General features: G+C 40.8%; 6 protein-coding genes across 15 annotated transcripts in view; 4 read left to right on the forward strand and 2 right to left on the reverse strand.

Moving 5' to 3' along the window:
* Window positions 1-2,188: 2,188 nt before the first annotated feature.
* Window positions 2,189-10,799, forward strand: LPCAT4 (lysophosphatidylcholine acyltransferase 4). 2 transcript variants are annotated; one of them, XM_049613265.1, is made up of 14 exons: window positions 2,189-2,587; window positions 3,870-4,012; window positions 4,348-4,568; window positions 4,945-5,057; window positions 5,174-5,234; window positions 5,535-5,578; window positions 5,769-5,803; window positions 6,361-6,415; window positions 6,552-6,634; window positions 6,892-7,017; window positions 7,574-7,706; window positions 8,832-8,930; window positions 9,258-9,414; window positions 9,670-10,799. In XM_049613265.1, the coding sequence occupies exons 1-14, from the start codon at window positions 2,474-2,476 to the stop codon at window positions 9,822-9,824; spliced, it is 1,539 nt and encodes a 512-aa protein (XP_049469222.1). In that variant the 5' UTR covers window positions 2,189-2,473; the 3' UTR covers window positions 9,825-10,799. The 2 variants fall into 2 exon arrangements, with proteins under 2 accessions (XP_049469222.1, XP_049469221.1); XM_049613264.1 differs by having other exon boundaries at window positions 2,195-2,587; window positions 5,520-5,578.
* Window positions 10,800-10,881: 82 nt separating this feature from the next.
* On the reverse strand, window positions 10,882-21,948 carry NUTM1 (NUT midline carcinoma family member 1). 2 transcript variants are annotated; one of them, XM_049613263.1, is made up of 8 exons: window positions 21,846-21,948; window positions 20,577-20,671; window positions 18,242-18,941; window positions 16,175-16,303; window positions 14,687-14,826; window positions 13,885-14,174; window positions 13,499-13,615; window positions 10,882-13,148 (listed from the first exon to the last, which is right to left on the reverse strand). In XM_049613263.1, exons 2-8 carry the CDS (start codon window positions 20,590-20,592, stop codon window positions 11,136-11,138), a joined length of 3,405 nt encoding a protein of 1,134 aa, XP_049469220.1. In that variant the 5' UTR covers window positions 20,593-20,671; window positions 21,846-21,948; the 3' UTR covers window positions 10,882-11,135. The 2 variants fall into 2 exon arrangements, with proteins under 2 accessions (XP_049469220.1, XP_049469219.1); XM_049613262.1 differs by lacking the exon at window positions 21,846-21,948 and having other exon boundaries at window positions 20,577-20,713.
* Window positions 21,949-22,437: 489 nt separating this feature from the next.
* On the forward strand, window positions 22,438-23,255 carry NOP10 (NOP10 ribonucleoprotein). Its single transcript, XM_049613266.1, has 2 exons — window positions 22,438-22,576; window positions 22,880-23,255. Exons 1-2 carry the CDS (start codon window positions 22,523-22,525, stop codon window positions 23,018-23,020), a joined length of 195 nt encoding a protein of 64 aa, XP_049469223.1. The 5' UTR covers window positions 22,438-22,522; the 3' UTR covers window positions 23,021-23,255.
* A 3,584-nt stretch (window positions 23,256-26,839) lies between these two features.
* On the forward strand, window positions 26,840-115,433 carry SLC12A6 (solute carrier family 12 member 6). 5 transcript variants are annotated; one of them, XM_049613268.1, is made up of 26 exons: window positions 26,840-28,066; window positions 28,175-28,461; window positions 73,964-74,008; window positions 86,913-87,010; window positions 88,253-88,384; window positions 89,487-89,633; window positions 90,966-91,020; window positions 92,290-92,420; window positions 93,110-93,351; window positions 95,295-95,509; window positions 96,313-96,471; window positions 96,631-96,729; window positions 97,000-97,057; window positions 99,875-100,049; window positions 100,543-100,661; window positions 102,066-102,164; window positions 103,848-103,967; window positions 104,752-104,856; window positions 105,273-105,441; window positions 106,949-107,144; window positions 108,149-108,318; window positions 109,479-109,610; window positions 110,204-110,311; window positions 110,525-110,709; window positions 111,099-111,232; window positions 112,168-115,433. In XM_049613268.1, exons 2-26 carry the CDS (start codon window positions 28,191-28,193, stop codon window positions 112,257-112,259), a joined length of 3,456 nt encoding a protein of 1,151 aa, XP_049469225.1. In that variant the 5' UTR covers window positions 26,840-28,066; window positions 28,175-28,190; the 3' UTR covers window positions 112,260-115,433. The 5 variants fall into 5 exon arrangements, with proteins under 5 accessions (XP_049469225.1, XP_049469226.1, XP_049469224.1 ...); XM_049613267.1 differs by having other exon boundaries at window positions 26,841-28,461; XM_049613271.1 differs by lacking the exons at window positions 26,840-28,066; window positions 73,964-74,008 and adding an exon at window positions 87,585-87,633 and having other exon boundaries at window positions 28,360-28,461.
* Window positions 115,014-120,642, reverse strand: EMC4 (ER membrane protein complex subunit 4). 4 transcript variants are annotated; one of them, XM_049613272.1, is made up of 5 exons: window positions 120,443-120,642; window positions 119,935-120,049; window positions 116,351-116,504; window positions 115,899-116,059; window positions 115,543-115,669 (listed from the first exon to the last, which is right to left on the reverse strand). In XM_049613272.1, the coding sequence occupies exons 1-5, from the start codon at window positions 120,526-120,528 to the stop codon at window positions 115,634-115,636; spliced, it is 552 nt and encodes a 183-aa protein (XP_049469229.1). In that variant the 5' UTR covers window positions 120,529-120,642; the 3' UTR covers window positions 115,543-115,633. The 4 variants fall into 4 exon arrangements, with proteins under 4 accessions (XP_049469232.1, XP_049469229.1, XP_049469230.1 ...); XM_049613273.1 differs by having other exon boundaries at window positions 120,420-120,499; XM_049613274.1 differs by having other exon boundaries at window positions 119,927-120,049; window positions 120,420-120,499.
* A 12,008-nt stretch (window positions 120,643-132,650) lies between these two features.
* The window catches only part of KATNBL1 (katanin regulatory subunit B1 like 1), a 43,801-nt gene continuing 34,055 nt past the window's right edge, over window positions 132,651-142,396 (forward strand). Inside the window, exon 1 of the mRNA XM_049613276.1 lies at window positions 132,651-132,781. The gene's annotated coding sequence lies outside the window, so the exon portion shown is untranslated. The remainder of the gene's footprint in view (window positions 132,782-142,396) is intronic.

A 142,396-nucleotide genomic window follows, 5' to 3' on the forward strand; every position in this document is an offset into this window, starting at 1 on the left:
CTGCATCGGGCTCTGTGTTGACAACTCAGAGCCTGGAACCTGCTTCGGATTCTGTGTCTCCCTCTCTCTGCCCCTCCCCTGCTCATGCTCTGTCTCTCTCTCTCTCAGAAATAAACATTTAAAAAAAAAAAAAAAAAGAAATTCATATCAAAACTTTGCACATCACTGATTATATGTACAATTTAATGACATAGTAATTTGCATACAATTATTATTGCTATATAGGTCTGTGTCCCAAGCTTCATAACTCCTCCTGGTATGGTTACAGATAATTTATGATAAAATATTAAAGGCATAAAAAGTAAATTATATGTAACTATACATTTAATGAATTGCCTGAATTGAAGAACAAGAAATTGCAAAAATATTTTAACTATTCTGGAAAACACAAGATATATAGAAACCTGCTCTCCCTTAAATAGGAGGTAGAAGATACACCTGTATCTTATCATCGCGATGTGGAAATGTTGAGGTGCAGAGCCAACAGCCAAGAATAATTCTTATGGGCACCTGGGTGGCTTAGCCTGTTAAGCATCCAACTCTTGATTTTGGCTCAGGTCATGGTCTCACCATAAAGGGATGAAGCCCCATGTCAGGCTCTGACTCTGCACTGGCCAGGGAGCCTGCTTGAGATTTTCTCTCTCCTTCTCCCTCTGCCCCTCCCCCTCCTTCTCTCTCTCTCTCTCTCTCTCTCTCTCTAAAAAAAAAAAAAAAAAAAAAAAAAAAGTAAATTTTTAGACATCTTCATGCACGAAGGTGGCTTTATTAAAGCAGGGGACAGGACTGTGGACTGAAGAGCTGCACTGGGATTGTGAGGGGTTACTGATTATATACTTGGGAGTTGGGGGAGGTAAAGGTAAGGGGAACTTTCCAAAGGGATTTTCACCATGCTGAAGAAGGCTCAGAGCATCCTGGAAGCCTAGCTATTGTCAAGTTAAGGTTGTTTTCTGCTCTAACAAAGCATTAATTTTAAGACAGTAGGGAGTTCCTGGAAGAATGTCTTACTCTCCTTGTCTCAAGTATTTGTCAATGGGGTGCAGGTTAGAAGGAAATTTATCTGCATTTCTTTGCCTTTGTTTCCCCACATCAATCACATTGTACACCTTAAACACTGATGTCAGTGTCATCTCGATAAATCTGAAAACGGTTTTTAAATTTTTTTAATAGGTAAAAGTGAGCTATTCAATCTTAAGAACGTTTAAGAAATAAATCTTGACTAGAATATCCCTTTGTTTCCCTGAGAATGGTGACGCTCTGAAGAATACAGGTAGAAATTAAGTGAGTAAATTATGGGGCAAGGAGGGAGAGAAGGAGATCTAGACAGTAGTCTTCTGGCTTTTGCCTGGTCCGCCTTCCAATGAAAGATTAATGGTGTTCAATGACCTGCCACTTGTCCCCATTGCCCTCAGGAAATGGTGACTGATAGGAATGCAGAAGGGAGAAAACAAGCTGAACCCAAGGCTGCTTCTTTCCACAAGCAGGGAGGTCCCCTTTCCCTTTTTATCGTATTACCACTCTGATTTTGTTACTCGCTGTGGATCTCAAAGTCCACCCCATTTTCTGATCTCACCATTGAGTTTTCTAGGATGATCTGGGGCTTGGGCGTTAAGGGCAGAGAGGCAGAAGGGGGGCAAACGGAGAAAAAGAGACAAGGATGGAAAAAGAAAGCTGCTGCTGGGGTCGTCCAGCCTTCCCGGTTCCTACTGCCCCTCCCCAGCCGGGCCTTGCGGACTCACGGGAAGCACACGGGCCAGCCTTTTAAGAGCTCTAGGGCGTCTGGTGGACACAAGGGGTCCACCCCGCGGAACAGGAGGCCCCGCTTAGCGCAGGCAGGACGCGGGTGCGGAGAGGTGTGAGGCACAACGCAGCCGCCAGAGGGCACGGGCGCCTCAAGTCCTCCCGCGATGGCGTCGCCACCACCAGGCAGGGAAGGTGGTCCGCCAGCGAGCCCGCGGGGAGAGCGGGGCCCCACCCGCCCCCGAGCTGCGGGCCTCGGCGCACCGCACACAGTTCCTCCATTCCTAGCCGCCCGAGGGCCCCGATCCGCGCTCGGAGGGTGACCTCGACTCCCGGGCGGGGTCGGAGGACGCTGTCAGCTCCGCGCCCATCTCGCGATCCCAAGCCCTCTCCGAGCCGGAGGCCTGCGAGGAGGTGGCGGTGGCCCCGTGTTCCGAGAGGAACGCCCGGAGGCCAGGCCGGGGGTCAGCATACCCCAGCATCCGGCCGCCGCGGAACAATGGCCGGAGGGGCTGCGGCGGGCGCCGAGGAGCCCGGGCGCCGGGGAGCTGGAAGCCCCGCCCCTCCGCCGGCTCCCTGACAACGCGGGCCGGGCCGCGCCGCCTGCTCCCCGCCCCTCGGCGCCCGGCACCAGGCGGGGCCCCGGTGGGAGCGCTGCAGCGGCAGCTGCTGCTCTGCAGAGCGGGGCCCGGGGTCGGGGCCGGGGCGCCCTCGTTCCCACTTTTCTCCCGCCGCTATGAGCCAGGGAAGTCCGGGGGACTGGGCCCCCCTCGACCCTACACCGGGACCCCCGACGCCCCCCAACCCCTTCGTGCATGAGTTACATCTCTCCCGCCTCCAGAGGGTTAAGGTAAAGTGTGAGCGGTGGGCGTCGGGAGGACTCGTGGAGGTAGGAAAAGGAGGTTGTTTAAAGCCCAGGAAAAGATGGGGATGGGGATCCAGAAAAGAGGTGGGTGAGAAGCGTGGGGGGCGGGAGTTCGGGGGAGCACACGTGGGGGCGGCAGTGGATGGGCGAGGAGTCCTTGGAGAGGGCACGGGATGGGGCGATGGATAGCTCGAAGGTGTGGAAGAATGGACAGGGCGAGGACGGAGAACTGCAGAGGACCCGGGGGAAGGGGAGACGGAAGATACTGGGAATGCAGTTTACATCCTGCGGAGGCCGATGAACTAGGATGGAGGTGGCGGCTACGGAAAGCCGGCGGTGGGGGTGGGGGCGTACTGAGTGCTTCTCGGAGGCTCGGAATTAGAGGGAAGAGGTTTCTAGACCCAGAGCCTGCGCCCCTTTGGCCATCCAACACCCCCTCCCTTTCCCACTCCCCCCACCCCTGCACTGCAGCACCTCCTGGTGGGGGGTAGGGCGGCTTCGAAAGGGGCAGGCTACAGGAAGTGGAGGGCCGCACCAGCCTAGGGGGAACTGGGGAAGGGTGTGGGAAGGGAGTGTCCAAGGTTTCTGCTGCCCTCACCGCCCCAAGGCTGGCTCCTGGGGCTCGGTTTGTTTACCTGCGCTCTCCCTAGGGCAGCCCAAGGAGTCACCCTGGCTCCTGGCAACCCCTACCCTGCGGAATAGGGCCAAGCTCTTGTTTCCCCCATCCTCCAGCCCTGGGGGAGTGCTGGTGAGTTGCACTAGTCTGGCCTGGGCCTAAAAAGTGGACCTCTGTGTGTTCCAACTCTACACCTCCCAGGGCCAAAGTAGAAAGAACTGTGCACCTGGCTTCTGTTGGACAGAGTAGCTATTTATGGAATGCGACGTGGGGGGGAGGGACTGTCTCCAGCCTACGCTACATCAAGCACTGTGCTGGGCCCTTCCATAGGGGTTATCATTAAATGCTCTTAACAGCCTTACCAAGTGCCAGGTGCATTTTATGACTTTTAGGTAGGGTGGGGACCAACCGAAAGATATAAAACATTTAGGTCCGATCCTATTAATGAGGCCCTTAATCCTATCTGTTACCCTTTTGCCCTTACTGGTAGCTTCATCTCATCTTGGATTCCAGTCCATCTTCTGTTCCCACACCACCTGTCTCCTGATCTGCAGGCGGTGACAGCTCTCTATTCCATCCTTGTGGGAGAAGGGAAGCAGTGGGGAGCGAGTCTCCCCGTCCTGAAGTGGCATTCTCTCCCACCCTTTGCAGTTCTGCCTCCTGGGGGCACTGCTGGCCCCCATCCGAGTGCTTCTAGCCTTTATCGTCCTCTTTCTCCTCTGGCCCTTTGCCTGGCTGCAAGTAGTTGGTCTCACCGAGGAGCAGCTTCAGGAACCAATTACAGGATGGAGGAAGTAAGTGGAGCATCAGCCCCCGGAGACCCTACTTCTCACTTCTCTTCCCTGTTACCCATTCTGCTCCCTCTTTGAGAAGAAAAGGAGGGAGGGTTCTGAAGCTCTGCTACCCATCTTAGGTAGGCAAGATGAGTCAGCCAGGCTCACACCTGGTCCCCAGGACCGCAGCTCTAAGTGAGGCACCCTGATGTGTCCCAGAGGAGGCAGACTTCAGCCCTTGGCAGAGGATAGAGGACAAAAGAAGGGCAGCTGCTTTTCTGGGTGCCCAAGCCTGGGAGAGAGTGAGGGAAGGGACGGAATCACTGCCGCTGCTCATGGCCAGCCTTGCCCCACAGGACCGTGTGCCACAATGGGGTGCTGGGTCTCAGCCGCCTGCTCTTTTTCCTGCTGGGCTTCCTTCGAATTCGAGTTCGGGGCCAGCGGGCCTCTCGCCTTCAAGCCCCCGTCCTTGTTGCCGCTCCCCACTCTACTTTCTTCGACCCCATTGTCCTGCTGCCCTGTGACCTGCCCAAGGTTGTGTCCCGTGCTGAGAACCTTTCTGTGCCTGTCATTGGAGGTGAGAGAGTTTAATAAGAGGGGTAAAGGGGAGAGATGACCACTCTGAGCAAAAAAGGCAAGAATCAGAGATGCTGTGGAAAGAACTGGCCTCCAGGGGGAAGGGAGAAGTTAGAAGGGATACGGACTGATGCTGGCCAATGAGATTCAAATGGACACCTTTTGTGAACCAACCTCTTAGATGCTGAGGGCTGGTGCTTAGAGGGTTGGAGGGATCTCTGATCAGTTCCCTAAGGACAATATGCAATAAAAGGAGTGTCCCTGTGGCAAAGAGACAACTGAGAAGCATCTCCATACTGTTGAGGGAGTGGAGGGTACAGGTGTAAATGCCCCTGGGAAGGAACCAAATGATTCCTTGTATCCTGTCTGGATCCCAGCCCTTCTTCGCTTCAACCAAGCCATCCTAGTATCCCGGCACGACCCGGCTTCTCGGCGCAGAGTAGTGGAGGAGGTCCGAAGGCGGGCTACCTCAGGAGGCAAGTGGCCCCAGGTGGGTAAGGGTCTGAAGAGCTTCTGGCCTTTTATATACTCCCAAAGAGACTTCTCTCTCCTCTCGCCCCTTCAAGCTACCCCTCCTCATTCTGATCCCTTGTTTTTTTCCCCCAGGTACTATTCTTTCCTGAGGGCACCTGTTCCAACAAGAAGGCTTTGCTTAAATTCAAACCAGGTGAATAAATGATAGTGGGTGATAGGGTGGTAGGAAAAAAGGAGCCCCAGATTTAGAGAGTCTGGACCAACCCAAGAAGTGGAGTGGGATGGCAGGGAAGAGAGGTGGGAGACTTCCTAGCTAACCCTGAAAAGTCTCCAGGAGTCAGAAAGAAACTTATCAATGAAATGGAGCAAGGCCAGGTGTTATTTCAGACCTGTCCCAGACCCCAGCACTTCATGCCTTCTAGCTATCTGAATGAACTAACCTCTGCCTGGGGGGGTGGGGGGTGGAAATGGGATTCAGGAGCCTTCATCACAGGGGTTCCTGTGCAACCTGTCCTCATCCGATACCCCAACAGTCTGGTGAGTCTGAGTCTAAGAATGGAGGGTGGGGTGCACAAATCCACCCTAAATGGGAATCAGTGAAAACTTCCGAGTGTCATGGTGGGATGTGCATGTGGGGCTGGGGCGGGGCCTCTGCCCAAAGAGAATGGGCCAGCTCCCAGGGAAGAAAAGGAATGCCTTTCTCCCCTCACCTCTGCTTCTCCTGTAGGACACCACCAGCTGGGCATGGAGGGGCCCTGGAGTGTAAGTCTTGGTGTTGGTTCCTGGGGTGAGGGTGGGGAGCAGGGCCCATCAGAGAATTCCTGGCCCGCCTTCCAATCTCCAGACAAGGCCAATGGACCTTCTTCATTCTCAGATTGAGAGAACTCTAGAGAAGGGCGTGCCCATTTCCCTGTTTTGTGCTGATCTCCAGGTATAACCTGGAAGTGCTTTCAGCCATCCCACCTAATCATTCCTGCTGTGATTACAGCTCCTTTTAACTTCCTGTCCTATGTTTCTAAGTGATCTTCTCCATCAGCCATCCCTTCCTGAAAACCAGCAGGTGTGCCTCACCTTTTGTGCAGTCACTCACACCTCTTCCAGCAGCTCTTCCTCAGGCATATGCCTGCTGGCGCTCGCTCTCTCTTTCCCTACCACCTTCTGGCCCTTTCCTCTGTCTCCCTACTGCATATTCATCCATCTGACTATGTGGTTAGGAGTCTGTTTTTATATGAATAGGCAGAACTTTCCCACTCCCCTCCTCAGGGTGGGAAGACCCCTAGTTAGAGATTGGTGAGCATCTGAGGTCTCTCTTCTCTTAGACTTAAAGTCCTCTGGCTCACAGCCTCTCAGCCCTGCAGCATCGTGGACGTGGAGGTATGACATCCCCTACCCCCCCTACTACCACCATGGGTGGGATAGGGGAATGGGCATCGGCCGAAGGGGATGAGAGTGGGAGTGGTCACCCATAGCTTTGAAGTCCTGATGTGTGTGTGTATGTGGTGTGTTTCAGTTCCTCCCTGTGTACCACCCCAGCCCAGAGGAGAGCAGGAACCCCACCCTCTATGCCAACAATGTCCAGAGGGTTATGGCACAGTGAGTTACCACAAAATATTTCCTGGAGCAGATACACAGGGCATAGGAACCACAAGAGGGGTGGAGGGCTGAGGTTCCAAGGCAAAGATAGGGGAGTGGGCAGTGGGATGGACTCTGAACGGTTGATACTTGGGGTGGGGGGGCGGTTAAAGGGGCCTGGTCTCCTCTCCCTGTTCAGCAGCCCAGACTCGGTAGTGACCCCTCAGAAGAGTCTTCTTCCTTGCTCCCCCTCCATTCCATCACTCTTCATCCTCTAGGGCCCTGGGCATTCCAGCCACTGAGTGTGAGTTTGTAGGGAGCTTGCCTGTGATCGTGGTGGGCCGGCTGAAGGTAGCACTGGAGCCACAGCTCTGGGAACTGGGAAAGGTGCTTCGGAAGGCTGGGTAAGTGACCTTGAACATAAGAGTATGGTCAGTGTCACTTATAGATAGAAAAAAAAAGAAGAGGGAGAAATGGGAAGAAGGAAGGAAAGTTTTGTTTTGTTTTGTTTTGTTTTGTTTTAGTTTATTTATTTATTTTGAGAGTGAGAGAGAGAGAGAAAGAGAGAGAGAATCCCAAGCAGGCTCCACACTCAGCCTGACTCGGGGCTCATTCCCACAACCATGACATCATGACCTGAGCCAAAATCAAGAATCAGATGCTCAACCAAAAGGGCCACCCAGGCGCCCAAGGAAGGAAAATCTTTTAAAAAATAATAATAAATAAGAGGGAAGGTAGAAGAATTTTTTTTAAGATAATGGAGTAAAAGAATTGGTAAAAAGTAAGGGAAAGATATTTAATAACCCCAGTGAGGAAAGGAGGAATGGCTCTCAAGGGACTGTGAGTGAGAGTACATCTTAGAAAAACACCAAATATGTCTGTGGTGGGAGAGCTGCGGCCAAGGTCGTGTGTCCAGGAAGAAGCTGAGTAAGCTGTCTGCCTTCAACAATTCTGTTGTAGGCTGTCCCCTGGCCATGTGGACGCTGGGGCAGAGCCAGGCCGGAGTCGAATGATCAGCCAGGAGGAGTTTGCCAGGCAGCTACAGCTCTCTGACCCCCAGACGGTGGCTGGAGCCTTTAGCTACTTTCAGCAGGTAAAGGAGCTGGGACACAGAGGCCAGAGCCTGGGCACTGCCCTCCAGGCTGATGTGCTCAGGACTTCAGGACACTATCCAGTTGGCCCCATGGGTGGCCAGTTTGGAATCTGCACTGTTGGATGGCCATCTCCTGAGGTCTGCTGGGGGATTCGTTTTTTATAGAGTATCCAGTGCATTGAGGAACAATGTTTTAATCATTGTGGAAAGGAGCAGTGGAGAACTAATCGGTCAGTGAGGTCCATAAGTTTTTTAAGCCACTTTAGGGATTGGCCAAGATGGAGGACCAGATGACCTTGTGGGGTACCTGTGTGAGTTTCAGGGAAGAGTCACGAAGGTTGGATGGGAAGGTGACCTATGGAGGAGACAACATGGGACAGGTTAGACAGAGACGAGTGGGAGCCTCAGATCTCAGCGATACTTTTTAAAGATAGCCCGTGGCTGCTTAGGGGATTCCTGAACTATCTCAAGAATTTTGGTACTCTGTATATTTCCTGGGACTTAACTAGGTTTTCCTGTTGAATTATAATAATCCCAAAAGATTCTTAAGGTTTGCAAACAGCCACCACTGGCCCCAAAGAGCTCTTTTTGGTGCAAACTGTGGCTCTCAACACCCTCTAGAGAGGGACAGAGTGACCCAGGTGTGTTGATTGCTTAGACTGGGGCAGACTTTCCCTGAAAGGAGCTTCTCTGCTTAGTCTCTAGCATAGCTGAATAGCATGGCTCCGCTGGGGCAGCATCCTCCTTGGGTTTTTTATGCCGGTGGCCCCCTGTCAGTCTGTCAGACCAGTTCTCCAGCATTGGCTGAGTCAGAAGAGAACCAGTTATTCCAGCTTAGCATATGTCAGAAACTTGGTGGTAACTTCAGCATTCCTGAGGGATTCCCTCACGTTCGTAGGAGATTCCCTAGAGGAGAGTTTTGTCACCAGGTGACTTGGGGGTGGCTTGAGCATGACCAAGAGAAATGCTGGGAATCCTGGTGAGTTTAGGGCTTCGGGTTTTGAGGGAAGCAGACAGAAGATCATCCCTGTTCCTGCTGAGAAGAGGGAGGAGCCAAAACCCAGGGCAAGAGGGAGGACACAGGGTTGGTCCTCATACTGCCCTGGTTTCTCTTTCACCATCTAGGATGCCAAGGGTTTGGTGGACTTTAGAGATGTGGCCTTGGCACTGGCAGCTCTGGATGGGGGTAGGAGCCTGGAGGAGCTGACTCGCCTGGCCTTTGAGGTATCAGGAAGGTGGAGGGACGTGTGGTGGCCATGCCTACCCCACCCAAAGGCCTGTATGCACTGCTGCTCCCAGTACCTTCTAGATAGTAGGTGCTGGCTATGCACCGCAGTGCCTCCCTGTCTCACCTACAGAGCCCCAGTGCCTCTGTGTCGCAGCCTTGCTGGGAACAGGGCAAGGGCAACAGCTGTGAAGTTTACAGTTCTGCAGAACGGGCCAGGGTGAGGGTGGCAGGGGAGACGGGGGAGCCTGTCAGGCAGACCTGCAGGGCGGTGTGGGGCTATGGCCTGAGGACAGTGCTTGACTTGCTGTCCCTTTCTGTCCCAGCTCTTTGCCGAGGAGCAAGTAGAAGCACCCGACCGCCTGCTGTACCAAGACGGCTTCAGCACCATCCTGCACCTGCTGCTAGGGTCACCCCGCCCTGCTGCTGCGACTTTGCATGCTGAGCTGTGCCAGGGGGGACCCCACCAGGGCCTCTCCCTCTGTGAGTCACTGCCTCCTCTGCCAGGACGGCTCGGGCCATCATCAGCACAGGCTGGGAGAGGGTGCTGGGGATCCTCGTACAAGAGGTGAGGCTGGGAAGGCAGAGAAGACATAAGCTGGGACTTGAGAAGTGAAGCAGAAAGGAGAGGGACAAGACATACCAATTCCCAAAACGAGCTGGCCTCCCTCTTCCTCTCCTTCCTGGATGGTTTTACCTTTCCACCTTTGCCCTTCTCACTCTTTCTTACCCGTTCAGGTCAGTTCCAGGACTTCTCCCTCCACGATCCGCTCCACGGGAAGCTCTTCAGCACCTACCTGCGCCCCTCCCAGAAACCACATGCCTCATCCCCAGGCACCCCCACTGCTCTGGCCAACGGGACTGTGCAAGCTCCCAAGCAGAAGGGCGACTGAGCGCCTCGACCTCCCCAGCTTGCCTCCGGCCTACCCTGTGCCTCAAGCCCATTTGCTCCTGCTTGATTTTTTTGTTATTGTTGTTTTTTTTAATTTGATTTTCATTTTTTTTGTTTGTTTGGTTTTTTTTTTTGTAAGAAACTATTTTATATATAAATATAAATATATATCTATATCTATTTAAAAAAAAAAAGTAAGGCCGTTACATTGGTGATATCAGCTGGGAACGAAAGGGATTAATGGTTGTAGGCTGCCCGTTGGAAGATCCCAAAGGTTCCCAGGGTCAGTCCTCTTGGCCACTGCTGAATGAATCCTCACTTCCAGTTGGACTGGACAGAGCTTTTTCCTGCACAGAAATCCTGCAAATCTCACATCCTCCTCTCCTGCTGTCAAACCTTACATATGCACATTTTAACAGGCTTCCTCATGAACCTCTTTTCAGCCTATTCCCTCTTGTTCTGTCCTCATTAGAAATTAAAAAATAGCTGACTACCATTTTACATTTAATAATCCTACTGAGAATGATGCCCCCTCCCGTGGTGGGAGCAGAGAGCTGTGTCAGTAGCAGCCAAGCCTCCACCCTGCAGCTGAGACTAGCCTTAGGAGGGTGTTTTATGCCAGAGGATAAACAGTTAAGTCTCTTCCTTCCAGCCCCTTTTTGAGGCGAGGGAACAATAAGCAACCCCCACGCCCCTTAAAAAGATGGTGTGGAAAATTAATTAGATTCAGAAAATTAGATATCTAACCCAGAGACCTGACAGGCTTAAAAAAAAAAAAAAAATCTTTCCATCTTACAGATTTTTAAAGGGAGATGGATAATGATGGCCTGTCCTGGGAAGAACTGCCAGCTTCAAGTCTAGGCTTTTCATGAGTAGGGGGATAAAGTGATCACTGGGACTTCTCACTCCTGGAGCTTGTCAGGGAGCCTAGATAAGGCTGGAGGCGGGAGTGGTATCTAGATCCGGTGAATCTGGAGCCACCTCCACCTCCTTTCTTCTTTTCAGCACCACACCCCATCTAGCAGGGAACACGCAAATACACAAGGACACACTGCAAGCATTTTCCAACAACCGGAAAATCTTTATTCTTTTTCCCCATACAACTCCTTTCAAAGGTACTTCACCTCCCACCAAGGGGACCACCTTCAACCTAGCCAGTGTGGCCTCCCTTCCCACACTCACTACTTTTGCAGAACAACGAAATAACATGGGGTTGAGAACCAGTCTATTGGTACGCAGCCAGGGTGAAATCTACTCTGGGGCCCCCACCTTCAAGGGATCAGCAGGTGGGATCGTTTGGTCCTGCTGTCCCCTAGTGGCTGCGCCGTCTTTTCTTCCTTCTGCCAGTAATAAAAGTATCACGCCGCCTTTTACGGGGCTGTGAGGCCCGAACCACCTCCAGAGCCAGGGGTTTCTCTCCAGAGACACCAAGATCAGTAGTTGTCTTGTAGGGCCTCTTGTCAGCAGGAGCTGAACTTCCACTGAGTGTTCTCTTCCCAGACTTGGTCACAGGATATGGAGGCTGGCCAAGGCCCCTCACCTCAGCGGAGAGGGAGCTGGATGCTCTCTGGACCCCCTGTCCTCCCGTGGAGGGCAGTGGGCCTGAGACAGAGTGAGGACTGAAGGGAGGCCCCCTGGGAGACAGGCTAAGTTTAGAAGCCAAGAGGTAGGCAAATCTGGCAAGTTCCTCATCTTCCCTCTCCTCCTTCTGCTCTTCCTCCTCCTTTCCTTTGGCCCCATCTGTTGAGCTGCATGTTTCACTGACAGGAGAAGCATCTCTCAGAACTAAGGCATCCCTGGCTACCCATCTAGAGAACATGCTTTCAAGGCCCTGGTGAGGAGACATTGATTTGGGAGTCCCATGTGCATAAGAGTCTTGATTCCCTGGTAAGGGAGCAAGGTCTTGGGGCTTGGATACGTCAGTATCCTCCCTGTGCTCTCCTTGGAGGTCATAAGAATTAACATTTGGCAGGCAGGTATCCTGAATGACCCCTAGATGGAGGCCACAGGCATCTCCAATATCTAGTATGTCGACCTGTTCTATGGTTTCCAACAGAGGAGAGAGGGAATTGCCACTGCTCCCCGCCTCTAGGCTGACCTCAGGGAAGGAGGAGATCCCCTGGGTCCCCAGCATAAAGATATTGCCTTGACATGCAGGCTGAAGGGTTTCTTTGGGAGCCCCCAGTGTGGGGGTGCTGATACTACTCTCCAGCATTGGGGGGCAGCCTTTAGCCCACAACTCACTGGGATCCCCTGTAGCCTCAGGGCTCTGTTCTCTATTTCCTTTAGACCCCAAGGATGGGCTCTTGGCCCTCAGAGGTCTGGGCAGGCTGCTATAGTTTCTCTTGTGCACAGCTGCTGTGCCGTCTGTGCCTCCATGGGGAACTGCAGTGCTCCCCCCTTCCCCAGGTGCTGTGGTTTCTCCAGGACCCAGAGAAATGTTGCCTCTGGAGCCCAGTGCCTGGCAGTCACCCTGATGCTCAGTGACACATTCCCTGGAAGTGGAGTTCACATGGAAGTTCTCTATAACCTCCTCAATCTCTAAGGGCAGCTCCAAGCCCACAGCATCCAGCTCACTGCTCAGCCAAAGTCCTGGACTGAGAGAGGCTCTGTCCCCATCCCCGTCCCCAGTTTCTTTAGGGGAAGGGCTCTGATCATAACTCTGAACTACAGGAGGACCTTTGTTGTCTCCCCACTCTGTCATTTCCTGGGACTCTGCTAACAGCTCCTCCCCTTGAGGAAGCGCTCCGAGCCCCTCTAGCTGCTGTCCCGTCTGCAACCCCACAACCCGCTTTTCTAACCCCTGTCCTTGCAGAAGGGCCAGCCCTGCAAATCCGACATCCAAACTGGGAACCATCTCCAGCAGGGGGCCTTCCTGCCAACAAAGGGGCGGAGTCTCTGAAGTGCTGTCCGATACCAGGGAGTGCCCAGGAGACCTAGCACCTCCCAGGTGGCCATCCTGATGTGGGCATATTTGATCTGTCACCTTCCCAGACCCTCTCCTCTCCATATTTAGGGACCCTCGAAATCCCTGCGCAGCTGTAAGTTCTGGCTGCAGGTCCCAGCTGCTGGGAGATGGTAGAGCATTCCCGTCTCTGCGCATCCCCCTCCGGCCATCCGGAGCCCGTTTTCCTGGGAAAACAGCCTTTCCAAGGCAAACGGTGCTGTCCCCCGCCACCCGAGGCCCAGCTGAGGGCCGAAGCCGCCCACCTCCATCTTCGTCCTCATCAGAAACGGAAGGACTGGAGTCCGATTGAGCTCCGCTACAACCTGGAGATGCCTCTGCAGCCTCCTCTTCCAAGGCCAGGAGTCGCTTCTGGACCAGCTGGAAGCAGAATGGACAAGCATTGTTCTGTAAATGGTTGTGAGAAGGAGTAGCTGAGGGGGTGGTGAAGAGATGGTACTTAGGGCAGGGAATGGAAACAGGTGGCATAAGTCACAGTATCAAAAACAGATACCGTCGCTCTTTTCTCCTTTCTCGGGCCTTCCTTCCATGCTTTGACCCTTTATGCTCGCTCCCCTTCTCCTATGTTTCCACAATCCCTTGCCTACTTGTTCTGCACCCAAACCTCAATCCTGAAGCTGTCTCCAGAAGCCATACCATCCAAGACCGTGTAGAGTTCGATAAAATTATACAAGCTTTTTATTCTGTTATTCCCTACCTCCCAGGTTTACCTGGGCAAGACTGAGCCCCTCTTCTTGCTCTAGTTCCTCAATTAAGGCCAATGGATCCCTCTGCTGCTCTGGGGACAGCAGATCTGCCAGAAATTGAGGATGAATGACGGCCTCCACCTGGAGAACAGAAGGAAAAGTGATCTGAGTCCTTGACAGAAAGTAACCTGTGAACCAAGAAGCTCTGGAGAAAAAGCCATGTCTCCACCCCTCCTCCCCTGGGGTTGTTATTAACCAAGACCACCACCAGCTATGCACATTCACAACCTAGGAAGACAGTAGGAAGACAGCCTAGCTCCTAACTGCCTCGGGCAAAACCCTAGGTCTTTGGTGCCCTGGTGTTTCCACCCCAGGATCTGTTAGAAACCAGACACCCAGGTCCGACCCACCTTGGAGACAAAGACCTCCTGAGAACAAAGCTCCTCGATGTAGCCCAGGAGGCCTGGATCTGGATACATCCCTTCCTCCTCCTGCTGCTGCTCTTCTTCCTCTTCTTGTTTTCCATCTGACCCCCCGCTGGCCAAGTGACTCCCCACGAGCCCTTCCATGATGTCAGTATACTCTTTCACAGCTTCTGGTGGGATTTCCTTGGGTACCTCAGGAAGCGGAGGCCTCTGGGTTTTGCGCTGCCGCCGACGGGGGGCCCGGGCCTTGGAAGCCACCTTTTTGGGAATGTATGCTAAGGGAAGAGACGGAAAGGAGGAACACAAGGTGGCACAGAGACTGTGGCTTCTGCCTCCCGACCTTGTGTTTGTAAAGGGCAGCAACCTGGGTACACTGAAATGGTTACAGGCTAGATGAGGCCTGGAACGGTACCAGCCCAAGGGAGAAGACTGTGGAGCTAGAAGGTCTAAGAGGATCACTGTATGAGGCATCTGGAAACCTCTGAAATTCCAAGAAGTCCTCTCATCCAGCCCCCATTTCTTAGGCAGATGAAGTATTATGTGCCTCATTTATGGACAGTCTCAATTAGAGACTAGTTGGTCTCCTTGGCCAAGATCAAAGTTTGGGACAAAGGGAAACGGAGAACCCAGCCTCCTATGTATGTCCTGTTTGGAACATCAATGGCACTCCCTGGAGGGAAAGTGACAGAAGCAAGGGCAATGCCTTCCCTAGTCCATGACTGGCTCTGTGTACGCCTCCCTTTGAGCCTTTGGCCCAAGGCTCCTATTTGGAATTGGGTAGCCTTACCTGGCTGCTGGCTAGCCTCAGGGGCCAAGAGCCCTGGAGGATCAAGTTTCAGAGAGGCTGCCGGAGGCAGGCCCTGGGACCCGTTCATCAGCTGCGTGTTCTGAATCTGCATCTCCTCCTCAGCCTCAAACTCCATGAACCTGCAGAGGGTGAGGAAGGCCTGGAAAGTTCTCAGAAGGTCAGACACTGGGAGGGGGTTGCTCACAGATGGCCAGATAACAATTCTGGAGAAACATCACAAGGTCTCCACAAAGTCCCTTATGTGCAATCATCACTTAGGAAGCTTGTTAAGAAAATGAATGGTCTAGGGGCGCCTAGGTGGCTCGGTCGGTTAAGCGTCCGACTTCAGCTCAGGTCATGATCTCATGGTCCGTGAGTTCGAGCCCCAAGTCGGGCTCTGTGCTGACAGGGCCCTGTGCGGACCCTGGAGCCTGTTTCGGATTCTGTGTCTCCCTCTCTCTCTGCCCCTCCCCTGTTCATGCTCTCTCTCTGTCTCAAAAATAAATAAATGTTAAAAAAAATTAAGTAAAAAATAAATACATACATAAATAAATAAAAAGAAAATGAATGGTCTAGAACTTGTAAAGCTTCTCCAGAACAGAACCATGGCTTTCACTTCTATTTCATACCCTATCTCACCCAGCATCATGGAGGGTATACAGCAGCAATTAATTCAGGCTTGTTGAAGCCAGTCAGGCCTCTGCCAAAGCCTAGCAGGACCCCACCAGCCAGCCCATAGGGCCTGGGGTTGCAATTTAAGGCAGTTCCTACCAGGAGGCAGTACTGAGATCCGAGTCCTCAGCCTTGCAGTGGGACCCTACAAGAGTAATTCTGGGAGATACAGGTCCAGAAAATTTGGGGGTTGGAAATGGAAGCTAAGCTTTGGAGGAAAGAGTTCATCTTCCTTAAGAGTTACTTCTTTAACCAAGGAGATTATCATGGAAAAATGGGGAATATGAGCCAGGAGACAACTCTGGGCACCCAGGACCCTCCTCTGACCAACCTATGCAAGCACCAGGCCCTCCCTGGGATAACAGGGTAAATGATTTCTGTGATAAGTCCTTCACAGATATATACTCTTTCCAGAGGAGGCATGGTCTCAAAGTCTGCATCAATAGCCACTTGCTGCTACCTGGTCAGTGAGATAGGAAAGAACCCGCCTAGTAGGGCTTACCTCCCCATTGCTAGGTCCCTTTAGCAAGGAATTTTTACACCCATTGGGTTCCAACCCCATTCTAAGAACTTCAGTATCAAGGACCTATATAATTCAGAATCTGGAGGAGGGAGAGCTTCCAAGGGACAGGAAAACCCAAGAGTCAAGGTGGTGGAAGCAGTGAGAATCCAGGAGACCCCATTCTAGTCCACACTCCTCCTAGCACCCCTTTGAGTAATAATTCCCCCCCACCCAGACTCACGATGTTCAGACCTGACCCCATCCCTCAGCTGAAAACAGTGCCCCTCAGGAGAATGAGGGGTGGTCAGACTCACTTTTCTGCCATCTCATAGAAGATCATCCGGTCAAAGTTGCTGGTATGCTCCCACTCCTGCACAGCCCTTGGCAGTCCCTCCTCCAGGGTCATCGTGGGCTTCAGCCGAGCCAGAGAGCGAAGCACAGGGCTAAAACCCCCACTGGGTCAGTCATGGTCTACAGTGCATGCCCCACTCATCCACCTGTTCTGACAGACACCTCAACACATACCCCCTTGTCCCCTCAGCAGATGTAACTTGCCCCCCAATCCTTGTCACATCCCAACTTCCAGTTAGACTTCCAGACCCCCAACTTTCCATCCATCCTCTACCACACTGGACTTCCCACTGAAATGTTCAAATCGCATGCAAAATCAGATGATTGGCTCTGCTCCCCACCTTTTGAAATCAGCCACCTTTAATTCCCACAGTGCTGTCCTCAACTAAACATTAGGAAGAAAGCACTCATGTTATTAAATTAATGGATTTGTTATAAAGTAGGCAGGCTTACCCCTGCCTGAAGGCTCTTGCTTTTGGAGAAAGGCACTACCTAACCCAAATGAATCTCTAATTAAAGGTTGTGTGGTGTTTTTATTTGTTGGTTTTTAAGTGCTTTTTGCCTCCAGGACACCCTTCACAGTCAGTCAAATATCAATACTCTTTAAGCTCTTTATGATTCATTTTTGCCTTTCTGACTTGCCAGAGTGCTCAAGCACTGCGCCTAGAATCACCTGGTGAAGCTTGTTATAATTATGGATTCCAGCGCCCCAGGATCTAGGGACTAGATTCCTGGGTGACTGTTGCAGAGGGTCTGAACTGCATTGTGGAGGAGACCCTGCCCAGAGCCCCTGAGCATGGAGAGCAGGAAGAGGCCAGGAGTTAGAAATCCAGCCTGCCAGGCTCCAAGAGAACTCAGAGCCGTCTGGAGAAAGCAGGGAGCTGGTAAGCTGATCTACACCAAGGACTTGGGGGAAGGCTCTTGATTTATTCACTCCAGAGTCAGGGTGGAAAGGGAGATTCCTTTAGGTGTTCAATGATGGCGAGAACAATGTACCTGTATTTTAAGTCCAGTAAAATGTGGTATGTGTTACATAGTGGTTTACACAAGATGTTTAGAGTGCAGTACAGTTAGGAGCAGCTGTGGGTCTGGGTGGGAAGAAGAGAAAATTCCCCAGATGGCTGGCTAATGACTCTGCTTGATAAACACAACAGACAGCCTATGACACCTGGGGTCCTTGGCTAAGCGTCCCCTCACGTAAACATTCTGGCCTTTTGTGAATTCTTTTCCTCTACTAGACTGCCTTTTTTTTTTTATAACAATAGTAATGACAACAGCAGCTACCACTTAATGAAGCATTCTCTGTGCCCGGCACACTGCTAGGTACTTCACAGATATGAATTCATCTTCTCAGCAACCTTTTGAAGTAGGTATAATCATCCCCTTTCTAGGTGAGAAAACTGAGGGCAAAGATAGCAAACGTTGGGCCCAGGATCACCAATCTAGCAAGCGGTGGAGCCTAGGCCACTGGTCACTAGGCAAGCTCTACCAACTCCCTAGTTCAACTTGAACTGTGGCTAAAATAGGGACTAGTGGGGGTGGGGGTGGCACACACAAGGTCCTTTGCCAGGCCCCACATCATGCTCCACTCCTCCAGGAAGGCTCAGGGCCCAGCACTCATCCTGCTGGTTTGGACGGCCCAACTCGATGTCGGGTGGTAATAAAACAGAATGGAGGCCCCTGTACTTAGTGTCAGAGACCTCAGCTCCACCCATGGCTCCTCGCTCTATGACAGGGAACCTCTGAGCTCCAGTCTTCTCATCTATAAATGAGGACCACATAAAAATGCCTGCCTCAACCCACAGGTTGTGAGGATCACTTCAGAGAAGACACCTGAAAGCTTGTTATACTCTGGAAAGCGCATAAAGAGGTGTATCATCATCCTCCTTATGCTTTTTCATTCTCACAGCATCTCTAGCACCCTCATGACCTGCCCTCAAGCATTCCCGAATAGCCTAACCTCTCGCCCACCCCAAAGTCCTCCCTGTTGAAAAGCGCTAGGATAATCCATGTCAGATCTCCCCACTTACATAAGAAAGCAGGAAAGGGCTTCTGCATCAGGACTTTGAGATAAATGCCTCCGAGCCAAGACTTTGTAGCGCTGCCAACGTCGGAAGTTCTCATACACACCCTTGGAGGTACAGGAGAGGTCACCCAGTGAAGGCTTGGATTGGGTGGACAAACGACCTCCTTCTCCAGTTGCCCCATGTGGCCCTGGCCAAGCCTTTTCCGGGGACACAATGGGGGCCAGTTGGGCAGCTGGTGGTGGAGCCCGAGCAGGAAGGCCCGGGAGACCCTCCTGGCTGACCCCAACGGCCTTAGTGGGCAGAAGAGTCTTCATGTTAGTGGCTGTCATGAATCGCGGGGGAGGACCCTCAGGGGCCCCGCAGGGACTGCCTGAGGCAATCCAGTTGAGGGCTGGCTGAGTAAGGATAAAGTTCTGAGTCTGAGAGGACTCAGCCGGCCCCACTTCTGTCTTGACTTTGACAATGACTCCAGCCCCAGTGGGGCCAGGGCCCCCGTCCCCTGTCACCAACAACGGGCTGGGGAGAGCAGAGAGCAGCAGAGGGTTGTCTGGAGAGAATGCTGAAGGCATGGGAGGCTGTGGAGGCAGCTCCCAGGGTGGCTGGTCTGATGGGCCAGAAGCAGGTGGGGGAAAGGGAAGTGCAGTGAAAGGAGACAGGGTGGCACCAGGTGTCAAGGTTATATCCGGTCCTGGCAATGGAGATGCTGTTGAGACAAAGAAAAAGAGGGAATGGAGTAGGAGAAAGGGAGGTCAGAAGTAGGTTATCAGAGCTTCATTTAGTCCCTGAACCATCAGAGGTCTGATTCTCAACAGGTGAGAGAGGGGCTATGATGGGGAACTCGCATAGTCTGCAAATGTCCCCCAAGTGATTTTGATTTGAGAATTCTCGCACCATAAGAGGTGCAATGACCCTTGGGCCCATAACTCATATTCCATAACATGTGCCACCCAGCATACATCTCTTATTCTCACCCACTCCAAACACATTCAAACCACCTGAGCCCTGCTCCCAGCTACTCTGTGGTCCCTGCCACCGCTCACAGAAGCACTGTTTCCAGGAGAGGGTGTGTGGATTAGATGTCTCGTTTCCAGAAATCTTGTTATGTAACAGCTAGGAATGACTAGAGATAAGGGCCAGGAAATGGGTGAGGGGAGGGCTGTGCAAGAAGAGAGGTTCCCAGAGTAGCTGCTGCACATGCTAAAATTTGGTGATGTAGACTATCCGCGGTCCTGCTTGGAACTCCTAATAGCAGACATTTAGGGTCCACTAGGGACAAGGCACAGACGGTGAAGTCGGAAACACAGTACCTGCTGATGAGAAGCTATGTGGAGTCTAGTCAAAGGGACCAAGGAAAATACATACAATATGTACTTAATTAATCAGGACATGTGTTTCTTAGGATTTTTCGTTATAATAATAGAAGATCATTTTCCTGATTTCACACGACTCTCCTCCCCCTCTAATAAATAGTTTCCAGTGGCAAATTAACGGCACTCAGCTTCCGCTTCCTGACCATGAAGGAGACATGGAATATGAGCAAACCCCTCATCTCAACTACACAGCAGAAGGCCAGGAGTCTTCCATCAAGTGTGGACAGTGAAATGTGTCTGAAGGCCTGAGTTCCACAAAACATAGAAAAACTGAGAGCAACTCAGGGAAGCCCCAGCTCTCATTCTGGTTGGAGTTACCCACCTCCCCTGGCCCTGGGAAATCAAGGAAAACTGCTTCCCTGAACTGGAAGAGAGGCCACCTCTCGGGCAAAAAGGAGTCATAAGCCTCTGAGCAGAGGCACTTATATAGTACCTTCCAGTCTGGCTTTGGGGAGAACATTTCTTTACAGACGAGGCAACAGATAACCCAGCGGAACAGTTTTCCAGCTAAGGTCTCCCTCCATTCACCTCACTCAATAAGATGGGGAGTGGCTCCAGCCTGGTTCTCTCAGGGCAAAATTCTAGAGCAGGCTCCAATCGCATGAAGAAGACACAGGAATTTGGACCTTCCCCTTGAGCCCTCTCTGAGCTATTCGCACCACACATAACCTGGCCACACAAACACATGTTGAAGGCGGTCCCTGTTCCAGAGAAATGAGTTGCTAACTTTCCGCTGAGGGGCTCTGATTTATTTACCTCCCAGGAAGCTCTCTTCATCCCCTAAGCCTGGTGTTAACAGCACAATCTCCTTCCCCAGCCTCCCCAAGACGGATGACTTTGCTGGGGTCTAGTGCTCTCACATCCCTCTAGGTGAACCCCAAAAGCTGGTCCCCAGGTAAAACGTCAAATTTGAATCCCCAAGGATGTGGGCAGGTAGCCAGGACCTTCCCCACCACTTTCAGACTTACCTCCATCTGAAGCCATCCTCTCAGGTTTGGGCTCCAACTGTGGCTCTGTGGAAGCCTCCAGAATGGCCAGTCAGGTCCAGGACCCAGAGAGCAACCTGGCCCCAGCAGATACACAGGGATCCAAGGAAGGGAAGACAAAGATCAGATCAAAACAGAACTAGAATCTAGGACTCGAGGCATTCTGCAGTGGGGGAGGGGAGAGGAGCTGGAGTAGAGGTACAGAGAGATTCCAACGGGCTCTAGTAAGTAGGCGGTAACCAGGAATTCCCTCCAAACCAAAGTACCACAACACAATTTTTGAGTATCTTTTTAGGGCAATTTGTAAATTCTGATTCCCAATACTACAAGTTTTACATCTCGGTTACCTGTACATTTCTTCACCAATATATATAGTTTTGTGCCCTTCAATCCCATCCAGTTCTGTAACTGACTTCCTATTAATAGCAGGTTGTGGCATACGCTTGACTTAATTCAATGTTGGCTATATTTTTTAAACCAAATTCAGAGCATTATAGTCGGTGTACTTAAGGATCAAAGAAACAGAATGTTTGAAATCAGGGTGTCTCAGAAAATCCGGGTTTGATCGGCTATATGCATATCATTTCCTTAAAAAGCTGTCCTGCAGTTCCCTAACAGTCCAGTACCATCAGGTCTGCAGCACAGAAGGTTCAGCCTTACCCTTGGCTGAAAAGCACCACCCTATCAGAAACTGCCATTCAGCCTAAAATTCCAAAAGCAAAAAGTCCTTCTTTTTGTTATTTTGTTTAAATTTTTGTTAATTTTAATTTTTGAAATGGGTAATACATCTGCATGTTTCAAAAGTCAAATTATGCCAAATGTAATATACAGCAAGTCTCCTTCTCTCCCCTTTCCTCTGGAACTGAGTTCTTTCTCTCTCTTTCTCTGTTTCTTCTCTTTCTTTCTCTTTCTTTCTTTCTTTTGTTTTTAGAAGCAAGTTCTTTATCTCAGAGGAAACCAATAGTATGCTTCTTGTGAAATTTTGCATTTTATGCAACTACAATTAAATACAAACTATATTCTTAAAAAAAAGAAGAAAGCCTTCAGGTTTTTCTCGATTATAAAATTAACCTATGTTCCAATGTCTTTGCCATTATAAATAATACTGCAATGATCATCTTTGTAATGATATCTGGGTTCCACTATCATTTTTTAAAAACCAGGTTCCTATGAATACAATTTCTATGTTCTTTTAAAAATTCGAAATAACCCTATAAGGTGCATCTTATTATGCTATTATTAGCTACTCACCACTATTAGAAAGAGCATTGAATTTGTGGTAGACACCTGAGTTTAAATCTTGGTTTGACCACTAAAATCTACTTCACCAGTTTCATAAAATAACTTCACGCTCTCTTCGCTGTACATAATATCGAATACCCGTCATGCACTCTTTACCGCCAATACTTTGAAATAGGGCGGAGGAACCGGATGTAAAAGAGGGGAGAGAAGAAAACTTTCTTCTTCTACCATAAGGTAAAGGGGCTCTGAATCCTGGAGCCTTTGTTTCTCCAGGCACTAGAAACCCACTGCCTGTGAAATGGGTGTACATCTCGATATAAAGACAGGATTCTATTAATCAGTGTTCAAGCCATATCCATTCCTACCCCCCTCTAATTCCTAGCAGTGTCTTGCACACAGTGGGCACACTCCACCTATCTCAGAACTCCTGCAAAGTTGCAACTGGAAGCCAACTCCTGCAAGGTTGCAACTGGGTTGCAACCGGGCCAGATCCTGCAATAGTTCGCCCCCTTCTGGCCAGCTGGAGAAAGACCTAAATGGACTACATTTCCCGGCATGCCTTGAGAGAGAAAGAGAAAGAGAGAGACTCTTCCGGCTCCAGGGGAAGGAAATTGACAAACACGTGAGACTGGCGGCGGTTAGGAAGAGGTGCAGACGGAATTGGAACTTCTGGCTTCGGTGTGGTCATGTTTCTCCAGTATTACCTCAACGATCAGGGAGACCGGGTCTATACGCTGAAGGTGAGAAAAGAAAACAGGTTGGAAACGGTTAGGGCGAGAAACATGGGTGGGGGAGCGGTTGAGACCAGCCACCGAATTGCCTAGGTGGGTGAGGGGAAGTAGAAAGCCCAGAAACCAGGAGTGATGGAGGCAGGAGTGTATGACTTGTTGATCTAACTGTCGCGTCTCTTGTCTTCCTGTTAATCTTTTTTTTTTTCGCGCAGCCTCCTCCCCATCCCAGCCTCTGTCTCCCTTATGAATCCAAGGATTGAGTTTTCCCACCACTCCTGTACTGAGCTTATGTTCTCTTTCTTCCTCGAGCAGAAGCTTGACCCTATGGGACAACAGACCTGCTCGGCTCATCCTGCTCGGTTCTCCCCAGATGACAAATACTCTCGACACCGAATCACCATCAAGAAACGCTTCAAGGTGCTCATGACCCAGCAACCGCGCCCTGTCCTCTGAGGGCCCCTTAAATTTCATGTCTCCTCTGCTACCCCTCAAGAGACTTTCTGAAACCAAGCTCTTCACTGTGTGAGCCTAGAAGCCTTCTTATCATCCTTGCTCTTTGGAATCGGTTTCATCGTTGCCATTGTTCATGCTTGTGTGAAACAGTCATGGTAGCATACCTCTTAAGGGAACAAGTTTGAATCTTTCCATATTTTGAATCGCTGCCAGGTTATTAAATTGATTTGAAAGAGCTCTTGTTTTGTACGTTGTGGGAAGAAAGGAGGGAGATGAGAGGGAAGAGCACCTGAGGGGTACAACAAGTGGTACTTGGAAGAAAAACTTCAGTCACTGCAGGAGCGGTAGTGCTGCGCGCGATGGGGTGTCGGGGAACGGGAAGAATGGTTGGGACTCTTCCACAACCGTCAGCATTCACTGAAAAGTACCCCTCTTGTCACTTAAGTAATTCCTTGCCCCTTGAAATGACGTTTTGACTCGGGAGGAGTTGCTTGAAAAATAACAGCAGCTATATTGTAGAGGGGATGCTGTGAATTGGAAGTTGGGAGACCAGGATTTTCCCCTCTGCGTGCCTTTGAGAAAGTCACTTGTTTAGTCTCACTTTTCTCATTTCTAAATTCTCTTCCAACTCTAAATTTGATAGAGTTCAGTGGTGGATCTTAATATAGCGACAGTGTGTTATAAATAGAACCGTTGTGAGTATGAATGCCTTTATTCATTAAATGAATAATATGCATCAATGAATGCATATTTACTGGCCCTCTGAAAATATTCCCAGGTTTTTCATTTTCTCCATCAAGGAATTGCCTTCTCACATACACCTAACTTTATTTTCTCCTTGGCAGGCAGCTACTTTGTGGAATTCTACATGGATCTTAATTTAGAAAATCGGGTATGAGAGATTCAAGCAGGGTTTTGCTGGTTTTTTAAGCTACTTTTGGGGTTAATTAAAAAAAAAATGCAAGATTTCTTAGGAGTTAAGCTGCTCTTATGGGGCAACCGTAAATTTTTCAGCCAATTCATAGTAAAGGGATGATGAGGGAAAATGCTGTATTTAAGCTTTCAAGAAATGCTAGCTTGCTTCTTCTTGTCTTTGTCAAGTTAATCAACTCATTATTTCCCAATTTTCCCATTTGTGGCTTTTGACATTGGATTTGAATACTTAGTGCCCCTGATTTTAAAACTGATTTATGGAGATTGTGTTCTAATTATACAATCTTTTTCTACTGCATCAAGATTCTAGACTCTAGAAGCAGATGTAACTTAAATGAGCATAAATTTGATTTATCATCACTGGTCCTGGAAAGGAATAATTATGTTTCTCTTGGACTGTGATGTCTGACGATCTCAGTAAAAAAGTTAGGGATAATTGTTGACTGCCTAGAAAAAGAAAATCTTTCTACTTGGGTCATAGTTAATAGAAGACAGATGATTGTTGAATCAATTACTTATAGGAATGGTAAAATGAGATACTCGTTTCCTGTCGAGCAATTTTTAATTTCTTAGCCTGTTCACTTCCGGGGTCTTAGCATTGGATCTGAGGGACTTTAAAGTGTTACCCTATCCTGGGGTTCCTGGGTGTCAGGTCATGATCTGATTGTGATGATCGTGGAGCCCCTCATGGGGCTCTGCGCTGATAGCTCAGAGCCTGCTTGGAATTTTCTCTCTCTCTGCCCAATTGCATGTGCGCTCTCTCTCCTCTCTCAAAATAAATAAAAACATTTAAAGTGTTATCCTGTTAAGGGGATAATGATGGAAGAAATGTTAATTCTGCAAATAACTAGAAAAAGGATCTGCTATGGAACCTTCTTAAGCACCAAAGTCAGTAAATGAATTCTACCAATGTTTTATAATACTGACTGTAATTTTGTTTTTATAAGTAACCCACTACCCACCCCCCGCCCCCCAAAAGGATTACCATTGTTCCATGCTACCTGCTCTGTAAACTGAAATGAAAAGACTTTGACCTGGAAATATTTCTAATTGAAGCAGAGGAGAAAAGGCAGACTGGTTTGAATACCCAGGGCTTTTTCCTTAAGAGAGCCTCTAGATATTAATATCTTCTGAGATGTGCTCAAAAACTGGAGAATTTTAAAAGTTATAGTCTATTGGTAATAGGTAGTATATATAAGTGAATGAAAATACACTGTGGTATGAAACAAAATTGGATGTTGCAGAAATCCACCATTTCTTTATAAAGAGAAAGTCTATGAGATTTGAATAACTTAGCAGGCCTGCCTGAGAAAGACATCCCTCAGGAAGTGAATTTCTTCCTCAGGAAAGCTGTGAACCTGAATTAATCACAGGCTTTGAAGAGCAAGAATCAAGCTTGAAAGAATCAAGCTTTAAGGAGGTTTACATTTTAAATTTTTTTTTAACGTTTTATTTATTTTTGAGACAGAGAGAAACAGAGCATGAACGGGGAAGGGTCAGAGAGAGGGAGACACAGAATCAGAACCAGGCTCCAGGCTCTGAGCTGTCAGCACAGAGCCCGACGCGGGGCTCGAACTCACGGACCACGAGATCATGACTCTAGCCGAAGTCGGCTGCCCAACCGACTGGGCCACCCAGGCGCCCCATGGGAGGTTTACATTTTAAATGGGAATTCTCATTTTGTTACCTGGATATTTTTTATTTTGTGGTTTTGTTTTATTTTTTTATAACCTGGTTCATTTTAACCAGACTTTGGACTTTGTGTGTCATTTGCTAAAAAGGGATTTCCTGGCTTAGGTTTTCAGTATAGTTCTGACCTAGTGCTAAGAATGATGCTTAAACATTTACCCTGGGAGGTATAAGGGCCCAGGCAAAGCCAGGGCACAGATTGTTAAATTTAAATGTCTTGTTAAAGCTATAGGAAGTAACTTTCAAACAAAAGCATTGATAAGTCAAAACTTACTGAACACTCTATTCAGGTATTAAATAAACAGGCTAAGAAAAATATTCTGGTGGCAGTAGTAGGGAAAACACTGGGATTGGAACAAAAAAGTATCTCTTGTTTTTCCCAGGTTTAAAATTAAAGACATTTTATATAGGGGTGCCTGGGTGGCTCAGTTGGTTAAGCATCTGACTCTTGATTTTGGCTCAGGAGATGATACCAGGTCTGTGGGATGGAGATGATGCCAGGTCTGTGGGATGGAGAACCGTGTTGTGCTCTGCGCTGAGTATAGAGCCTGCTTGGGATTCTCTCTCTCACGGTCTTGCTCTCTCGCGCTCTCTCTCAAATACATTTAAAAAAAAAAATTATGAAGACATTTTATTTAATGGAGCTTTCCGTCTAACTAGAAAGCGAAAAATAGCATTTCCGCTCACCTTTATTGAGGTATAATTGACCAATTGTTTACATTGTGTACACGATGGCATGAACTATGCATGTGGTAAAAGACATTTTAAGGATGGGGGAAAATGTAGCACAAAATATATACAGATGTGAGGATGCAGTGCTGTAAAAACACATCTCAAAAATTTGAGTAAGGGTCATACGTAGGTGTATGGTATGGGAGGTTTGTGATTTTTTTAAAGAAATTATGAACGGTATTTTCGGAGACGCTTTTATTAAAAAGAGATGGGTTTTCAGGTTCTGAGGGCAAACGGCATTGTCTGCTCCCCCGAACGCCTCCAGACCTGAGTTTGTGCAACACAGCAGGACTGAGAAGGAAAAGGATTTTTCTCCAGTGCTCGTTGCTCAGGCCCCAACACGCAACTACAATTCCCATCGTCCTCCGGGCCTCCCACGTGTGGCCCCTCAGTCCCGCTGCGACTCCAGCAGCGCATGCGCGCAGCCCTTAACGTCGCCTCGCAGACTGCAGAGGCTGGGCGGGGCTCCTCGGCACTCGCGGGACGGTACCGCCCTCCGACCGCTCCCCCAGGCTTCTCTTCGGACCGTTAACCTCGAATGAGGAACGAGCGGAGAGGGAAGGGAGGGGCTGCGGCGGCGCTGGGACAGCCCGCCGGGCCCGGGGCCGGGGGCGGCGAGGTCACGTAACGGCTGCTCTGGCGTCTGCCTGGGGAGGGGGCGCCCTCCCCGGCAGCCGGAGCCCTCCTGCGCGCGGCTCCGAAACAGTTACCGGCTCGTAAACAACAGCTGCGCGCGCACCCGCATCAGCTGGCGCCGGGATTCAGCACCTGCGACCTCCTCTTCCCCTCATCCCCGCTGCCCCCTCCTGTTCAGCCCGGGCCAGCCTACGGGGCCGTCTCCTCTCTTGCTAGGACCCGAAGGAAGAACGGCGAGGGCCTGACCTGCGCCGCGGCCCTGGTCGGGGAGAAGGCGTCCTCCGGCAAAGGGGTGGCCCGTCCTGTCACACGCAGGAGAAACCCAGCGAGTAGACCGTGGGCTCGATGGACTAGCAACGACCTGCCACGACCCTGAGCTGCAGTCCGAGGGGTCTCGATCCGCTCGCTAGCCGCCCCCTCCCAGATCCGAGGGGCCGTTCTGCCCGAAGAGCGGGCGGGCCACCCCCGCAGACCTCTTGGAGACGAGAATCCGCTCTGCCCCTGCATCCTCTGCTCACCCTTTTCTCCTCATTCTCCTGTATCCAGTAGTGTGGGGTATTTTTCTCGTTATGCATGCTCATCTCTCCCACCAGACCCAAGTGGATTATTGGCCTCAAAAACATCGGGTGACTCTCCACACACCTCCCAGCCAAACCTGTGGGGTATTCACCTGATACACAACAGGTGGCCGGGTGTACACCATTTCGCAATCTGATCTGTGCTGTATTCGCCTGATAAGGGTGGGCCTGCGCGCACTTTGCTCAACTAGAACCGTGGGACATTTACCAGATAAAAAAGACTTAACTACCTCGGCGGAAACCTGGGGGTCGAGGGGAGAAACGCTTCACCAGCTTCTCTTGAGACCATGGCGCTGGGGCCGCAGTGCTGGGCCAGGGGAGATAGCTAGATAACTTTTTTTTTCCCCCCTGAAGAAAGGAAGTTACACGAGTTTGGCATCGTTTTGTCTTTTTTCCTCCTTAAATATTTAATGGTAGTGCACTTTCTGGGATAGTCTGTTTGAATTCTGAGAAGGAACTTTTTGTGGTGTAAATCAAGGTTATTGAAGGTTTTTTTTAAGTTATCTTTTCTATTTTGCAATCAAAAGTAGCTAGCGTAGGAGGAAGGATTTTGCGGGGGTTTCCTTTTTTCTTTGTTCTTATAAAGGAAAAGAAAAAGAATAATGCATCCTCCAGAAACCACCACCAAGATGGCTTCAGTTCGGTTCATGGTGACACCAACAAAGATCGATGACATTCCTGGTTTGTCAGATACCAGCCCGGACCTCAGCTCCCGGTCCAGTTCCCGAGTAAGATTTAGCTCACGGGAAAGTGTGCCGGAAACAAGCCGGAGTGAGCCCATGAGTGAGATGTCCGGAGCCACCACTTCACTGGCAACTGTTGCACTGGATCCGGCTAGTGACCGGACTTCTAACCCCCAGGATGTCACGGAGGGTAAGTAGAAACACAGATGACAGGATACTTTCATTACTGGCTTATTTATCTGGTTGTCTACTGGAAAGTCACTTTTCCATTATACAGTAATCATCAGGAACCAAGGTACCTCTTTTTGAGATGCCTAAGGAACCCTTTGGAATAATGGTCAGCACAGTGACTCTCGGCAGCAATAATTTGGCATGTGGGAAGGTATATGGAAAGAAAGAAAGCAAATTTATATTTCGACTTCTTCATTTTGCCTCCTTAGAATTGAAATGAGTGTTTTGGTTTACGGCAAATATCAAAGAATTTAATACTTTTTCAGCACAGAGAATCCTAAATGGTGAAATTCAGTGGAGAGCTTTGGGGTCAGAATATTACAGTTGGCTTTTAAGGCTAGTTACCAGGAGTAGTTATTGATCATCTCTTAATTACCGTTTTCGCACAAAGATTTCAGATATTATGTCACCGAATTCTTTGTAAAAAATTATATTTTACAGAGACAGCAGTTCAAGAAGCTTAGCTTACTCAGGATGAGGCTGGTGGATCTATTGTCCTTGCTATCGAATGGAGAAATTGTAAAGAGGATTTTAGGGCCTAATTCCCATATAATTTTGTAGAGAGGCTTTTAGGGTCTGATTTCTACATAATTTATTTACTTTGAACATTAGATGGAATGTGTTGAGTCTTTGTAGTCAGGAAATAGTAGTACACAAGCCACTTTCTGACTTACCTTGACCACTACAGACCTTAAGCTGCCTACACTAATTTGTGTTAGCTGGTTTGTAAGTTTTTACAGGATTTAGTGGGAAGAGGTGATGAAAAGAGAGAAAGGAGATGAGAGGTCATAACATTTTTCAGACTCTGAAGTACAAAAGTTTGAGAATTGCTGTACTGCTTTATATGTTTAGTTTTGTGCTAAATTATAACGTAGGTATGTCTAGTAATGAAAATTTCTCTTAAAACTCTTAAAGATTCTTAAAATGGTATTCTACCCAAATTTGAAAACCATAGCTTCAGCTACTGACTTGACATTTTCCGGTGTCAGGAAGTATTGTTCCTCTTAACCGAAAGGGTGCAGGAAACCAGAATGATTTTAGTTCCTTATTTGTGTTTGTGTTTCTGAATGTCTGGAAACAAGGTAGATTTGGTAAAGTTTGTAGTCTTAGAATTCACTTATCCTTGACTGTTTTATGGAGATATGGACTTAACTATTTTCAATTTCTTGACACACTTTATACCATGGAATGGAATAAAAAATAATTTATCATTTTCTCTTCCTCCAAATTAGTTCTAAATTGTAGTTTTAGTCTGTATCCATCATACTATATTTAGGTTGTAAAAATACCAGATAAAGACTATAACAGTGTTAATTTTTTTAATGCTGTAATTGTTGTTAGGCAGTTTACAGCTAACTGCTATTAGTCTTGTACTTATATATTTTGGAATTGTATTTTTATTCTGTTTAAAAAGTGAGCTTATTTCTGTAATGTGTTAGCCTTGTGGAACGGGATCCTTATCCAGGCTGTTCTTCCCTTATTTACAAGCATTATTTACAGTATGGAATGGTATCGTTTTACACTACAGAGGTAAAACTGGGGACCTATCTAGGTGAAATCTATGTTGTTTAGATGGGTATACAAGTTAAAGCTTGGCTCTTTATCTAACATACTCCTTAATGTGTAAATATTATGGTACCAAATGAAAGAAATTAACAGTCCAGCCATTAGATTGCAATTTCCACTATATTCTCAGGAAACTAGTTCTCTATTTTACTAATGACCTATTTTTTTCTCTGTCTTCTAAAAAATTATGACAACCAGAATCCTATGATATATTTTCCCCACTATTAGAGGGACTGATAAAAAATACAACTATTTCATCTTTGGCTTCTTAATACGCGGATGCCCTTGTTAGATATAGATCTTCACAGGATCCTGTTGTCAAGAAAATCAAGGACATACTAATCTACATTTGTCTCTGGGCTGGAATCAGTATTGGAAAACAACACTGCGTTTTCCGCAAGTGATTCTGTCCTTAAGCTTATACTATACTTCAGAATTGTGTTTGCTATTTTAATATTTAGAATTCTGTGATTTTTTTTTTTTTTGGCCTTTTATATATACATCCTTCTGTGGTTGTGACATTGGTATGATTATCTCTCTTTTCTCCACAATTCCCATGCCTCTCACATTTCTTCCATATATTAGCTTCCCACCTTAAATTTCTTTTCTCATCATACACTTTTTATTCACATTACATTGTACAACCAAGGGGGGCAGGGGTGAAACACGAAGTTTTATATTTCTGTCTGTGTTTTAAGTTTTTCTCCTGTCGGCCTTTTGAGTAGGTAATTCTTTCTGCTATCAAAGTATTTATAATTTTCCTTTCATTTTGTTAAGGTTCCATTAGAGTTTATAGGATTGTGCAGTTGGTAAATAAAAACAAGAATCTTAGACTGTACTTGCTTTTACATGAAGAATGCCTTAAAGATACAGAAGGAACTGTTGAGAGTGGATACCTCTGGTGGGTTATGAAAATAGGGTGGAAAATGGGAACTTTCCTTTACCTAAACAATTCAGAAGGGCATGTACAATTTTTTAGATTGAGGATGTTATCACTTTAATAATAAAAATTTTAAGAGGCATAGCATGTTAGGGAACCTCAGATGACCAAGAATTGAATTCTGAAGAAGAACAAGAATTGAATTCTGGTCAAACTCTATTTTAAAAAATGGGAGGGGAGTGCACCTGAGTGGCTCAGTCGGTTAAGCGTCAGACTTCAGCTCAGGTCATGATCTCATGGTTCTTGGGTTCAAGCCCCGCGTCAGACTCTGCTGACAGCTCAGAGCCTGGAGCCTGCTTCGGATTCTGTGTCTCCTCCTTTCTGCCCCTTCCCCATTCATGATCTGTCTTTCTCTCTCCCTCAAAAATAAATAAGCATTAAAATAAAAATGGGGAAACTAAGGCTTATAGAGATGGTTATTTGTAGATCAGAGTGGGAAAGCCAAGACTGAAAAGTTCAGGCCTCCTGACTTATATCCAGTGCTTATATCATTTTGTCTCTGTCATGATGAACATTATTTACATTTGCCTCGTAACTATTTTGTTATCTTAAACGATTGTTAAAATAATAATACCCAAAAAAGGCAAGGGACATATTTTTATATGTCTTACACAGGTTCTGATACATTTCACCCTTTTACAATTGAACAAATGCTCCCTGAGGCTCTGCTATGTATAAGGCACTCCAGTAGGAATTATAGGAAATATACATATGAGACAGTCTCTGCCTTTGGAGAGCTTATAGTTTAGTGGTGAAAATGACCAGAACACTTCATCCATTTCTTCACCAAACATTTACTGAACACTTCTTAGGAGTCAGGCCCTGTCCTGGGTGTTAAGGATGCAGGAGGACCAAGAAAAAGAATCCCAATAACTGTTATAAGGAAAGTTATGATCTAACAGAGAAAACAAACAAATGTTCCTATAAATTGTAATGCTGTGTGATAAATACAAAAATGAAGATACAGCAAAACACCAAAAAAAGAAAAATACAGCAAATTTTAGAATAATACAATAGAAAAATTTAGCAAAGGAAAATGATGAACTGAGATAAAAATGGAGACATTTAGAGACTGGAGGTCCTGATGGAGTAAAGTTGTAGTGAAAGATGTAGAAGGATTAAAGACTGTGTTCAGAGAGTTGAATGTTGGAGTTAATTGTTTCAGAGGTGGGGCAGGTCCAGTGTTAAGATGATCTAATATGCAGCCTTGGGAGTGGGTTTCTGAAGTGGAGTAAAACTAAAATCCATTAAGTCAAGGAGCTCTAAATATACCAATTCCAAGGGTGACTGCCAACAAGTTTTATTGGGGGGCATTAGGTGGTAGAGATGCAAAAGTAATTTAGATAAGTCCCTCCTTCAAAGAGTCACCTTCTGTCTGAAACTTTCTCTGATTTACCCCCACCCCCAGATAAAATAGATAAGTTCTTTATGTCCCTGTATCCCTTATGCAGACTGTTACTATAATACCTATTTCACTTAATTTTGTTGATTTTGTATGTTATCTTTCTCACCTAGGCAGTAAAGTTCTTGGGACAGGAACACAAAGTTGTCTTTGTATCATCAGCATCTAGTATAGTGTGTGATGCCACATATAATTTGCACTCAATAAAATACATATTGAGTTGAAGATCTTCTAAGCCAAAAAAAAAGATCTAGAAATAGGGACGCCTGGGTGGCCCAGTCAATTAAGCATCCAACTCTTGGTTTCAGCTCAGGTCATGATCTCGTGGGTTTGAGTCCCACATTGGACTCTGCACTGGCAGAGCCTACTTGGCATTCTCTTTCTCTCCCTCTCTCTCTGCCCCTCCCCCACTTGTGCTGTCTGTCTCTCTCAAAATAAATAAATAAACTTAAAAAAAAGGATAGAAATATAAACAAAAATTAAAAACATAGTATGGTAAAGGCAAATGAAATGTACCCACTAGAGCAGTGATGCTTCATCTGGTTGCATATTGGAATGATCTAGAGATCTTTTTAGAAAATACTTCTGCCCCTTTCCCAGGGATTCTGATTTAATTGCATCAGTAGTTTTTAAAAGCTTTTCAGATGATTCTAATGTAAAGCCCACATTGAAGACCATAGCCCGGAAGAGAAGCGTGATTAATGCTGTGCATTTGAGAAGAACTTTCCCACCTGATTAGGACTTCACTGTGAGCAGATAGGCACAGCAGGCCTTTCCTTAAATATCAGGAGGTCTTATAGAGTAGAATATTTATCTGCCCATGGAGCCATTACACTACACACTTACGTTTAGTGTATTCAGCTGATCTAGGGTTACATCAGAATAATGATTGACTAAGCAACTTGGAGAACTAGCTAGTTGTTTTTTTCTTCCCCCATAAGAACATACTTCAAAGTACCAAGTACTTTTCTGTACTTTCCCAAAAAACTTCTAAGTTTTTGCCCCAAACCAAAATAAGTGAATTACATTGTATTGCCAATCAATGACTATTGCCCTTATTTTAAATATATTTTTCATATTATACTTGGCCCTTGAAAAACCCAGCGGTTAGGGGTACCAACCCTCATGCAATAGAAAATTTGAATGTAACTTTTGACTCCACCAGACTTTAACTGCTAATAGCCTACTGTTGACCAGAAGAAGCCTTACCAATAATATAAACAGTCAGTTAACCTTTTTTGTACATATTATAGACTGTATTCTTACAATCAAGTAAGCTAGAGAAAAGAAAATCATAAGGGATAGAAAATGTCTTTACTATTCTGTATTATTTATAGAAAAAAATCCAAGTGTAAGTGGACACATGCAGTTCAAACCTGTGTTGTTCAAGGGTCAAGTGTATGTGGTTCTTGAATATTGTTCATTTTACTTTGGCACTCTGTGAGCTATGACATTGTAGAAGGTAGTAAGATGGATAGTTTCATAAAAATACATGGATTTGGTACCTTCTTAGCTCATCTGATATCATCCTCTGATTTTATATATATATGTATTTTTTAAGGGTTTCCAGTATTCTCTGAAACATTATGAACATTTTGGTCACAGACCACATCTGTTTTGGTCCACTTTTCCATACTCTACAGCCAATGATTAAACTTTATAATATGCTACTTTACACCACAGGAAGCAATCAGCCAAATCCAGAATATGGGAAATTTTACTGAATAACCAGATTCTTCAAAAAATAAATGGCATGGGGTGGAGGAGGAGTGATGGGAAGAGAGGGAAAGCTGATACAGACAAAAAGCAGACCAACCAAATGCAAGGTGTGGGCTTTATTTGGATCCTGATGTAAACAAGAGTAAAAGATACCTTTGGGGTAATCAGGGAAATGTGACAATGTACTTGGTATTAAATGATTTTAATGAATTATTGTGAATTTTCTTAGGTATATTTAAGACATTGTGGTAAAGTCCTTGTCTGTAAAGATACATATTGAAGTATCTACAAGTGAAATGAAATGTACTCTACCACCCAGCCCCCCCCCCAAAAAAAGTTGAGAATATTGGCAAATGTTTATATTTTGAATTGGAGTAAAAAGTGCATGGGGATTCATTTTACTATTTTCTCTGCTTTTGTATATATTTGAAAATATCTATAATAAAAACTTACAAAAGGTTGAACTGTGTGTAAGAAAGCTGCTTTGATAGAAAGGACTTTCTTTTAGAGTCTGTCCTAGCATACTCTATGTTTTGACTCAGCAGTTGGTAAAGTGATGCTTCAACTTCGTGTCTTTTATTTTTGGTAATATCTTCTGTGTCCTCACTAATTCTTTTCTACCAAAGGCCTTATTCTTTGCCTGTCAGTGGCATATTTCTTGCTTCCAGATTCTCATAAACCTTGCTTTGATATTATCTCTACTGGAATGGAAAAGAAGGAAAAGGACACTCCTGGGCACCTTTAAAAGTTATACTTCCCATTTCAAGACTGTTAGAATAAGAGTAATGTTTCTAACGCTGACATTTAAGATAATTTTTAATGACCTATGCGGATGATGTCTTGCTATGAACTTTTGGATTGTAGCTGCCTCTCTTTTTGTCCCCTCTGCCTGCACTCTGAAATAGCAAGACCTTTGTGCAAATTCTTTTTTTTTTTTTTAACTTTATTTATTTTGAGAGAGAGCAAGAGAGAGAGAGCAAAAGTGGGGGACAGGCAGACAAGAAAGGGAAAAGAGAATCCCAATCAGGCTTTGTGCTGTCAGTGTGGAGTCCTACACAGGGCCCAAACTCACAAACCATGAGATCATGACCTGAGCTGAAATCAAGAGTCAGACACTTAACTGACTGAGCCACTCAAGCGCCCCAACCTTTATGTAAATTGTAAAAAAGACAGCCCTTCCAGGCTTCACTAGAGAAGGACAAACTGGATTTCAACCCCCAACCCCTGCCCTTTTGGCGTGACACAGTCTGCACAGCAGCTGCACCTGGTGGGTTTGCTGAATCAGAATAATGCAAATTATATGTGTTTGAGTTCTTGGTGAGGTCTATTGTTGTTGTTGTTTTATTTTTTGTAAAGAAAGGTGAAAGATTTATGTGATATGAAGAGAAACCAGAGTATGCTGATGGGTTTCTTAGCACATACAAAACTTTGGAGGGGTATATTGTAGGAATTATGAAAGCATTTTATTTTGTGAATGTATAAAACAGCGTGTTATTTTAATGAAGTTTTGTAAGTAAATAGGGAAATAAGAAGATTTTCCTCATTACGATCCTGTGATTAGTGCTTTGGTGTATTGTATAGAAGCCCAGCAATTATAAATGAAGGTGTGAGCACAAAACTGCAGAACATACAGCACACACACAAGCAGACACACAAGGCACCTTGCTTTAAATGCAGAAGTTCCATAGTTGATGAATAATAAATATTATTACCATATTTGCTCAGTTCTAAGGCATACACTTGTCATCTTTTTAACATTTCTGACATTTAGGTGCATTTTACTTTTGAAGAATTTTAAGCTACTGTTAAATCATTGGTGGAACTTACAGTTAACAAAATTTCAGAATCAAGTCACTATTGTGAATAAATCAATCTGAAAGGCTGTCCACAATCTGAAATTTTGAAGTTACCTTTGGATGTCTACTGAAAAAATGTGAGGGCTGAAGCTTTTTTTTAGTCTTAAAATGGAAGTTTTTGTAGTTGAGAAGCCAGAGATAGAAAACAAAAAGTGTGTATAAGTAATTAAGAGATAAGAGGTGTGTTTGTGTTTGGGTTTTAATCCTAACTTTAGTTGTTGTATTTTTGTTTGTTTGTTTGTGTTTTTCACTTTAAAATTTCCCGTTCTTTTAGAACTGTGTTTCAGTCTCCAGTTTCTCTACTAAATTAGTCAGTGGCATCTTTGGCTTTGCATTTTTATTACTGCATTGCTCAGCCTTATGCTTTTCTAATGGTCTTGAGAAATCCATGCAAGATATTCAATTGGTAGCATTCCTCTGTTTTATGTTATTTCTTTTTTTATTTTAGAGAGAGCACGTGCAAGTGGGGCAGAGGGAGAGAGGGAGAAAGAATATCAAGTAGACTCCGACCTCAGCACAGTGCCCGATGCAGGGCTCGATCCCATGACCCTGGGATCATGACCCAAGCTGAAATCAAGAATTGGACCCTCAATTAACTGGGCCACCCAAGCACCACAGCATTCCTCTTTTTACAGTCAGAACCATTTGGTTAATAGTTTTAATTTTTGCCCAAGTGGCACCTGAATTTCCTAATTTTTTCCATTTCACCAGACAAATCTACTTTTACTTAGGGGTAAAACTATTCCGTTTTTATACAGCTAGTTTAAAAACAAGAAAACAGTAAGTTTAAAAACTCTTATATTTTGGGGCACCTGGGTGGCTTAGTCAGTTTGAGTGTCCAACTCTTAATTTCTGCTCAAGTCATGATCTCACGGTTTGGGAGTTTGAGCCCTGCATCGATTGACCTCTGCATTGGCAGTGCAGAGCCTGCTTGGGATTCAGTCTCTCTCTCTCTCTCTAAATTATTTAAAAATAAATAAACTTAAAAAAACTTTTTAAAACTCTTGTATAAATATGTACATTATCACTTTGAGGAGCTATGAGAAATTGAACCAAACTGAAATTTATCTTATTTGAGAACATTTTCATTTAACATCCAAGCTTTTATATATATATATCCAGAAAGAATACTTACTTTCACAACTGGCTAGTTTACATCCTAAATTATTTAAAAAAAATTTTTTTAATTTTAAAAACGTTTTAGGGGCTCCCAGGTGGTTCAGTTGGTTCAGTATCAGACTCTTGATTTCATCTCAGGTCATGATCTCACAGTTGGTGAGATCAAGCCCTGCATCAGACCCTGCTTGGCATTCTCCCTCTCCCTTGTTCTCTGCCCATCCCCCACTTGATCGTGCACACTCTCACACTCTGTCTCTCAAAATAAACATTTTTTTTAAATAAAAATTTTGTTTCTTAGTTTTGCAGTGTACTCATTTCCAATAGAATTCTAAGAATTATTAGGAAATAGAAAACATTCTTCCCTATTAAATGAAAAATCGTGTTTTGATATTTTTCATTTAAAATGAAGTCATTTTCTTCAGAGCTATGATGGGATTTCTCATCCAGGAGAAAATTGAAACTGATAAGGTTAAGTAACCTGCCCAAGGTCATACAAGTAATAAATTGAAGATTAGTAACTTAAACCCAGGTGTGTGTGATTTTAGTATCAGTATCCCTGTTATTACACTTCCTCTACTAACATTAGTTGGCTGTATTGAAGCATTTAGTAAGCAGCAAAGGTAGAGTAGAAGAAGTATAAAAGAAATAGAATTTTTATGTTCAGTGTACATTTTTGCAGTTTTTTGTCTGGATTGGGGACATGAAAGGAAATAGGGGTTTTTGTTTTTTCAAAAGAAGGTAGTAAAATGACATGTTTCCTGAGTAATTTTAAGGTTCTGTGTTCCTAAAAGGAAATCTGGCCTAAAAGTATGTATTTTTTTTTTTAAGATTTTATTTTTAAGTAATCTCTACACCCAACATGGGGCTCAAACCTACAGCCCTGAGATCAAGAGTCACGTGTTCTACCACCTGAGCCAGCCAGGTGTCCTTATTTCAGTGTCTTTTAAATAAATGGCTTGCAAATACCCAGGGCAATTTGGTAGTGCTGAATTATACAGTTATTAGGCATGTTCATCTTCCTGAAAGTTAATATTCGTATTTCTAGTTTCAGTAGATCTACTTGTTTTTTGGTTTTGGTTTTGGTTTTTAGTAATCTCTACCCCCAACGTGGGGCTAGATCACAGCCCTGAAATTGGTAATCACATGTTCTACCAACTGAGCCACCCAGGCACCTCATGGTATATCTATTTTAAAATGGAGTTTTGGGGGTGCTTGGGTGGCTCAGTCAGTTGAGCATCCAACTCCTGATTTTGGCTCAGGTCATGGTCCCAGGATCATGGGATGGAGCCCTGCATCAGACTCCGTGCTGAACGTGGAGTCTGCTTGAGATTCTCTCTCTCTCTCTCTCTCTCTCTCTCTTTCTCTCTCTCTCTCTCTCTCTCTTTCTCTCTTTCTCTCTCTTTCTCTCCCCCCCCCCCCCCCCCCCGTCTTCTGCCCCTCTCTCCCACTTGTGCATACGCGCTTTCTCTCTCTCATGGGAGTTTTGTTGGAAGGAAGGAAGCAGTAACTTCTTTAAAAACAAAAACTTGTTCTCTGAGGTGAAATTAACAATAAAATTTTGTTTTGAATTGTATTTTCATTTTTCTTTATATTTTTAGAAATATGTCTTAAGTTTTGACAATATGTTGCAGTTTCATTTTCTATGCACTGTTCGTGGTGTTGACTAGAAACCTATCTAGCAATTATTTCATAATATAGAATGGAATGTCCTACATCAGAAATGAAATTCTGAGTGAGTTACTGAGTGGTCTATGTTCATAGTGCCAGTGCTACGTTTTTGGTTGGTGATTCGTGGGTCTTACAGTATCTAGGCTATAATCACATTAGACTAATGAAAGAGATGGGCAGCCTTATACAGGGAGTTGTAATATCGTGAAGAAGGAAACAGTGGAAGCTGAGGACTCTTGGGTACGCAAAGGCTTTTGATAATGCCTTCTTTAATATCAGCCAAAATGGGTGATGTAGCTGTCAAATTGGCCAGCCATCAACTATCCTCCTACTTCGTTCTTTTCTTTAGTGAAGATTCACACCTGTAGGTCCTTGAAGAAGTAACTGGGCGAGGTAGTAGTGCGTTGTGCCCTCAAGGTTCTATGTTTACACTATATTGTACTTACAGAACTGGTCTGATGTTGCCTTTTATTATATAGTGAGGTAGATAACATGATTGTGAGCTCCTTGAGGGCAGGAACAGTGTCTTGTTCTCCATTGTATTCCTATTTCCTGGCACATAATGGTCACTCAAATATGTATTGAATAATGCATGGTTTCTTCAGCTTCAATAAAGCATGAGATTTTCCTGACATTTTGATTTGGAGAAGTCTCTGTCTTTCTTACAATGCAATATTATGAATCCATCAGAAAATAATGTCTGAGGTATTTATTATCTTTCAGTTGTTAGCCCCAACATATGTTATATATTAATCACTGATGCCATTTAATAAAAACCCATTTTCATAGACAATTTTATGTAATTCTGAGATTTAGGGGTTTTAAGTTCTTACTATCCATTGTAGGTGGTCTTCACCAGAGTAATTGATTAACTCTATAATTCTTTCTGTACTTGTCTACATAAGGCAATATTTAGAATTTGGGATCATTTCAATATTTTAAACCACTATTTCCAGTGTCTGAAGAGGAAAGAGGGTTTGCTGATATATTAAGGAAAAATGTATATATATTTTTTCTACTTAAGAATGAGAGTCTGTATACTTTTCCAGCTATAGCTCTAAATTTAAGTAGTGAACTGCCAGTAAAATGTTTACAGTATTCTGTAACACAGCCATGGAGTGTAGTATGTAAATGGTGCTGGTCCATCAGCTGTCTACCTAACCTGTGTGAGGAGGTAAGTTCAGAAATTGAAAGTTTTAAAAAACTTGCTTAGCAGTTTGATAGAGCAATTTTATCTCAAATCTAATACTAAAAATTAGAACTTGTGTTTTGTATATTTTTCTAGTAATTCATAAGATTTTTAGCCCTCAATGAATTCTGAATATAAAGAAAAATATTCCTTTACCAGCAATCATTTGCAAAGCACTGTTCTTTTGAATGTTTGCCTAACCTTCTGAATGATACCTCATGAGGTAGTGTTTCCCTACCAGTGGCCCTTTAAAGCCTGAGTAACTGAATGGGGTCATGGAGTAGGTTAGTCCTTTATGCAAGTCTGATATTTTCCTTAAGAATGCCTGCTCTAACACATGACCTCTTTCTTTTCTTAATATTTGAAGGTAAGTTAAAATTTTTGGAAATTCTGTGCTTTTTTAGAAGTTCTGTAATTCAGACATTTTAATGAAATCCTATAATTCAGATCTTTTTCCTGTCAAACAACATCTCTTAATAAGATGAATTTATTGTTAGAAAGATTTATAGAATGAAGAGTATGAAGGGTTTACTTCTATGTAAACTTCATGAAGAATTTACGAGGATAAAACATAATTAACCTTTGTTGCTCAAAGTTCATCATAAATTTACCTTAATCAAGAAAATTAAAGCATAATGCCATTTTCTATTTATATTTAGTTGCTGGCTGGCAGTTACAACGATTTGATGAGAATGTCTATCCTAAATATTTTGAAGTAACAACTTACTACATTAGAAGCAACTGCTTGGGGGGAAAAAAGCAACTACTTGGAAGTAGATTCCACTTTCTTTACTATTTGTTGTAAAAACACCATTTGTAATAAAACAAATGCTGTAAGCACAAAACTGTCAATTGGTTACAATTTTAAAGGCTCTCTCAAGTGTGGCTGGATCTCAATAGTAGATAAAGCACTCTGAATGGTATCTTCAAACTACAAGAGTTTAGGAGAGATTCATAAGATTTGAAGCTGTTTTCCAAATCAGAATCCTCTTTTCTTTCCACACCATCCCCATCAAATTTGTGTGTGTGTGTGTGTGTGTGTGTGTGTGTGTCTATGTGTCTGTGAAAGAATTCTGTAAAAAGGTGTAGACAGATGAGTTAAGTCTACATTGTGTGTGTCATGGGAGCTATTGTTCTATTTTATATTTTTCCAGCTTTTTAATAGCATGCTGGTACCTTTGATCAAGCTCTAGTTGCATTTTTAAGTTTTTTGAAAGAATACTATTTAATATGTTACTAAATCCTTAACATCATATCTAAAAACTGCTCTCAGGAATGGACAGAATGACATTTGGTAAAATTCATGTATTCAAAATGTATGTGGCTTTTTAATTCCAGGGATTTTGCTTGCTGCTTACTTATAGAAGTTTTCTTGCGTCATGAATTCATGTTTAGCATGCATTACTAGATTCTTAAGAATCACTTCAGCAGGATGTAGTGTGGTTCTAGGTTATTTGTGAGTGGCTTTTGTACAATACAGTTCTCAGGTTCTGAGAATGAAGAGGAAATGCATATATGATTTGCTCTAAAATTGAGTGATGTAGTATAACAGTATAGTACAACCTGGAAGAGAATCCTTATGTTGAAAATAATTTCCCACTTACTTTCCCTTAACTGTTCAAGTCTTTTCACTAAATCTAATTTGTCTTTGTTTTTTTAATAAATGGGTTGAATAAAACAAAATGCTGGTTGTCATGAGTTGTTAGCTCTGATTAAAAATAAGTAATTGGATAGTGTAGAACAGTAAATTGTACTTCCAAAATATTACCCATGGTAGATCCATTCTTCTAAAGAATGGGCATGCTTTTAAAAAAAAAAACATAATGTCACAAAAAAGTTTTACTGAAACTAGTAATATAAATAATGTATAATATTTGGCCTAATGTACAAAGCACTATGGGAGTAATGCCATTATAAATGTGCTTTTGCCCTAGCCTGGGCTTATGTCTTACTACTAAAAAATACCATAGGGGCGCCTGGGTGGCTCAGTTGGTTAAGCTTCCAACTCTCTGTTTCGGCTCAGGTCATGATCTCGAAGTTTCGTGGTTCAAGCCCACGTCAGGCTCTGTGCTCACGGTGCAGAGTCTGCTTGGGATTCTCTCTCTTCCTCTCTCTCTGCTCCTCCCCTGCTCATGATGTCTCTATCTCTAAAGAAATAAACTTAAAAAAAAAAAAAAGATTTGAAAAAAACTATAGTTTTTTTTAAATGTAAAACTAAATATTTCAAACCTGTATGATTCATTTCAAACAGCATTCAACACTATAAAATCAAAGTACAGGACTAGCATTTATGTAACTGCTTAAATTTTACGTGAAATGGAATTTGACCCATAAGTGCTTTGCTTTATACTCACACCTAAAGATCTTTATAAAGATTTCAGTGAACTTCAATTCATTGTATTTTTTCCAACATTTTATTAAGAAAATTTTCAAACATACAGAAAAATTGTAAGATTTTTGGTAAACAACCATCTTTATCCTCCAGATGCTACAATTAACATTATGCTCTATTTGTTTTACCACATATTTATCCCTTCCATTGGATCCATCTATTTTTAAAGCATTTCAAATTAAGTTGCGGGCATCAGTTATGCTTCAACTCTAAACACTTTTGTATGCATATGATTAATATGTAATATATAACTTAAAATGTTTTTGAGATTCATCCATGTTGTTGAATGTATCAGTAGTTTGTTCCTGGTTATTGTTGAGTAATACTGTTTTGTATGAATATACTACAGGTTGTTTATCTTATTGATGGATAACTTGTCTGTTTCCTATTTGGGCTGTTATGAATAAAGGTTTATAAACATACTTGTTTGAAATTTGTAAAAGTGGCACCTGGGTGTCTCAGTTGGTTGAGCATCTGTCCAACCCTTGATTTCAACTTAGGTCATGATCCAAGGTTATGGAATTGAGCCCTGTGGTCGTGGAGCCTGCTTAAAATTCATTCTCTCTCTCTCTCTCTCTCTCTCTCTCTCTCTCTCTCTCTCTCTCTCCCTCCCCCCCCCCCCCCCCCCTCTCTCTTCCCCTCTCCCTCTGCCCCTCTTCCTTGCTCTTTCTCTCTCTCTTTCTCTCAAATGAAAAAAAAAAGACAAAATTTATAAAAAGCTGCCAAACCTTTTTCCAAAGTGGTTGTATTATTTTATATTCCCACCAACATTCGCTCTACATCCTTGCCAACAGTTTTAATGGTGATTTTAATTTGCATTTCCTGAAAGCCAATGATGTTGAACACTTTTTCCAGTGCTTATTAGCCATTTATATAACTTCCTTTGTGAATTGTCTATTTAAATCTTTTTTTTATTTTGTATTGAGTTTTTTTTCTTATTATTGAGTTGTAGAGGATTTTTATATATTTAAGATATAAGTCCTTTGTCAAGTACATGTTTTATGAATATTTTCTCCCAGTCTCTGACTTATATGTTTATTTTCATAATGGTGTCAGTTGTTTGTATTTTTTCCAGTGTTTTATTATGAAAATTTTCAAACATACAGAAAGTTGGAAGGCTTTTACATAAGTGAACACCTTTACACCCACCACTCAGAATCTATCATTAACATTTTATTGTACTTTTCCTAACACCTATTTATCCATCTATCTTATTGCATTCCGTGGTAAATTACAGATATCAGCTCACCTCTCCCAGATACTTCAAAATGCATATTATTAGAATTCAGTATTTGTTTGTAGCTTTTTTAAAAATACACTTATTGATTGATTGATTGATTGATTGAGAGAGAGAGAGAGAGAGAGCAGGGGAGGGGCAGAGAGAGAGGAAGAGAGAGTCCCAAGCAGGCTCAGCACTGTCATCACAGAGTCTGATGTGGGGCTTGATCTCATGATCTGGAGCTTATGACCTGAACTGAAATCAGGAGTCAGCCACTTAACCAACTGAGCCACCCAGGCACCCCTGTAGCTTTTTTTTTTTTTTTTTTTTTAGGTGAAGTTTTCATACAATGAATAACACTGATTTTAAGTGAACATCAGCTTTTGATGAATGCATACACCTATGGAATCCTAAACTCTAACAAGATGTAGAATATTACTATCACTCTGGGAAGTTTTCCTGTGTCCCCCTTCCCCCAGAGGCAGCCCTTGTCCTGGTTTGTTTTTGCACCATAGATTAGTTTTGCCTGTTGTAAAACCTCATATAGTGGGTTCATATATTGTGCACTCTTTTTTAAAAAAAAATTTTTTTTTTAACGTTTATTTATTTTTGAGACAGAGACACAGCATGAACGGGGGAGGGGCAGAGAGAGAGAGGGAGACACAGAATCGGAGGCAAGCTCCAGGCTCTGAGCCATCAGCCCAGAGCCCAACGCGGGGCTCGAACTCGCGGACCGCGAGATCGTGACCTGAGCTGAAGTCGGACGCTTAACCGACTGAGCCACTCAGGCGCGCCTATTGTGCACTCTTAAGGCTACTTTCATGTAGCGTGATGTTTTGATATACATTCAGATTGTTGCTTGTATCACTGAGTCATTCCTTTTTTTATCTGAATAGTAATCTTTTGTATGAATACATCATAGTTGGTTTACCCATTCTGCTATGGATATACATCTGGGTTGTTTCCAGTTTTTGGTTATTGTTAATAAGCTGTTATGAATATTCTTGGACAAGTCTTTTTGTGGGAATATGTTTTCATTTTGGGAGGATAAATACCTAGAAGTGCAATTGCTGAGTTATAGGGGAGAGTACTAGACTTTTCCCTAAATTGGGTGAACCAATTTACGCCAATATATAAAAGTATCTTTTGTTTAACATTCTCACCAGATTTGGTGTTTCCAGTCTTACCAGTTTTAGCCATTAGTGTGGATATGCAGTGGTACTTCACTGTGGTAGTTTATTGATGTTTTTATCTTATTTATTTTTTAAGTAGTCACTATGCCCAATGGGGGACTCCAAATTACAGCCCCAAGATCAAGAGTTACAGGCTCTTCCAACTAAACCAGCCAGGTGCCTCCATTGTGGTAGTTTATTGTATGTTAAATATCGTTTTCTTATATCCTACCTTCCCTATCTAATCACTGTCTACACAGCACTGCCCTCAGCTTTACCAGAACCGCACCCCCTCCCCAGCTTTTTCTGTATTACTTTAACTTTGCCTTCAATTTTTTTTGCCATTGCACTTTTATCTATAGGCCACTCTGGGAGAGAACTATTTTAAAATTGCTGAGCACTGTGGTATCAAATCATCGAGTTTGGTAAATAAATACGCCTATCATAGGTCAACAGGAATGTTTTGCCTTCCTACTTGTTTGGTTTGCAGATATTTTTAGAGGGGAGAGGTGACAGGATAATATTTTTACATAGACTTATATGCACAAGCTGTACACAGATGTATAACACAAGTCAATGTTCTTATCCATCAACTGTAGATTAGCCCTAGTTCAACTCTCTTTTTATAATAAATATGAAAGGCAAGATCCTATTGGAAATATCCAGTGGCACTGAAGAATTTGGAACCCAGAATCTACTATTGAAATTTTTGACAATTTGGTAGTTAAGTTCCTTTGAATAAATTAGTAGAGTAGCTTCCTGAGTTGTAAGTACGGGAAAGTCACCCAAGGCACTACCACACTTAATTTTCTTTCAAAAATAAAATAGTTACGAAGACTTCTTAGGTGATAAACTTTTTTTTTCCCCCATATAGTAGTAATTTGCAATCTTGGCTGCTTGTTTGAACCATCTGAGAGTGAGAAATAGGGGAGCTTTTAAAATCCTTATTGCCCAGGCTCTACTCCAGAGCAATTAAATTACAGTATCTGGGATAGGACCCAGGCATCAGTATTTTGTAAATTTCCCCAGGTGATTCCAGTGTGCAGCTAAGATTACAAATCAGTGCTACATGGGAACCCATGAAATAAAATTTAGGGGCGTGTGTGTGAGTTTTCTTTCTGTGAAACTTCTATGTTGCTTACTAACAAGGGTATTACAGGTTTTTAGGTTGGGCTTTGCTGTTTACAAACTCTGTGACTTTGGGCAAGTTGCTTAGCCTAATGTTTCTGTGATGATTAAATGAAATCATAATGAAAAGTTTTTAGTGCAATGCAGAGTACAAAGTAGATCTTTAACAACTATTGGTTTCCTTTTCTTTTAGAAATGGTATAGGAATAAATGAGGATTATAAACTATCATTCCTTCTTTGTTAAATTTAGTGCAGCCTTATATGTCAGGTGTTACTAACAACAAAGCCCTTATATTCTATCATCAACATAGAAGTTACCACAGGGCTCAATGTACTGAAGTCCCTTATCAGTGCAGAGATAGACCTCATACTCTATAGTTAAAGCCATCAACTGAGCACTGGACACAGTTATCTGATAAAATATACCAAGATTTAAATATGTTACATGTGTTGAAGGAACCATACACCACCTAATCAGAGGGATTATCTTGAATTTTTTTTCTTTAAAACACGATGTTTAAACTCTGTACAAAAAAAAAGTCTGAACTCTTTAAAAATATTTTGCTCTTTTAAACAAACTTGGACTTCGGGGAATATTAATGTCTTGTCTTGGAAGTTGTGGTATACACTACAGTATCTACAACTATGCCTTGTATAAAATATGTAGGCATTCATTGAATACTTGCTGAATGAGTGTTCTCATCGGAACCATAAGAAATTACTATTTTTCATATGCTTTGAAATAAAGCAACAACAGAAGCTTACAAATAGTTTGTTTCATTTCCTAAATTTATGTGGTGCCAGTTTCTCTTTAAAGAGGAAAGTTTGTACAATGAACTGGTCCCTAATCTTTCTCGTGTGAAATGTGAGGGCAGAGGTTGAGATCACGACGTGCACATAGGGATGGAAATAACTTAAGTGAAGGAAACGAGCGGGTGAGCACACAGGGGGCGGCAGGTCATGAATTCTGCCCACTCGCAGCTTTTGGCAGCTCTGGAAAGGCGGCCTAAGAAGTTCTTGGGATTCTTGAGCTTAACAACCATAAGCAAGGGGTGGAGTGCTTAATCCTTTCGAGTGAATGATAAACACTGTGGAAGGCGTGTCTTCCAGCGTTCCACTCCCTTGGGGCTGTAGGTCACGTGAGCAGAAAGTACTTCCCTCTTCCCAGCCTTCGTCTCCCGTAGGCAGTGATTTGAGTGCGAAAGGGGCACAGTAAGGAAGAGGTAGGTAAGGAAAGTAGAGTGGAGGGCAGTGTAACTACAGAACGAGCACGGGATTTCTACGTGTAACAATGCCACACTTTACCGTGACTAAGGTGGAGGACCCAGAGGAGGGGGCAGCAGCTTCGGTCTCCCAAGAGGGGGCGACCAGCTTAGCAGAAATAAAAGCCCTGATTCAGCATTCAGATGAACTAGGTGAGTACTCAACTTGGGAGCTTCTGGAACCTGTGGGGTCTTTCCTGAAAGAAATGGTGACTAAAATACTAAAAATATCTCCTTAAGGATGGAGGGAAAGTATTGTGGTTAAGGTGTTTTTCAGTCAGCTGTTTCACTCCTTTGTGTATCTGATAACTTCTCTTTTTTTCCCATTCTGGTTTATTTTCCCCACAATGAGTTCTGTGTTCATTACCTACAGGTGAAATTGAATCGGTGGCAGTGTATGAGAAGAGTTTTCAAGCAAAAAGAAAGGCACAGTAAAAGTTAATTATGCCAAATTTAAATTTTACCTTTTGCTGAGTTTAAAATATATCTGGAAAAGCACATAAAGGGGGAAAGCATGGCTCAGTAGTTTTGTACAGTGGACTCTGCACTTGTGCCTTCTCAGATTATCCAGTATTTTGCCTCAGTTTACCAGTTAAACATTAATTCAGTAGCAAATGGTCTAAGAATTCTTTAATAAAAGAAGTACAGTAGGTCATTATGGTGACTAGCATAACATCAGGTTTAGTAAATTTGATGAATGTCATTATCCCTATTATTTTCTCTAAATGGTAACAGTTAGAATTGCTGGCGGGATTGTGGTTTTGAATTTTTAAACATGCAATTAAAATGTTAGTTAATACTGTATTAAAGATAGAAGTAGTTTGAAGCCCTTTATTTTTTTAAGTCTATAAATTTCACAAATTGTCAAAAAAAAAAAACCTTCTCTAATATATGAATAAAGGCTAAGGGAATAAATAATCTCTCAAAATTCCATGAATCTAATTTTTCCTATAGCAACTAAGACATCATAATTCCTTTCTGTAAACTGTTTACTGTCTTCTGTCTTACCACGCCTGTATGAATTTTTAAGAATCTCTAACGTAAAAACAAAGGACTACGAAAAACATTCTTCTTGTTTATTTTTTCCTTTTAGTGAGAAAATTTACTTGGGGGAGATACGATTTTATGGAAACTGTTTGCCAGGTTGTTTTCATTTTGCTGAATAGTCAAGGGTGGTAAATTGAAAGTAAGTTTAGCCTACTTTGAACTTGATTCTCCGCAACTTTAGCTCAAAGAAGTTAGGTTTTCTTCCCTGGATTGTGTGTGTTTGAAGTTACACTTTCTTAGTTGTTTACGTTTGCTGCCGTCAGATTTTAATCCCTTTAGGCTTTTGGCTTTGCTTTTGTCTTAATTAATTTCACAAGATGTAAACAAGTGAAGTCTATCTGTACCTCATTTGACTTCTCATTGTTTTTTATTTCCTTTCTTCACCACCTCTATTATTTCATCTTTACTGGTCCCATCATGTTTGGTGAAATCTGCTTTCCTCGGATTACAACAGCGTTGAAATCATTTAAACTATTAGCAACCACCTAGAAGAGCTGTAAAAATTTTGATAGCAGCCAACTTTGTAATAAAATGACATTGCTAGGTTTAATTTATGTTTTTCCATAGTTATTGCTTTGGGCAAAGAAGTTACAGATATAATCTAACTTGAATTTAATAAGGCTTTTTATTTTGGCGTTTTCCATGACAGCCCGAAAGTGTCCACTTGAATGAACTATTGTTTGGTAAGTGAACAACTGATGGGAATATATTACCTAAACTGTATTTTCTTTATTGTAGGGTTAAATTAGAGGGGAAGGAGGGAAACATATGGGAAAAACTTAATTAGAAGGGTTTTTTTGTTTTGGGTTTTGTTTTGTTTTTGGATTCTAACATTCTTGATGATAGATGGTGTTTTGGGAGCAGTTGCTTGAAATGTAGTAAGTTTTAGCCCCTTGGTCTTCTGAGTTAAGTCTCCTAAATTGATTGTGGTTTTGTGGCAAGCTAACACTAGCCAGTTGTATAACCAGTCACCTTTTTAATGTTTTTCTGTCTGTATCTGTGAGGAGAGAAAAATACGTAGTTTCATATAAATGGAACATATTTAGAAAGCAAATCATTCTTTACGATGTGTTTTTTCAGAGGTGAGATTTATTTGAACTAGGCATATAATTTGAGATAAAATAGAAATATGAGTATAGATATAATCTAAACCAATTCTAAGAAATACATTAATCCTTGGCATGCTGGCTACCAATCTAGTAGAACCTGCTTAATTTTGTTTTTTTTTTTTAATTTTTGTTTTTTAAGGTTTATTTATTTTTGAGAGAAAGAGAGTGGGAGCAGGACAGGGAGGCACAGAATCCGAAGCAGGCTCCAGGCTCTGAGCTGTCAGCACTGAGCCCAATGCGGGGTTCAAACTCATGAGCCGTGAGATCATGACCTGAGCTGATGTCACGTAAGCCACCCAGGCGCCGCTGCTTAATTGGTTTTGAAAGGAAAAGCAGAAACTCAGACTTTCCCAACTAACATCTTTCTTGACTGCTTTCCTCTTTCCCTATCCAGTTTAGGTGCCCCATCCTATGTTTTCTCAGCAACCTGTCCATAGGAATTGTATGAACCATCCGTATTACAATCCATATTACAATCACCTGTTACACTTGTCTCTCTTCCCCCAGTAGGCTAACTGTAGTTCTTGAGGATAGAGACTTTGTCAGACATTTTTATATCTCCGGATCCAGGTGAATTGCACACAAGAGCCTATTGAGTGAATAGACCTTTTTCCTGCCTTTTTAATTCACTAAACACATGTTCAGTGCAAATATCATGCCAGGTGTTTTACCTTCTTTTTAAGGCTACAAGTGCCTTAAGATCCCCACCAAAGGCAGCAGAATGGCTTTGGAGCCAGAGACCTGGCTTTGAATCCCAGTCCTACTAATTATTACTAATTAAAAGTAGTGATAATTTGTATTAATTATTACTTGAGTGACTTTTGGGCAAGTTATTTAACTTCTCAAAGCCTTACTTTGCTCTTTGATAAAACAAAAGGATATAGTAGGAATAACAGTACCTACTTTACATGGTGGTTGTGAATTACATGGGAAAATGAATATAAAGCGCTTACTCCATGAGTGACACAGCATTCAAAAATAAGAGCCATCTTTTACTTACTGTGATTTAGTCGTTTAATAAGAGCAAAAAGAAACAGCTTTGGGTACCAGATGGGGAGAATAATAATACTGCCTACAGGGGACCCTAGATGGGTATCTCAGAGGATGAGAACACCACTGATTCTTGAAGGGAGATCTAGAGAAGATTACAAGAGTAAAACAATAGCAGGTATGAGAGGAAGGTAGAGAGCCTGTGCAAAACAAAAGTTTAAGGCAGTTAGCACATTGGACATAAGGTGAAGAGGGCTAAGAGATGAGACTACTTAATGAAGGATTATCAGTTTCATCTTCTCCTCACTCTGTGGGAATAGTGGGTGTTAATGCCTTTTTAGAGCTACACCAGGCTGTCTGTGGACAGTAAGTACTTGCCTCGAGCAACATGGGAGTAGTAGCAGAGGCAGTATTCAAACTTGTAAATTTTATGTGCTAGTTTTTTAAGAGTAAGTTACTTTATATCTTCATGTTCATGTGTCCACAGGATTTCATATGTCATCAGATCTGTGATGGGTTTTATAGGAACAACGCAATTGAATTTTACTATTTATTACATTTACTTAATCAGGTGTAAATGTTTCATTCATTATGTATTTAAATGTTTATTGAGTTTGTTAAAGTGTTTCTCTGAAATAATTGTTCTTCCCCTCACTCCTCAGATCTTCTTATAGTGTCTACAGATTAGGCAGACTTCAGCTACTGAATTTACTTTCACTTGATATACACAGATAGCAGATTGAAGATTTCTCCTTTCTTTGAAATAGGATTCTAAGGAAATGTTCAGAAACACACTTGTAACAGAAAAGAAAGGAACCTATATTGGTATTGAATAGCATGTCCAGATATTAACTGTCAAGTAATCCAGATGGTATGCGAGCATACTATGAGAGAGATTGTGTTATATAGAATTTAAATTTTATTAACCCACAAGAAGTTAGATTGCTATTAGTTCTGCTATTAGTGCTATTAGTACTTTCTTTACTGACTAACACTGAAATAAGTTGAAATAGACAACTGAAGAATTTCTTTGTATTGATTTAAAAAAAAAAATCTTTTCTAGGGAACCTGGCTGGCTCAGCCAGTAGAGCCTGTGACTCTTGATCTCAGGGTTGTGAGTTCAAGCCCTGTGTCTGGTGTGGAGCCTGCTTATAATAAAAAATTTAAAAAACCTTTTCTGTAGTAAAGATTTAAAGCTTTTTTTGTGTGTCCTTTTAACTATTCACGTGGGGCTTTTACAAAGCCAAATAACAAAAATTCACATCTGCTGTCTTCATATCCTCAGATATTAAGTTTAAAAGTTTATTAAGTTTAAGTTCAAAAGTTTATCCTTTTTATTAAAAAAAATTTTTTTGTTGTTTTTGAAAGAGAGTGCGGGAGCAGGGGAGGGGCACAGAGAGAGAGAGAATCTTCAGCAAGCTCCACACCTAGCACAGAGCCTAATATGGGGCTTGATCTCATCATCTTGAGATTACCTTAGCCGAAATCAAGAGTTGGATGCTTAACTGACTGAGCCACCTATGCACCCCTCAAAAGTTTATCCTTAAAGGTGACTCAGTGAGACATGTTTTTCTGCCTCCCTTCCTACCTCCTTATATTCCATCATTGTCAGAAAGAACACCTCCCTGAAATACTTTGCCAGTTCTTTTTACTATGTATTTTTATGCTGTACCTGAGACCTTAATACAAGAATACAAATTTGATTCTGAGTCTTTTCAGTTTTTTTACATCTTAAAACTTTGTTTAGATTGCTAACCTTTATATTACACTCTGGCAATATTGAACTCTTTCATTCCCTATTTCAGTATTCTTATCACCAGTTTTTTAGAGTCTTTCCCCAATTTTTCCTTGCTTAGTGTGCAATCCTCTGTATACCATCTGCTGCTTTTGCCCAACAGGGGATATACCAGATTGGAACTGATGTGATTCTGTAAAGATAAAATTTCTCCAAAAGATATATACATTCTTACTGCTTAATATTCTTATAATCTATACTCAAAGCAGCATTTAGTTTAGTATTATAAAAATGTTAAGTGTAGTTGTAGCATATTGTAAAATACTCAAAGTTTTCAAATTTCCGACTGAATTTGGATATTTGGCATACGTTACAAAAATAGATTGTAAGCTGATAAAACTTTAAAGACTTTAGCATTTCTTGGTTTTGCCAGGTTGAAAGTGGCAATGATTTTACACTACAAAATGTCATCAACATTACAGTAGTAATGCTAAGTGTGTTACAAATATTGGCTTATTGAATCCTGACAACAGCCAAGACAGGCAATCATTATCACCATTGTACAGGTGAGGGAATTTAGGTGCCAAGAAATTAGATAGGCTGTTGAAGTGATAGATGGAGAATTCAGGCTAGAATCTCTGTGACTCTAAAGCCTTTTTTCTTTTCACCACACCACATTATCCCTCTAAACAGACACATTATTTGTTTTCTCAACTAGGCTGTTCTATTTTCTCAGTAGTTCCTAATTCCTGTTAGGTTCTAAATCTTTTCTGTGTGTAGTTCTCAAAATTAATGGAAAGTTACTTGCTGCTTCTATGTTTTCATGTGCTGGATTTTTTTTTTTTTTAATTTTGTGTAGAATATTTCCAAATGTAGAATACTCTTACAAATGATGCTAAAAATTGAGAAGTCTGAACAAGCAATGAACCTGGTTTACTCTAACAATCCTTTACTAGTCCTCCGCTCCTCAGATTTCTTTTTTTTTTTAATGTTTATTTTTTTGAGACAGAGAGAGACAGAGCATGAACGGGGGAGAGACAGAGCATGAACGGGGGGAGGGTCAGAGAGAGAGGGAGACACAGAATCTGAAGCAGGCTCCAGGCTCTGAACTGTCAGCACAGAGCCCGACGCGGGGCTCGAACTCACGGACCGTGAGATCATGACCGGAGCCGAAGTTGGATGCTCAACCGACTGAGCCACCCAGGCACCCCGCTCCTCAGATTTCTAAGGAGATGTACATTTATCAGTGAGATAGGAATAAAGGCTTCATTAAAAACCAAATGTTAATGGTGGGCATAGGGAGTTAGTGAAATAATTTTAATATAACTTTTAAGAATATACTGAACGTATGAAAGATGTGTTTATTTTAGTGTATTAGAAAAAGTTACATTTTGGGACGCTTGGGTGGCTCAGTCAGTTTAAATTCCGACTCATGTTCTTATGGCTCATGAGTTCAAGCTCATGTCAGGCTCTGTACAGACAGCTCAGAGCCTGGAGTCTGCTTCCAGTTCTGTATCTCCCTCTCTCTCTGCCCCTCCCCTGCTCACACTTTGTCTGTCTCTTGCTCTCAAAAGTAAATAAACATTGGGGCAGATGGGTGGCTCAGTTGGTTAAGTGTCCGACTTCGGCTCAGGTCATGATTTCATGGTTCGTGAGTTTGAGCCCCTGTATCGGGCTCTGCTGACAGCTCAGAGCCTGGAGCTTGCTTCAGATTCTGTGTCTCCTTCTCTCTCTGCCCCTCCTCCACTGTGCTCTCTCTGTCTATCAAAAATAAATGTATAAAAAAAATTTTTTTTAAATAAACATTAAAAACAAAAAAAGAAAAAGTTATATTTCTTTTAATGGATCTTATTCTTAGAATGAAGCCAGGTGAAAACACAATTCTATTTAGAGAAAAATACTAACATAGGTAGAACATAGTAAAGATTGACTATGGTTGCATGAATAGTGTTAATGATTTTAATCTATTCCAAGCCCTCATATAGTGAATTAGATATCTTTTCTTTTCCCATGGGTTCTTTCCAATGTGACCTCTAACCTTTTGGTGACGAGATTTTTTTTTTTTTTTTTTTGGGAGAGAGACAGAGAGAGGGAAAGCAAGCAAGAGCAGGGGAGATGCAGAGGGAGAGGGACAGAGGGAATCCCAAGCAGACTCCCCACCGTCCGTGTGGAGCCTGACTCGGCTTGAACTCAGGAACCGTGAGATCATGACCTGAGATGAAACCATAGGCTTAGCGGACTGAGCCACCCAGGAGATTTTGATGGTGATTGTGAGAATACTGAGGGGTGCCTCGGTGGTTGAGTCAGTTGAGCATCCAACTTTGGCTCAGCTCATGATCTCACAGTTTGTGAGTTAGAGCTCCACTTCAGGCTCTGCACTACAGCACAGAGCCTGCTTAAAATTCTGTCTCCCTCTCTCTCTCCTCTCCCTGGCTTGCTCTTTCTCAAAAAATAAATAAAAATAAACTTAAAAAAAGAATGGTGAACCTATAATAAGAGTGCTTTTACAAAGCTGTCTTTCTCTTTTCCCATCTTACTGCCTTTGTTCATATGTTTTTCATCTGAACTCTTCTCCTCTGCCTTCTGCTCCCTGTCTACCACAAAAATTTTGCAAACCCACATCATCTCAAGACCAGGCTCATACTCATTTCCTCCAAGATGAATTGCCTGATTTTCTATCCCAACTTTGATTATTGCATCAATCCACATTGATCAGCACATATACTTTGCAGTGTGGCCCAAACTTGCAACGGCTTTATAATTGTATCTTCAGCTGTATTATGAATTATATGAGGGCTAGGGATAGTGTTTAATATATTTTGAAAATTATATATTTTTATTTTATTATGGAAAATTTCAAACCTACAAAAGCTCAGTGACTTTCTGTTCATACCTCTTCCCTGTTGGTGTTTTACTTTACTTTTAGATGTTCTTTATATTTAGGAATGTCATCTCTTTGTGATATAAATTGCAAATATTTTTCCCAGCCAATATTTCTTCTAAAGTGTTTTTTTTTTTTTTTTTTTTAATATTTATTCATTTAGAGGGAGAGAGAAAATAGAATCCCAGGCAGGTTCCATGCTCAGCACAGAACCCAATGCAGGGCTTGATCTCACAACCTGAGATGGTCACCTGAGCTGAAATCAAGAGTCAGATGCTTAACCATTTGAGGCACCCAGGCACCCCTCTTGTAAAAGTTTATTGAGGTATAATTGATGTAAAATACACTGCACATATTTAAAGTGTACATTTTGGTGACTTTTGACATCTGTATATACCTCTGAAACAGTTATCATAACCAAGATAATAAACATTTCTGTTGCCTCCAAAAATTTCCTTGTATCCTTTTGTAAGCCACTTACCTAATTCTGTGCCTGGTCCCCAGGCAACCACTGATCTGCTTTCTGTCACTGTACATTAGTTTGGATTTCCTAGAATTTTCTATGAATGGAATCATACAGTATGTACTCTCTTTTGACTTTTACGTAACAGTTACTTTTACAATTCATCCACCTAGTCAATATCCTTCAAGTCCAAGTAACATTAAGATCTTCCTTATTTCTCAGAGCTTAACGTTAGGGCAGTAGTTGAAAATGATAGAACCCACAGATGTTTGGACTTAACAGAGTCTTTTTAAAAATTTTGACCTATTTGTCAGGATTTGAACGTTTTTAGTATTAGTCTGTAAACAGACCTTCCTTTTCAGAGTGGGTTCTGGGAAGGTGAAATCTCGCTATCCCTCTGTTCCTGATTCCAGCCTGTGTCTGCCTTATTTGAGCCAAATGGCCCCTGGATCCATTGAACAGTTAGGTGCAAGTGAGGCCTGGGCTTTGTGGGAGCTCTATCAGGGAGGGGTGGCAAAGGACTTGTTCCTCAAGGGCTGGTCAAGAGCCTTGGGGTGAGGATAACAATGGCAGCTCCAGGAAAGAGCTTGGTTTGGTAGAGATCCGTGGACTCCTGGAGGCGAGAAGAAAGGGACAGAACCAGGGGACTGATATCTCTCTGTCTCCGAGACTGGGAGATGTAAGGATACCGGAGAGCTGGGAGGCTTCCTCCTGGGCCTCCGCAAGGCTGTCATCTTGCCCTCTGGACTGTCCCCTACGGGCATAGATTCTGCTTTGTCTCTCCATTCTCTTGAGACTGCTACCACTTACTTGTGGTCCTCCAACAAGGAAACCTAAGCTCTTCTGAGATCATAAAGGAAAAGAACCCATGTAGGGAAGCCAGGCAACCAGAAAGAGAAAAATCACTTAGAATAAACAATGTGGTAGACTAGCTAAAGAGAAATGCTGGGGGAGACGGTAACTTGAATATGAAAATAATAGTATTTAAGGAAGTTCAAGTGAAATACAAAAAAAGACTTCACAGAGCAAAATATGTGATTTCGCAGCTAAATACTTATTATCATCTGGCTCTCAATCTATGCACAGATACTTTTTTATCTAACTATCTTCACTAAAATGTAAGCATTGTAAGTGCAGGAACTTTTTCTCTTGCATACATTGCTAATCTGTTGTCAACACCCAATGCCTAGAACACTGTCTTGCACATAGTAAGCACACAGTGCATAATCACTGAATAAAGGAGTAAGTGAATATGATCATTTATTGGCCTGGAAGATCAAATAGAAGAGATATTTCATAGCACAAAAATACAAAAGATTGAAAAAAAAGATAAGAAATTTGGAGGGTAGATTCAGAGCACCTAATGTGGTTTATATTAGTTTGAGAAAAAGGAACGAATGGAGAAGCACTAATTAAACAAATAGAAAAAAACTTCCTGAGTTAAAGACTTCAACATGCAGAAAGTAGTTCCAGGGAAGACGAGTGATAAAAAACATACTTAGGGTTATCCTGATAAATTTTTTGATATCTACGGATTCATCTTAGAGGCTTCCAGATAAAAAGGATGGTATACCTATGAATTGTCAGACTGGCATCATAATTCTAATCCACAGAACTGGAAATTAGGAGACAGTGGAAGAGTGTCCACAGATCACCAAGAAAAAAAGACTGTTAATCCCCAACCCCTATTTCCAGTGAAGATATCCCCACTATAAGGGGGAAATGAGTTACATAGTATGAGAAAATTTAGAGAATATGTTACCACTTTAACCCCTCTGAGAATATTTAGGAAAGGTTTTTAACCAAATAAATGAGCCGGAACAGAGATCACAGGGTGAAAGGAATAGAAATAGTAGAATGACAGACTCTCCTGGGAATGTGTTGTGTAAATGCTAACCAAAAGGGACATGCTTCAGGGAACAATAATTACAATGTAGAAGTACTAAATGAGTCAAAGCAAAACCTCAAAATTGTGTGTGGGGGGTGGGGTAAAGGGGCAAAAGCTTTCCAAAGGGAGATGAGGAGAGGAACAAATACCAGTAGGCACATGTAAAGCTGTTCAACATCATTAGTCATCGGGAAATGCACATCAAAACCACAATGAGATACCACTGCACATCCACAAGGATGGCTCTAATAAGAAGGTGGACAATAACAAGTGTTGACAAAGATGTGAAAAAATTGAAGCGTTCATATACTTATAGTGGGAACATAAAATGGTATAACCACTTTGGAAAACAGATTGCCAGTTCCACAAAAAGAAATAGTTACCATATGGCCCAGTGATTCTACTCCTAAATATGTACCCCCAAAGAAATGAGAGTATGTATCTACCCAGAAACTTGTATGGGAACGTTCATAGCAGCATTATTCACAGTAGCCAAAAAGAGAGAAATAACCCAAATGTTCACTAATTAATAGATAAATAAAATGTGGTATATCCACAAAGTGGAATATTATTTGGCAATAAAAATCAGGTTAAGTACTGATACATCCCATAGTATGGGTGAACCTTGAAAACGTTACGCAAAGTGAAAGAAGCCAGTCACAAAAGACCACATTTTACATATTCCATTTATATGAGATGTCCAGAATAGGCAAATTTAGGAAACAGAAAGTAGTAGCTACCAAAGTGGTAGCTGTGGACTGAATAATGTGGGGGAATGAAGTGGAGATTACTCATGGGTATGGGGACCAAAATATGCAATTAGATTGTGATGATACTTGCACAACAGTGTGAACATATTAACATTGAATTGAACACTTAATGCGTGAATTTCATGGCATGTAAATCATATCTCAATACTTTTTTTTTTTTTTTAATGTTTTTAAATGTTTATTTTTGAGAGAGGAAGCAAGAGCATGAGCGGGAGGAGCAGAGAGCAAGGGGTACACAGAATCTGAAGCAGGCTCCAGGCTCCTCGCTGTCAGCACAGAGCCGGATGCAGGGCTCAACCCACAAACCGTGAGATCATGACCTGAGCTGAAGTCGACACTTAACCGACTGAGTCACCCAGCCCCCCCTCCTCAATAAAACTTTTTAAATAAAAGGACGAAGTACCAATATGTGCGAAACTTGCAGGAATCTCCAAGGCCTTGTGCTGAATGAAAGAAGCCAGTCTCAAAAGGTTATATACTATAAGATTACATTTATGTACTTTTTAATTATGGAAGATCATGACACATTTATTAATCAAAACATGTTTGTGTGCATGTGTTTATTCACATACATACTATAAAAACAATGTTTCTTAAAATTTCAATATACAACATTTACAGCAGTTGTTTCCATTTTAACTTCTCTTTATGTTTGAAAATTTAGAAAATGTTAAATTTAGCTTGCATTAAGCAGTTAACCTTTGTGACATGAAATCAGTACAGGGTCTTAAAATATCAGAAACGTTTACTGTATCCTCTTAGTCCACATAACACGAATTTTTAGCTCCTTAGTTCTTAGCTCTTTAGCTCCTTAGAATTTGAGTGTTTGTGTCAATTTCCTACCCTCCTTGTTAAAGAGGTAGTCTATATGGATAGGCTTGGTCTTCGAATATGGATAAGCTTGGTCTTCGAATACCATCTATTAAAATGAAGGAAACATGAAATATGTTTTTCTAGGGTGAAACAATTTGGGTCACCCACAATGCCAAAGAAGGATATAAGGTATCAAGAGTCTTGAATGTTCGCAACAATCCCCAAATCCTAAGTAAGAATTATTCCTTGGTGAGATTTTTCTGTTTTATTAACTGTGTAAGTTCTGCCCTCTTCTTTGTGGATTTGGCTCGGGAAATCATCTTTCTATGATACTGTGGGCTTTTACTAAATCTGCTTTCTGCTATTATGCTTGCTGTCTCCCAAATTTTACTGGGTGTTAAAATCACAACTCTCTTCTTCATAGATGAGTTCTTCAACTTTTGGTGGGTTTACTCCTATAAATATATTTCCTCAAGGGTCTCTATTAATCTAATGTTTATGCTTAGCATACACATCAGAATTTGAAGGATGTTGCTGATGAGCATCCAGCACTGGCGGCAGATCTGCCTGTCTAACCTAGTGTCTCCTGCCACATCTTCTGCCTCTTAGAGCCCATTGCCCCCCAGTGCCATCAGTTTCTCCACTGCCAGCATCCGGTTGTCCCTGTCCCTGCACCACAGCAGGCCCCTGCTCCAAGAGTTGGGCTTGCGTGGCCTCAAGTCAGGATGAGACTTGACTGGGCCTGGTTCTTGGTCTCCTCCAGCCTCAGCTACTTGCCTGCAGGCTGCTGTGGTCTTGCCACCTCTCTTTAAACCAAGTCTGATGGGTCAGAGGGAGGATTGCTAAATGAATTATCATACATTTTTTCAGGGCTTGGGTATAGTGTTCTCTGCTCCCATTGACTCTGCATTTTTACTACTTCCCATCTTCCTTCCCTTTCTTTCCCTAGTATCTAGTTTGGTTGGGGAAGACTGTGTTACAGCATTGCAGCCATAGTTCTTTCAACGATTTTTTTTTTTTCTCTGTTTCCTTCTTTGGTTGCACTTTGTCGTGTTCACTGTTATTTCCAGGATCTGATCTCAGTTCCTCTCTCTTTACATTGACTTTTAGGAAAACATATCCTTTATCTTCAACTCTGTGTTTTTATGATGACTTTAAAATTTTTATTTCCATCATTGACTTTTACTGAAACTAGTCCTGAATTTCTATCGCTAGATATTTTTCTTTGAAATCAGCTCATCATCAATTAACATACATTGAGTATTTTATAGCATGTACCAAGCTCTATGTTACAAAAAGCTCTAATCGTCACAGCAACATCAAAACAAAGTTCTTGCCCTCAAAGCACTTAAAATGGGGTAGATAGGACCCTGCCCCTGCCCATCCCCCACCCCTCCCAGTGCTCAACCCTCAACCCTCAACCCTGGATTGACTCACTGGGCCTCCTCTCATTCTCTTTTCCTTAAAAACATTTTTTTTCATTGAGTTTTTACTCTCAGTCTTGGCAGCTGTGTTGCTGGGGTGGGGACACAGGGATGGTTATCTCACAGCTATGAAAATTGGTGCCACCATAGGGGCGACGGGTGGCTCAGTCAGTTAAGCATCCAACTTTGGCTCAGGTCATGATCTCACAGTTTTTGGGTTCGAGCCCCGCATCAGGCTCTGTGCTGACAGCTCAGAGCCTGGAGCCTGCTTCAGATTCTGTGTCTCCTCTCTCTCTGCCTCTCCCCCGCTCATGCTCTGTCTCTCTGTCTCTCAAATAAATGTTAAAAAAAAAAAGAAAATTGGTGCCACCAAACATTACCATCTCCAACTTCAACCATACTGTTAACACTATTCAGAAATTCTTCTAAGTAATCCTAGTTAGCCTCCTTTCTCTCAAGTTCTTTCTCAGGAAAGAAATATTTGGGAGATGCGGGGCTCAAATTCACGGACCACAAGATCATGACCTGAGCTGAACTTGGACACTTTTAACTGACTGAGCCACCCAGACGCCCCTAGAACATTCCAACTTAACAGCCTCCTTAAGACTGAGTTCAAACTCCTTCCTTAATGGCTTCTCTGTTACATTCTTCAGAGAATGTAATGTATTGTATACACTCTCATATCTCTTTGTGCCTCTATTATATAGTGTTTTAATCGCCGTTATATAATTGTTTTACCATATGTGCTATAAATCCTTAAGGGTAGCTACTATGTTCTGTTGTTTGTGTATCCCCGGTGCCTGTCATACAGTCTTGACACTTACAAGTGCTTAGTAAATATTCTTTGAATTAATAGTTGGTTAATGAAAAGATCATACGAGACAGTATATGCCCAACAGTTCAGAAGAGAGTTAAACCTGATAGAAAATTAAACCTCAGGGTAGGCCTATGCCAAGAAGCTCTTGAGTTGGCCCTTTGAAGGATGTAGAAGTCAGGTAAGTAGAAAAGAAAGAAAAGGAAATTTTCAATGGAAATTGGTTTAATCAGAGATGTGTATTTCTAGAATCAGGGCTCACAAAGCATTCCAGAGTGTGGAGCAGAGGGTTCATGACTAAGAACAGCAAATGATAAAGTTAGAGAGAAGTAAGACAGTGTTAGATTATAAACAGACCTGAAAGCTAGGGTGAGGTTTTTGGAGCTCATCCTGTAAGCCAAGGAATCCAAACAAGTAAACCAGTGTCTATGTATTGGTATTTAAACCAGTAGCTTCTGCCATCGCCACCCTCATGCCTGGGTTGAGAATTCACAGTAGGAATAGAGGCAGAACCTCCAAAGGCGCCCCTTTCCTTTTCTTGGAGGGACTTGAACCAGTACCGCTCACATTATGTCTCAATATAAATAAGTGAGAATGATCATTTCTTAACAGAATGGTTGGGGACACCTGGCACAGTCATTAGGAGAACTTTGAAAGTGTTTTGGTTTTATTTTTTTTTTTTTTAATTTTTTTTTTCAACGTTTTTTATTTATTTTTGGGACAGAGAGAGACAGAGCATGAACGGGGGAGGGGCAGAGAGAGAGGGAGACACAGAATCGGAAACAGGCTCCAGGCTCCGAGCCATCAGCCCAGAGCCTGACGCGGGGCTCGAACTCACAGACCGCGAGATCGTGACCTGGCTGAAGTCGGACGCTTAACCGACTGCGCCACCCAGGCGCCCCGAAAGTGTTTTGGTTTTAAAGCAATGAAGCAACCTGATAAAGGCAGAATTTTAAGATTATTAATATGAAGGAAAATGCAGGATTGTTTGAAGATGGGAGAATTGGTGGCAGGGGGAATAATTGATCATCGAAATAAGCTATTTCAGTGGTCTGGACTGGAAAGGATGAGAATTTAAATGATGGCAGTGCAGTGGAAGAGATTGGTATAGAAGCCACAATTGACTGGATTTTTGGCTAATGAGGGAAGGGGAAGAATCAAAAGTTGGTAACACATATGCTGACCAGTTCTTCTTACCCATTTGGTTTTTTTTGGGGGGGGGGTGGTCAATGACAACAGCATTCTTCTTTCCTGTCAATTTACATGGATGTTACATATTCGGTACACTATATTTGTATGTATGATATTATAGGCTAATATATTCTATATCATTATGTGTTCTATTATACACTTAATATTATATAAAGATATATTATTAGGTATAATAGTTCCTATTATATTTCTAGAACTTCTCCATTATCTGTGTCCTACCTGCTAATCCCTCTGTCTAGAATGCCTCTCCTCCATTTCTCTCACCCTTTTGCTTTTTGATAAACTATCCATTCTTCAAGATTTAGCTCACGTATTTCCTTGACACCATCCCTGACTGCTTTATTTTGTTTTCTTTCCTTTTTGATTCCCACAGTATTTGTACCTACACTTGAACAATTATTTTTATTGTTTCATAATTGTTTGCACAACTCCTCTCCAAACTTCTTGACAAGAAAGGGTCATCACTCTTTTGGTATCTGTAGTGCCTAGCACAGTACCTAATATATGGTAGGCAAATTTCAGAGTATTGGTTGAATTAATAATAACAGCTATTCATTATTGCTATCCTTTTTTAAAAAAAAAATGTTAATGTTTATTTACTTTTGAGAGAGAAAGAGAGCGTGTGCACACAAGTGGAGGAGGCGCAGAGAGAGGGAGACACAGAATCTGAAGCAGGCTCCAGGCTCTGAGCTGTCAGCACAGGGCCCAATGCAGAGCTTGAACCCGTGAACTGTGAGATGATGACCTGAGCTGAAGTCAGATGCTTTGCCCACTGAGCCACCCAGGCACCCCTCCTTATGCTATCCTAGAGACCATGTTAGAGATGGTTGTTAGCACATGGATATATTACAGTGGTCTGATAACAATTACGCCTGCCTGTCTCTAATAATTTGGCATCCATTTCATTTTGCATATTGCATTTATTTCCTTGTCTAAAACACTGCTTTCATTTTGAGACTTCTATGTAGAGAATTTCAGTTGTTTTCCATCTGCTTTAGACTCCCAAGACTTGCTAATATGACCCAGCCCAAAGCAGACCATCCCAGACATGTGCCATATTTATTCTCCTCCTGTGATTTTGAGTTCTCCATGATTGTTTTTTAAAATTTATTTATTTATTTTGAGAGAGACAGAGACAGCATAAGTTGGGGGAGGTGCAGAGAGAGAATCTGCACTAGTAGTGCAGAGCCTGATGTGGGGCTCGAACCCACGAAACCACAAGATCATGACCTGAGCCGCGATCGAGAGTCGGATGCTTAACCAACTGAGCCACCCAGGCGCCCAGAGTTCTCCATGATCTTTAAAGGTTTTAAAAGATCTACTTAAAGCTGATACTTCCTCGATCTATGTTGCTCCTCTACTTCTTTGGAACCTTAACAGCACTAAAGGCTATACCACAGGTTATTGGCTTTACCTCCTTGGGCAAATCATTCCAGCTTTCTCTGAGCTAGTTTCTTGTGGAACATGGGAATAATTTTTCCTCAGAGGGTTGCTGTGATTTGGTGTGATGAGAGTAGAAAATGTTCCCTTAAATGGCGTCATTTAGAGATTGCCTTTATAAGGTTTCCAATTTTATGTATCATCTTTGCATTTATTTAATGTTTTTTCTTAAATTGAGTGACTGATTTTCTAGTTTCCTTTACAAAAGGAACTTTATCATTAAATGAAATACCAGAGTGCTTGCCACTCTATAAATAGAGAATAAACTAAAAATAGGTATAATATAAATGGCAGTAATCTTGCTAGATACTGTTGCCAAGCAGAGGCTCTCAGCCTGTCAAAAAAAGAGATCAAGGAGAGAGTTTCATCTTACTGGGATAAGTTATGTTTTTTAATGATCACTGTGCCACACATTAGATACCTATTTTTCCGATTTGTAATTATTGCATAAATACCTTGTTATGATTTCTTTTACCTTATTTTATTCCTAATATATTTTTCTGGATAATGAAGGGTTGACTATATTATTAATACTCATTCTTGTACCTACATTTTATGGCCAGTATCATGTAATAGAAAAATCAGAATCCAGGTTCAAGCCAGTCTTTGAAATGTACACTCAGTATATACCTTGGCCAAACTGTTGAGCACAACTTAGCTTTTGCTTCTTTGTTTGTTTCACAGAATCATCATGGGAATCCAATGAAATATGGGAAGACATTTTAAAAGCTGTTAGATGTTACTAAAAGTGAAGTACTACTACCATTCTTTCTTTAGTTTCTTATTTTGAACTTGACCCTTCAACTAGATTGTGAGTTGTGAGCTGCTTCATGTCAGGAAATACCGTACACTCATTCTTTTATTCCTCACAGTATCCAAACACAGTTTTAGGTGTGTTTAAAACTTACTGAGTTACATTATTTATTCGAATAGGAGTCATATTAGTAAACTTGTACTGGGAATGTAACACAGACGCTCCTGGACAATTACTATTGTAATTATTTTATCAAAAAATTCCAAATCCTATGTTAATGCATATTTAGTCCAAACTATAAATGTATTAAGTTTTGAAATAAGACAAGTGACTCAAACTATTAGTATCACAATTTTTAAGTCAGTGTGTAGATCAGTCCAAGGATTCACCTGTATTAACTTTTGCATTTTTCTAAGTACTGCTGTACTGCAAAATGTTTAAAGTTCTAAGAAATATCCCCAGCTACCTAAATTCTAATTTAATCACAGTTATTTCTCTTAAGGGTCATTCCATGGCTCATCTCAATTTCCTTTTTTTGATTATTATTATTTTTTTTACTTTAGAGAGAGAGTGCAAGTGTGGGAGAGGAACAGAGGGAGAGAGAGACAGAATCTCAAGCAGGCTCCATGCCCAGCATAGAGTTCAATGCAGGGTTCGATCCCACAACCCTGGGATCATGACCTGAGCCAAAATCACGAGTCGGACACTCAACCAACTGAGCCACCCAGGAGTCCCATCATCTCACTTTTCTTAATAGTTACCATTTAATGAGCGTCTACACTCTGTAGTCCTCACGGTAATTTTATGTAGCGTAGTATTCCTGTTGCATAGATAGTAAATTACAGCTAAGGAATACTAAATCATTTTGGCAATTACATGAATAGCGTATACAGAGCTAGGATTGCACCTGAGCTTTATCTGCTTCCAGATCCTATGTTCTCTTTTCACTGTGCCTTGTTATTTGCTCCTGAATAGCTGCACAGCTGTCACAGTATGCCTCCTCTGACCCACTCCACTCAAGATCGCTCTTCTCCCAGTCTCCCACAACTCAGGAAACGGCATCTCTTTTCGTCTCCTTGCTCTTAGAAAAATCTTCGACTCCTTTCTCCCCTCTGCCCCCAGTCCCGACCATCTCCAGTCCATCAGTATGTTAACCTTGTGAACCCTTCCTTTAAAACATACCCAGCCTCTGACCACCTCTCAGCAGCTCTGATAATTCTGACCTGATCCAGGCTACCATTATCTTTCTTGGACCATTGCAAAAGCCTTCTATTTCCTCTTCCTCACTTGCCTCCTGCAATCTGTTCTCCAGACAACAGCTAGAGTGATTGTGTTAAAGCATAAATCAAAACCTCCCAATGGTTTCCTAGCTCACGCAAAGTAAAACCCAAAGTCCTTAATGTGTCCTACAAGGCCCCATGTGATGTATGCCTCCTTCTCCACCACACACATCCATCTCTTATCCCGTGTCCTATCACTTTTACCCTGCCACCTTGCTGTTCATTGAACATGCTAACATCACCTGCTTCAGGGTTTTTGCACTATTTCCTCTGCCTGGAGTGTTCTTCCTACAGATACGTGTATGCCTAGATGCCTCACTTCAAGTTGCTGGCCAAATGTGAATTTATTATTATTTTTTTTAATGTTTATTTGAGAGAAAGTGTGCACATGAGCGAGCACGAGTAAGGGCGGGGGGTGGGGAGAGAATCCCAAGCCAACTTGACACTGTCAGTGCAGAGTCCACCACCAGAGGGCTCAGCCTCGTGAACTGTGAGACCATGACCTGAGTCAAAATCAGGAGATGGATCCTCAACCAACTGAGCCACCCAGGCGCCCCCTGAAATACATTTTTAATTTTCTTAAGTTTTTTTTTTAAGTGTATTTATTTTGAGAGAGAGAGCAAGTGGGTGGGGCAGAGAGAGAGAATCCCAAGCAGACCCTGCACTGTCAGCACAGAGCCCCACACAGGGCTCAAACTCATGAGCCATGAGATCATGATCTGAGCCAAAGTCGGACACTTAACCGACTGAGCCACCCAGGTGCCCCATGAAATACCTTTTTAGACTCAGTATCTAAACTAGTACACAAACCATCCCCCCTGCTGATCTTTTGCATTCTCTTACTCTGCTTTTTTGGTTTGTTTTATAACTCCTCACTCTTGACATATATGTTGCTCTTTGATCATGTAAGCTCTTGATGGCAGGGATTTTGCTACTGCATTTCTAGTAATTAGAATAATGTTTCATATGTAGAAGGTGCTCAAAAAATTGTATTGAGTAAAAGATGAACTGTAGATTTAGAGTAACATGGACATTGTCTCTAAAGACTAACTTAAGAGTTCTTCTGGAAGATAACATCACTCTCTCACCATGGATTTCACCATCTTGAGTACAGCCATTACCATGTCTTCCTAAGATTTCTGCAGTAGACTCCCAGTTACTTCCCCCATTTTTGCTCTTGTTCCTTCCACAATCCATTCTTCAACCAGCAGCCTGCATCTTTTAATTTAACCAGACTTGTCTTGCTGCTATTTAAAACCTTCCCAATGGGGCTCCTGGGTGGCTCAGTCGGTTAAGCATCTGACTTCGGCTCAGGTCATGATCTCGCAGTCCGTGAGTTCGAGCCCCGCATCGGGCTCTGTGCTGACAGCTCAGAGCCTGGAGCCTGTTTCAGATTCTGTGTCTCCCTCTCTCTCTCACCCTCCCCTGCTCATGCTCTGTCTCTCTCTGTCTCAAAAATAAATAAAACGTTAAAAAAAAAAAAAAAAAACAACCCTGTCTTACTAAAAAAAAATAAATAAAATAAATAAAACCTTCCCAATGTTTCACCTCACTTTAGAGTAAAATTTACACTCTTTACCACGGTCTGCGATACTCTGGCATGTATCTGCTACCTAGTTTGAAGACTTTTTTTTTTTTTTAAACCACTTTCTTACTCATTGTGCTTTAGTTACATTAATGTTTTGCAAACATGCCAAGCTTATTCCCATCTTGGGCGTTTGCATGGCTGCTTCTCTGCCCTGGTCAGTCTTCTTCAAGATCCTCACATGTCTGTCTCCTTTACATGTAGATCTCATCGTAAAGGTTAACTCCTCAGAAAGTGAGGCCTCAGGCCATTACTGTCCAGCTGATCCAAAATGGCCTCTCTATTCACTTTTGTTTTATTTATTTATTTTTATTTTAGAGAGAGAATACACAAGCAGGGAAGAAAGAGAGAGAGTGAATGAATGAATCTTAAGGAGGCTCCATGCTCAGCACAGAGCCCAACACAGGGCTCGATTCCATAGCCCTGGGATCATGATCTGAGCCAAAATCAAGAGTTGGATGCTCAACCAACTGAGCCACCCAGGTGGTCCTCTATTTACTTTTTGGCTTTTGATAAATGTTATAAAGAAAATAATCTTGATTATTAATTTTCTTTTGTTCTTTATCTTCTCATGTCTGCATGAGAACAGAAAATTTGTCTTTCTTATTTACTGCTTAATCTTCAGCACATAGAACCATGCCTAGGACTTAATTAGTCATATACTTAAAATCAGTGAATGAAGATTTGTAATGGTCATCTGGGCACTTCATAAAAATGCAGAATCTCAGGTTTTTCCCATAAGATCAAGTTATTAGGGTTACTTATGTGACCCAATTTAGCAAATAACTCCAGATGATTCTTTGGACTGGGCAAATTTGGAGGATACTGCGTTAACAGAACTATTGCTAAGTAAATGAATGAATACATGAGAATGATAATTCAGGGAGTTATCTTTTAACCTTAGTATATTGATATGAATGAGTTGAATGTTTCCCAAAGTGTATACAATAGAAAACTAATTACATAAGATGTTTGATGAAAAATGAGTTTTGGTTTTCTGATGTATTTAAGAATGCCAAATATTCTTCTTTTGGAGATTAGGTAGGCAGTCATTAGCGTATTGAAGCGTCTGAGAAATTAAACATTATAGGAAGCTACTTGACTGTTAGATATATTTGCCAAGTTATTTACCATCCCTGCCCCCAATCATTTTGTCATCAAATCTGTATTAATATACTAAGAAATACACACAGTACAAGAAGTACAGTCCTTGGTTCCCTGCTACCATAGCTTATTCTCTCCATGGCTAGCTGTCGACACAGTTCACTTGCATGACTGATAGTTTGGACAAAACTGTAAGTCCTAGCAGAAATTATCTATTTTGGCAGAACTATATTCTAAATATCTTCTTAAAATTATGTTCTTATTATAATAAAAATTCAGGTAAGGATCTTTTGACTGTTGGATAGACTAGAAACATAAAGAACTAATGATTTATTAACTTTTGTATGCATTACTTTACACTTCCACCTTACAGCTAAATTATTTCACCAAGATTGTTTTATGTTTTTCACCCATCTATTTATTTAAGCCCAGTTAATCACATGTAAATTTTTGTATGTCACTCTGGTCTCATTGCAGTAAGTTCAAAATGTATATAAGGAGGATATGCTTCTTCAGATTTTACCTTATTTCAACTTGTTTTCATTCTTGGGTTCCCCACCACAATAAGTAACCATATAGACAGGCAGAATCTAAGTGTGAAATGTTAGAGTAAGTGTTCCGTTTTTAATCAGCTTTGCCTAATCCTGAGTCAAAATAGTTTTTCTTGATGCTAAGAAACTTTGGTTTTTTGAAAGTTGGAGTCCAGAAAATTAAAGAATGTGTTAAGACTGGTGCTTTCAGATATTTTGTATCCTGAAATAGGTTTTTGAAGTGTGTCTAGATAATATAGACAGTAGCATAATAAGCTAATTGTCCTCATGTGTATTCACTTGGTCATGCCCACTTCTTTTTCTAAAATAATTAGGCCTAACAGTTCCCATTATTGATTGTGTTTTTTAATGAAATTACTAATTCTATCTTTGGTAAAGACTAAAGCCTAGACTGAGTTTTAGATGCAAGATACAAGCTAGCTTTTATTTGCTTCAAATTCTCTACCAAGAATGGTAGATGAAGTGATTAAAGGCTATTGCTATGGGCAAACCAAGGGAGATAATTAGGCTCTTCAGAAAAACTATTTACAGAGGCAGTTTTGCAAGTGAGTACCACCCACAATCATTTTTCTCTCTATTCTTTAAGGCATATGGTAAGAACCTAAATAAAATCTCCACTCTTTACCATTTACCCAGGATAAAATATATTGAGCAAGTGCCCATTTGTAAAACTACTATATCATTACTGTTACAAGGAAATACTTTGAGGTCATTTTTCTGATTGCATTTACTTGTGAAAAGGTACATGTTTCTATTTCAACTGCCATTTTGACTGGTAGAGTATCATAGGCTTTTGAGTATAATGTGGTGTATAACCTTTTGAGTTATAACCTATGAATAGCTTAGTTTATGAAGGCCATCAAATGTAAAAATAGTTACATTATTGGCAAGTTGTTTCTATTGTAGGAAGTAATTCAGTTTTAAAATAAATGTCATTTTGAGTAACGTATAGGACAACTCCCAGTCTTCGGCAAACTTAGGTGTGCCCTCACCAGACGTAGGCAGGAAAAATATCAAATGGGAGAGTTCAGACATAAGACAATAGAAAGATGCCTAGACATATCTCAGAGCAGTGTTACCAGATTGATTACACAATTTGGATTACACACTCAGAAACACCCCTCAACTTAAACCCATTTACTAGTTCTGATTTTTACATGCATGGCTAGTTTCATTCTAGTAGGTTCATGAACCTGTTTACTCGTAGATTTGCCCTTGTTTCAAGTTTTACATGTATCAGTGAAGTATTTGCAGGTTCTTGGAGGTTAGTCTTCAAATTACCAAGTAAGTATCAAGTAAAGGTTGCCCTGCATTCCTTCAATTATAAAAAATTAAAAACAAAAATCTAAGTTGAATAAAGATCTAAACAAAACACTCATTTCTATTCATCTCAAATACAAGAGGGTGTTCAAAGGAAGAGTCCTGGCTTCACTAGAAAGCGTACATACGGCATGTGTGCACAGCTCAGAAGGCAAGGAAGTAGATAGTGGTAGAAGGAGGTAATGTTTAAGAAGAAAATCATTTGTTTCCCCCATCTAAAATCATACCTATTCTGCCTGAGTTATCTGAGTTGTTCTTCTATTCATAGATTCCCTGGCAATTTCAAATTACTTGTTTTAGGCTATTATGCTTCATTTTCGGACAAAAAAAGTTAGAATTACAGAGTATCAAGAAGCATGAACATAAGTTCCCAAAAGATCAAGACTGTCTCTGTGACCTTTCTCTTTTGGCAATAGTGTGCCATGTCTTTGGCCACTTACTAACCAACCACTCATCTTCTCGACTATAAGTATTAAGAGGTTCTCACCTTTGCTCCATCCTGGCATACAAAAAGGCATTCCCATTAATGACAGCATCTGGGAATCAGAATCTTTTTTTTTTTTTTAAATACTCTTTTGGGGCGCCTGTGTGGCTCAGTCGGTTGGGCGTCCAACTTCAGCTCAGGTCATGATCTCACAGTTCGTGAGTTCGAGCCCCACATCAGGCTGTGTGCTGACAGCTGAGAACCTGGAGCATGCTTTGGATTCTGTATCTCCCTCTCTGACCCTCCCCAGCTCACACTGTCTTTTTCTCTGTGGAAAATAAATAAATACTGAAAAAAATAATTAAATAAATAAATAGTTTTTGGTGATTTTGTTTTTTTATTTATTTTTTAATGTGTGTTTTTAGGGGGGAGAGAGAGAGAGAGAGGGAGGGAGAGAGAGAGAGAGAAAGAAAGAGAAAGCAGGGGACGGGCAGAGAGAGAGAGAGGGAGACAGAGGATCCAAGGCGGGCCCCAGGCTCTGAGCTGTCAGCACAGAGCCCCCTGCAGGGCTTGAACCCATAAACCATGAGATCATCACCTGAGTTGAAGTCAGAGGCTTAACTGACTGAGCCAACCCAGGCACCCCTGGGAATCAGAATCTTGAGAAGGGTTGTTGGTATGGTTTTAAGGAGAAAAATAAATGATGCTGTTAGCTCCTCTCCAACTTTTCCTTTGGAATCACTAGAATAGATCTAGATGATGACCATAGTTCTTCTGGTTCTAAAATTTTGTGATTCTTTCTCTGTTCTTCTTTCTTTGCTACCTATACACCTGCTTCTCTGTATTGACAGGGCCTAATTTATCAGTTATATGTGTGTGTGTTATGTGTGCATGTATGAGAGAGGGAGAAACAGGATCAATCTAATACACTAATGTACTATAGAACTGTTATTCCTGCTTTGTCTTATGTGCAAACCCATATTGTTTATGTATATGGGAAATAAGATGAGTTTAAATTTAAAAACTTGGCAACCCACTTGATGGTATGTTGGGGAAAATATCTGAGAATATCTCTTTTTCAAAACCAAATTAAGGAAGAAAATCTAAAAATATATTTTAAAATGTTCATATAGCATTTGAAACTTCAGTTGTATCAATCAGGTTTCTTTCCTCCTCGATCAGAGTATGTGCTGTTCATCAGACCAGAATTTGTTAAGGATTCTGAGTGATTCTTTCTGTCTGGGATGCTTAAAGTGTTATATTTAATTATATGTAAAAAACATTTATGAGCACCATTGAAAATATTATTTGAATTTTGTTTAAAACAGTAATTCTAAATCTTTTTTGTATCTGGGACCTTTTTGGCAGTCTGAAGTCTACACATTCCTTTTCAGAGTAACCTTTTTTAATGTGTAAAGGATTATACACACATATAAATATATAGGTATAGCATTAAAAAGAACCCTGTTAGGGACCCCTGGGTGGTTCAGTTGGTTGAGCATCTGCCTCTTGATTTCGTCTCAGGTCGTGATATCACAGTTCAGGAGTTTGAGCCCCGCATCGGGCTCTGCACTGACAGTGTGGAGCCTGCTTGGGATTCTTTCTACCCCCCTCTCTCCCTGCCCTTCCCCCATTCACACATACATTCTCTCCCTTTCTCAAGAATAGATTTTTTTTTTTCAACTTTTTTTTTTTTTTTTAATTTATTTTTGGGACAGAGAGAGACATAGCATGAACGGGGGAGGGGCAGAAAGAGAGGGAGACACAGAATCGGAAACAGGCTCCAGGCTCCGAGTCATCAGCCCAGAGCCTGACGCGGGGCTCGAACTCACGGACCGTGAGATCGTGACCTGGCTGAAGTCGGACGCTTAACCGACTGCGCCACCCAGGCGCCCCAAGAATAGATTTTTTTTTAAAGAACCCTATTATATTCAAATACAATTATCAAAATATTAAATTCATGATCTAATATAAGTGCTTTTTTATCAATGCATCGAAAAAGATCTAGAAGCCATTTAATAACTACCATAATTTCAAAGTAGTATTGCACCTAAATCATATTATGAGATACATGCAACAATTATAATGTGATATGAAAATATCAGATATTTATTGTTAACAAAAATCACAGGTACTTTTATGTAGTTTGTTGCTGACATCATACTTGGAGAAAGTACTAACTTTCCCCCCATAATTCACAGACACCCTTCACCTAAAATTATTTCTGTTTCCCAGACACAGGGAAGCCAGATATAATCCTCATATCTCAAGACACTTAATCTTTGAGGAAACTGGAGCTCAAAGTCTTCCATATTTAGCCCTTAATGCTTTTCAAGCCTTTAAAATAAGCAAGTGGTTAGTTGTTAAATGGTGATTGTCAATATCTCTTGCATTAGGAACTTGGCTTATTGCCACTAGTTCTATTATAGATTACTGAAGAAACATATTTCTAAAAGCTTGTTTAGTTATTTTATCATGAAGTCGAATCAGGACATATCTAGTAATGAGTGCTTTACTTATGTCTTGACTTTGAGCAACTATGGCCATTATGTTCCTTTGTCATTAAAGAGAAAATGTAGCCCATGTCGTAAGCCCCGAATCATCCTTCTACTTTACGGAACTATTTTTGCTTGGTCAAATTTGTGTGATTGTTTTGTTAGTTTACTTTTTTCTGGTTATTTCTTTTTAAATGGAATTATACAATATTTGTCCTTCTGCTTTTAGCTCATTTCCCTTAGCATATTTTCAAGGTTTGTCCATGTTGTAGCATGTATCCGAATTTCGTTTCCTCTTTATGGCTGAATAATATCCCATTGTGTGATATACCACATTTTTGTTTATCCATTTATCTGTTGAAGGACACTGGGTTGTTTCCACTTTGACTAATGTAAACAATGCTCCTATACACGTTGTCATATAAATATCCGTTTGAGTCCCTGTTTTAAGTTCTTTTGAGTATATGCCTAAGAGTGGAATTGCTGGGTCTCATGGTAATTCTGTTAGTTAACTTTTCAAAGAAGCTGTGTGATTATTTTTTAAAATAGTTTATTCTGTTTTTATTATCCATTCATTAATGTATTTTGATCACTAAAAAACTTTTGGTTTTTGGTTTTTGGGGTTTTTTTTTGCTTATTTCCTTGGTTGACTTTTGTTGCTGATTTTTAAGAAATTATTTGTTTTGGTCATTCATTTTTTTCTTTTCTTTTCAATTGTTTGTTTTTCAGACCCGAGTCAGAACTCCATCACAGGGGAACACAGCCAGCTGTTAGGTATAGTATTACTATGGGATTGACTTTCTCTACAGTCACCCTTTTCCTGCTTATACTAACAGACATTACTCCCACTTCTAATTCTATTTTCTATCCCCTCTTCTGCTTTTCACTTCTCAACATTTTTTCCTGGTATTTCTGGTCCTAACTTGACAAGTTTTAGGAAACTACTTGTACAATTGATTGTTGAGCCTCAATGTAGTCACATATAAAAGTAATTTACATGGTTCTGTGTTAAAAAAAAAAAAAAATCTGTAGGGGCACCTGGGTGGCTCAGTCAGTTAAGCGTCTGACTTCGTCTCAGGTCATGATCTCACAGTTTGTGAGTTCAAGCCCCACATCAGGCTCTGTGCTGACAGATCAGAGCCTGGAGCCTACTTCGGATTCTGTGTCTCCCTCTCTCTCTACCCTCCTCCACTCACACTCTGTCTCTTTCTCTCAAAAACAAACAAACATTAAAAACAAAAATTTTTTTTTAATCTGTAAAAATTAGATCTTTTTTCCAAGATAATTTTGTCAAGAAGATAACTATAATATTCTATAAGCTTGGGCTTTGCAGCTACTTTGCCCTTTTTGTTATTTTTCTTGGTCTTTAATCACCCTCATTTTAATTACTGAAAGTACTTCATAAACAGCATGACCTTAAGCTGTAGAAGTTGATGCTCCAGTTCTTTATCTATTAAATAAGTTTTGGAAATAAATTTATTTCTTCTAGTTATCACATATTTAAATTTCAGTAAGCTTGTAATTTAATAGGTATTTCACAGCATCACAAGACTGATAAAAAATTAAAATAAAGAAAGGAATCATACTCTGGTGAGGATTCAGACAATAAAGAGTATATGTACAGAAAGTAGAGTCCTCTAAATTATCTCTTCTCCTCACACCTTACCTCTATCCCCTGAGGTACTTATTCTTGGAAATTCTCTAGAAATTTTTAATTACACATTTTCTTACCATCTATGACTATCTTTTTTCCTTTTTTCTCCATGGAGTTATACTCTACAGACTATGACTTCCTTTCTTTGACTTAACATTTTACCTTGTGACATTTCAGTACATAAAGATTTGCCTTATTCCTCTGTTTTAAAATAGTATTCCATTGTATTCCTGTACTTTAATTTTACACAGCCAGTTCCCTATTCTGGACCATTTATTCCCAGGTGTTTTACTGTTAAAAATTATGTTACAGTGAACATCTTGTACATATACTCTTGTAATCTCATTGCCAGTATATTTGAAAGAAAAATTCCTAACAGTAGAATTCTTTGATCAAAAGGAATACCTGGGGGCGCCTGGGTGGCTCAGTCGGTTAAGCAGCCGACTTCGGCTCAGGTCATGATCTCGCGGTCCGTGAGTTCGAGCCCCGCGTCAGGCTCTGTGCTGATAGCTCAGAGCCTGGAGCCTGTTTCAGATTCTGTGTCTCCCTCTCTCTGACCCTCCCCCGTTCATGCTTTGTCTCTCTCTGTCTCAAAAATAAATAAATGTTAAAAAAAAAATTTAAAAAACAAAACAAAACAAAAAAAAAAACAAAAGGAATACCTGTCTTCAAAAGGATACATCAACTTAGACTTCTACCAATTAGGAGTGTGGAAGCATACTTGGGCTCCCTATCATAAAAAGTAGATAACCAATCTTAAAAAAAATTTTTTTCTCTAGATGAAGATGGCATGTCTAGTTTTTATTTGTACTTCTTTAATTATGAATGAGGTTAAGTGCTTTTTAAATACACTGACAGCCATTTTGTATATGTGTGTGTCTTTTGATTTGAGGCTTACTTTTTGTTGTTAGAATTTTTGTTTGTTTTTTGTTTTGTTTTTGTTGAAGTATAATTAACATACAGTGTTACATTAATTTCAGGCATATACCGTATTGATTGGACAATGCTATACATTGCTCAGTACTTGCCACCATAAGTGTAGTCACCATCTGTCACCATACAACGTTATTACAGTATTATTGACTATATTTCCTATGCTATACTACTGATATCCATGACTTACTTGTTTTATAACTGGAAGTTTGTATCAGCCTCTTTTTTTTTTCCTATTGAATTTAGAGGCACCTGGGTGGCTCAGTCAGTTAAGTGTCCAACTTCAGGTCAGGCCATGATCTCACGGTTCGTGAATTCAAGCCTTCTGTCGGGCTGTCTGCTTTTAGCACAGAATCCATTTTGGATTCTCTGTCCCCTTTTCTCTCTGCCCCGCCTCCTGCCTCGCATTTGCATTCTTTCTCAAAATAAATAAATCTTTTTAAATGTCAAAAGAATTTTAAATCTTTTTTAAATTTGCATATAGTTGATATGCAATGTTACATTAGTTTCAGCTGTACAACATAGTGATTCTGCTTCTCTATACTTCATGCTATTAATCCCCTTTATCTCACCCATCCCCCCACCCACCTCCTCTGTGTCAACATTTGTTCTTTGTTTTTAAAGGTCTTTTGTTTGTTTGTTTTCTTTTTATATACAACTTGTAAGTGAAATCATGTGGTATTTGTTTTTCTTTGCCTGATTTTACTTAGCCTTAGCCTAACGTCCTGTAGGTCCACCCATGTTGTTGCACATGGCAAGATCTCATTCTTTTTTATGGCTGACTATTCCATTATATATGTATAGCACATCCTCATCCATTCACTTATCATTAGAAACTTGGGTTGCTTCTGTAGTTTGGCTGTTATAAATAATGTTGCATTAGGGGCACCTGGGTGGCTCAGTCAGTTAAGCGTCTGACTTCAGCTCAGGTCATGATCTCACAGTTCGTGAGTTCGAGCCCCACGTCGGACTCTGTGCTGACAGCTCCAAGCCTGGAGCCTACTTCAGATTCTGTGTCTCCCTCTCTCTCTGCCCCTCCCCTTCTCATGCTCTGTCTCTCTCTGTCTCAAAAATAAATAAAAACATTAAAAAATTTTTATAAATAATGTTGCAGTAAACACGGGTGAGTATATCTTTTCAAATTCATTTTCCTTGGGTAAATACCCAGTAATAGAATTGTTTGATCATATGGTAATGCTATTTTTAATATATTGAGGAACCTCTGTACTGTTTTACTCAGTGGTTGCTCCAATTTACATTCCCACTAACAGTGCATGAGGTTTGATTTGAGGCTTATTTTGATTTTTACATTGCTGAACTTTTAGCTCTTTGAATAGTGCAGAGCAGCTATGTAAAATATAAGCTATCAAAAAGTTGACAGTAAGGAAAGTACTTGACTTGTTTGCTCATTACAGGTTCAGAGTATTGAAGAAACTGGGATACTCCTTTTCTGATCTTTCTCTGTTAAGAACCTAAGTTTCTGGTGATAATTCTCATTTGTTTGAGAGAGTTTATGTGCAGGAAGAGTAACTGACACCCTAAGCACTCCATAAATATTTTTTAGGTAAATGGTTTGACATAAACATATAGCTAGAAATCTGATCACAAGGGTCCTAGCCTTGTGATATTGGGGCTGTCACTATTCTCTTTTTTTTTAGACTTTTATATTGGATAGTTTATTTAGACTGTTCAAAATTATTCTTCTCTGTACAAAAATTTCATATTTGGATCGGGAATGGTTAAGATTTCATTGAAATATTTAGGCAGACCATGAAAAGTAAATTTTCCCCCTAAACTATTAAAAGAATTCTGTCTCTGATACGTGCTGACAGGTAGAGGAGTTTGAGGGTAGTTTATCTTCTGGACAGGAATATGTATGTAATAGAGGTAGGGAAGGACTTAGCTAATGAAGTGGGCAGTCAGGGGAGTTGGTATCATTCCAGTGTAAGCTGGATTTTGTTTCCAATGAAGCACTTTAAGTAAAAGATAGTAAACAAATTGTGGGCAAAAAGAAATAGTATATGATTGTGAAAAAGACTTCTCTTAGTGTTATTAGCTGAAAACCCTAATATCTGCTAAGAGACTACTACAGACATTACTCTCGTTTGGCAACCTACATTTGCATTCACTTTTAAACAAACCTGGGAATGTGTCCAGAGTCTTTTCGCTAGATTCTCAGGTGAGTTCATCCTGCTACCCTGGGTTCTCCCTCCGAGGTTCATTAGGTAAGATTATGTTCTTCCTTCTCATGCTTTTAATAACTACATCTTGTGTGCCCCATCCTGAGTTAGCTTCTTTGTTTTCTTTTTTTCCTTTCCTTTCCTTTCCTTTCCTTTCCTTTCCTTTCCTTTCCTTTCCTTTCCTTTCCTTTCCTTTTTGTAAGCTCTACACCTAATGTGCGGCTTGAACTTATGACTCTGAGATCAGGAGTCACATGCTCTACTGATTGAGCCAGCCAGGTGCCCCTTTGAGTATCTTTGTTTAAGCTACAGCCTCAAAATCCCTCAAAGCCTGGTTTATTTTAAAAAAAGAAGAAGTTGGGATGCCTGAGTGGCTCAGTCGGTTAAGCAGCTGACTTCGGCTTGGGTCACGATCTCACAGTGTGTGGGTTCGAGCCCTGCGTCGGGCTCTGTGCTGACAGCCAGAGCCTGGAGCCTGCTTCAGATTCTGTGTCTCCCTCTCTCTCTGACCCTCCCCTACTCACACTCTGTGTGTGTGTGTGTCTCTCTCTCTCTCTCAAAAATAAATAAATATTTTAAAAAAATTTTTAAAGAAGTTTGCAGAAGACGGAAAGGTGATTTTTTTGGGTTATATTTTCTAACCATCTTATAGTTCCTCAGAGAGGGCATTGGTAGTTTGAATTAAAATCTTGCCAGCTCTCTATAAAAATCTTGGTTAGGGACACCTGGAGGGCTCAGTGGAGCATGTAACTCTTGATCTCAGGGTTGTCAGTTTGAGCTCCACCATATATGTAGAAATTACTTAAAAACTTAAAAAAAATAATCTTGCTTAGGATAATTAGGCCTAGTACGTTAAAAACTACTTCAATTGCTTTGCCTGCTGAGTGGAATTTATAATAGTATCTTTCATACCTTTTAAGTTTCTTCCTGTCAGTAGGGGGCAGTTATTTTAATGTATCTATTGTTGGCACTGACTCATCAGATCTCTTACAAAACATAGGGTTAGGCTGAGGAGATGGATGGAAGAGTAAAACTGCTGTTGTGAGAAATAATTAAGCTGTAATGAATTTTGCTGTGTATATGTGTGTGTAATTTTTAATTTAAAACATTTTAGTAAGCAAGTAAGCAAATGAGCAGTGGGCCCTGGCATTTTTACAGCAATTTTTACCAAACACCCAAGGAACAGTAATTCCTCTTCTACAGTTTCTCCCAAGGAATAGAAAAACAAGTAAATACTCCCCAACTCAGTTTGAGGATTGCATAACTTTGATACCAAAACTTAACAATGCCAGTGTGAGACAAGTATGGGCCAGTTTTACTTATGAATACAGATACAGATGTCCTAAATGAAATATTTGCAATCTAAATCAAGCAATATATTTTTCTAAGTTACTCCTGACCAGACTGGGTTTCTGCTAGAAATACATTGTTGGTTTACCATTAAAGATCAATTTTTAAAAAAAAAATTTTTTTTTAACGTTTATTCATTTTTTGAGACAGAGAGAGACAGAGCATGAATGGGGGAAGGTCAGAGAGAGAGGGAGACACAGAATCCGAAACAGGCTCCAGGCTCTGAGCTGTCAGCACAGAGCCCGACACGGGGCTCGAACTCACAGACCATGAGATCATGACCTGAGCCGAAGTCAGACACCCAACCGACTGAGCCACCCAGGCACCCCAAAGATCAATTTATATAATTCAGTGTATTAACAAAAAGAGATTAAAGGATTAATCATCTTAACTGATGCAGAAAAAGAATTTCATTTGAAATATATCCAATATTTAAATTCATGAGTTCATACTGAGACTTTAAAAAGCTAATTAGTCACCATTGGAGTATTCTGGTGAACCAAGTTGGTTAATAAAGGGAAAGAATGAAGTATTTGCCTTGCTTTTAACTATATTAATGGGTAACCAAACAGTATATTAGAGGGAATATCTCTTTATAAAAGTATTTCAGCTAGTAAGTTAAGGAAGAATATCACCATTTTGTAAGCCCTCATAAGTTAAAGGATCTAGGCATTAATCACCAACAGTTGCTAGTATCTCAGAAAGAAAACCTCCTGACAGAAGATCAAAATACCACTGTGAAGGAGTTTTCCTACCTCTTCCTTAAAAATACTGGATGTGGTTAAGCCTCTAGACCTAATTAGCAATTTATAGGAACTACAAAAACAGAACAACATTTAAACAACATCGTATGGATGTCATCATCAAAATCAGATACCCTACTGAACACAGGACATGGTTTCTTCAACAATAGTGAAGAAAAAGAGAGTAGACGCTTGACTTAGGAGATACAGCAGTCAGTCATACTGCATGCCTTTTATTTGGCTACTGATTGAAGCAAACTATAAAATCAAAAACATAATTTGTAACATTTGAGACAACCTTTCATGTTCACACAGTGCATAGTTCAGACCCAAGCCTGTGCCAGAGGAAATTAAGTACATTTACTGCTCTTGTTCTGCCTAGCTCAGACCAGCAAACATCATTTGACGAGATCAGGAGACTAAGGGAGGAATGTGAGATTTATTTATCTTAGCCCCCAATTGTAGTATAGTGACAAATTATAAAAGCAGCAATATGGAGGTAATTGCACCACAAGAATAAAGTTTTTATAAAGAGCAAGACATTTGATATACCATTTTATGTTTACCAAAAAAAGTATGCCATAAAAAATGGAAATCTGAAATTTGTAGTAGAATCAATGGCACTTATCAGTTTCTGTTTGACTTGTGCAGTGAAACACCAGTAAGTTCTCAGTAATGTTAGCATTATCTGGATAGTAAAATGGGGAAAAACAAAACATAGTGATCTGTTGGGCTGTTTAATTGATAGTGTCAGTAGGTATCCTTCAAAGGAATCCTCTTAGGATTCTGGATAATCATAAAACAGCCCTAGGACATGCATTTGGTTCTTAGTTCCTGCAGAGTAAAACTTACTTGTTATTCAGAAACTCTAGAATTTCCATTCCATTTGGGATTTCCTGAGGTTACAGTAATGACCCAGACTTCTGAAGGCTGTACTTTTGAAACCGCATGATTTCCCACCAAGAAACTGAGGTTGAGAATTGATCCATGCCTTTCAGTTAACCACTCCTGATGAGAACTTTGTTCCTTGCCTGGAAGGCCTTGATCTTTCATGATTGACCAGGATCTCTACGGGACCCTCCCACTCCTACCACCACCACAGGTAGACCCTAATAAGATATAATCTTGGAGGCATCATTGGTCTTGTAAATGTAGGCAATGTTTCCAGGGATATTTCTTCCATCTCGAAATAAACAAGCAAATGGAAGTTGGACCAGAAACATCCACGACCAGAGTGTCTAAAAGTTAAGGTGGTTGCACCTGAAACTTGAGAATACAGAGGCCCTGAAAGAGGTGCCATGGCTGCAGCAAGGGGAGCCAGAGCTTTTAGGATGTGGCTTGGACCAGTAGGCAGCAGGATGGGGCAGGATTGTTCTGAAGCCAGATTTTTATAGTAACAGTATCGTGAGACTCTTGAACCAGCAGGAAAGTAGGATGTTGGATCTGGGATTCCTAGTCACATAACCCTTAAGAGGGATAAAGTGGTTCTGAGTCTGGGATACAAAACTATCAAATGTTTTCATCAGTAAAAGGTGCAGTTAGATGAGCATATTACCCAGAAATGAAAGACTGTTTAGAGAGGAGAACAAATGGAACTTGTAGGAAAAAAAAAAAAAAAAAAGTTATTGATACAAAAAATAAAATTAACGGGTTATAAACAGGTAAAAGGGGTTTGTGAACAGAACAAAAGGAAAATTACACCTAGACATATCTTTAATGATGCTGCAGAACACCTAAGAAAAGATCTTGAGATCCACCAGAGGTACAGATCCTCCCCGGAATAGCAGAATGACCGAATTCTCCATAGCGAAACATATAGCAAATGATGTCTTAAAGTGTTTGCAAAGCTTTTATTATCCTAGAATTGTGCTTGGCAAGATACTCAGTAATAATTAGGACAAAATACAGGCAACTGTTGCTAAATAAAAGCCAAGAACGTTTCTCACCGCAAGACTTGCTCCAAGCTAGTGGTTTACAGCTGAGGACAATTTTGTCCCCCAGGGGACATTTGGAAATGTTTGAAGACTTTCATGATTGTCACTGCGGGAGATGCTACTGGCCTCTAGTGACTAGCAGCTAGGGATGCTCTTAAACGTCCTATGATGTAACTGTATGATGTACTACAACAAATACTTATGTGGCCTTGAAATTTCATGGTGCTGAGTTTGAGAAACTCTAAAGGAATTGTAAAGAAGGGACCTCAAGTAAAAGGGAAATGATCCCAGAAGAACAGTGACCTTGACCTTGACCCAAGTCACTGTTTGTCTCTGAAATATTTTTAGTGTCTTACTGTGTAGTAAAATTAACTACTAGAAATATTGGACAGAACAGTAATATTATGTGAATCAGAGGACAGTTGAAACTGAAGTGTTCATGGGGCGCCTGGGTGGCGCAGTCGGTTGAGTGTCCGACTTCAGCCAGGTCACGATCTCGCGGTCCGTGAGTTCGAGCCCCGTGTCGGGCTCTGGGCTGATGGCTCGGAGCCTGGAGCCTGTTTCCGATTCTGTGTCTCCCTCTCTCTCTGCCCCTCCCCCGTTCATGCTCTGTCTCTCTCTGTCCCAAAAATAAATTTAAAAAAAAAAATGTTGAAAAACTGAAGTGTTCAAGTGTGTTGTTTGTGAGGATGACAGATTATTGATTAAACTCACTTAACAGTTTAAGTAACATGTGGTAAGATTTCAAAAGTAATTACTGAAAAAAATAGAATGTGGAAACTCCAAAAGAGGAAAGAGAACAAATGGAATAAGGGAAAAACAAACCAAAAAAAATCCAGGGAGAGGGGCATCTGGGTGGCTCAGTCGGTTAAGCGTCTGATTTTGGCTCAGGTCATGATCTCACAGTTCATGAGTTCGAGCCCTGAGTAGGGCTCTGCGCTGACAGTTCACAGCCTGGAGCCCGCTTTGCATTCTGTTTCTGTCTCTCCCTCTGCCCCTCCTCAGCTTGTGCAGGCACGCGCTCTTGCTCTCTCTCTCTCTCTAAAACATAAATAAATGAACATTAAAAGAGAGAGAAATCCCAGAGAGAGAAAATGAGAATGAATCATAAAAAAAGACCAAATAGAAATTTTAAAATCCTATCTTTCCAGTCGCTCTCTCCTTTCCTCTCTGTTTCAGCCATGTTACTCATTCTGTTTTATGACTGCATTAAGATTGTTTCTGCTTTAGGATTTTTTAAAATTACTGTTCCCTCTGCTTGAAATGCAGGCTTTTCCTGAACATTTTATGTCAAGGCTACAGCCAGCTCATACCAACTCCTGAGAACCAATTGTATGCATCTCTTCCCAAAACCATTCTCAGTGACTTCACATTAGTAGTTTATTTTATTTTATTTTTTTATCTGAGAGAGCATGCGAGCAGGAGAGAGGGGCAGAGGGAGAGAAAGAAGGAGTTTTTTTTTTTTTTTTTTTTGAGAGGGAGAGAGAGAATTTTAAGCTGGCTCCACTGCCAGCATGGAGCTCTTTCTCACAACAGCGAGATCATGACCTGAGCTGAAATCAAGAGTCAGATGCTCAACCAACTGAGCCACCCAGACGCCCCAACACGTTAGTAGTTTCAAATTGGCATGTGTGAGTATTTACACTGTGGAAATGGACAACCACTATAAATCAGTTTTATGTGTGTGTGTATATGTTTTTAACTGTCTTCTGTGACTTCATATACACACAATGAAAGCAACATCTTTAACTGCTCTATTGCTGTATCACCAGGACCTAGAACAGTGCCCAGCACATCATAAGAACTTAATAAATGTGGGGTGCCTGGGTGGTACAAGTCGGTTGAACGTCCAACTCTTGATTTCGGCTCAGGTCATGATCTCAGGCTTCATGAGTTTGAACCCCACATCGGGCTATGCCCTCAGTGCAAAACGTGCTTGGGATTCTCTCCCTCTCTGTCTGCCCTTTCCCCACTCATGTACACTATCTGTCTCCCAAAATAAATATTTTTTTAAAAACCTAATAAATGCTTACTGAATTAACTGAATAAATGGATTACTTAAAAGCGGTGATAATTTTAAGCTGTGTCATTCTCTCTTTAGAATTTTCCGGAACCATTAGAGGAAAAGAATTACATTTTCTTTTTTTTTTTTCCTTCATGTTTATTTTGAGAGAAAACCGCATGCACAACAGAGAAGGAATGGAGAGAGAGGGAGACAGAGAATCCGAAGCAGGCTCCATGCTATCATTTTCCTGTTTTGTTTTGTTGTTGTTTTTTTAGTAACTTTTTATTGTGGAAATTTCCAACGATATAGAAAAGTAAATAGAATAGGATAGTGAACCTCCATGAAGCCATCACTCAGTTTCAACAATGTTGAGAATCTGTTTTCAATCCCCACTTAATTTTTTCCTGGAATATCTTAAAATTCCAGACATCACATGATTTTATTTACTTAAAAAAAAAAAAAGTTTAAATTTATCTGTTTCAAAAGTGGGGTTTTTTGGGTTTTTTTTTGTTGTTTTTGTTTTTGTTTTCTACATTTGATTAGAGTCAGGATTCTAACAAGTTTCACACCTTGTACTTGGTTGGTATGTCATTTTAAGTCTCAAATTATGAATTCTGCTTTCTTAGTTTATGCCATTTATTTATTGAATAAGTCAGATTATTTGTCATGTAGAATTTCTCACATTCTGAATTTGGTGATTGCAGCATCTTTGTGGTGATGTTTAGCATGTTCCTCCTCTGCTTTGTTTTGTTTGTTTTGTTTGTTTTGTTTTTGTGAACTGATAGATTTAAGAAGCTTGATTAGATTCAACTTCCAGTCTTTTGGTAAGAATACGTCATAGGTTGCACAGGGTACTTTTTATTGTATTACAGTAGGGGTTTGTGTCGTCCACTTTTAACAAGCAGTGTTAACATTGATCATTGAGTTCCAGATCACCCCGATCCATCCATTATAAAGTTATGTCTTAGCCTTTCATCTAATGGTTTTAGCAACCATTGATGATGATTGCCTAGATGCATTATTTCATTAGGGGTTGAAAATTGGTGGGTTTTTTTCCCAATCCATCTACATTTAAAATTTTTTTTAATTTAAATTTCAGTTAGCATACAGTGTTATATTAGATTCAGGTGAATCAGTATAGTGATTCAGCAGTTCTGTGCATTACTCAATTCTCATCATGATGAGTGTACTTTTTTTTTAATTGTTAAGTTTGTTTATTTATTTTGAGAGAGAGAGAAAGACTCCGTCAACGCAGAGCCCAGTGCAGGGCTTGATCTCACAAACCATGAGATCATGACCTGAGCTGAGATCAAGAGTTGGACCCTTAATGGACTGAGCCACTGAGGCGCCCCATGATGAGTGTACTCTTAATCCCCTTCGTCTGTTTTCACCCATCCCCCTACCCAACTCCCCTGTGGTAACCACCAATTCTCTGTAGTTAAGAGTCTGTTTCTTGGTTTGTCTGTCTCTTTTTTCCCTATGCTTGTTTGTTTTGTTTTTTAAATTCCACATTGATTAGCTAGAATGTTTCTATAATGAAGAAATTTTCTTTAACTTTTTCATTACCTAGAAATATAGTTGGTACAGGAAAGACAGGATAATTGCTTGATTCTTTCCATTTATTGTTTTTCATATATGTTGTTTTCTTAGTAACTTGCAAAGGTGACTAGTTGTTTTTTTTTAATATATTGGATATTTCACATACTTACTTTTCAATTCATTGCATTATTTATTTTTAGTGCTCATATTATCCCATTTTTAGCCATTAGGGATCCCATCAGGTTGGCTTTTCTGTCCTTTGACATGATCCAGTTATTTTCATAGCTTGTTGACTGTTTCCCAAACTTACATTTAAGGTTATAGGACTTTAAATTAATTTCTTTAAATTTTATATTGGTGTCTATTTTATCAATATTTAAAGTGTTAGTTCTTAATGACATTTATATATTTTTTTATTTTCTCTCTCTCCTACAAGGTGATTAAAATTATATAACTCTTACACAATACAGAACCAAAGCTAAGGATACAACACAAACTTTACTGTGTTAGGGAACCCAGTCTCTTTATCTCTCTCTCTCTCTCTCTCTCTCTCTCTTTTTCTTTATAGCTAGTTCACCAAATGTTTGTGGGATGAAAAAAAATATGTGGCAGGAGTTTGTACAAAAATAATTCTTGGTTACATGACCTAATGTCATTTTTTTTTTGTTTTTTTTGTTTTTTTACCTAATATCATTTATAAAAGGTTGGACATCTGTAAGTAGAGGGCTTTTGCTGCCATTGTTCAACAGCAATAGTGTATAAAGGTATTATATACTAAGGACTCAATAAGTACTTTTTAAAAAAATTTTATTCTAGATTTGGGTGACTTTAAGTGTAGGGTCTCTGTAGGTTAGAATCCTAAAAGAATAGTGTGTCCAGAGGCCTTTGTATTAAGAAAAGCAATGACCTATGTTTACCTCTTAGAAATTTATTTTTGCTCCTTTTCTAGAGGGAACCACATTCTCCAAGCAACGCTAATTGAGTTCTCCCACTCTCAGATTAAAGTTTGAATATGAGGGGTGCTTAGGTGGCTCAGTCATTTGAGCGTCTCACTTTGGCTTAGGTCATGATCTCACAGTTTGTGAGTTTAAGCCCTGCACTGGGCTCTCCGCTGTCAGCACAGAGCCCTCTTCATATCCTTTGTTCCACCCCCACCCTCACCCCTGCTCCTTCCCTGCTCTACTTACGCTGTCTCTCAAAATAAAAAAATAAACTTAAGGTAGTTTGAATATGAAAATGGGTTCTGTTGATACAGAGGCAACATGAAGTTATTTGGTGCTGATACTTCTTTAATACCACTGAGAAACTGACTTGGTTTACTTTTTTTTTTTTTTTTCCAGATGATGGGCATAATAAGAAAGCTCGAAATGCTTATCTCAATAATTCCAATTATGAAGAAGGAGATGAATATTTTGATAAAAACCTGGCACTCTTTGAGGTAATATTTGGGAGAAGACTAGAGCAGAGATTTCAGGAATAGAGATTTCAAGATCGCTGTTTTCTATCCCATTTAGTTTTAAAACAGTACAGCCTGGATAATTTTAAGAATTAATTGTTAAAGTATAATACTTATTATAACTTGTCATTATAGTTGATTTATTTATGTAATCTAATAGTCACTTATAAGTACCATTAAATCAAATTTCTGAGTATTGAGGAAGAATGTCAACATTCTTCCTCAATATGGGGGACCTTGCTATCTAATTCAGCTAGGATGTGAATATTGCATTATCTACAAAGTGTAAAATAGTGAGTTTTTCAATCTGTGTTTGGGAGGACTATCACTTACCTTAGAACTACTAAATCAAAAATCAGTGTAGGAAGTAGGCTGCTAGATTAAGAGGACCTTGCAGGTCTTAACCTGAGACCCTACGGACTCTGACGGCATCTGCAGGCAGGTTCTTGAAAGGAACCTACTTTAGTCCCGCACTGCCTTTGTTTCTGGCTTTGGACAGTGATGTGAATGTTAGTTCTCTCAGCATACTTATCTTTTAAATGATATTTTCTTTCAGCTTACTTGAAGAAAAGATCTGTGGTGAATATTTACTTCAGTCACAAAAGGTTTTTTTCTTTTAATGTTTATTTATTTTTGAGAGAGAACACAGCTGTGCGCACGAGACAGGGAGGCGCAGAGAGAGAGGGAGAGAGAATCTCAAGCAGGTTCGATGTAGGGCTCGATCTCACAAACCGCGAGATTATGACCTGAGCTGAAATCAAGAGCCGGACCCTTAACTCACTGAGCCACCCAGGTGCCCCTCAGTCACAAAAGTTTTTTATTGAGCTATCCGTATGTGCTGCAATAAATAATAGCCATAAATTTTGTTAGAATGTTGGTAGCCTAAAGAAAGGGGCACTGTAGTTAAAGATAATATTACCAACATTTTTTACAAGGTTACAGCTGTCTGTAGGGGCCAGTGTGATTTTATTTTTACTGTAAAGTTAAGCTATTAGAATCCTAAAGCTTTTTCACTTAAGAATCTTATAAGGATTCATGTATCCCTGATTAAGTGATATTTTACCTTGGGAGGAAAATAAAGCCTCACTGATGAATTGTCTTAAAATATTTATCTGTGAAATATTTTCTTATTTAATTTGCAATTTTCTGATACATGGGCCATTTTGGTGCTTATGCTTCCAGTGTTCTTCATTACTCATTTCTTCCATGTTTATGACTTTATAGGAAGAAATGGACACAAGACCAAAGGTATCTTCTCTCCTCAACCGTATGGCCAATTATACTAATCTGACACAAGGAGCGAAGGAACATGAAGAGGCAGAGAACATCACTGAGGGGAAAAAGAAGCCCACCAAGGTGAGGCCTTAGGATAACAATGATAAATAAAAAGAGTCCCATATATAAGAAAGGAGGAACTATCCAGGGCATCACTCTGTGCTCCGTAACTATTGAATGCTTGCTTTAAGCCAGGCACTGTTCTGGGCACCGGGGCCATAGCAAAAAGAGAACATACAATGTCCTGCTCTCATGCAGTCTGAATTCTGGTATGAAGAGATAGTTGTTAAACTGTATATTACATGTTGATAAATGCTCTAACAAAAATATAAGCAGGGACAGATAGTAGCTACACTTGTGGCATATCATAGGCAGAGACTTGTCAGATCACCATGTTGTACGCCTGAACCAGTGTAACATTGTGTGTCAACTATACTTCAGTAATTAATTTTTTTTTAAGGCAGGCTAAAGAGACTGCAACTGGCCAGCAAGAAAGCTAGGGCAGAAGGGGTTGCTGTTGGAGAGAGGTTAGTCAGGAAAAGCCCTTCTGACGGTGATATTTGAGCAGAGACCTAACCAATGTGAGACAGTGAGCCTGGTTGGGAGAAGACCGTTGCAGGGAGAGGAAATAGCACTTCAGAAGAGGAGTGTCCATGCCCATCTGCTGATGCCATCTCTCTGTGGTCAAGTGGTTGGGTTTTTCAAAGACTACATTTCAGTTTTTCTCAAAATGAAAATACGGAACAAGGTAGCTTCCTGGTTGTTCAGGAATGAAATGACCCTCAGATCTTCATTTTACCAACTGTATTTACCAGCTACTATGAAAGATTTATACCACATTCTAAAGGAATTCCATCAAGTCATTATTCAGTTTAGATGAAAAGGGAAAGCTGATAGCTTCAAACTACAGAACATTTTAAAAGGGGGGGATTGTGGTCAAATACTTATGTAAAAACATATGGGGACCTGTGTAAAGTAAAAATGTATAGTTCTAGGACTATTAAAAAGTATGGTAATTGACATTTATTAGATGGAGATTTTATATGTGCCTCTTCTAGGATATTCTGATTATCTCTGCCTAATAATTAATATGGTAGTTGGGAGCAAGTTTTTATACACAAGTAAAAGGATAAAAGCATGGCTTCTAGATGACTATATAATTTTTCTTTTGTCAACTTTCCAGACCCCTCAAATGGGTACTTTCATGGGTGTCTACCTCCCCTGTCTACAAAATATTTTTGGAGTGATCTTGTTTCTACGCCTTACATGGGTTGTGGGCACGGCTGGCGTTCTTCAGGCCTTCGCAATCGTCCTTATCTGCTGCTGCTGTGTAAGTCCTGAGTTGGCTCTTAGAAATCACCTGGAACGTCGCAAGAGCTCAAGATTATATGCACTTGACCTGTTTGAGAATAAAACAAAGGCTAGTAGGGGAAGACTCATGATCTCAAAAGGAGAGATTATTTTGATATTAAAATCTGAAGTATTTTCAGTTATTTAGGGCCCACTCTTCACTGCTTAGATCTATAATATGATGTACTACAAATTACAAAGGAAGACTTCTTTCTGGAGGGAGTAGGAGATGTAGTCCTTGACTTCAAAGAATTCAGAATACAAACCACTTGTATTAATGGCACCGAAGTTGTGATAGAAAATGATGCCACACTACTCCAGTATAGTATGGAGGAACAAAACGGACTGTTGTTTAGGGTGAGGGGCGTTTGTTTTGTTTTCAAGTCTCATCTGTTCTCCCTTCCCTAGAAATTCAGGTGTGTTTTCCAGGTCCTCTCCCCACTGTACTGAGAACATTCTGATCTTCCTTGAATTTAAACTCCTCTTATGCATTATAAGTTGATTATTATAAAAAATGTATTTTTTTGTTCTGTTACCTGCTGACCTCTTTCATTACTATCATTATTATACCCTCCTTGTGCATTAGGCTCACTGAGTACATACAAAGCAGGATAAGCAGAGATAGTTCCTATCATTAATAAATTAAAATTAACAGTACTACCTTCCCCCCCCCCCCCCCGTGCCTTTTTGTTTTCTTAGTCTTAAAACTTCAAGGTCATGTTTGGCTCCTTGGTTACCTCTCACATCTAATCAGCTACCAGTGTCAATCAAGTCTCCCTCTGAAATCTCTTACCTACAACCCTTCCTTTATATTCCTGTTTTTTCACTGAACTGTAATAGCCTATTAACAAGTCACTCTGTCTTCATCTGCTCCCTGTCTGCAGTCCATTCTATACTCTGTTGCTCCCAGGCAATGTTTTCAAAATACAGTTTTTATTAGTTCAGAAGTCTTCAGTGGTTCCCTTCCTTACTGAATATTGTTCTTGTAATATCTAGTCCTTAGTCAGTTTCCAGTCTGTTTTCCAAGTTAACTAGGAGACCAGGGTGAGATCAGGGGTTTCTACTAGCACCTAACCTACTGATTATGACATAGAACCATTTTAACAGAATACTCAAGATGATAGTAATTTGACTAGTGCAATGAGTTGAACCACATCATATTTCCATGCTATTAGGTATGACATCCAACTCCGTCCATAAAGTATGTAGAGTTAATTATTCAAACAGTGCTCTGAATTCCACAGATGGGAAGATAGTACAGAAATGTCATCTTTATAACAGTAACAGTCTTCTCCTTTCACTTCCTTTACAGACAATGTTGACTGCTATCTCCATGAGTGCCATTGCCACTAATGGAGTGGTGCCAGGTCAGTTGGCTAAGATTGCATTTCAGGGATTGTCAACAATTACTGTATGTTTATGCTGTGAAGCCAGAGGTGCAAACTTCCAAGGAACAGAATACTATTTAGTCTGTTGGTCATAGGTATTCACACTCTTTGACTTTAGAATACATTCTTTAAGTCTCTTTATGTCCTAAACTAGGGGAACCTCACTCACTGTTGGTGGGAATAGAATCTGATACAGCCACTTTGGAAAACAGTATGGAAGTTCTTCAAAAAATTAAAAGTAGAAATACCATATAATCCAGTAATTTCATTTCTGGGTATTTACCCAAAGAAAATGAAAACACTAGATCAAAAAGATATAGGTGCCCTTATGTATAGTGCTGTATTATTTACAATAACCAAGATATGGAAGCAACCTAAGTGTTCATCAATAGATGAATGAATACAGAAGTTGTGGACACATACACACAAAATAGAATATTACTCATCCATCAAAAAGAATGAAATCTTGCCATTTGCAACAACACAGGTGGACCTAGAGATCCACTCATGCAAATGAAATAAGTCCGAGAAAGACAAATGCCATATGATTTTACTTATATGTGGAATCCAAATAAATAAATAAACAGACAAACAAAAACAGAGACTCATAAATACAAAGAACAAACTAGTGGTTGTCCAGGAAAAGAAGAGTAGAGGGATGAGCAAAATAAGTGAGAGGGAGGGAATAAGAGTTACAGACTTCCGGTTATAAAATAAATAAGTCATGGGGATGAAAAATACAGCATAGGGAATACACTCAATAATATTGCAGTAACGTTGTATGTTGACAGATGGTAACTGCACTTACTATGGTGTGCTTAATGTACAGAATTGTCGAACCACTGTGATGTTGTACTATACCATTTATTAAAGTCAACCATACTTCAATTAAAATAAAAAGGAAAAAAATCTCATCATGTTCTAAGCTAGAAGTCTTAATTTGTATCACATTCCTATCTTCTTTTAGTTAGGGTATATATTATGGGGCTATCTCATGCCTGTAGTAAATATTCCTTGATATTTATCTAAGTAATACTGACAAGTTGAACTAGTTGGTGTGGAGCATTAGCTATGCAGTATATTAGAAAGGTTTTATCCTTTATTTCCCGTTAGCAAATATACTTTTTATCAAAACATTGAGAGTTTTCAAAAGCTTGAAGCATTTATTCTTCTTATTTATGACTTTGTTTACATTCTTCTTACCGGTGTACTTTCTTTATCCTGCTTACATTCTGTTTTGTCTTTTAGCTGGAGGCTCATACTTTATGATTTCCCGGGCCCTGGGCCCAGAGTTTGGTGGGGCTGTTGGCCTCTGCTTTTATCTTGGTACCACATTTGCAGCAGCCATGTATATCCTTGGTGCCATTGAAATTTTTCTGGTGAGTAATGGCTTAATTGTGGTCTACAGTGTAGAAAAGATAGAGATTTGGATTTATTTTGTTGTTTGGTAGCAAAACTTCTGAGAGATCCGCTGTAGAATCAAACAAGTGATTCACTGTTAACTTGTCATTGACTTCCTGTTGTGAGTATAAGTCAGAACAGTTGAAAGTATCCACTGCCTGCCTACTGCTTCCCTTCCACCCATTTACTAACACTCTACCCACCTCACCAAGAAGTGAAAGTTGTGAGGCAAGACACACTAACAGGGAAAAAGTAAAGTTTATCTTTTGTCATATCTTTATCCCCCCAAAATAAAATGTTTTTCATTTCTTTATTCACTGGATTATTATTATTATTTTTTTTTTTACTGTTTAAAATGATAGGTAAGTAGGAATAATAAGGTAGGACTTAAGATAATCATTATAATTATTTTACATAACCCTTTGAATAAATTATTAATGCATTCTTTGCTGTTTCCTTTGGGAAATGCAGATATTCAGAACAACATGTAGCCTTAAAAAAAAAAAAAAAAGATCAATGCTATCCAGTTTTTGCAGGAATAGGTTAAGTCTCCAGTCATTTTCTGTCTTAGCCTTTCTTTACTTTGTGAAAATAAATGCAAACTACAACAGCCCTTTTACTCGATGACTATAAAATGACCTCATTTTCTACTTCTTTCACTTAACAGGTATATATTGTGCCCCGAGCTGCCATCTTTCGTAGCGATGATGCACTCAAGGAATCAGCAGCCATGCTAAATAACATGCGTGTCTATGGCACCGCGTTCTTGGTTCTCATGGTATTGGTGGTATTCATCGGTGTACGCTATGTGAACAAGTTTGCCTCACTTTTCCTGGCCTGTGTCATTGTGTCCATCTTGGCCATCTATGCTGGAGCCATCAAGTCTTCTTTTGCCCCTCCACACTTCCCGTACGTGTCTGCCTCTTACCGGCCATCATTACTGGGTAGTCATTGACAATATCTGGTGATGTGACCACTTCAAGTACAATTTCACAGTGTCCCTGAGATTTCACTTGTGGATAAGCTCAGTTAGCATCTAGGCAGGAAGCCTCCCCGCAAACTATGTCATGTCAGTCCTCTTCCTTATGTCCCAGGCATAGAACTGGCAGCTGTAACCATCATTTGGATGTAGATACTGAGTTTTGTTTTAAAACCTCCTTATAATGGTTGTGCTTGCTTAAACTATTCATGAAGAGCTTTACAAAGAATATAGTTATTACCGGCAAGCTTTGTAAAGTATTCAGAAGTTGGATTCCTGTTATTAATGAAATATCAAGAGAGTCAAAGAAACCTTAGCTCCTATTTAAATATTTGTAATTACCCTTTTTATTTTGCTGTTAATATCATAGCAGACTTTCTACTTATAAAATAAAGAGGAATACATGTCACATTTGCATATATATCTCTCTAGAGAGATTGTATTCCTTACCATAAGTAGTACAAGTACATTAAAGTATATTTTTTGAAGTAGCAATGGATTTGTACAGATAGGTGACTCCCAGGTCACCTGTTCTCTGTTTGACTAGTGGCATAGGGACTAACCACCACTGAGTGTTTGTAATCTTGCTACAGAGATTGTCTTTAAGAAGCATCTGGATTATCAGGTATCAAACTTATCAGTCCTATGTTCATTAAACCTGATTACAGAAAAATAGTTTTTTCAAGATGAAAAGACAGATCCATAGAGATTAATGACTTGCCCAAAAGTTAGTTAATGGCAGAGCACAAACACGAACACTGATTTCCTAACTCCTGGTGCAGTATTTCTTCTACTATGCTAAATGATGTCAGTGATAAATTCCATCATCAGTTTTTAGTCTGCTCATTTATGGGCTACAACTAGCCGAAAGTACTGAAGGCTACTGGATGTCTTCACTTGAGAAATTCCACTTTGCCTTAAGTTCTTCTTTGATTCTTCTCTCTTTTGGTGGGGAAAAGGTCACGATGTGTGGTATTTTCTTTAAAATATTCCAGCAAAACAAGACAGAATTCCCTAGAGGAACACTAAACAAGACTGTGCAGTGTTGAGTTATCAAAGCTGAGTAATGGGTACATGGCTCATTATGCACGTATGCTGTCATTTTGCAGATTTGGAAAGTTGCTTTGTTCCTCTTGAGAGTTACTTTAACTGTGGGTGTATTGTTCTTTTGTTCATATTTATAGCTCCGGGTTAAAGAAAAAAATAAAATCAGCAGTTATTATTTGTAATATCCTTAAATACCCTCACTCCCACTGGGTCTAGGCTTACGTTCAAAAATAGTTTTCTCTTAGGCCATAGTGGGATGTGCCTTCCATTTCAGCCAAGCTGTTTTTCTCAAAACGGTAGCCAGAAAGTTTGACCTTTAGCAGAACATTTTCAAAGGGGTTTTTAGGAACATAAGGCTTTTCTAGGCCAAAAAAATAGGGGAAAATTTTTTTTGTCAGAAGAACAAAAGGACTCTGAGATTCTTTTAGGCCTAACAATTGGTTAATAACCTAGAAAATTTGGAAGATGAGTAAGTACTGTGTCTTCAGATAGTTTTTGTATTTGAATTCTGTCACTACCACTCGAGCAGACTACTTTATCTCCCTAAACTTCAGTTCCTCCATCCACAACATGGAAATACTCATGCATATTTTGTGAGATGGCTGTGAGGATTAAATTGCAGAAAATTTAAATCCCCATTTACAGAATGAGTCAGTAAATGTTAGTTCTTTTCCCATCCATGACAGTAAAAGCTCTTAGAGATGAGGTGTTTTTTTGTTTTTTTTTTTAACTTTGCTAATCTAATTTACTAACCTATTTCTAACCTATCTTCTTTTCTTAAACGTTTTTTCCCCCTTGCTTCATCTTTCCCTCTCTTTTCACTTAGGGTCTGCATGCTGGGTAACCGCACCCTTTCATCAAGACACATTGATACTTGCTCTAAGACCAAGGAAATTAACAACATGACAGTACCATCAAGGTTATGGGGCTTCTTCTGTAACTCAAGTCAGTTTTTCAATGCCACCTGTGATGAATACTTTGTTCACAATAATGTCACTTCAATCCAGGGCATTCCTGGATTGGCTAGTGGTGTCATTACAGGTAAGTTAGGAGGTGTTTGAACAAGTTTTTTATTTGTTTCTGAGGAAAGTGGGCCTTTCAATCTTAGACTCTTCTATAGTCCATGACGCCTCACTGCCATTGTATCACTTCCCTGCTTAAGCTCAGCACACAGCTCTTAATTCAGCTTCTTTCTGCTTTTCTGTTAGTGAACTTCTCCATTTTCAGGACTCCTTGCAGTGTTTTCTGTTAAAATTTGCCACCTTTAGAGAGCAGAGCTAAGCCAATCGCTTTTTCAACTGGGATAAAGTAATAAAATATTCTGTGTTACTGTAAAGTTGCCAATGTTCTTCCCATAGTGACAGCTAGAATGGAACTATTTCAGTGTCCCCACATGCACATGTGTGTTTTCCTAACTCAGCCCGATTTCTGAAGCTCTTTGCTTAAGTGACTTTTTTCTTAAATGTTTGGTCCACAATTTCTTTGCATGTAAGCAGGTTTACACTAAGGTTTTAGAAATAGCATTGATTATTAATTTTTAGAAAATAGGCTTTGCGGGGCACCCATATTTAGTCTGATTAACTTTTACTAATTTGCATTTGTAAATTTAACTGCATTTGTATGTACCAAAGCCTTTTGTAAAATTACATTTGAACCATTTGAGAAAGAGCATTAGGTTTTTATGTGTGCTTTATTATGTAATATATACATGTGCTCATGTAGAAACAAACGTACCTTCAAACACTAGAAATGAGGAATCTGATTTAGAATGTTGTTTAGGTAGAAAATTAATTACCTTCTTTCCATACTTCTGTTGCTTATATACCTTTTTCTTCCCACTACAGAGAATCTTTGGAGTAATTACCTACCAAAGGGAGAGATCATTGAAAAGCCCTCAGCCAAATCTTCTGATGTCTTGGGCAGCTTAAATCATGAGTATGTCCTTGTTGACATCACCACCTCTTTTACTCTTCTGGTGGGGATCTTCTTTCCTTCTGTCACAGGTAAGCAGAAGGGCTGTTATCTATTTTAGAAGTTATCAGACCCAGAGAGTGATTTTTCTTAAGACACAGGCTTCTCAGATACCAGTCTTTGGTATCAGTATGAGTATCAAAGTGTCCAGGAACTAAGAAATTAACTTGTTCTTTTTTCCTTCTCTAAAGGTATCATGGCTGGATCAAACAGATCTGGAGATCTGAAAGATGCTCAAAAGTCTATTCCCATTGGCACTATCCTCGCCATCCTGACCACCTCCTTTGTCTGTATCCTTGTCATGATTCCAATTTGAGTTTTAGTCATAGGCGCATCTGTGGAATGAGGGCCATCAATATTTTTATCCTAGTAATAAAGATGTCTGCTTTCTATCAGCTCACTTCTCACTAGATAATCTACCCACCTCATCTCTAAAATTCAAGGAAAAATTTACAATAGTGAATCTGCCAACTAATTTTACTGATAGAAGAAATATCCTATGTGTCTGCTTTCTATCTCAGAGGGTTAGAGGTCAGTTTCCTTGACTCTCAGTATGGTAGATTTAAGCAATGTTGTCCTTTTTGGTGCCTGTATTGAAGGTGTTGTTCTCAGAGACAAGTGAGTAGTTGATTTCTTTGTAATATCTGTGTGTCTGTCTTCCAGTATATCAGATCACTGCCCCCAAGATGGTCATAAACTCAAAACCTAACCTGAGGTTTATATCGTGACTAACAATTAGAAAATATATGTATATAGTTCCCAAAAAGGTTAGTGAATAATAAGTACTAGTTACATTGTTATAAATAAGTGAGATGCCATGAATATAGCTCTTTCATGAAGTAGTGAATTTGTCTGAATAACAAGGACTTGTCTGTAGTACATTAAAAGCTTTTGGAAAACTAAGACCAAAAGTAGAGGAGAGCATGTTAAAAAAAAAAAAAACAAAACAAAAACTTTGAAGTGTCTCTAGCATCTCTTTCTAGCATCTCTTCTATGAGATATAAGTATGTGTCTGTTTAGCATTCTAAATAAAATCTTGGAATTTTCTTCATTTCGTTTATGAAGGCTGCTGGGTGTTTTTCCTTTCCTCACACCTATGTGCAAAAAACAAGTTTTTGTAAGAGATTCTTAGAAAAATCTTTCCCCTAAATCTGCTAGATCTCTTCCCATTTTCCCCGTCTGGAGGAATTACAAGCCTCACCATTCACCCTTTCTCAAAACAGAAATGTAGGTGCCATCCTAGACTTTCCCCAGTTCCCTCATCCAGTTGGTTTCTAAGCCCTGTGAATTCCACCTTTCATCTTAATAGATCTCCTTTTCGCTATTTATCCCCATCCCTTTGCACAGACCTTCAGGATCTTTTTCCTGGATTATTGTAATTACCTCTCTTTCAGTTTTATCACCTTCTAATCCTTCTTCCATGCTGCCACCAGAATGATTTTTCTACAACACAAAAGGAGATCATACAAACCTTCCTGCTTCACAGCCTGCCAAGCCCATTACTTCAGTCCGGCCCTGTTTACCTTTTTCTCATGTCATCTCCCATCATTCCCTCATAAAGTCCACATGCTCTAGCCATAACTTGAAGTCAAATATGCCTTGTTTCAGATTCCCATCCAGCCACACATTTGTCTGTGCAGTTTCCTTTGCTTAGAATGGGTAACTCCCGCCTGGCAGCCACATGAATCCTTGAAGACTAGACTAAATGTCTTCTGTCCTGTGAAGCTTTCCCATACTTACCCAGCAGAGATACCCACTCCCCTCCTTGTTTAGCCGCTACAGTATTACACTTACCATATATATGTATTGTAGCTTTTGATATCACTCTCCCTGACTAGATTGAGTTCTTTTAGGACAGGAACCCCAGTAAATAATATATACATATTGCTGACAAAAATAAGTAGCACAGTTTACTATTACTATACTATTGTCACTGAAAATATATGGGTTCATAGAGGTTTGGTAAATTACACCATAATATAAAAAGTATTGAAAGTGTAAGCTGGAATACCACTTTGGAAAACTGTTGGTCATTGTCTCCTAAAGTTGAACCTGCATATACCTTATGACCTGGCACTTCCACTGGTAGGTAGATCCAACAGAAATTCATGCACATGTGCGTTAAGAATCATGCACAAGAATTCTCACAGCAGTATTATTACTAATAGTCAAAATCTGGATATAGTTCACACGTCATCAGTAGTAGAATGGATAAGTTATGTATTCATGCAATGGGAAATCAGAGCAATGAAAATAAATAAGACACAGCTATATATACACCCACACAAAAGGATGAATTTCAGAAAGTTAAGTGAAAGAAACCAAGCACAAAACACATATATTGTGTTTCATTTATTTAAAGTTTAAAAACAGGTAAAACTACATAGTATTAACAGGATAGTGATGGGGGAAAGGCTAGTGATAGCAAGTGGGCATAAGAGAGACTGGGGTTCTGGCAGTTTTCTATTTCTTGACTAGCTAGTAGCTACATAGATGGTTTGTGAAAATTTATTGAAATGTACATTGGTTTTTTGCACATTACTTTTTGTGTGTGATTCTTAATAAAAATGGTTGAAACCAAAAATAAACAGATGAGATGCCATGTTTCACCCATCAAATTAGCATTGACTTTTAAAATTTTAATATAAGGCTGGTGTGAAATAGATACATACTATAAAACTTAAACCTTCATATACTTCCAGTGGGAATAAAATTTATTATAACCTTTCTGGAAAGCAGTTAGGTAGTGATTTTGAAATATTTTAAGATATTGAAATGCGATTTCATCCTTTTTATTGCGATGACTACCTCTTAGAAATCTGCCATAAGGAAAAAAAACCTGAAGTGAGAATGTAGATATGTGCACAAAGATGTTAATCACATTATTTTCTATAATACAAAATAACCACTAGAGGAATAGACTGTGTAAATTATGATGCAATATTATTAAAACCACTAAGATTTTCATTCATAAAGAGCTTTTCATGACATAGGAAAATGTAAGTTTAAAAAGAATATGGAATTATAGGTATAGTGTGATCTCCTCTATATTTTAAAAAACATAGTAAAGAGACTGCAGTGTACAAAGTGTGCTAAATATTACCAGTTATGTTATCATGATGGATTTCCTCCCTGCTTTTTATTTTTTGTATTTTTCCAACTTTTCTGCAAAGAGCAGATATTTTGATATTTTGAAGGGAAAAGCTATAATTGAAGCTTAGCTTATTTTCTGGCTCTTCAGGTTATTTTTTTAATATAGGTTAATAATTAGCCTTTTGATCAAATCTGCCCACCTTTACGTTTCTTAATTTTCATGTCTATCTCAATTCAGTTCTCTAAAAATTATAAATAGAAAAAAATTGGGTGATATTTTTCTAGGCTTTCAGTCTGTAATTACTTCCCAGTTAAATTTCCCCACTCTGATTTCTCTCCCAGGTTTGGGGATGCTGTGAAAGGTAATCTTGTGGTGGGTACCTTATCTTGGCCATCCCCATGGGTGATTGTTATTGGCTCCTTCTTCTCCACATGTGGGGCTGGACTTCAGAGTCTCACAGGTGCACCAAGGCTGCTCCAGGCTATAGCCAAGGATAACATCATACCCTTTCTGAGGGTGAGTAATCTTTCCCATGCCCTCTTCTTTTTTTCTCAGATTTTATGAGAAACAGTGTCATCTTCATATGCTTAGGAATTATTAGATCATATAATACAAAGACCTGGGTTTTTAGTACAAAACCCTCTAAATCTCTATGAGGGGTGAGTTTATATGTGAGTGGGTAAAGGTATTTTTAAAAATATCACAGTTGGAGTTTGGGTTTGGGGTTTTTGTTTTTTGTTTTTGTTTTTTTGAGAGAGAGAGCGTAAGCAGGAGAGGGACAGGGAGAGGGGAATGGGGAACAGAGGATCCAAATCAGGCTCTGCGTGCTGACAGCAGCAAGCCAAAGTAGGATGCTCAACCGACTGAGCCACCCAGGCACCCCGAAATATCAACAGTTGTTAACACCATCATCTTTCATATATCTGAAACTGTAACATGGAAGAGTCAGGGAGCATTGACTCAAACACTCCCCACATTCCTATGTCTGATATTTCCCTTCTCTGTACAGGTTTTTGGTCACAGCAAAGCCAATGGGGAACCTACCTGGGCTTTACTTCTAACTGCCGCCATTGCAGAGCTGGGAATCCTTATCGCCTCCCTGGATCTTGTGGCCCCAATTCTTTCTATGTAAGAGCTAGTTCCTCTCTTCACTTTTTCTTGCTTAAATGATACATAATACATGTTGATTTCCATCAGGTGTATAACAGTTGTGGTAAAAGAGTGAGCCAAGTACTGGTATAACTTCACCTAAATAGTATATATTGCTAAGAAGTTTTGTGTAAGGCTTTTATAAATTGTCATGGTTTCTTCCTACCTGCATAACTTGAAAAGTTCTTTGCCTTCCTTTGTGATTCATCATCAACTGGTTGTAGTTTTTACTGCTACTGTTAGGTTGGATCCTTTAGCTGGGACTTAGTGATGACTTAATACCTACCTGGCACTGGGCAGCATGCTAGGAATACAGAGGTGAATGACACAATCCTAAGAAACTGATGATAGATAAAGAGACCAGTGATCTTTGTACAGTGTGATGAGAACTGTGGTAAAGGTGAACAGCGTCATAAGAACTCTAAAGGGAGGCACCTAAATGGACTGAGACTCAAGAAAGGTTTACTACTTGCATCTTGAAGGAGGACTGGTGATTAACTCAGCAACTGGATAGTGAGATGTCCCAGGCATGGAATGTGTGTGAAGGAACTGAGGAATGAGATAATGTAGCACATCTGAGGATTGAAAGTAGTTTGGCTTAATAGAATGGAGGGTGCCTGTTGTGAGCTAGCTGAGCAGAGAAGTAGGTAGAGCCAGGTCACAAAAGACCCAGAACTTTTACCTGGAGGGAGGGAGTGATCCTTTGAGAAGGATCAATTTTTATTTATGGTTTAGAATGATCAATTTGGTATAAAAGATAAGTGTAAAGGAGGCTAAAATTGAGCTGGGAATGAATGCTAACTGGAAGCTTATTTAACTAATCCAGCAAGGAATAAATGAGAGCCTGAACAGAGATAATAGTAATAGAGATGGGAAGGAGGGAAAAGGTTTAGAAATGTGTAAATAGGTAGAATCCACAGGACTTGATAAGTCAATTTGGAACAAGGATGCGTAACAAAGAGGACACTGGGATTTTTCCAAGAACAACTGGGTAAAGAGTGGTTGTGTCTTCACTGAAGGAGAACACAGGAAAATGAGCAAGTTTGTGGGGAGAAGTTTAAGTTTCTCTACATCCTAGTCTTAATCAGGGGTTAGTGGGCTAGAACAGAGGCTTAAATACAACACAGGTCTCCATTTAAAATAACGCCCAGTGGCTTCGTCAGTTGAGCATCTGACTCTTGGTTTTGGCTTAGGTTCTGATCTCACAGTTCATAGGTTCCAGCCCCACATTGGGCTTCATGCTGACAGCATGGAGCCTTCTTGGGATTCTCTTGTCTCCCTCTCTGTCTCAAAAATTAATAAATAAACTCAAAAAAGTAAAATAACCCTTGAAGAATCATTTTACAGTAATATTCATGCCTCTTACTTTGTTTAATCTGCCAGGTTTTTCCTCATGTGTTACCTCTTTGTGAACTTGGCATGTGCCTTGCAAACATTACTTCGAACACCCAACTGGAGACCCCGGTTTCGCTACTACCACTGGTAAGTCTGCTCTTTTTCTTCTTCTTTCCCACATTTGGAGAGAACCCATCATTGAACTAGGAAACTAGGAGATTCTGGGTTGTCAATATAATTTTTCTTGGTCAGCCATTCCATACTGTTGCGACTTGCAGTGCTTACCTGAATTTCCACCATCCTACCATGTTTTCTTCATAGGTCACTTTATAACTTCTAACACCCACTTGAGGATAAAGATCAAAACTATGAAATAAATATTTCCAGCCTGCTGCATTCTTCAGGTTAAACCAACCTACCCTTTGCAGATCTGTTTTCTGTTTACCTCTTAGCTAAGCACTGGACTTCATCCCTTTCTATCTTTATTCTCATACTGGCATCCATTTTCATTCTCAAACTCTCTTTTGACAGTTTCATTTAGCAGGTAAGAGCACGAGCTGTAGAGTCAGATGACCTTAGCTTAATGTCAGCTCTACTGTTTCATAGCTTTGTAACTTTTAACAAAGCACATAACCACACAGAATTCAAGTTTATTCATTTGTAGAATGGGACTGATGGTATTACGTATCCCACAGGGTTGCTTTGAGATGATCTGAAGTGCTCAGCACAGTGCCTGCTACGTGGTGAAACTCTCAGTGGAAACGTCACTACAGCCGCTACTGCTGTGTTGGCATCTCCTCAGTCCTAAAGGAGTCATTACGCTTTTCGCTGCCATCCCATCTCTTCCTCATTTCTTTTCTGTCATGGCTAAAGGTTCTCTAATAGCTCCCATATGGACCTGTTGCTACATTCCTCTTTGCTTTTTCTTTGACCCTTTCCTGGCTTTACTTACCAGTGATGAGCAGTAATGTGACCTTTATCTGGCAGAAAATTAGATCCTCACTGATTTTATCGCCTCTAATCCAATTTCTAGCTTTAACCTTAATCAAAAGTTCACTGTGAACTTTTTTGTGTTGCTATTTTGCTTTTGTTTTCTCTTTATCCTGTTTTTACTGGAGCCTAATCTTTCCAGATTGAGCTCTCCTGCTCATTCTTTGAGATTCATCATAGAGCTAAGAAGTTCATTCTATACACAGAAGAACTGCAATAAACATGATTGTTCACCTAATCTATTTGCTTAAAACAAGCATTTTATCATTCTCTGCCATGTTTCTCTTACGTAAAGTAAGAAAACTAACACCAGCTTTCCTTCAGTGGGTTCTACACGTATGCTAATAAACATTCATAAGGTAAAGATCAATATCCACATGAAATATCTACATGAAATACTTTTTTTAGAGATCATCACGTTAATAATTCTGACTATATGCCCCTCCCTGTTTCACCTACTAGGTATTAATTATCCTCACAACTACAGATAACTTTTGTTGAATCATGGTTATTTATATGTTTTTCCAGCAATGGGACACATCAGCACAAAGGATGGTTTGGGCCTCAGCACAGGCCACGATAAAACAACTATAAAAATTGAGAAAAATCATTTAGAAACTTTTATAGCAATTTGACATTGTCATAGCATCCAGGCATATAGTAATTTTTCTAACAAATCCTTTTTATTGGATTTTACAAAAGTTCACTCTGCAATATATTAGAATTAAAAAATTAATAACAATTTCTCACCAGTTTGAGAAGCACCTCTAGCATAGGCTTCTTTTTTAGTTGCTTAGGAAAGCACTTTTTTCGTTTGTGTTTTTGTTTTTAATTTTCTAGGGCCCTCTCTTTCATGGGAATGAGTATCTGTCTGGCTCTGATGTTCATTTCTTCCTGGTATTACGCTATTGTAGCTATGGTGATAGCTGGTATGATCTACAAGTACATCGAGTACCAAGGGTGAGTTTGTGGATGTGACCTTGATTACTGATAAAAGTATCCACACCAACTAGTTTGGTTAGAGCCAGCCCAATGGAAATTGAGTTAAGGATCCAGATAACCTCATTCGTCTGTAACTAAATTTTGTATCCCCGACTCTCCTAGCCGTCTTACAAGACACAAGCTTACAGATACAACAAGGGGAACCTATTGAGAAAATATGAACAGATCAGTGAAAAAAAATGACTAAAAGGACATGTCGAAATAATAATGATAAGTATGAAAGTATAACACAAATATAAATATTTTTGCTTATCGCCTCAGTCAAGGTATTGTTTTTGAAATGAAAAAGAAGTTAATTCTGAAAAACTGTAACAACTAAGACTTCAGTAACAGTTTCCAAAAATTAGGAGTAAATAACACTCTGGTTCAGAAGATTACATTGAGTTTCGCTTTCTCTCCATTATTTTCAGAGTAAATTGAACTTTGGGTCTGCAGTCATTTAATTCTCCAAATTGCTGTTTTACATTATTGCTTTTAACAGGTACATAGAAGGACAAATGAGTGATCCTTCCAGCCTTTATTTTGAACTATTTATTGTGCAGTGCAGTCCATCACTGAAGGGCAGTGCGGATCTGCTTATAGCGGGTTCATTATGTTAATAAAGAGCATTTAGTTAATATGAGTTTAATTTTCTGTCTTGTGCATATGTTACTTTTAGATAAAGAAAAAATAAACTTTATGTTTTGAAATTGTACTTCCTGTAGTCTAAATCTGTCTCTACTCTTTTCTTTTTTTCTCCCAGAGCGGAGAAAGAATGGGGTGATGGAATCCGTGGGCTGTCCCTCAGTGCAGCCCGATTTGCTTTGCTTCGGCTGGAGGAAGGACCTCCACACACTAAAAACTGGAGGTAAAGAAATCAACAGAGCCTAGTGGTGTGGTGTTTGGCACATAGTTAACACACCCAACCGTGTGCTTCAGGATGACAGGAAAAGGAATTGAGGTGGCTCAGAGAACTGGCGTAATATATCTGTTTTGAACAATTCCAAATCCTTCATCTTGATTCCCTTTTCTTCTTGTGGTGTCTGATCTAGACTTCTACCATTTTTATTGTTTGTTGCAGATTGATCAATCTGCAGTGATACTGGGAGGATTCAAAATCACTATACCCTCATCCTGTCCTTTCCTTTCCTTTAATCTCTCCCTTCTGCCCAGTTACATGTTTTATCCAGATCTCCTCAAGTAAATGCTAGAATCCTCATTCTGTTCCCCAAACCGAAAGTCTTTTCTCCTTCCCCACCCCCCCTCCTGCCAACCTCTTTACAGGCCTCAGTTGCTTGTATTGCTGAAACTAGATGAAGACTTACACGTCAAGCATCCTCGCCTCCTCACCTTTGCTTCACAGCTTAAAGCAGGAAAGGGCCTCACTATTGTGGGCTCTGTTATCGTGGGGAACTTCCTGGAGAACTACGGGGAAGCTCTAGCTGCTGAGCAGGTAAGAAAGAGTCAAGGCCTACTGACTTAGTGGAATGTAGCTTATGGTTTTGTGATGTAAAGTTATAAGATGTTGTATTTCTAAATTAATCCCTTTCCTGAGTGATCCAGGTTGTTTCCTTCTTGGTGCTTGCTTTCGAACAATCATATTCTCCCAAATAATAAGATGAACCAGAAAACAGTAATTTATTCTTTCCATTTAGAGAGCACTACTGGGGCGCCTGGTGGTTCAGTCAGTTAAGCATCCAGCTCTTGATTTTGGCTCAGGTCGTGATCTCAGGGTTCATGAGATCATCGGGCTCTGTGCTGACAGCATGGAGCCTGCTTAGGATTCTCTCTCTCCCTCTTTCTCTCTCTCTGCCCCTCCCCCCTTCAAAATAAACAAACATTTAAAAATAAAAAGCACTACTAAACTCTTAAGATTATTAAGGCTGAGCACTGTTTCCAAACATTGGTTGAGTTAGGCCTCAGAGAGGTCCTTTAAATAAGTCTGTCCCTTGAACTGTGGAGATGGTTCTGGTGACAACGAAGAGCGGTAAACAACTTTTTTTCCTCCTTAGCAGTCTACATGGTATTGTGAGCAAGATTCCTTTGCTTTACTTCTGATTAACTGCCAAGTATTAGCTCTCCTTAAAGAAGAAAGCAGTTTTCACTCTAATGCTTATTATAATTGATAGAACCAACCCTGTTTGGACAGATGTTCAATTACATTTCAAAAATTTTACTGGGTTGCATTTTGGAATACTTTGAAACCCTAAAAACTAGAAATAACGAAGAAGCATTAGTCCAGGATGATAAATATAAATAAAAAGCACAAGATTGGAAATCAAGAGACCTTGCTTATATTACCCTAGCTGGCTACACCACTGATGTAATCTGTGCCTTTGGGAAAATCATTTCTTCTTTCTGCACCATTATTCCCTTCACCTTTCCACCGGGAGAGCAGAGTAAAAGTAAATGAAATATTATCTCCAAATTGGCCTGAATAAATAATAGTAAAGCAAAGACAAGTGTCATCAATAATCATTTTTAAAATATCAAAAAAGATACAGAAATAGGAGAAACCAAAAAGAAAACATACCTGAAAAGAAAACAAAATTCTTAAGTGAAACTGAATCATCAGATTGAATTTCTAGTAATATGAGTCAGGGTATCATGGCAATTGAGGAAAGAAGGAGATCATGTTTACACTCACCCTAGTCGGTTAAGAAATAATATTGAATATTCGCTTTGTGAAGACCCCTGTTCTTGATTTGTCTTGTATGTTACGGAGAAGGAAAAAGCAGAAACTCCCTATAGTCAACCAGCAGTATATGTAGTAAGCATTTAGAGAAAAAGGCAAAGGATAATGAAATTCCATCGGATTAATTTTAACTTTTTGGACTTTTCTGTAGGAGATATGGTCTGATGCAGAGTTTGTTAAAGAGGAGGAGAATATAATAAGGAGAAGAGTAATAAAAAAAAAGGTTCAGTGTGAAGCAGTTCAGTGTTGAGGTTCTCTTTTCCAGACCATAAAACATCTAATGGAGGCAGAGAAGGTGAAAGGGTTCTGCCAGCTGGTGGTGGCGGCCAAGCTGAGAGAGGGCATTTCCCACCTCATCCAGTCATGTGGCCTTGGGGGCATGAAGCACAACACCGTGGTGATGGGATGGCCTAATGGCTGGCGCCAGAGTGAAGACGCTCGAGCTTGGAAGACTTTTATTGGTACAGAACACTTTTCATTTTATCCTGAGGGCCCAAAGGAGGGGATAGACCTATATCCCTGTTACCTTAACCCCACCCCATAGCCTCCTAAAGTGGAGACTGTGCCATTGTTGAAGCAGAGTATTATAAGGGCACGTAAATGACTGCTAACAGTAATAACCTTACTCTACTCACCCCTCCACCTTTACCTTATGTTCATGAATTGTTTATCTCTGTCATGTATTATGTTAGGAGTTATTACTGAAATTGCCATATTTTCACTTACAGTCTCCTATCATTGACATTCTCACAGGAATTGGAAGGATCGTCTTTAATCAAAATCTCCAAAATTCACATATCCTGCCTCCTCCCCAGAAATGTAGTGATCAGAATATATCTAGTAACATAAATCATGGTTCTGAATCTAATTGTGTTATTCAGGTTTTTCTCAATGATTGTTGTTGCTCAATGAGGTATAACCTACTATGTAAACAGAACACCTTGCTTAAAGAAGTGTAAAAAAAAAAAAAAAAGTAAGGGCACCTGCTTCGCTTAGTCAGTTAAGTGTCCACCTCTTGGTTGCGGTTCAGGTCATGATCTCATGGTTCATGGGATCAAGCCCCATGTCAGGCTTTGTGCTGACAGCTCGGAGCCTGCTTCAGATTCTGTGTCTCCCTCTCTCTCTGCCCCTCCCCCACTCGTGCTCTTTCTCTCTCAAAATAAATAAACTTAAAAAAAAAGTGCAAAAAAAAGCATTATCCTTGGGGCACTTGGGTGGCTCAGTCAGTTAAGCAGCTGACTCTTGATTTTGGCTCAGGTCATGATCTCATAGTTCATTAGATCAGGCCCCATGTCAGGCTCTGCACTGGTAGCTCAAAGCCTGCTTAGGATTCTCTCTCTCCCTCTCTGCCCCTCCCCTGTGCTCTCTCTCTTGCTCTCTCTCTCTCTCAAAATAAATAAGCAATATGACATGGTGGGAAGCAAGGCAGGCCTCTCTGTTGATCCTGATTCTGTTTTCTCCCTAGGCACAGTTCGAGTGACAACTGCTGCCCATCTGGCCCTGCTGGTGGCTAAAAACATCTCCTTCTTTCCCAGCAACGTGGAGCAGTTTTCTGAGGGCAACATTGATGTGTGGTGGATTGTGCATGATGGGGGGATGCTCATGCTCTTACCATTCCTACTTAAACAGCACAAGGTATTTTAGACACTTTTTGAAAAAAGTCTATCTCCCTTAATTAAGTTTTGTCCTGGTTCACTAGACAGATCCTTCCTCTTTGATTCTATAGTGTTGGGGCTTAGGATCAGAAGAGTTGGGGATTATTCTTAGCTTTCCCATGATCCCAGTTTCAACCTTATGAGAAATGGTTTTGTAGTTGGTACCTACCTATTTCCACATGAAATTCAGCAAATTAATAAAGTTCCATATGAGCCGCCGGAAAAACATTAACAAATGAACACATCTGTTAAAAAAAAAAAAATACCAAAGTCTCTCAAATACTGGAAACCTACATACAGGTGTATGGGTGTGTGTGTATCTCATATACATGCTCAGGGAGACTGGGTGGCTCAGGCAGTTAAGCATCCAACTTCGGCTTAGGTCACGATCTCACTGTGAGTTGGGGGCCCACATGGGGCTCTCTGCTGTCAGTGCGGAGCCCGCTTCGGATCCTCTGTCCCCCTCTCTCTGCCCTTCCCCCACTTGCACTTTTTTTCTCTCTCTCAAAAATAAAAAAATAAACATTATAGATATGCTCATCCTTTGGTAAGACTAATTAAACTGAAATTAAAAATAGTAAGGGGCGCCTGAGTGGTTCAGTCAGTTAAGCGTCCAACTGTGGCCCAGGTCATGATTTCACGGAGAGTTCGAGCCCTGCGTCAGGCTCGATGCTAATAGCTCAGAGCCTGGAGCCCACTATGGATTCTGTGTCTCCCTTTCTCTCTGCTCCTCCCCTGCTCATGCTCGCGCGCGCTCTCTCTCTCTCTCTCTCTCTCTCTCCCCTTCAAAAATAAACATTCAAAAAAAAAAACTTAAAAAAAAATAGTTAGCTATTATAGTCTCTGGTACCATCAGTATTCTACCTGAATACAGCACCCTCTTAAGGTATCATATATCATCTTTTGCCAGTTTTTTTCTTGTTAGAAAATTAAGAACTTCTTTAAAATGTTTTAAATGTGTTTCTTAGTCAAGCTTTTGCCCCAGTACCATAATTTAGCAAGTAAGAAACTGGAAACAAATACCCTGATACTACAGCAAGGTTGTCTAAAACAAAAAATGGCTTGCATTTTAGGAAATAATTCTTTTTTTTTTTTGCCTTCTTGCCTCTCACTTTCCATTTCTGTACGGTAATTTCTCAGGTGTGGCGAAAATGCAGCATACGGATCTTCACAGTAGCCCAGTTAGAAGACAATAGTATTCAGATGAAGAAGGACCTGGCCACCTTCCTCTATCACCTTCGCATTGAGGCAGAGGTGGAGGTGGTGGAGATGGTGAGAAAGGGTTTGAGATCACAAAGACCACCCTTCCCCCACTTCCTACCCTGTCTTCCTAGAGCTTTTTCTGGTTTGGGAACTTGTTCAGCTGCAAATGTGAATTAATCCCTTAGTTCCAACAAACCCCTAATATAGTGATCGAGAGAAGTAGACTATGTATGTGATGTGTATTTGGTGGTGTTTTTAATTTTTGCTTTCTTGGTTGTGACACATTCTTTGTATTTTGGCCAGATTCTTGTCTGCTTAATACAGGTTTTTTTAAATTTTAATTTATATACGCGTGGTAAAGTCACACATAGCTTTTTGTTTTGTTTTGCTTTAATAACCTGGCAGTAAAAAAAAATTTTTTTAAAGTAGAGTTTGTGCTTTGGAAACATATGTAATGGTTAGCTTATGGAAGACTCTCAGGGCTTCTATATTTGATCTACAGTCCATAAAATTACATAGCTCAGTGCCTGGACAAAACAGGAGTGAAACTTAGGTTGATGTTGTGATACTTTCTCTGGTTTAGTGAGTGGAAAAGAAAACGTATGGCTGATCTTTGTTTCTCCTTTGTGCTTATTGCCTATGCTGCGTGTGATCCGTGGCAGCATGACAGTGACATTTCAGCTTATACTTATGAGCGCACCCTGATGATGGAGCAGAGATCCCAGATGCTCCGGCACATGCGACTGTCCAAAACCGAGCGGGACAGAGAGGTGAGACCTTCCTGTATTCATTGAATCCTGGCCCTGTGAAGTCTGTCACTGAAAGGGATGATCCTCTATTGTTCTCCTAGGATGACAGATTCTTTCCTTCCCACTTTATCACTTCTTCCACTGTAACCCTACATTATTGTTTGAAAGTAAGTGAAGCTGAAGCATGAGAGAGATTTGGGTATAGAGGTCATAGCTGTGTTGGGCCCTCCTCAGGCACAGTTGGTGAAAGACCGGAACTCAATGCTGCGATTGACCAGCATTGGCTCTGATGAGGATGAAGAGACAGAAACCTATCAGGAGAAGGTGCACATGACTTGGACAAAAGACAAGTACATGGCATCCCGGGGACAAAAGGCCAAGTCGATGGAAGGATTCCAGGACCTGCTTAACATGCGTCCGTAAGTTTTCCAACTCACAAGCTTTTCACATAACATGGTATCCCAGTCAGTGGCACACATGTGACTTTGCCTGGATACACAGGATAAAGTCTGTTCATTCCACACCAAATACAGCCATCTGTTATTTCCCTGTGCATACCAGCTACCAGTTAACATTGTACACAAGCTAACCACCCTTCTTCCTCACCATGTTCTGTTCCCGGCATAAAACAAGCAAACGTTGAATGAGAAAACCCAGGCCAGAATATTAAAATAAAGAAATCATTTGTTCATTGCATTATTCATAGTCGTTGCAAAAAAGCTCTGTGTCTCAAGGTTTTTAAAGTTAACTGTATGTCTAGCTTTCTCTTTGCCTTAACCACCTCTATTTCTCCCTTCCACCTGCCCAGGGACCAGTCCAATGTGAGGAGGATGCATACAGCAGTGAAACTCAATGAGGTTATAGTTAACAAGTCCCACGAAGCAAAGCTTGTTTTGTTGAATATGCCAGGGCCACCTCGAAACCCTGAGGGTGATGAAAACTGTATCCTTTCCAAGAGTGGAGTTATCAGTAAGGAAAATCTTAGCCTGTTTCTTAGATGAGACCACTAGGTAACCTTAAAAGTCATTGTCTGTGCCCACATTTCCCTCTTGAGGAGGGAAGGCTGTTAAAAGTCGTAGGCAAGGATTCTTACAAAGTAGTGAGAGTAATCTCCTTTTGGGGAGGTGGGTGTATGTGTTCTCTCTGAACCCTAAAGAGACTTTATAGGTGGTAAATTTGCATCATGACTTCTAATATTTCATGGTATAGAACCCTTCCTGACAGTCCTAGAGACAGAGTACCCACATCCTTTCTCCTTTTCAAGCTCTACCCACTTTGCAAAGCTCCTGTGGATGGAGTTAGGGGAGAAGCAGTGGAGTGGAACCTCCTCCAAGGGGAAAAAAGAGATAAGGGTTTTTCCTCAGACCCTCATCCCAGGATTGTTTTCATGGGGCCCCTTCAGAACGGCAATGGTGTAGACTGGCCCGTTTGCACCAGTACCACTAAGCAAAAAAAGATTAAGAAAAAAAGAATTGGCAGAAAAATCTGACTTGAGCAGCTTCACTTAGAAATTACTTGGGTTCTCTCTAGCAGTCTTCTAAGCTGCCCTGTTGTGACTTTTTCTTCTTTTTTGGCTTATTTTGCTATGTGGTATGAACATGTTATTTGTGGTTTTCCTCCAGTTTTTTAAGTAACGTTTAGAAAAAAATCTAACAAATAGAGATCTTGTATTATATATGCAAAGGGACTAGATTCCTGGATTATTTCACAGGGTTAAATGGACTCCAGAGTTCAGATCTCTCCAATTCTTAGTATATAGTAAGTAAAACAAGCATGTTGATTTTGCAAGTTTGTAGTCAGATAAACCCAGATTATCATGTCAGGTTATAAAAATGTGCTTTTCTCCCACCTGTTTGTCTCCTTGACAAATTCTGAAGACATGGAGTTCCTAGAAGTGCTCACCGAGGGACTAGAGCGAGTCCTCCTTGTCCGAGGTGGTGGCAGTGAAGTGATCACCATTTATTCATAATCTACTCCTGAGTGACTCTGCTTGGCCTCACCTTTCCTAAAAGGCTTCCATCCTTCGTGGAAGTGCCAGCTCTTTACTACTACTCCCATCAAGTAGGCCTGGGTTCTGTACACATCACACTGAACTCTTGACAGGCTGAGCCTCAAGTACTTGTGCAAAAAAAGTACAAATAGTTCTGCTCTTTGCTGTCATATGATCTGCCATCCTTACAGAAGAAGCAAATATTCCCTCAACATTGGAACACTGGTCAAGTCCTAAAAGCCATGTCTGTCCCAGTTGAAGTCAAGTTAGAATTAACAAGCTAAACCAATAAAAATGAATTGGCAAAAGGGATGCTAGAAATTCAACTGAAGACCGAAAGCAAGTACAGGTCCAACATTAAAGGGAAGTCTCAGAAGTCATGGTCCAGTGATGACACCATGGGGGTAACAGCCAGAGGACACAGCTTCATCATACTAAAGAAATCACAGCCAAGTATATGGGGACCTAACATCCTTGTGGAGATAACCTGTGGCAAACCAAGATGAAAACCTTTTTTAGCTAATTTTCTTTAATGAATCCACTGTTCTCCAGGACTCTGATTTTCTGTTAGGGTACTAATATACAAAAACTGACACATGGCTGCAGCCTTTACTTCTTCCTCCAAAATAAGATTCTCCCCAAATACCAGGTTTAAGTACATATACTATGTTGGTGTATATATATATATATGTGTGTGTGTGTGTGTGTGTGTGTGTGTGTGTGTGTGTATGTGTATACACACATATATGTAGGTGTATATATATGTATATATATATGTGTGTGTATATATATACGTATATGTGTGTATATATACACGTATACACACACACACACATATATGTATCAGCTGGTTCTCAAAATCGATTCTGTGGTTAAGATTGTAATACAGGCATTATTATCCTGGAAATTGTTTTTTAAAGTTGGAGTGGAAAATTTTCTTTCAGGTTGTGTTCAAATGGCCAAATTAAGGTAACTCCAAATGGTAGCTGTTAAGATCTACTGAAACACAGTCTGTGGTTACCTATGCGACAAGGGCAAACATTAAAGTTGTTATCTAGGAAACCTAGATGATGATGCATAGTGCCCAACAGTTTCTCCTCTCCCTTTTTTTTATGCCCTCTGGGTTGGTAGGCAGGCATAGGTCAAAAATCAGGAACAAACACTAGGAAGACTGGCTGAAATCCTTCCCTAAAAGCGTTGGACTGTCTTTTAAAGGGGGAATCTAGCAATGGGATTTGAAGTTCCAGAGCCATACTCCTTCCATAGTGCCAAAGATTGAGCTGCTGCTCCTCTCCCTACCTTCTTCACTAAAGTGGCATATGATTGGCATTGGCCTGATTCAAGAAACTTCTCTTTCACTAAGAATCCTGTGGACTCATTTCCAAAGCCATAGCAAAGACTTGAGGCACTCACCTAAATGCCCACAATATGAGCAGTTTTCTTTTCTCAATTCTATTCTTGTGACTGCAGAAACTTGGCTCTGAACTAAGAGTATCCAAGCCAACAGTCCTCTGCTATAACAGTTGTTTTCAGAAAGCTCTAAATGTGTCAAGGAAATACTTGTGCAAGCTTAGCTTTTTATTTGCTCATTTACTGGTCATTAAAACACCTGGCTTTCAAGCATAGGGAAACCACCTTGAGTAGTAATTGCAAATATGTGAAATGTTCATTTCTTTTATAGGATAAGTATTTAGAGAAACTATCCTAACTGTATTCATGACTGATTTTGAATCACTTTATTAATGATAAATAGTGCCACTCTTTTTTGATTACCCAATAGGATTTGGAGGAAGCAAACCTAGGTATCAGCAGACTATTCATTTGACTGTTACGGGGCAGAGGAGAACTCTTCAGTATGGCTTCAGAAATTGAGTCATTTTGTTCCCTTTGCTCTTTTTTCAACCTCAAGACCCAGTCAGGGTAGCAAAGCAGACACAATCTTTAAGTCTTTTTCCTGCTCCTTCCTGCAGAGGGTAGAAGCATTGTTTACAGTTTCCACCGTAATACTCCATTGTTGAATTGAGTCCACAGTAGTGGAATAGGTTCCTTAGGACCCAAGATATTGACACCCCAGTCTTTAAAGGTCAGCCTACCCAGGAATTCCTCTACATTTACACACATCCTCTGGCCAAAGTAGTTGATCTTTTTTTTTCCATATAGAAAAAATATGGGCAGAAAACAAGGTTTTAGAAGAGCTTTTTGTGGTTGGAGCTCTATAAGAATCTTTTAAAAGGGATAACAGAGTTAGTGGCTACTAATACAGCCGCTACTTCAGCCCTTAAAACATACAATCACCATTATGTGGGAAAATGGTTATTAGGCCAGATTTAAACTCATCTCTGTCTACAGCATTTCACGTCCGTGTGTTGCTTATGTTGTTTGTCTGCAAAGTGTCTTGTCTCTTCTAATCACTGCAAATAAAGCAATACTGAAAACTTGATAAGAGAATGCACCTTAGGGGAAGGGGCTTTTATGTTTCAAGAAGGAAGAGAAAGGAAAGACCTCTTCCTGCCTTTTGAGTAAGAGTCAGCTTTTAAGTCTCAGCTATGATTTACCAGGGCAGATTATGACAATATCCATTCTCCAGATCCTGGCCCTCTGCCTTCTAAAGCTATCCTAAAAGCTGAGGCTTGAATTGCAGCATCTGCTTGACAGATGCCAGGTTCCTCTTGGCAGGGGAAAGATCATTACTGTGTATCTTCCTTTGCCTCAGATGGCTGTGGCCCCGACTATCCCGCCAATCCTCACGCCCCCTACATGTGTTAAAAATCCATTATTGTGGATATTAAAGTAGCGATTACACTGTAAGCATATTTACGTGCCCTTTTTGTCTGGTTTATTTTTCTTTTCATCATGTATAATCTGAATCCAGCATTAGTTTCTTACATCTTCCACAAATGTCTCCAACAGAATTTTTATGTTCCAGCTTGTGTTAAATAGAAGTGAAATATTAAGGAAAATAGATTTAAGGGAAACTTGTACAACTTTTTTTTAAGCATTGTTCTCGACCATTTAATTTATTGAAAGGAGCTGCTGCTGTGGTTCTCGATTTAGCAGCGGCCATTCTTTTGTTTACATAGAGTTACAGTTTTATTTGTTGTTTTGCTCTGTACTGGAAACATAAATAAAGTTTTCTACATTATTTTCAGTCAAGGGTTGTAGTATGGTTTCTTTGTGTGTGTAGTGATACATACTTGTCTTTCTGGGCCTCACCATGGAGAAAAGAGAGCTTTGGGTTCTTGTTGGCATGAGTGATCATGTGAAGAGTTAGTATGTGAAGGAGGAGCCACTGGACATGAAAAGGTTGTAAATGGGATCCTGATACAAAGGCACCAGGTACTTCTTTCTCAGGTTCACAGAAGCAGTCCACCACCACTGAACTCCATCCTCTGAAACAAGAAAAGGTGAAGGGTTGTTGAACTAACTCCTGGAATCAAGTACAGTTACTTTATTTAGTCACAGGCTCTATTTCACTTTATCCTTAAAAAATAACAACTTCCAAACTCCCAAGGAATCTTATTTCTTAAAAAATAAGCTCTAGTACCAACTCAAATCCTCCACCCTCAAATGGGTCAACTATTTACAACTGCCCCAAATTTAACTTTTCTTTTGGCTTACCTCAGGGGGCTCAATGAAGGCTAACCAATCTGATGCATGTGTAGGCAACAGTCCCATTGACTGGCACTTATAAACAGCCAGTGCCAAACCCATGAGGTTTCCAATGAGATATACCAAACCCTGCAGAAACTTCTGACTTGAACTTTCTAGCATCTTGAAAGCTGTTGAGAGAACAAACCAAGTTTTTTTTCCCCAATATGAATCAGGTCATTTATTAAAACAATATAGACCCAAAGTAAGAGAGCAAATAGGACCATTGAAGGTGAATAAAAAACCATGATAAGTTCCCTCCCCTCCATGCTGCCACCATTATCATCACCTCCCTGTACACCCCCCTCCACCCCACTGGCAACTAGCCAACAGCAGTACTAAAGATTTTCATGAGTTTCACCTAAGAATATGTCTCCAATTCTTAAAACTTAAGGAAGGGTTGTTATATCAAGAATACTTACTGGCTGAAATGGCCATAAGTGCCTGAATGGGCCGCCAAGCCATCATACACACCATCATAGTAGGGAAGATGGAGATAGTATTGCCTGCCATGTACATGATGAAGAGGTTCATGGGAATCTGTTTGAGGGGACCCAAGGCGATATCCCAGCAGCGCTAAAACAAACACAGTTTTGTTTTTTGTTTTTGTTTTTTTTTTTAAGTTTATTTTTGAGACAGAGAGAGACAGAGCATGAACGGGGGAGGGTCAGAGAGAGGGAGACACAGAATCCGAAACAGGCTCCAGGCTCCGAGCTGTCAGCACAGAGCCCGATGCGGGGCTTGAACTCACAGACCGTGAAATCATGACCTGAGCCGAAGTCGGCCGCCTAACCGACTGAGCCACCCAGGCGCCCCAAAATAAACACAGTTTTAACTGATGATCTGTATCCTCCGTCCCACATTTGTCAGATCACTGATGTTAAGGTGAAGTGAACACAATTCCCAATTCTGTGCTTCTGAACCGACTCCTCAGTTCCACCACTTTTGCCCTTCTCCGTGTTGCCACAAGAAGCTTTCTCTTCCACTAAAGATAAGGCATCCTCAACATTTGTAATATTTTTCCCCATTGGTTTTCCAGATGTTATTTTCCCCCCATGATCTAACTAAAAAGAAAGACTTCCCTACTTTGGTTCTTGTACTTCTGCATCTATCATTGTCCCATCTACAACTGAAGAAATAGGTAAATCCACAAGATGGGAGTTAGCACATCACAATCAATAACTAAAAAAACAAACTGACAAATCAAGATATTGAAGTCCTCGGGGTGCCTAAGTGGCTCAGTTAGTTGAGAGTCCAGCTTTGGCTTGGGTCATGATCTCACGGTTCATGGGTTCGAGCCTCGCACTAGGCTCTCTACTGTCAGTGCGGAGCCCGCTTCAGATCCTCTGTCCCCCTCTCCCTCAGCCCCTCCCCTGCTCACACGCTCTCTCAAAAATAAACATAAAAAAGAGGAAAAAAAAGATACAGAAGACCTGAATGACATTAACTTAACCCAACTGACATATACAGAACATTGCACCCAACACCTGTAGAATTCACTTTCTTTTCAAACACACTTGAGACACTTAGAAAAGCTGACCACTTGCAGAGCCATGAAGAAAGTGTCAGCTCACAAGAACCCAAATCCTACAAAGCATGTTCTTTGCTTATGATGCAATTAAGCTAAAAGTCAGTAACAAAAAGAAAACAAAACTCCCTACATGTTAGAATTAACAAATGTATTCTAAATAATCAACAAATCAAAGAAGAAATTAAATACGTATTAGAAAACTATTTCTCTTTTAAAAATTTTAAAAAGCTTTTATTTTAAATTCCAGTGAACATACAGTGTAACATTAGTTTCAGATGTACATTATAGTGATTCAACACTTCATACAAGGTGCTCATCACAAGTGCACCCAAATCCCCATCACCTATTTAACCCATGCCTCCACCCACCTCCCCTCTGAGTCTGTTTCTTGGTTTGCACCTCTCTCTCCCCGCCTTTTGCTCATTTGTTTCTTAAATCTCATATATGAGTGAAATCATATGGTATTTGTCTTTCTCTGACTTATTTCTCTTAGGATAATACTCCTTAGCTCCATCCACATTGTGCTCGGCATCTATTTCAAGAAGTTAGAGAAAGGAATAAAGCCCACAGAAATGAGAAGGAAATAAAAATGAGAAAAGAAATTAATGAAATTTTCTTTAAGTAAACAAAGCTGAAGGCATTTTTTTTGAAGATTAATAAAATCAATACTGGAGAGCCTGACGAAGGAAAAAGAGATATTTTACATTGTGAATAAAAGAGGAACATCTCTATAGTTCTTGCAGTGTATTAAAGTGATCATATTATGAACTTTGGAAAATGGATAAATTCCTAGAAGAACTACCTAACAGCATAATATATTAGATTGAAATTTTAAATAGTCCTCAAATTGTTTAAGAAACTGAATCTTTAATTAAGCCCAGCTGGTGTTCCTTGGAAAATTCTAAACATTTTAGGAAAAAATTAAGCCAATCTTATACACACTCTCAGAAAATAAAAAATGATCATTCTGCAACTCATTAAATGGGGCCCCATAAATACCAAAACCTGACAAGAACATTATGAGAAAAGTTTATAGATTGATATTACTCCTGAAACTAAATGTAAAAATCCTAAACAAAATATTAAGTAAATCTAGTAATAGAATATATCACTATGCATTGAGCTTATTCGTGTTAAAAGAATAAATGGCCATATTTGTAAGCAGTTCCTGATGTGTCACTTACATAAAAGATCACTTATCTTGGAGTTTAAAGATCAAACCATCCATACAACAGAAGTGTTCTAAAGTATAATAATCTACCTGCAAAATCAGGCCATTTTAATACTTTCATGTTACTCATAATACTACAATTTGATGTACCAAGATGAAAAGTGATATACTTATCAAGAAAGGCACTGATACCAGCTGTCATTTTCATGTTGTAAAAATCACTGCATTTCATGAAATGAAGATCATTTGGTATTGAGCAATATTAAGGCTGAGATGAAAAAAAGTGCCAGGTTGTGTTCTAGCTGTCAGGAAACAAAAATCTGCTCTCCTGGAGCTTACCAACATAAAAAAGACAGTTGATAAAGTAACTATATCATATACATGAATGATACGGGAAAAATATAGGAATTAGGAAAGGATAAGTAGGAAAACAGGATAGGGAGTGCCATGAGTAGGCTTCACTAAGAAGGTAATTTTTTTTTAATTTTTTTTTTAACGTTTTTATTTATTTTTGAGACAGGGAGAGACAGAGCATGAACAGGGGAGGGTCAGAGAGAGGGAGACACAGAATCTGAAACAGGCTCCAGGCTCTGAGCTGTCAGTACAGAGCCCGACGCGGGGCTTGAACTCATGGACCTTGAACACACGGACCGCGAGATCATGACCTGAGCCGAAGCCGGACGCTTAACCAACTGAGCCACCCAGGCGCCCCTACTAAGAAGGTAATATTTGAGAGACCTAAAGGAGATGGGAGAGCAAGTCATAAAAGTATCTGGGGGAAGAGTATTCCAGGAAATGTAGGAAAGTCTGAGATGGAAGCCTGCCAGGTATATTCAAGAAGCAGCAAGGAGGCCATTCTGACTAGAGTGGAATGAAGAACAAAGGGGAAAGTGACAGAAGATGAAGTCGCTCAGACTCGAATGATAGGTAAGGTAATAAATAGTAATAAGTAACAAACTTTCTCATCTGTTGTGAGGATAAAGCCAAAAGGATATCTGACACATTGGTTGTGTCAGGGAACTAGAGTTGTGGTTGTAAGGGAACTAGAGTAAAAGGAGGGCTTCAGCTGTTAGGCACAGGCACCAGTAGATAATTTCCACCTACTTTCTTACATCGTTCAAACGCCTTTTGTTTTTCCAACTATTAAGCACTTTTACTACTGTAAATTAATCTCAATCAGCTTATCTACCAATATTGGGGTTAAGACTCCTACAGTAAGTCAGTCATATGCTGCCTAGGAGAGGAGGGTGTGTGTGTAGGTCAGGACTGGCCTAAGAACTACTGTGACATCTATACCTCTGTACCTTCTCCACCAGAATCCGGTCTGTCTCCTGCACGCTGGTATCAGGCACTTGCTTGTCCAGGTAGCCAACAGGGTACAGCGAGTCTCCCTGGCCACCGCCCCGGTCACTTCGGCTCCTAAAGAACCAAAGCAGGAAACTAAGGCTGCAGCCTTCCACACTTCAAATCCCACATTTCCTGTTCTATTAATCATAGGAACAAAGAGCCTCAGATACACCTACCCAGATTAGACCAAGCCCTCTCGTGGGTTCGTCAGACCTCTGTCTATTACATATAAACATCCTTTGATGTTTATTTGTTATATTACATATATATGTAATATGTTTTATTACATATAAACATCCTTTGAACATTAGAAACTTCCGCGGCAGAGAAGCCACTAGCTCCCCAGGAGTCGTCTTTATGCCACCCGTCCTTTTCAGAGAGTTGTGCCTCAGAGATCAGTCCCTATTCCTCTGCGGCAGTACTGGGGTGAAGGCTCTGTTACCTAGCTTGGCCGCTGCTCCTCACCTGCTGCCTCCTCCAGGCCCGCTCAGTTCAATGGCCCACTTGAAGCGCCGGCCTCGGTTAGCCACCAGGCTCCCCTGGGCCGTCATGGCAACGGCCACCTACCAAGGCTGCAAAGCTCCTCACTGTAAAGCGGGCCGGGACCCAAGCCCACCGACACCCGCTACTTCTCTTACTCTTCAAGCCCGCTTCCGGCGCGTAACGTAAACGTCACTTCCACCCGGAAATTGGCGGACGGAGGGTGGAAGAGAGAGTCCTTGGAAGTGCAGAAGGTGGGTGTCGTGAAGGTCAGACTGTACTTAGCTCCGAAAAACGACCCCGAGCGCTTCCTCCTCTCTGAAGAGGCCTTTTGTGTGTTCCCTGACCTCTGAGGTGCCCTTTGCAGAGGGAAAGTCCTTACTGACCCTGTTAGGAATTGAAGCCTAGAAATCCTTCTTGAGCTCCTACGCTCTCCCGGGAAGACAAGATTCAAATCTGCGTTAAAACCTGTATTCACCACGGGTTGAGTGACCTTGAGCAAGTTATTTAGTAGCTTCCGAGTATTGAAAATCCCCTCCATGTCTCAGGAGCTTTGTGTTGAAGAAGTCACGTTAACCCTGCGCGGTAAATAGTCCTATGCTCATTCCGCCCAATGCTAGGAGGCAGTGTAGAAGTGGGAAGGCTCGTGGGCCTGAGATACAGATGGCCTTCTTTTGAATCCTGGCTTCTTTACTTATGTGACTTTGGACAAGTTAAATCTTTTGTGTTTCAACCTTTTCATATGTAGAAGTTGGATAATCTGCCTACTTTCCAGGGTTCTGAGGTTAAATGGAGTGCCCGCTACGTATGCATCATTTTTTTTAATTAAAAAAAAAAAAAAAAAAAAAAAACCACAATAGTGATTGGATTTTGTGTTCAGTTGTATACTTATATAATTTAACCTGATGTTCGATATTTAAGTTGTTTCCCGTTTCTACCCCTTTTATAACCATTGAATGTGAACATTCTTGTGTGTGTTGTATTTCCTTAAGTTGAATACCTAGAAGCACAGTTGCTGGATCAAAGACTATGCACATTTTTAAGGAATTTTCATTTTAAATGCTCACTAGCAAAATCGCACCCATTTGCATTCCACCAGCTTTATAATGTGTTTTAATTGGTGGTTTGAAAATGGTACTGTATTTTTAAACTTTTTTTTCTTTGACTCCCAAGTTACTTGATATAGTCGGCTTAGGGGTGAGGGAGGAGGAGGAATGAGGTGAGAATATAATCAAGAGCTAAGATTGAAAAGGGCCAATTAAAGAGTTTGGACCCTTGAAGATGATGCTGATCCGGAGACGCTGAAGATTTCCATCCCCACTTCGTTTTCTGATTTTAAAAGTATCGTGTGTTCATAGACTGTTTGAATAAGGTAGTAACAAGAAACACTTTTCCCCTTCCAATTCATTCTAAAATATTTATCTAATCTTAGGAAGACTCAACTTGTGGATTGCTTTCCTGCTTTTTTTCTACTTTTCTGCCTTTATCTCTTATCTCTGATAAACCTTTGAGATTCATCTCAGACTTCACAAGGGTCTTGGCCCTATTGGGCAATCTTCTTTGTCCCCACTGTAATCTGCGTAACAGCACTTACTGCATTGCATTTATGTTTGTTGACATCCCCTGAGCACATATCTACCCCCTCTCTTGCTGCACCCTGCCCTAAATTCCTTAAAGGTAGGAGGTATGTGTTAATTATATTTGATTCCACTGCCTAGAACATGATGTATTGAATAACTGTTTAGTGAATGTGAGTAAATTAATTGAAAGTAAATATAATACAGAACTGAATATACTATAATTACATTTATGTGAAAAAATGTAAAAACTAGAAGGGAATACGTTTTAGAACGTTATCTATTGTATCCAATTAATGGTTTTCATGGATTTTTTTTCTTTTTTTGAGTTCAAGTTTCTTTAATAAATTGTAAAGGAGCACTTTTGAAAACATTGTTAGTCATTCGAATCATATATTCCGTCCCTTTTAAAGTACTCCCCCACTTACTATAAAAATGTTTAAACTGGAACCCAAATCGAGGTTGCTTTGGCCTCAGTAGGTTAGTCCAGGTCATTTATTCCTTTATCCTAGGAATCCTCATAGTGTAATTTGCTAAAACATGTTCCAAAGAACATGAAGACTGAGGTGAACAATGAGACTGAACTGAGAAAGTGTTCCAAGGTCAAATACACTTGAGGAAAACTGTAGATGATATTCTGCACACACACCCTAGAGGGTCTCAGAGTGATGAATATAACATATTAAAACCATGAGAAATGATTCAGTTATGAATCTTCATTTCCCATCCACCTAAATAAGAAGCCCCCTCTTTTTTTCCTTATCACACCTATTAACTTCCTATGGAGTCATTGTTCCATAGAATACTTTAGAAGTCTTGAGAAAGATGAAGGTACTTCCTGACAAGCTCTGCTTGTTGTTGTTGTTTTTTAAGATTATTAGAATACCATGAGAAGTAATAGATCCTTTACAGAAATGGAATTTCAAGTTGAATTTAAACTTGAGGACTCAGGGTTTTTTTGTTTGTTTGTTTGTTTGTTTTTACTAATTATGTTTTGCAAGAAAAGTCAAGGGAAACCTAAATTCTGATCCTGACTCCAAATGAACTCCACTTTGAGTTAGGAACTCTTGGCTTTAATTTCTTCATCTCTAAAATAAGGGACTTCTAGATGACTTCTAAGGGTAACTTCTAATTCTAAAATACATTTTTTTTTTTCAAAAACGTTTTGCATATGTGGCACCTGGGTGGCTCAATTGGTTGAGCGTCCCACTTTGGCTCAGGTCATGATCTCACGGTTCCTGAGTTTGAGCCCCGTGTCTGGCTCTGTGCTGACAGCTCAGGGCCTGGAGCCTGCTTCGGATTCTGTGTCTCCCTCTCTCTGCTCCTCCCCCACTCATGCTGTCTCTCTCTCTCCTTCAAAAATAAATAAAAACATTTAAAAAAACACTTTGCATATTATTCTTTCATAGACGTAGAAAAAATGATGAACACATAAAGGAGTAATGGGATTTCAGATAATTTTTTTAAATTGTGCTTTCCCATACTTTTCCTAGTTACCTGCATTGTGCAGGTACCATTTTTGGATTTAGAAAAAGTATAAATGTTAATAATATGACACATTTCCAAACCTAGAAGCATAATGGTTCTCTGTCCCGGATTCACAGGAGAATCACCTTGGAATCTCTTTAAAAATATTGATGCCTGGGCCACACTCCAGAGATTCTAATTCATTTGCTTAGGGTAGAGCATGGGTCTACTGTGTAGCAAGTACTAAGAATCACTGACCCAGAGCATTTTGCTGCTCTAAAAGGTTTGAACTTAACACAGTAATTTAAGCAAACAGTCAGTGGTTTCTGAGAGCCTCCTTGTATGCCTCCCACTGGACTAACCTTGAATAAGACAATAATGGAAATACTCAATTTGTAAAAATAAATCTTAAACTTCTTTTGTGACTTTGAGCAAATACGATTTTAATTAAAGAAACTGAGAAGACCCACACCATGATTCCATAGGTCTTGTGAGTTGCCTCAAGTGACTTTATATTTGGGCTAGCTACACAGTTTTTGTATTTGTTTTTGAATCTCACCGCCCCCCCACCACCACTTTAGGCGTCTAAGATGCTATCTGTTTCTAATACTATATGCCATTTTCTGAGCAGTTGCATTTGGATTGAAACTTGAAAAGGATATTTTTATTTATTTATTTTTGTTTATTTATTTTTTTAATTTTAAGTAGGCCCCATGCCCAACATAGGGCTCAAAACTCACAACCTGCAGTCCAGGAGTCACATGCTTTACCAGGGCGGTGCCCCGAAGAAAAAAATTTTTTTCTAAGTTTATTTATTTATTTTGAGAGAGAAAGAGACAGCACGAGTGGGGGAATGGCAGAGAGAGAGGGAGAGAGATGATCTCAAGCAGGCTCCGAGCTGCCAGTACAGAGCCCGATTCGGGGCTGGAACCCAGGAAGCTGCGAGATCATGACCTGAGCTGAAACTAAGTAAGACACTTAACCGACTGACCCATTCAGGCACCCTGAAAATTTTCTATTCAAACAACCAGATTTGCAAGAATGGATCTCTCTAAAGGGAAAAAAAAAAAAAAAAGCTTTCATAGATAATGTCTTACATTCTGGGGTATGCCACTTAACAATGTCTGTACAATAATTGTTCTGCCCTCTTCCGTGGTCCAACCAGCTTCCCTAGTATGCTGTTCTAAAAGGTCCTAAGACTTTTGGTAGCTTCCATAAAATGGGTTTCAATTGCAAATCCCCAGTTTATTTGTGTTATTTAACTCTCCTATCATCCATCACTTCTGAAAAGGACCACCTCACACTATTTTATTTAAGATGCGATTTATTCCATGTCAGTAAGAGTCTTAATGAGAGGAAACTTTTTTCCTCCATTTTGTCTGTTTGCAATTTCAAACCCCTTTAGTGTAAAAACAATTTGGTGGGGAGTGGGGAGCGGTAAAATACTACCTTCCTAGTTGGGTTTCTGCGTCATTTCTATGTGGATGACATTTTTTTTTTTTTTTAATTTCTGGTTTATGGCTCTGCAGGTGTCATGAAATACCGCTGTCAGCAGTGACATGAACTAGACAGTGCTGGGAGATGTTGGCTAGTAATACCATTCTTCCCTAACAATTACCTTTTTTTCATTTCAGGAGAGCTGTTGTGCAATTCACATTTTAACAAGTTCCCATTATAGCACTTCCCTCCAGCACTTGCTTAGGAAACTGGGAGGATTGCCATTCCCACAGATCTTATTAAAGGATAAGAATGACAACCATAGCATGAGTCATGATGATACATTACTGATGGCCCAGGATGCTTCTTCAAGCGTGATTACTTTGGATTCATTCTGGTGATTAATTTCAGGTATCTTGGATGTGGGCTAACTTGTCTCTACATCAGGTATCTGAATGACCAATGCAGGTCCTTTATGGCACTTTTTCCTATGTGCTAATTTTTAAAAGCCTCAATTGGTTCAGATATAAGCACTGCTTTATGGCCTGAATTTTTTGGAAGGAAGATTATTGTGCACTGAATGTTTATGTTTCCCCTAAACTCATGTGTTGAAGCCCTAACACCGACATGATAGTATTTGGAGATGGGGCCTTTGGGAGGTAATTAGGGTTAGATGAGGTCATGAAGGTGGGGCTCTCATAATGGGATTAGTGTCCTTAGAAGAAACCCAAGAGAGCTCACTATCTCACTCCACCATATCAAGACATAGTGAAAAGGTGGCTGTCTACAGGCCAGGAAGAGGGCTGTCTTCAGTAATTGAATCAGCCAGCACCTTGATCTCAGACCAGCCTCCAGAACTGTGAGAAAATCTATTTCTGTTGTATAAGCCACCCAATCTGTGGTATTTCATTATGGCAGCCCGAGCAAATTAATGTGAGGATTAAGTAGGATTCAGAAAAATTGAATAAGTACCTTTTGGTACTTGGAGGCAAAGTCATCCCCTGAAACATAAACATAAATGCAGGGGTGTTTAATTTGTAGGAGCTTATTGTGTAAATGTAAACATACTCAACACTGTCCACTGACTTTTTTTTTTTTCACCTTATCTTGGATATCTTCCATATGTGTCACTCAGTTTTGCCTCATTTTTTTAAAGGCTATAGAGTATACATAGGATAGGATGTATGATAATTTAGTTAACCAGTCTCCAGTTGATGGACATTTAGGTTGTTCCCTTTTGTCACTATTACAAAACATGTTGCTGTGAACATCCCTAGGGACCTTGTCAACATGGTTCTATAGGAGGTTTGTGGACTAAATTATGTCTATAGTCTTGTAGTAAATTGAATAGCGTCCCCCCAAAATTCACATCCATCTAGATGGAAACTCAGAACATGACTTTTTTTGGAAATAAGGTCTTCACAGATTTAGTTAGTTAAGGTGAGGTCATATTGGATGACGGTGGGCCCTAAATCCAATGACTCGTGTTCTCATAAAAAGAGAGGAAGACACACAGATAAACAGGGAAGAAGTCCATGTGATAATGGAGACAGAGACTGGAGTAATGCAGCTACAAGCCAATGATTGCCAGAGCCACCTTGCTCAGAAGAGGCAAGGAAGGATTCCTCCCTAGAGCCTGCAGAGAGCATGGTCTTTGGCAACACCTTGATTTTGGGCTTGTGGTCTCCAGAATTAAGGGAGACTCTATTTCTGTTGTTTTAAGCCACCCAGATTCTGATACTTCATTACAGGAGCCCTAGGAAATGGATACAAGTTTCTTTCTAAAAGAGGTCCATTCAAATGAATCCAGCTAACAACCAGGGCTAGCTAGCTTCAGTGGGAAAAAAAATATAACAAGTAATAAAACAGTATTGCCAAAGCTGCCAAATTAAATTCTAAACTTTCAGAAATTTGCATGAGAAGTTTTATTCAATTTCCTACTTGCTTATGATTAGTTCCTGTAATAAAGTGATTTTTAGAAATTAATTACAAAAGAAGGACAATTATTGTATAAAATGGAAAATGCAACTAACCCAAAAAAAAGGTAATAAATCATACCATGGAAACAAAAAAAAATTTTTCCCATAGACATTTTGAGTTCAACTCTTCCAGACTTTTTTGATTTATATTTACACTTACTAAGACTATACGGTTTTATAACATGCTGTTTCATGAAGAGCCATGCTTTCATCTTTTAAAAAGGCAAAGAAAAAAGTATGGCTTAATCTTTATTTCAATGTTTTTTAATGTCTCTGATAGCTCTTGCCAGATGTTCAGGCTCTGTTGCTCCCATCCCACCCTGACCAAGATCACGAGGCACCCACCAGACTTCCACACTCCTCTCCACCCAGCCTGCAGCTGGAGCCACACCCCATCTCCCAGGACCTATGCTGGTACTGCTACTCTTTCTAGATAAGAGTAATTTTTTTAGAATATTGGCTTTCTCTCCCTTAAAGGATTCAGAGTTCAGGTAAGTTTGGGCAGCACTGCATATATCTTTCTTTTAGAGATTTACAATTCATGTTAGTATTTTTTTTAATTTAAATCCAAGTTAGTTAACATATAGTGTAATAATGGTTTCAGGAATAGAATTTAGTGATTCATCATTTACATATACCATCCAGGGCTCATCCCAATGCATGCCCTCCTTAATGCCCATCACCCATTTAGCCCATCCCCCGCTCCGCTCCCCTCCCCTCCAGCAACACTCAGTTTGTTCTCTGTATTTAAGAGTCTCTAAAAAAAAAAGAGAGAGAGAGAGTCTCTTATGGTTTGCCTCCCTCTCTGTTTTTATCTTATTTTTGCTTCCCTTCCCCTGTGTTCATCTGTTAATGTTAGTATTTTAAAGACTGGAAAGTGCTATAGTAAAGAAATAACTTATTTAATATTTGTTTAATCCAAAGTTGCCAAACTTTGTGGCCAAGGAAGACTTTTTCTTTTTCTTTTTTCCTCTTTGTTCAATCTACCAACAGCTTATAGAACTGGTATTGTGAAGAACAGAGCTAATTTGGGGTAGGAACTTGAGCCAGTTTAGGTTCAGACTCAATTTTGTCACTGTAGGAGTTTTGCCTTTGCATCCAGCTCCGAGAGGTGGACTTCAGTCTTGCAATCTTCCTACTGCCTCCATCTCCTGAGGCTGGGGATCTGCTTTCCTCTTTCACGTCTCCTTTCCATGGACACTATCCTGCTTCTGATTATTGCTGTCCTGCCCATTTTGTTGCCTTCCTGCCTGCCACCCTGCCCTTGAACTCCCCTCTACAAGGTCTGTTTGTTATGAGGCACCAGCAGTGTTGAGCCCCCTAAACAACGTCATGGTTGGGTGTGTGTTGCATATGGCATAGCTTTCAGATGCCATGTACCGATTACCAGGCCATCAGCACCACAACAGGTCTGTCTTCCCACCACTGGTCCCGCTGCTAGAGCTGGTGTAATTCCAGGACTCTGCTTTCCAAGGCAACACTCAACCATACTGTGTTCTCTTGGAAAGATCACTGAACAGGTAAAGTTCGGAGTTGGGGGATATTCTGCAAAGAGATACACAATCAGTGCACTAGGCACTACTGAAGTGTTTTACATAGATTACCCTACTTCCCAGCATCCCCCAGGGAAGAATATTATTATCTCCACTGTGCAGTTAAGGTAAAAATAGAGCAGAAAGGGTCCAAAAGCAGTGATCCAGGCTTCTGATAGAGATGAGCTTTGCTCCAAGGCTAGTGTTCTTTCCACTCTAGGATGCTGCTGTCTACCATCTTCCAGTTGGTAACAGTGTACCCTAATTGCTGGAAATCTACTTGGGGAAGAGGGAAATAGTCTCTTGGGATTCAGAGTTGAAAATCTATAAATAACAAATGTTACCTGCTGTCCAGCTCTTGAGTTGTAACAGAGAGCTGCATGAGAGACTGTCTTTTTGGTTTTGTTTTTTAAATTTTTTTAATGTTTATTTTTGAGAGAGAGAGACAGAGCGCGAGTAGGGGAGGGCAGAGAGAGAGAGGGAGATACAGAATCTGAAGCTGGCTCCAGGCCCCGAGCTGTCAGCACAGAGCTAAACGCAGGGCTCAAACTCATGAACTGCGAGATCATGACCTGAAGCCAGATGCTCAACCGACTGAGCCACCAAGGTGCCCCCAGAAACTGTCTTAACAGGAGGATCTCCTACTACCCTACAGTCCCCACCACTTCCACCGTCCAGCAGCCCTCAAACCCCCCTCTCCCCTACCCCACCCCCTTGCCACACACACACACAAACTTTGCTGCTTCTGAACCACGGAGGGCATTGGTACAGCGGTGGTGATTGAAATAATCATAAACCTTGTAAACTGGGAGCGAAATCTCTTTTCCACTGCTACTGCCTTATCTGAAATGTTCCCTAATGCCATTCCTTCCTTCCACAGTCTACACAGGAAGGTGGGGAAGGGAGGAGCAGAAAAAAAAAGGGATTGACTTCCCACTTGGACTGCCAAAGTCAAGTGCCTGGAATTTTCCAAAGGCTGTGAAGGCTGAGCAGTGGATGCAGTTATTTATGGAATGGATGAGCTATTGCTGTCTTGTATTTAGGTCTCTTTAGGCATTGCCCTTCGTCAGTCTGCACTGATGAGAATGACACACACCACAGTAAAAGCTGTGGCTCCCTGAACCGCTGGCGTGAACTACAGCACTTTCATACCTAAGGTTCTTGCCAGCAGTCCCCCCTCCCTCCCACCAGCCATCTTGTATCCTGGTGAGGGCTTAATCCTCCTGAAGTACTGATTTAACCATCGAGCTTCCTGGCTCCATGTCTATGCATTCTTTTTAACTGACATTTTTATTATGCGCATTTATATTAATTGGCATGGATTGACTTATATGACATTTATTATAAAAAACAGTTTACAGAGTTGTAGGTAGGATATAATCTCACCTCTGTTCCTAGATATAGTTACATTTGCATAGGAAAAAAAAACCCATATATTCAAGATGGAAATAGTGCTTATTCATGAGTAATAGACTTCTAAGGGTTTCTAGTGATTTTTTTCTTTCCCCAAAACCTTTGCTTCATCGCTCCAGATTTTCACAACCTGTCAAGGGACCACATACGTTTTTAGGCTTTGCTCTTGCTACCCTGCTTGTCAAAAATCCTCTTCAGCTTGTCAGGCCTGGTTCAAATCTTCCTCCATGACACCCCCACCCCCACCCCCACCCCCACCCCAGCTGTCCAGTTAGAAGTGTACATAAGACTTTGCATGAGTGTTCTTTTCTCACACGGGTGCTTATGTTCAGGGTGTATGCTATGCACTGTCCCTGAATGACATCCATACCCTTAAGCAGATGGGGTGGGGGCAGAAATGCTAACTCAGCTGCCTGTTCATTCAGATAGAAGGAATATAAGGTATTCAGAAGGAAGGAATAAGAGAATGACCAGAGGAGTACTTCCCTCAGACACTGCTCACTGGGAGGGCTAGCCATGAACCACCTTTCTATGCACAAGGACTCGTGCAGGGATAATAAAAACATGTATGGGATGACCTTTATTTATTTATTTATGTAAGTAATCTTTACACCCAACATGGGGCTTGAACTCACAACCCTGAGATCAAAAGCCACATGCTCTACTAGTGACTGAGCCAACCAAGAGTCCCTCTTTTTTTTTAAATCCATAAAAAGAGAAAAGCTTGATTGAGCGCCAAGTGAAAAAAATTCAATTTTGGTTGACTCAAAAGTGTCAATGAAGAAGATGAACCTGCAGTCTCATCGCTAAAATGTATATATTTCGAAAGTTGCAACATGAAGGCAAATCTCTTTATTTTCACTTTAAATTATGTCGACACCAGGCAGCGACATGAGATCTATAGGCCAGGGCTGCTCTTCACTGGTATAACTTTAGAACCTGAGTCTGGGGATGGACTGCCTGAGACACTGTGCCCTAAGAAGACCTAGAAATGAGAATATCGGGATTCGCCTCTGGCCTTCAGACAACCCGAGGCCTTGTTTTGGCTGACATCTCTCTGTGTTAACGCAGCACATTCCTTGAGTCCTAGGACTCCGTTATTTGTCTTCTCTCAACATCCCGCCTCCCTTGAGATAAAGTCCCATGTCTTACACTCTTCATCCTCTTCCGATGAGGGCCCCACCGATGCCTTTTGTGGGTTATCAGGAAATTCCTGTTTATGATGGTAGTGATGAAGAAACAGCTTGAAAGAAAGTGACTTCATCCATGTGCGTTGAATTTTTTTTTTCTTTAAAATAGCACACCTACTTAGTGGAGGTCATACGCAAGGAATGTTCTATGTTGCAACACCCCTAGAGCCCAGGGGTCCTGCTCCCTCCCCTCACTCACCACACTGGCCTCTCTCAACAGTCCCACCTGTTACAGGTGTGGCCACACACATAGGCATGTGCCTGCTTGTGCTTGGCTCTTAAAGGCATTGCCAATGCAAAATATATCTTAAAATATTTCTACCACCAACCTAAAGTAGTGACCCACTCACCATTACTTAATTTTTTGTATTAAGTAGGTAAGGACCCAGTTACCAGGGAGGAAAAATATATTGCTTTTATCATCTAATGACATCTTAGTTCTGATTAGTTTATCTGTGAGGCCTCTCATTGCTCTGAGCTCCCACAGCATTTAGGATATACCTTTTGTCATTGCACTCACCACAGTTTATTCGAATGATCTCTTTCCCTGTTTATCCAACCCCCTAGGAGCTCCTCTGGACTATCTGTAGCAGCTGATGCAATGTCAACCTTGTACATGGTAGGCCCTCAAAAATATTGCTGAACCAAACGTAAGCAACCCATGCCTTAGGCAAGCCCTGGAGAGTTCTGGAAAAAAGAGCCCCACCCCACCCCACCCCCAAGAGTGGAGGAATGTAGTCTTGCAGTGAGAAAATGTTTTTTCAAATACACCACTTGATTGGCTTCTGCAAGGGCTCCCATCACAATTTGATTAACCTTGACCAGTGGCTTACCTTTGAAGATGGGTACACTCTGTGTCTACTAAGATGAATAGAATTTCCTCAGTAATTAAAAGCAGGTGAGGGACAGACCCAACCCTAACCTCATATTCTAGTGTTTCCAGTCCCAGAGAGACTGAATTTGCTTTCTGGGATAGGGTTTGCATCAGACATATTTCTTGTGTTCTTAAGAGTCTAACACAGAGTCTGACACATATTAGGAATTGAAACATAATAGCTAATAATTATAGAGTGCTTACCATATGGCAGACACATTCCTCTAAGCATTTTATATGTATGAACTCATTTAATCCTCACAACTATGAGACAGATACTATTATAATCCCCATTTTACAGATGGGCAAACCAAAGCACACGAGAATTTTTATGACTTGTGCAAGGTCACATAGTTCCAGAGTCCATGCTTTTTAAATACTTTGCCTTAGTACCTTTAAATGCGAGTGAAGGAATAAATCTCTCCCTGCACCATACTTTTATAGCAGATATTTTCCTCTCCTGGGACACCACTTAAGGCAGTCTCCCCCACCAGACTGTCACTAGCTCAGGGTCATTCTTTGACTTTTGTCCACCCTCAGTTCCTAGAGCTTGACTGCTTGCCGCGCCACAGCAGGACTACCGGGCGTGCGCGTGGCCACCAGGGGGCACTATGGGCACACGTCCTCTTCCCTCCTCCCTCCAGTCCTGCGCGACCTGAGGGGGGGCCGAGCCAGCGTTGGGCGGAGCCTGGGAGAGGCGTCAAGGGGGAGCTATCCCGGCGGGCCGCGCGCGCGGCCGCGTTTGAATGGCTCAGAGTGGGGCTCGGCCCGGGAGCCGAGGGACGGTCTAGGCTGCCGGGCGCAGCTCGTCAGCGCCGGGGCAGGGCTGAGGTGCCACGGTACCATGAGGCGCCGGTAAGTGATGGCCGGGACTGTGCGAGCCCGGCGCCCGCAGCTGCCGTGCCGAGGCCGCGCGTCTCCTCCGGTCCGGCCGCGCCCTGGGCCCACCTGCAGGCCCCGCGGCGGCCTCCGCTCGGCGGAGCCCGGCGGCGGGGCTGCGGGGTCGGAGGGTGGGGAAGGGCGGGGCGGCGAGACCTCCGTTTCCCGCGAGTAGCCCCTGCCCGGCCGCTGCGGGAAGGGTCCGGACCGCGGGCGCGGGAGGCCGGCTGGGGGTCGCCGCGGGGCCGGGCCGGGAGAGGCGTGGACGCGACCAGCTGTCACTTATTTATCTGCGGGTGGAGCCGACATCTGCACGCCGGGGAGGGGGAAGGACGGAACGCGTCTGCGGCGATCTGTTTGAGGGCTGGTTTTCCCGAGCCGCCTAGGCCGGGCCTTGGTATTTCCTTATATTCTGACGGGTCCTTGGTTCCCTGACAGATAAGCTTTTGTTTAGCAGGACAGAAACTTGACATAACTGCATACGAGTTGCTGATTGCAAATTTAAAAACCTCATTGTACTTGCTGAAAAGTTGTTCTGTAACAGTACCTAGGCTTTTACCACGCTCTTAAATTGGCGTAAATATGGAGATAACAAAGAGTTCAGTTGTTTTTTTGTGGCTTGTAAAGTTCCTTGAAAACAGAGGTGTCTATGTCAGTTTCTTTACAGATTAAAAGGAAAAAAAAAACAGTAACAAAAATTAGGTGTGTAATTACCAGTTTAGTTAGCACTAGCAAAAAATCTGAGAAACTAGACCACCTAATAGCTTCAACTTGTGTAAATAGTTGATTCTGGGTTTTTTTGTTTGTTTTTGTTTGAACCTGCTTCAGACTTGAATCAGAATTTTATACGTTGAGGCTTTTACTGGGCTAATAACTAGCACTGTAGTGTTAGCGATGATAAATATTTATTTTGGGCCTTCTGGGTGTTAAGCACTGTTTGAGAGCTTTGCTTTGTGATGGGTACTATTATTATCCCCATTTTGACAAAGAAGAAACTGAGACACAGAAAAGTTGAGCAACTTGTACTAGGTTACACAGCTAATACATTTGGGACCCAAGCAGGCTGGCTTTGTGCTTTTACCTATGCTGCCTCCTTTATATGTGGCTTTTTTTAGTTTACAAAGCTCTTTCATTTACTTCTCTTAACTGGGGATATAAAATATGTGAAGTGTGTTTGTGTATATATGCATTCACACACTATTAAATTGAGCTCTCTGCTTTTGTTGACCATACGTAAGTTTTGCGTACTGAGCAAAAATTCTGTTGGATATTTTAAGATAAATGGAGTTCATAAAGTTCATGTTTGTGTCGTAGTTTATAATGTTAGTTCCTTTGTATCATGTCCTGAAAGTGTAGAGAACAACAGTTTGAAACCTACATACTCTTTAAAATATACCTTTATATATTTTTATTCTGAGAATTTAATTGAGTGGTTACTCTGTTCTTGGAATGATTATACTTTCAGCTCCATGACAAGAAATAAAGGTTCAAAAAAAAAAATCATTTCATAAGAAATCAGCAGTTTGTGGTGATTTACAGCAGAGCAGTTAAATTTCATTCATCAGTTATCAAGCTTTTGATTGTCTCTTTGCCCAGCAGTGTTAGGTACAGTTGGTTATACAAAAGAAATGTGCCAGGGCAACAAACCTTAGTTGGGATGTGAGATTAACAACAACAATATAAAATACTCTTCTTTAGTACAGAGGGTGTATGGTGAACTGAACTGGGCTGATCGGTAATGCTTCTGCAGAGAACCAACACATAAAGGATGGATCTAGGGCATTGAATAGAAGTGTGAATGGGGAATTTTACTGAGGAAACAGTGTGTTCAAGGACTTGGAAGTGAAAAGGATAAAAAAAATACTGATTCAAAGGGGCACATGCACCCCAATGTTTATAGCAACATTATCGACAATGGCCAAATTATGGAAAGAGTCCAAATGTCCATTGACTGATGAATGGATAAAGAGGATGTCCATTGACTGATAAATCGATATATATCTATATCATATATCTATCTATATATCTGTATCTCATCTATCTATTTATATAATGGAATATTACTCAGCCATAAAAAAGAATGATGGCAAATTTGCAACCATGTGGATAGAGCTAGAGTGTATAATGCTAAGAGAAATAAGTCCAAGAAAGACCAATACCATGTGATTTCACTCATGTGGAATTTAAGAAAGCAGATGAACATGAGGGAAGGGAAGGAAAAATAAAATAAGATGAAAATCAGAGAGGGAGGCAAACCATAAGAGACTTTTAACCATAGAGAACAAAGTGAGAGTTGGTGAGGGAATGGGATAATGGGTGATGATGAGTATAAAGGAGGGCACTTGTGATGAGCACTGGGTGTTGTATGTAAGTGGTGAATCACTAAATTCTGCTCCTGAAACCAGTGTTAAACTATATGTTAACTAACTTGAATTTAAATAAAATCTTGGGAGGAAAAAAAAAAAGACTTGGAAGTGAGAATAAAAATGATTTTTCTAGAGAACAGCGAACCTGATCTATTTGGAAAGTTCCTATTGAGAAAAATGAGATTATGTGGGCAGGACTGAGGAGTGTTGTATAAGACACATATGGCAGAGAAGTTTAAGTTTAACATATATGTATATACACAGAGAGATGATTTTGGAAGTTTTGAAACTTATATCAGTGGCTCTCAACTGGGGACAATTTTGCCTGCTTTGGGACATTTGGCAGTGTCATGGCTGGAATGGGGAGAGATGCTAACTAGTATCTAGTTGACAGAGGCCATGAGTTCTGCTGCTAAGCATCTTACGATAGGACAGCCCCTCCATTAGAAATAATTACTCCAAATGTCAAAATGTCAGTGGTGCTGAGGTTGAGACCCTGTTGTGAGTTGGTTGTTTATATGGCCAGCTTCTGCTTCCATGTGCTGTAAAATAAGTATGAATGATGAATTTTAGGAGCATGAGTACAAACAATATTAAAGCTGGGGGAAGCTGGCTCAGAGACCTCAAGAAGGAGGCTCTTGTTGGAGTCCTCGAAGAAGGGGGAGATTGTAAGGAAATAGGATGAGGGCAATGAGAATGACAAGCAGTGATAAAATGAGACAATTATTTAAATAACAATTTTTCCTAAGTTTGAAAATAATGTGTGTTCACTGAAAATAATGCATGTTCATTATAGGAAATTTTGGACATGTAGCGAGTGAAAAATTAAAAGCATTTATAACCCTCCCACTCCCTACCCCAGGCAGAAACAACAACTGTTAAACATTTTCATGTGGTGATTTTTCTCAAATCTTTTTTTCAAATCTTTTAAAAACTAGGACTACACATTTTTCTCCCTGTGGGTTTTTATTGTTTGGTGTGTTTATTTTTTTGACTCAGCATGTCATGAGTATTTCCCATTCCTTGAAAAATGCTCTTTTTAATGGTCACAATCTTTTTTGGTGTGTGTGTTCTTTTGAAATTGGGAATTTTGCTTATATTCCAAAGAGACACTTTGAAGGAAGAAATAGAATATGATGACTGATTAACTATAGAAATCAATAGGGGTAAAAGTCAATGGTATCTCCAAGGTTTTAAACCTAGGAAGCTAAAAGAATGGCAGGGCTACTGAAATAAATCGGTTTCTCATAATAATTTGGGGGGGGGGCAGGGGATTCTCATAATAATATCCATCTTAGGTATGTAAACTGCCATCACAGAGACCCATAAAGAGATTTTAATAAGGACCTTTGCTGCCTATCAGCTTACATTCTTCCTAAAACTCTTAACAATAATAGTCTTTCTTTGTGGTTTTTTTTTTGTTATCTTTGTTTTTGTTTTTGTTTTTTTTTACCTTTTGTTTTTTTGTGCTAAGCTTATTTTTCAGTTCCTAGCAAGTTTTCCTTTTTCCTCTTCTTGAAAAGTTTTTTAATAATTTACTTTCTATTAGAATACTAAATAAGGCTCAGGTTTGTTGGTCATGAGTCTTTGAGAGATTAAAGGACTACTTGGGTTTTTTGAATGTATAGATTGGTACAGTTTATAAGCAAGAGGTGAGTATAACTCTTTTCTGGAGGAGGAGGAATTATCTTTAAAAATGCTTGCCAAGGGGCACCTGGGTGGCTCAGTCAGTTGAGGTCCGACTTCTGGCTCCCGCTCAGGTCATGATCTCACGGCTCATGAATTCGAGCCCCACATCAGGCTCTGTGCCGACAGCTGCAATCCTGGAGCCTGCTTTGGATTATATGTCTCCCTCTCTCTGCCCCTCCCCTGCTCTAGCTCTTGCTCTCTCTCTCACAAAAAAAAAAAAAAAAAAATATATATATATATATATTTGTGTGTGTGGGTGTGTGTGTGTGTATTTATATATTTATATATAAATATACATAGTTATATATTTTTTTATGCTTGCCCAGGGGCACCTGGGTGGCTCAGTCAGTTAGGCGTCCGACTTCAGCTCAGGTCAAGAGCCTGCTTCAGATTCTGTCTCCATCTCTCTGCCCCTCCCCTGCTCGCTCTCTCTCTCTCTCTCTCTCTCTCAAATATAAAAGATAAAACATAAATAAATAAATAAATAAATAAATAAATAAATTTTAAAAAATGCTTGCCTAGAGGTGCCCAGGTGGCTTGGTTAAGTGTCCAACTCTTGATTTTGGCTTAAGTCATGATCTCTCAGTCTTGAGATCACGCCCTGCATTGGGCTCTGTGCTGAGAAGTGTGGAACCTGCTTGGGATACTCTCTGTCCCTCTCTCTCTCAAAATAAAATAAAAAATTTTTAAAAAATGCTTGCCCAGTGCCTGATAACATCAACCCACTCAATATTACATTACTGTTTTATGAGTCATTATACTTGTTGATCTATATCAGTTTAGTGCTTTCTGGAAAATGTATTTTAGGGAAATAATTTTTTTTAAAAAGCTTAAAACTAATACAAATGGTGCCTTTACTGGCAACATACACTTTTCAAATTGGATAAGATATAGTTTGACTTTGCTGGATTCAAATGCTGTGTTTACTACTCTGTGCTTATGTCCGAGTATCTTCTCTAATATCCATTAGTTTTGTATTCCCATCTTTGTTCTTGGGACATAATGAAGGTAGAGATGGGAGAAAGAGTCTTCTGAAAGTACCCTTAGTTTGCTTCCCTTTGACCACCTCACTCTCTTTCAATTTTTAAGAATAATTTTTTAATGTTTATTTTTACTTTTTTTTTAATGTTTATTTATTTTTGAGAGAGAAAGACAGAATGAGAGTGGGAGAGGGGCAGAGAGAGAGCGAGACACAGAATCTGAAGCAGGCTCCAGGCTCTGAGCTGTCAGCACAGAGCCCAGTGCAGGCTCAAACTCATGAACCATGAGATCATGACCTGAGCTGAAGTCAGATGCTTAACTGAGCTACCCAGGCGCCCCTGTTTATGCTTACTCTTGAGAGAGAGAGAGACAGAGACTGTGTGAATGAGCGAGGGTCAGAGAGAAAGGGAGATACAGAATCCGAAGCAGGCTCCAGGCTCTGAGCTGTCAGCACAGAGGCCGACGCGGGGCTCGAACTCACTCACGAACTGCAAGATCATGACCTGAGCCGAAATCAGACACTTAACCAACTGAGGCACCCAAGCACCCCTCTCTCTTTCAATTTTACACACTGCCTCAAATTCTTTTTGCCTTGAACAGTCATCCAGGAATGCCCATGCTAGCATCTCTTCTCACTAATCTTAAAACAGGCAGCTTGGTGTTATATGGGAAAGGCATTAACACTGCAAGTCACAGTTCTAAGCTTCTCTCTCCTGCTGGTGACTCAGTGTTCTTGGGCAGATCCTGTAATCTCATTTGTAAATTGAAATTATCTCCAAGGTCCTTTCCAGCTCTAAGAGGCTGTGAATCTGTGAAGTATTTACTTTTCAAGGGTAATTGCCTCTGCTGAGACTATTCTAAAGACATTCTAAGATGTCTTTCACATCTTAGTGTGCATTAATTAGATGATACCTCCCAAAAGCATTTGTAAAAGCTACTCCCATGTAATAGGATTGGAGAAGAAATTTTAGAACGGAATTTAAGTGCCACTAGCATATAAGCTTCAGGAGGGCAGGGATCATTGTTCACTGATGTTTCCTTAGTGCCAAGAATGGTAATTAGCCTGTAACATGTACTTAGTATTTGCTGAAGGAAGGAAGGAATGGACTGGTGTTGAGGAGGACTGCACAGATATTCTGAGTATCTTGAAAGAACTTGGAATACAAACCAACAGGATTACAACCTAGTCTTTCCTAGAATGTAAAAATAACCTACAAGTGGTGGTAAAGCATCCACTGTTCACTTGGTTACCTTTCAGAACTACTAAGTAATTACTGCCCTGATTGCCCTTCATACTCAATAAATGCAGTTTTGTCCATTACCAGATCTTACTTTAGTGCCAGCTTGACTTTTGAGTGTGCCTTTTACTCTTATTTGCAAAAACCTATGCCTTGCTTATTCCTTACACCACTTAATATCACCAGTAACAGTATGTTTAATGTTGTAGCCAAAATAAATCAATAGATTGATTAAAATTTGTCCTCTCATCCATAGAGGATTCATGGCACAGCTGTTGGAAATTAGTACTCTTGGCATTCCTGTTCCAGTCATCTTAATTCTTACTCATATAGAATAATCTTCAAGAGGGGTGGGTTAAGCGTCCAACTTTGGCTCAGGTCATAATCTCACAGTTCGTAGGTCTGAGCCCTGCGTTGGGCTCTGTGCTGACCATGCAGAGCCTGGAGTCTGCTTCAGATTCTGTCTCCCTCTCTCTCTGCCCCTCCCTGGCTCATGCCTGTCTCTGTCTCTTTCTCTCTTTGTCTCTCTCTCTCTCAAAATTGAATAAACAATTTTTAAAAATTTTAATAATCTTGAAGAAAAGTTAAAAGAATTTTAAGTTTAAGTAATCGCTACACCATCGTGGGGCTCAAACTCATGACCCCAAGATCAAGAGCTGCATGCTGTACTGACTGAGCCAGCCAGGTTCCCCAAGAATAGTTTTTAATTATGTGATTCGTACACAAAGCTTCTCAGTAAGTCTGTTTTGTCTACAAAATTAAGTCCAGGTTCCTAACCCAGTATCGAGGGACTTCTGCATTTTATCCAATCTACTTTCTAGTCTGTTTCCTCCACAGTGACCTGGACTGAGTAACTATTTAGTTATTTGAATAGTTGGGGTAGATAATAATGAAACAACAAGCCGGGTTATTCTCACCTAGCAAGTATGTTTCCAGGTAAGAAAAGGCTGGTAGGTATGCCTGTACAGGGTGACATTCATTACTTGGGGGAATATTTACTGAAAAATAGTATCAGGAACAAGAATTCTTTTTTTTTTTTTTAATTTTTTTTACATTTATTCATTTTTTGAGAGACAGACAGAGCACAAGTGGGGAGGGGCAGAGAGAGAGGGAGACAGAATCTGAAGCAGGCTTCAGGCTCTGAGCTGTCAGCACAAAGCCCGACGTGGGGCTCGAACTCACAAACCGGGAGATCATGACCTGAGCCGAAGTTGGACGCTCAACCAACTGAGCCACCCAGGTGCCCCGGAACAAGAATTCTTAAACTCCACATAAATATTTTTTTCTCTTCTTGTTGGCAGACCTATTTGGAAACTAAGTAATAATTAGAAGGAAATTATTTATGTATATTTAGTGGCATCACTTGACTACTTAGTGTGACTGACTACATTATTCTGTGCCCACAGCATTGTTTAGATGGTTTATCAGTCTGGATGGGCTGTTTTACAGTAGCAACCCCCAAATCTCAGTGGCTTCAAATAACAAAGGTTTACTTCTCCTTGATTCATCTTACATGTGAGTTATCTGGGGGCTCTGCTCTATGTTGTCCTTGTTAAGGAATATGGACAGATGGAACTTTACTCTCTGTCCTGTTGCTGCTTGCCATAATAGAGGGATGGTAATAGAAGTGAATCACACAAAGTGGCTCCTTATTTCACTGGCAAGAGCAAGTCATATGACCATTACCTAACTTCAAGATGATGGGCAAGTGTAAACCAATCATGTATCTGAAAGGAGAATTGGAATGTCATGGTACGGTTTTAATGTTTACCACAGTTAGGCACTCTCCCCTTGACATTTTTAAATATTTTGTGACTCCTCCCAGCCTACCATTATCTTTCATGGTCTTTTTTTAGATAGGTTCCTTCATTCAGCAGCTGTTCATTAAGCACCAATTCACTATATGCCAGGCACTATTCTAGATAGTGAACATGATTCCTGCTTTCATGGAGCTCACAGTTTAGTGGGAGGATGTGGACAATAAGCAAATAAGCTTGCTTCAAATAGTGATGAGTGCTATGGAGAGGGACAGATACAAGGTACTGGCATAGAGAATAGACCCCAAGTTGGTGTTATTTTTGATTGGGTGGTCAGGAAATCCTTTTGGGTGAGTAACATTTGATTTGAGAGGCAGTAGCCCTGAGAGTATATGGGAGGCATATTTTAAGCAGAAGGAATGGTTTGGCCACAAGATGGAAATGACCTTGGCATGTTTAAGGACAAAAGGCCAATGTGGCTGGAGCATTTAGGAGCAAACAGATATAGTCCAAGGGAGAGATGATGGTGGTTTTGTCTAGGATAATGCTTCCAAAAATGAAGAGAAATGAAATAGTTTGGGAATATGTTATAAAGCAGAATCAGTGGATTCGAAGTAGGGAATTTATGAAAGAGAAAATAAGAATGAGTCTTTGGGGCTTTCAGCAACTGGGAGGATGATGATGGTTCATTTTATTTGATTAGGAACAGTTGAATGTGATGGGCATTACGGAGGGCACTTGTTGTATGTTGTTGTATATGTAAGAGAGGAATCACTAAATTCTCCTGAAACCACTATTACACTATATATTAACTAATTAGAATTTAAATAAAAATTTGAAAAAAGAAAATAAAAGGAACAGTTGAGAGGATCAGATTTGAGAGGGTGGATATTAAGGGCTCTATTTTCAATATGTTAAGTTCAAGAATAGTTGACTATAGAATTGACATCCATATGGAGCTGCTCACAGGCAGTTGGAGGTTTGAGTTCAGAGTTGAGAATCATTGAGAGGAGCGATTTTTTTTTTTTTTTTTAATGAGGTTAATACATTAAATTTGGTTACAGTTCAGTTTTGGACCTGAGTTTCATTATACCTCATTAAGGCAGTGTGGGATTTTTATGCTGGAGAAGGGTGCTCTCTAAGAGATGGGGGCATTTTCAGATTTCAGTATATATTCTAATTTCAGCCCAGGAGACATAGTGATAACAAACCACTGTAATGGACAGGGAGGGATGTGTGGTAATCCTTGCACATGTTGGAGTGTAAGAAAGATTAAGAACCATTGTTATAAAAGGGCTCTAGCATCATCTTTTGTTAATTTCTTTGTTTAATTCTTAAAGGGCAGTCTACCCTTATTTGTAAAGTCTTAGGGAGTACTTACCCTGTTTACTTCAAAATTAGGCACAAGTGTTACAGATTTGTAACCTTAGTCCAAATCATGAAGATAGAACATTAAAGTTAGCTTATGTTAGCTGGTCTTTTTTGGAGTTGTATATCTTATTGCAATATCTTTTCATACATAGTCTATCTTGAAAGCATCAGAAATACATTTAGTAGCTA

This window comes from Panthera uncia (genome assembly GCF_023721935.1).
Source record: "Panthera uncia isolate 11264 chromosome B3 unlocalized genomic scaffold, Puncia_PCG_1.0 HiC_scaffold_1, whole genome shotgun sequence".
Taxonomy (NCBI): Eukaryota; Metazoa; Chordata; class Mammalia; order Carnivora; family Felidae; genus Panthera; species Panthera uncia.

What these genes read in the sequence shown, in the direction of transcription:
- NUTM1 (XM_049613263.1), bottom strand. An exon ending in TGAGGCTAGCCAGCAGCCAG is followed by an intron (nt 14,175 to 14,686) that starts GTAAGGCTACCC and finishes CTCTTCCCTTAG; the next exon opens with CATACATTCCCAAAAAGGTG. An exon ending in AGGAGGTCTTTGTCTCCAAG is followed by an intron (nt 13,616 to 13,884) that starts GTGGGTCGGACC and finishes TCTGTTCTCCAG; the next exon opens with GTGGAGGCCGTCATTCATCC.
- NOP10 (XM_049613266.1), top strand. Translation starts at nt 22,523, where the DNA reads ATGTTTCTCCAGTATTACCTCAACGATCAGGGAGACCGGGTCTATACG. An exon ending in ACCGGGTCTATACGCTGAAG is followed by an intron (nt 22,577 to 22,879) that starts GTGAGAAAAGAA and finishes TTCCTCGAGCAG; the next exon opens with AAGCTTGACCCTATGGGACA.
- EMC4 (XM_049613272.1), bottom strand. Translation starts at nt 120,528, where the DNA reads ATGACGGCCCAGGGGAGCCTGGTGGCTAACCGAGGCCGGCGCTTCAAG. An exon ending in ACCGGATTCTGGTGGAGAAG is followed by an intron (nt 116,505 to 119,934) that starts GTACAGAGGTAT and finishes TGTTTGTTTTAG; the next exon opens with CGCTGCTGGGATATCGCCTT. An exon ending in ACTTATGGCCATTTCAGCCA is followed by an intron (nt 116,060 to 116,350) that starts GTAAGTATTCTT and finishes TTCTCTCAACAG; the next exon opens with CTTTCAAGATGCTAGAAAGT.
- SLC12A6 (XM_049613268.1), top strand. Translation starts at nt 28,191, where the DNA reads ATGCATCCTCCAGAAACCACCACCAAGATGGCTTCAGTTCGGTTCATG. An exon ending in CACTAATGGAGTGGTGCCAG is followed by an intron (nt 91,021 to 92,289) that starts GTCAGTTGGCTA and finishes TTTGTCTTTTAG; the next exon opens with CTGGAGGCTCATACTTTATG. An exon ending in AAACCGAGCGGGACAGAGAG is followed by an intron (nt 110,312 to 110,524) that starts GTGAGACCTTCC and finishes GGCCCTCCTCAG; the next exon opens with GCACAGTTGGTGAAAGACCG.
- LPCAT4 (XM_049613264.1), top strand. Translation starts at nt 2,474, where the DNA reads ATGAGCCAGGGAAGTCCGGGGGACTGGGCCCCCCTCGACCCTACACCG. An exon ending in TTCTGTGCCTGTCATTGGAG is followed by an intron (nt 4,569 to 4,944) that starts GTGAGAGAGTTT and finishes TCTGGATCCCAG; the next exon opens with CCCTTCTTCGCTTCAACCAA. An exon ending in AAGGTGCTTCGGAAGGCTGG is followed by an intron (nt 7,018 to 7,573) that starts GTAAGTGACCTT and finishes ATTCTGTTGTAG; the next exon opens with GCTGTCCCCTGGCCATGTGG.